This window comes from Vigna unguiculata, chromosome 7 (genome assembly GCF_004118075.2).
Source record: "Vigna unguiculata cultivar IT97K-499-35 chromosome 7, ASM411807v1, whole genome shotgun sequence".
NCBI classification, from domain to species: domain Eukaryota; kingdom Viridiplantae; phylum Streptophyta; class Magnoliopsida; order Fabales; family Fabaceae; genus Vigna; species Vigna unguiculata.
The window spans coordinates 32585090-32701928 of NC_040285.1; the positions used below are offsets into that span (position 1 = coordinate 32585090).

Here is a 116839-nt window from a genome sequence, read left to right on the forward strand (position 1 = left end):
AATTTAATTAATGAATTTTATCATTATATTTTAATATAAATATCAATACTTAATTTTGTAAGTTATTTAAGATATCAAAATGAAAGTAGGTTCCATCCTACTAATTAAATATTTAAATGAGTGATTTTTTTATATTAAGTGCTTAAAATATTTTATTCGTTAAAAAAAATAATTTTAATTTGCAAAAGAAGAAAAAAAATTAAAGAGTAAAATAATAAATGTAACCTATGTACAAAATTTTATTGTATGTCAAAATAATAATACCTATTTAAATATTAGTCCTACAATTATACTAATACCAAATAAACTCATTAGAATATTCAGATTAAATTCATGAGTTGTAAAACGAAAGGGACATGGAATGAGGGACTAAAACAAAAAATATAATTAATGATATAATTAACCCAAAAATATAATAATGTATATTTGGGGATGAAGAATGAAAAGTTATGAAGTTGGATATAATCATTTTGGGTCTTTAAATTGTTTTACATTTGAATCCAAATTTTTAATAGATTTGTATTTTATGTGTGAAAAACATTATTATAAAACAACGATGAATCGATATTCCAATTTGAATCACGATTTTGTATTTAACATGTGTTTGTACCAGTATTTTAGAATATTTTATCGATTTTTATCAACGAAATATATAATGTATAAAAGATGAGTATTTTTATTACAATAATTTATAATTATTTATATTGATAAATTTAATAAATATAATTTTAAATTGGGTTTACATAATAACAATCACATTTATTATATTTTTTAAATTTTTATACATTTTTTAATATATATATATATATATATATATATATTTATATATATATCACATCGTATTTTATTATTTTTGAAATAAAATCAAAATATTGAATATGTGTCATATTTAAAACAAATATAGTATATGTATAGTTGTGGAATAAGTTTTTGAATTTATATTCGATTTAAGATGTAGTATAAAAAATGATGAATTTAAACTTTCACAAGAGGAAACAGAATAAATCTTTCCAAAAATTCCTGTTGAAGACTACTATTTTTACAACAATCACGTATCTCTAGCTATATATACGTATCTATAACTATACATAAAGGGATTTATTTTTGTGTGTCCATATTTCATAATTCCAACTTTACCCTTTATAATTCAATTATTTATTAAATTTTTAAAAATTAGTGGTTATTTTTATAAGTTTTAATAAAATTATTTACTTATCTCCTTATTTTTTCTCCTACTATTCATTAACAGTTATTTTTCTCATATTTTCTTTATACATTTTATTTTATTTTTTATAAATATACTTTTATTTTGTTTATTAACTTAATAACATTACAATATCATCAATTATTAATACAATTCAAAAAATGTATACACACAGGCGCGCACAACAGCACCTTTGTTTACGCCAGTACATATTAAAAACAATGACTTAATAATTTAATATTATTCAACAAAATTAGGTAATATATTATGCTACATATAGTTTTCAATTTGTAACCTTTTTAGATTATTATGTTTAACTAAGATAAATATAATATAACTAATTAAGTTGTATAATAAACATAATATCTTAAATAACTAATATGACTTACTATGAATTCAAATCGGATAATGAGTTAAAAAAAATTACAAATTTTCATACCGACAAAAAATATATTAAACCTATTAAGAATCTGGCTCACCCGATTTCATTCACCAATAAAGTTAGAAATAATTTCATAGAATAATGTGGTTAAAAGAAGTTCACAACACTTTTATTACAAAACATACATATTTTGTTGCGAGTTACATAATTATCACGTAACAAAGTTTAGGTGGCTCAAATCAAAATCTAACAGTGAATTCATAGCAAAATAATTATTAAGGATGAAAAATTTATTAATATGACCTAAATTATGTTTGATGTTACACTTTTAGGTCAAAATAGTTGCGTACTCATCGATAACTAATAATTAAAAGTTTTGCCTAATAACATAGAATTTCATTTTACATCAAGTATGCTTTAATATTTATAAACTTGGTATTATATAACCAAAATTTATATTAACTTATGTCAATAATCGTAACTGAATAATTTAAAAAGAGTATTGAATTTTAAAATAATATTAGTCAACGATAAAGAAAGCGCCGTAAAAAAGAGAGTGCTAATTAACTTTATAATTTCGCATGGTTAAAGTAAATATCACAATTAAATATCCCAAAACTTTATCCGAAATCTTATTTGCTTATTCATAGCTTTTTTAATCCTTAAGCAAGCACGATGTTGCACTGCTCCGCCACCCTCCTTTCTTATTACTTTTGGAATTGTCGGTGCTACTTTACGACCTTATATTTATTTAACGGTAAGTTGAAAAATATGAAAAAGATAAATATTCTTATTGTTTTTATATACCCTACAAGAAAGAAAATAAAAGATTAACTTATTTTCTTTGTCGTTAAAAAACATGAAATTATTTGATTTTTACTTTTGAAACCGATAATTAAGCAACAACACAAAAAGCGAATCGAAAGCATTTTCTTTTCCCACCATAAATTTTTTCAAAATTATTCATACAACATTATCTATCTTTAAAAATTATATTATTGAATAGTATAATAAAAATTTGGACACGTTTCGTTAGTCATAGACGGAATGAAGTAGTGGGTTAGATAGGTCTAGTTCTCAAGTTCCACATAGATCGAGAAAATTTGTTATAATAAATGCCAAAATAAAGTCATTAGTTACAAATAATGTGATTAAACCAAAGGAAAATTATATTACCACTCTCGTCTTTTTAAATTTATATAATTTACTTTTTGACGTAATTTACTGTAATTCTTTTTTAAAACATAATAATACATTAATCAATCAATGATCGATACTAATTTAAATGAGAAAGTAAAAGATTTGAGTTAAAAAATAAGAATTGTCCTAAACGAAATTAATATGGTTTCATTCAAATAATAATAAAACATATACACTGAGATGTTGTAAAAGATATCAGTTGAGTTCCAAAATTCATTTTTGCTCACCACCAGAAAAACTCAACTTGGGTGGCATATTACTCCATACTCCACTTTTAAATTAAAATAGAATACTAGTAATTATTATCTCCTAATTATAATCTTGAAAAAAATGAGAAATACTTCATCAAACGAAGAGTATATATAAAAAGAGACAAAAAGGTTTGTATATCTTTTTAATGTTTTTAAAAAGATGAAAAAAATATTATACAATATATAATTTGAAGTTTTTAGAGATAAGTTAAAAATAGATAAAATGAAAATGATTATAAATATTAAATACACGTTCAATTTTTATTTTATTAAAATTATATTTCTCTAAAACTCCAAATTCTCTAAATTTTCTCTAAGAAGGTGATAGATATTCAAGACAAAGTGTTACTTTACTACTATGGATCTAACTCTTATTTCTTCATTTATTTGAATCTTTTGTAATTTGTTTTATCAGGCTAAGTGTTTTATGAAGTTTCTAAATAATACACCAAATACTCGTTAGTATTAATTTTACAAAATTTTAGTGGATATTTACTAATAATTAAACTGATCACAAAAATATTAGTATAATAAGTTTTAAGAGAATATTGTAAAAGACTGTTTATTTACTATACATGATTATTTATAATTGGACGAGAGTGTGAAATGTACATAGTTTTTTTTTTTTCCTTCCTAAACTCTATATTTTTCAAGAGGGAGATTTCCATTTGTGTTAAAGAGAATTAGTGTCTGCTATAGATACACGTACAAGGTGATTTATAGTATGAAGTTTCCTTTAATATTATTTAACTTAAATTTTCATGAAAAGTATAATTTCATCATGAAAAAAGGGTCAAAACTTAACTAACTTTTATATATTTAAAATTCACCACTGTTCAAACTCAACAGAGGACGAGTCATAACACACTATCCTTTACAAAAAAAATAAAAATCCATTCTATTCCTCTGACTTAGGAACGTTCTCATAAATTAATTGGACACGGTTTGAAAATAATTATAAAAAAATAAGTTCTAGAAGAATATATATATATTTTTTCCACAAAAATTTCATAGGATAAAGATTTTACCAATTTTAATTAATTTCTGAACCAAATTAAATCTTAACAAAATTCTCACACCAGAATTTTTTTATCAATAAAAATTAAATTAAATTAATAACAGAACACTTTAAGAATGTTCTAACCCGAATAAAATGAATGTTTCTCGTTTTTATTTGTTTCGAGATAATCCTTATTTAATTAATCCACTAAATTATCATAAGTAATTAACAATACACTAGATCTTTACCATGTTTCAGAAGCTCCAAACCAAAGTTATTAATTATTGCAAAGGAAAAACAAACAGCAGTCCCAATTCTCTGCCATGTTTTGCTTGAGTTTCAAACCCTAAATATTTAGGCCACATAGCAATGAGTCACAGATTAAATAAAAACAAGTGTTTGTCCCCAGAAAACAACAAAAAACAAGTCTATTTCAATGCACAACATTGAGTGTAAGCAAAAAAAGCAAAAAAAGACAGAAGAGTGTTTAAACTGCTTTAGCTGAACATGCCGGCTCCACAAACATGAACAGTAAATTAAGTGCAGCTTATGGGACCTTGGTATTGACTTCAACACACAAATATGGCCAAACACAAACTTAACTCAGACATGTGGACACATCCTAAAGCAGCCTCCATTAAACTAATAACAAAATTCTGGAATCAGAGAATTCTTATATCTCCATGCATATGCACAGTTTCATCTAGAAGCACTCTGAATAATAATAATTATAATAATAATAATCAATATTATAATACCTCCCTTTTTTCACTTTCAGCCTGCTCTTCTAGACGCTTAAATCAATGATCTCTAAAATTTATTCTTATTTTTTTATTTCTTTTTTCATCTAGATGATATCGACTTTATGTCTGTATCATTACCTTTAACTTCTCTCTCTCCTCTCTAAATCTATTCCGTATATATATACAGAACATTGAACAGATCAAGACACTCATAAGCAGCAAACAAAACCCTTAGAAAAAAGAAATATTATTCACTCTCTGTGTTCATATATTCCCTTTTGTTTCTTTCCTACACCGATGGCGGTTAAAGAGTTTCACTCAGATCAAGAAGCAGGAAATGAAGAAACCACCCTACTGCAGGTAGATCCATTCGAAGAGGAAGAAGAAACCCTCTCTCTCTGTGACCTTCCTATTTACAGTGCCTCCAGTTCAGATAAATGGCGTGGTGATTTCTCCAAAGAAGATGAAAAAAGCTTTGGTGATGACGGTGATGATGATGAGGATAATCTGTTTGAGTTCTTCAGTGAAGAATTCAACTCTTCGAGTAACATTGCAGCTGCAGAGAACATAATCTTCTGCGGAAAACTCATTCCCTTCAAGGATATTAATCCTCCGCAAGTTGATGAATGCAATAGCACTGCACGCAGCAGGAACGTGCAAAAGGGTATTCAAAAACGCGGTTCAAAGAGTTTTTCATGTGACTACACGTCGACGGGGAAGGTGTCTCTGGTGAGGTGCACCACCAAGTCTCGGTGGTTTTTGTTTATGTTCGGGATGTCCAAGTTGTCTGGTACTACTGAGATGGAGCTGAGAGACATCAGAAACAGACAGAGCCGGAGGGGACCGGCGACGATGTTTCCGGCGGCTGAAGACGGCGGAGAAGACGCCGTGAAGGGGAAGAAGAGAAGCTGCAAAGGGATGTGGAAGATTTTGAAGTCAATTACTATGGTCTTGGGCTGCCGCAGTAGCAAGCTTGCAAACGACGTCGTAAAGGCTGCTTTGGTGTGAATTTTCAACCTCACACACCTGTAACATGCACTTGTTTCTTGAGTTTAATTTATATACCATTATTATATATTTAATGAGATTTTATTTTCTTCTCATTATAGAAATAGAAATGTGTTGTAAAATGATAGAGTTTTATTAAAGTGCTATTTGTGTAAGAATAGTTGTGCATATGAATTAAACTCAAAGATGCAGTTAATTAAATACTCTATATGTAAGATTTTATTTTTTTTACATTCATAATTCCTTAAACAATGGTATGGTGAGTGATTTTTAGTAATATAAATATAATATATTTATATTTAATTGTGTTAATGGGTAACCGGTGAATGTAGCCATCATGGAAAGAAAAAAGAATAAACTTTCTTTTTCTCGTGCTCTCATGCAGTCACCGAAGACTTTTATTATTCTTCTTTTTGGTCTCACAACATTAACTACTCAAAAGTCAAAACATGCACAAAACAAGATTCATGGTTATCCTTTTAATTTTGTCGTGACACGTGAGATTTTTTAAAAATATATAAAAAAAATGTTTTGACATCATTTTGACGACCTGACAACCTGTATAAATTTAAAATAGTAACAAAAATTAACTTTTATATTTAAAAAAAATAAAAAATTATAAACGATAATGTCAAGGATAGTAAAAAGATAATAGTATCAAAATATCAGTATCTAAAATAAAAGCTTAAAAACGTAAATTATTGGATATTTTGTACGAATTTAATTCAAATTATAAACTTTCAGTCAGAATGAATGTCAATTTTTTTGGATGAAAAAAAAAAGTGAAGAGAGATTGGTAGATTATATGGAAAATATTTTTATATCAATTAATTTTATTTATTTATTATTTTTTACGTTATAACAAATTACTAGTTTGTTAAAGACAAAACTAAAACATTTATGGTAGAGTTTTTAAAGGATGCTTCATTTATAAAGAAAGGCAACCAACATTAACTTCAACATTGAATTTCATAGGTAGCTTGGATGGACTTTATTTTCATCTACGAATGACCAAAGTTTTTATTTGTTTTTTTCATTTGGTTCATTCCGATTTTTATTTAAACAAACAACGCCTGGGTTGTTAAGGAATTTTTAAATAAATTTATCTAGACAAATTTAAAATAAAATAGATTGATTCTTTTCTTAAAAAATAAATCATGTACTTAATTTTTTATATTGGAGTATTTATTTATTTTTTCTAAAAAATGACATCTACAATCTTTTAAACTTCTGTCAATTATTGAATTTAATTTTATAATTTTTTAATGAGAAATTTATCTAAAATAAATGAAAATTAAAGTAATCTTTTTAGTAATCGATGCAATTTCTTAATAAAATTATTCACACTTCCGCAATGTTAAATTGAAGAAAAGAACTTAGTAAGGTTAAATTCTAACTCTAATGATACGATATATATATATATATATATATATATATATATATATATATATATATATATATATATATATATATATATATATATATATATATATATATATATATATATATATATATAGGTATGTTAGGAATAGAAATGAGAGAAAACAAAGTACAATAACAAGCAAATATGCTAGCTAGGTATTATGTGGTATTGAGGAATTAGAAGAGAAATAAGTTTACTATTTTATAGTTTGTCCAAGCTTAATTAATCTGAAATATTAATTTAAAATTTAATAAAAGACTCCAATTAAGAATAATTCTTTATATTTAATCTTAAAGTAAATTATTCTCTCTTCTCTCTGTGCATATAAACTTATATAAAGGTCTATTATTTTATTTTTTTATTCTTCTTCATCATTTTCTCCCTTTTGTCATCGTCTATTATATATTTCGCAATTAGATATATGGTAGCAGAATACAAAACAATTAAAAAAAAATCCCGAGTGAGTAATTGGTTCTCAGCGGTAAAAGAGAAACTCAAAATAGTTCTATTTTGTCTAATTTTTTTATGACAAATTATCGTTCTTGTTAAAAATTGATATCAATAAACTTTATCGTGATTTTTCGATGAATTCTAAATTGCACGCATTTCTTAAACAGTGTCTTTTATGATAGTACTGGTTATCAACATCCACAAATAGTTATTTTTAAATGTCTTTTATAGTTCTCTGGGATACATTTTTTACGTAAAAGAAATCAATACATTTTATTTATAACAACAATAAATATTTGTTGAACTTTTAATTTCATTCCTTTAACTTCTATATCACAAGAAATACGTATATGAATTAATTAAATTTTGTTGGTAAAAAGAAATTAATATCATTTAAACTTTGAAAATAATTATTATATAAAAGTAAAAGTATTTGAAAACTTAGACATTGAAAAGGAAGAAGGAAGATACGTGATGGACATGGGGATTAATTTATTTTGAAAATATGACTCGAATTTGTTTTATAAAGGTAGACAGTTGAATACAAAATAAAAAGTATTGTTGAAAATATGGCTTAAAAAATTATTGTTGTTATAAAATAAAGCAAGAAAAATTGCATTTAGTATATATGATATATTAGTAGTAATATTTAACTCAGTCGAGGATATTTGGGAATATACTCTTTATAAAGGGTGGACCAAACCAAATGTAGAAAGAGACACTTATACTTAATCTAGAAATTTGGTCATTTTCATCAAATGGAAAAAATATTCAATCTTTTCTATTTATTTTAATATATGACTACAAGATTATTGATATTGGTTAATAGATCATAGAAGTAACTGTTTATTATTCAAGAAAATAGAAAGATATAAAATGAATACGAGTTGAATTTTCTAAATGTTTTTCTTTAGTAAATGCAACACAAAAAATCTAAGACCATGAAAAACTGAAAGAAAAAAGACAGCGAGAGTTTGTTATTTGTTGCATAGATTTTAGTCGTTGTTGTTTTTTTTGTTTGGGTACGCTGTTATTTATAATTACGAACGTTAAAATTAGGAATTTCACATTTCGTGTTAAGGCCCCACTTATCCTAACATTCAATCCTTGCTGTAATTGATTCCTTCATCGTTGAAGTTTTCTCCTTTTCCTCCTTTTTGTCCCTTCTTCCCCTTCACAGGGCACAGGGCATGTAAGTATCTTAATTTGCAGACACATTTGTGATTCTTACGCTAAGGTGTTTAGAATGTGAAGCTTTTCGGTTTTGTCCCCTTTTGTTCCTTCTGATCCTTGTTTTTGCACCTTTTGAATCATGTTGTGTTATGGCTTTGATGGTTTTTGATTTCTGCTATATGGGTTCTTCTCATTATCCATTTCGTATCTTCCATCCCAATGGAATCAGGTGTTCACGAATGGTGTTTTTTGACTTTGATTTGGAACTTCTGATGGCTTATTGAATGATGCTTTTGGCTTCATCCTTGTTTGATCATTCCATTGCGTTAATGAATCCAAAGAAACTCATTGCTTTATCTTTAGAAAGACAGTTTTTTTTTTTCTTTCTATTATGTCTGGTTTCTTGTCCTTTTCATCAATGGGGTTTGAAACACTTTTGTATAATACAGTAGTTAAAATTTGCTTTCAGCATGAAATTCTATCTTTTTCATCTATTTTCTTTTTGTTCTGAACGACGTTTGGTCATTTTATGTTATTAATTCAAAATCCATTTTGCTAGATAAAGGAATTGCACATGGGGAGGAAAGGGTGGTTTTATTCAGTGAAGAAAGTTTTCTTTTCTGATTCCAAAAAGGAACAGGTACGTGAATAACTCATGTTATTGCCTCTGACATGAATAGAAGAAAGAACATTACCTTGAAACAGGATAATATTCTGATGCAAAACAATTTTGTTTGGTCATAAAAAACAGAAACATTCTCCTCATCATCAACAACAACATCATCCCAAGCCACCAAAGTTAGGATGTTTTGGGGCTTATCACCCCGATGATCTAGAAGGAGCACCAGTTGCTGTTGTTCCCTCACTTCCACCAAGAAAAGAAGAGACCTCACCAAAAAGTGTGCCAGAGAATGAACAGAACAACCAAGCCTTTTCTTTGGTTTTGGCTACTGCTGTGGCTACAGGTGCTGCTGTTGCCGCTGCTGCAGAGGTTTCTCGTCTCTCAAACGCAAGTCGTAAAAGTGTAATATCGAATGAAGACATGGCTGCTACCAAAATTCAAACAGCATATCGTGGATATTTGGTACAGACTTTTATCAATCCTATTTATTATGAACAAACATTTGTATTTGTGTTGCAACAACGTTGAACTGTGAAAGACTTTTTGTGTAATAACCGTTCTATTCTATGTTATGTGTGTTTCAGGCAAGAAGATCCTTGCGAGGCTTGAGAGGTTTGGCGAGGTTGAGAACATTGGTGCAAGGGCAATCTGTTCAAAGACAAGCAGCTACTACCTTGCAATGCATGCAAACGCTTTCACGGTTGCAGTCTCAGATTCGTGCAAGGAAGGTCAGAATGTCCGAGGAGAATCAAACTCTTAACCGACAACTGATGCAGAAACGTGAAAGGGAATTTGACAAGTTGCAAGCTAACGTAAGTAATGTGTATGTTATGTTGAAATTCATGTTATAAGAAGGACATCATCAATGAGTTAAGCAGATACAATTGAGAATATAATTTTTGTTATGCTAATGTTGTAAAGTGGCAAATACTTTTTCAGCAAATTGGAGAAAAATGGGATGATAGCTCGAAATCAAAGGAGGAAGTTGAGGCAAAGTTGTTGCAAAGGCAAATAGCAGCTATGAGAAGAGAGAAGGCTATGGCATATGCATCAACACATCAGGTAAGAAAATGGAACAAGAGAAACAAGTTTTTGATGCAGTTACATATATTTTATGCACTACACTAATGAATCTCTTCAACAGCAAACATGGAGGAACTCTGCAAAATCTGCCACAAATGCTACATTTATGGATCCAAACAATCCTCACTGGGGTTGGAACTGGCTAGAGCGATGGATGGCTACTAGGCCATGGGAAGATCAAAACACAACCTACCACATTGGTCATGCATCTGCAAAAAGTGCTGCAAAAAACACCATGTCAGTGGGTGAAATCACAAAACTATACTCTCTCCGTGACCAGAACAATGATGTGAAATCACCATCAGCAACCAAAAAAGCAACTCGTACTGGCAGCATGGAATCCCCTCCAAAAAGAACCGGAAGAGCCTCACTGTCGAATGGAACAAGGCCAAAGGTATCAACTGGTTCATGGGGTGGTGATGCTGATTCAAAATCCATGTTCAACAAAGTCCACGAAAACAATCGCAGGCACAGCATTGGAGTGTCACCACTGAACGATGACGAGATCCATTCAAGCTCTTCACCATCCACCCAGGTTGCAAAGGCGAAGCCATCATCCAAAGGAAGAAGTGCATCACAAAGAAATACAACACCCGAAAATGCAGCAGCTTCTGCTCCTCTAAAGAAGAGACTCTCTTTCCCTGCTTCTCCAACTGGTGCAAGAAGGCATTCTGTTTCAACCAGACCGGGAAATGTGGTTTCTTCCAGCAACAGAAAATGAGAGCGAGAAGGTAGAGATGCATCATGCATGCCATTGGTGTACTTAGAATAGAAACATGAACGAAGATTAATCAAATTACAAAAGGTGGCACCAATATCTTTCATAGTAGTCTCTATCAGCTTTTTCTTCATACAAGCCATGTTGTTGGTGCGCAATGGGAGGAGATGCAATAAAATTTGACTGATCAAGTATTCATTTCATCCTCACAGTTATCTTCATAACCGATGCAGATAACTTTTTCTTTTACTTTAACTCACTGTAGTAGTTCCATGTTATATATATGTAACAAGATTATTGCTTTTGGGAGCGATATATAAATATATATTATGTAAACATGTACTGCACTATTTATCCCATTTGTAAAGTATTCATCAATTCATCAATTCAAGACCATGGTTCTAACTGTGATAGACCATGTTGTATCTATTCTCCATTCCGTGTTATATTTTTGAGAGCCATATTCAAAAATGTATTTTTTATTTTGAATGGATGAAACATAGAACTTGATTTTAATTTTAGATAAATTTTTATTAAACTGAAAAAGTAAAGAATGGATCAAATTTAAAAATTTGAATTGAAATTTATGGTGAAAAAATTGAGGTGATGTGAAGAGTGGACGTTGGCAATGATGTAGGTTGGAATGGTGGTCAAAGGATACCAATAACGACCCATTGGATTGGAGATGGTGGTTTTAGGAGTTCTAAAACCAACGGTGATCTTGATAAAGGGTTTTAGGTTAAAGGTTATATATTATTGTGACATGAACTTTGTAATAATGATTGTTGGTGAGTTCAAAGATAATGGTTTTCAGAATATTAATGACATTAATTCGCACAACAAAATTGCATTTTCATGTATTCTCCATCACCATGCCATCAATCGTTTTCACTACTTTGTTAAATTATAATTTAAGACCGAGTAAAGTAAAAGTGTTTCTTTTTGTGAGTTTCATTTTGCTGTTTATTTATCTGCACAATATTTTTTACAGTTAATAATAACTGTTAAGTAACACCAGAAATTATTAGCTTTTAAAGTGTAGGAAAACAGTTAAGTACAGTATTTTTTCCGAAAGTTTTACCGACAATTCCTGAAGTTTTGTATCGTTATACTGTTTTTTAATATTTACAATGATCTTAATATACATAATATATATTTTTAAATTTGATTCAGTTCCACCCATATTTTTTTACTCCAACAAAAGGTATGAAGGAAACCCACTTAAATTATTAGCTTGACAGGATTGGTGATGATTTGATTTTCTCAAAATGTTCAAGGTATTAGCAACAATTTATATTAAAAATGTTAGGCTAAATAAATACAATATTTCAATACATAAACCACGAAAAAAAAAATGATTGCTAAGAAACAATCTTCAGCCACAAAAGAATAATTTTTTAGGAAAAAGAGTTTTTTTCAACACAACTCAGTATCTCGTAGAAAAGAGTTATTTATTTATATTTTAAATTCCTCCAATTTGAAAATTTTGCGCCGTATATGCAAGCATCGATAGAAACTCTCTGGTGGGTTTTAATGTGTGGTTGACTGCAGAAGAGATAAAGACTCAAAAAATTTGCAATTGGCCAATCAAAACTTGAGTGTGTGATGACTATTGGCAAATACAAAACCACTTGGCATGAACTTGGCCATTAAAAAATTTCTCAACATAGTGTATAATTTATAATAACAATAATAAATAAATAAATAAATTTAATATATTTGAACAAGTCATTCATACAAGTTGTGCTTTCAAATAAGCATTTTGCTATACCTGTCCAAATGTATTTGAATCTATGACTCAATCCGACTTATCATGAGTTCGGGTCGGTTTTGGTTAAAATTTTTTTACAAATTTTAATATGAAGATTTTTGATCCGACTTATTTAGAATTCGGCTCACCCGGGTTGAACCTGTGGTGAGTTGGGTTGACTCACCAATCCGCAGATAAAAGGGTCACACTAATATTTTTTATGAAATTGGACTTTATATTTGAGTGATGTTAGGTTGTTTTTTTTAGTCAACACATAAATAATTTGGATTTTTTTGATTTTGGTTTGTATTTGGATTGTATTAAAGTTTATTTAGATTTTAATTAAAATTATAATTTAGTTTTAACTAAAAAAATTATATATTTTTTAATTAAGTGATTTCGTAAGCCAACCCGTTTAACCCGTCAACCTGTAATAAACTGAATCAAATTTAAATTTTTTAATTCATTAAAAAATAAATTAAATTAAATTAATTCACTAAATAATTAACCCGTAATAAATCAAGCTAAATTAGATCATATTATTGTCCATTTTGATAGTCTACGTTTTGTTAAAAATATATGTGTATGTGTCTTTTGCCTTGTTGTTTTGCACTTGTTCAAACCTGCAATTACTGTTCACTCTGCTATGAGAGTTGAACCATTTCACTTCAAATTTCATTTCATAAAACAAGTTTTATCTGATAATGCCATCGTGAATAACAAGAAGGGTCACAACCCTTCAGTGGTGTCCCCAATTCTCACTCCTACATGGCCTTGCGTCAGCCATTATCCATTCATCAGCATTCATTATTCTTTATCCAAAACACAATAAAAACCTTTTTAAATTTTCAGCCCAGGTGTTAGTACATTCTATATACAAATGTTTCCTTTTTATTTTCTTTTGGTAAGAAAGACATACATATTTATTTTGGTCATAATGGCCATATGAATATTCTTTTAATGTTTTAACTACAAAGCTTAGAGTAGAATAGAGTAGTGGTGATGTAGTGTTGTACACAAATAACAAAAGAAAAAAAATGTTGCTAACACATTTTTCATAACACCAAGGAATGTCATGTTAATGTTAGAAAACACAGTTTATTATATTTATTGAGGGAGTTATAAATAAGACTCCAAAGTTTTATAATTCTTAATGGATTTCTGATAATAATAATAATAATAATAGTAAAGAACTTGTTTATAAAAAAGAAGTGCGCCCAAATTATGCATTTGTTTATTTTTTTTTATATTTTGTTGCATTAAATGGTGTTAATTTTTTGTGAAAAAAGCAAATAAAAGGAAAATAAAACTTCGCAGTTTCTGTTCTTTGATTCTCATTGTGCTTCTTGCTTACTTAATGTGCTTCTTCCTCTGCCACCCATATCAGTTTTTTTCGCAAACTCTGTCGTAAACCAGGTCTTGATGCTCTTTGTCTCTTGTCTCAATCTTATCCAAATTCTTCCCTTCAATTTTTTCACTCTTAACTTTCTTCACCATACCATCTCTCTTTTCTGCACCAAAATGGGTCTAATCTTGAACCGAAATGTGCAATCCTTATTGGTCCCGTCTTAAGAGTGGATTATTTTCCATCTATATACTCGATTGGGTCATACCTTTTAATCCAGTTTTCGTAACAGCTTGATATTTCTCTGTTGATTTTAATTCCTTTTGTAAATTTTTTGCACTTTGAAGTTTTCTTTCTGATAAGGGGGTAGAAAAAGGCTGCGACTTTTTCAAAGGGTTGATTAGAAATGGTGTCAGGGAGCGACCCAGTTGAGTCTTTTTTCAATTCCGTTCAGGTTGTGAAGGAATCGCTGTCGCCACTGGAAGTGGGTTTTCGGAAGGCGGCGAAGGATCTTGAGCATTGTTTGGCAGGGCCAAAGAACAAGGTCAATGGTGTTTGTTTGATTGCCCCACTGAGGGAAGGTAGTGAATTTCAGATCTGTGATGTGAAGAAGAAGAAGGGGTTGTCAATGAAGGTTCCTTTGAAGGCTTTCTTGGGCATGTTTTCACAGAATTCAGGGAATGGTGGTGCTGGTAATAGAGCTCAAGTGGGTAAAGAAGACGGTCCTTCTTGCACCAATTGTTTGCAGTTTGCTGTGACTTGGTCTTTGTTGGTTAACGGGTTCCTTCAGTCTTTGCCACTTCCTTTCAAATCTGGAAAGAAGAAGTGTCATAAAGTGTGTGATGAAGATAAGCCGAGTTCTTGCATGAGGTCCACTGTTTCATCATGTGATTTGAAGCAGGATGAATCCAAGGGGGTTCAGTTTGGTAGAGCAGTTTGGGAGAACGGTGTGAATAGGAAGGATGGGAAACATGTTTCACTTGAGTGCGTTATAGGTTTTATTTTTGATCAGTTATCTCAGACTATTCAGAGTCTTGATCATGGGGTGCAAGAAAATCAGGATGACCTTGACAGTGGGAAAACTTGTCTGCCCCAACCTTCTTTTCCTCATTTTGGTAATGTGAATGCACTTACAGGTTTCTTGGAGGAGCAGAAAGTATATGTCAATGGTTTCTTGGGGAATTTGAGGTTTGCAAAGGTGGGTGGTGTACCATCAACCGTGCCTGGAGAAGAAAGCCCTTCCACAAACGGGGAGGGAGATAATAGCAATAGTAATAATAATAATGGAAATGGTAGCGGTAATAATGAAAACAAGGAGGAAAGCGGAGGAAATTCGCCGCAGAAGGTTGCCAGCAACATATTCAGTATTCCTCTCTCAAATGTGGAACGTCTTAAGTCTACACTTTCCACAGTTTCATTGACAGAATTGGTTGAACTGCTACCACAACTGGGAAAAACTTCTAAAGACCATCCTGATAAGAAGAAGCTAATCTCGGTGCAAGATTTTTTTAGATACACAGAGGCTGAAGGTGTGTCATATTACATGGAATAGGAGTCTTTTTATTTTCAAAATTTGCTTGCATAAGATACCAGCACACTCTTCTTAATAACTGCAGTTATCGATTGTTAAAACGTGGAGTTGATTGGAGTTAGGATTCTGGTGCAATTTAATTATTTAAAATTGTGAATTCATTTATTAGAATATACATGTACATAGTAATAGGATAGAAAATGCTGGTATGCATGGACAGGGGAGGGATATACGAGAAATCTGTTTCGGCAAATACGAGAGTATAGGTTAGGTATATTTTTAACTGTTACAGGAATTGACATGAATTCTCTGATTCATGTAAAGATATTGTCAATTAGCTTATACTTTCTGTTCCTAGGTATGGCAGGGATGTAATATTATTGAGGGGTATAATATAATTTGAGCAAACAGTAATGTAAGTTAGTTTAATAAATCTGCATATGGTTTTCAAATGCAGGGTTTTGATGATCTGAGATCAATTTGTTTTTTATAGATTTGATTTTTTGAAATGTGAAGGAGTGAAGATTAATTAGGCAGATTAGGAATGAAATATGGAATGGTAGGGTTGTGGCCTAGGGTAGACTTCAGATGAAGTGCTGGCTTAAAATTCATAGATGAGAAGCAATATTGGGAACGTCAATAGAGAAGATCTTGTGAACATTTTAAAAAATGTTTTCAAAATTTTATCATCATCATCATCATTTCATTTCTTTTTAACCCCCTTACGAGTTTTTAAACAATATATTACAAAATAACTTTATAAAACGAAAACCTAAAATCACAATCAAACAGGAACTTATTTTTTCTGGAGCAGTGTTTGAGCATTGCGGCAATAAATCTCTGTATGATTAATATTGCAATAAGAAATCATGTACGACTATACAATAAACGAATACATTTTAAGCAATAAACAACTTTACTACAAATGGGTACCCGGATCTGAATCCTATCAGTTGTAATCTTTTATCCTTTTTGTAAGATATGCTTAAGTTAGTCTGTTTCTGACATATTTTCTTGAAGTAGTTGGTTAAGATGTCCTGTTTAATTGTTGTGATTGTTAGAAAGGATCTTAGACATAGAAAAAGAGAACTTGAGATCTGTTTTGTTATTAATTTATTATTTATTATTCAGTTATTCTACTTTGTTACTAGTTCTTCCTCTCGAGGAAGTTAATGGTTCCAGTTAAAAACTGTTACATGTAGTACTAGGTGTTGACTCAGTACTACATATATGATTGCCAACTTTTGGCAGTTGGTCAGCATATAGAGAAGATAGGTAGCTACAACACCAGTTACTATACTATATAGAGACTTGGGCACTTTATTTGTTTGTATATGGTGATTTCTTTGTGGTACTTTTTGGAAATAAAGTTAACTGTTCACTTTCATTATCCTCGTACAGGGAGGAGGTTCTTTGAGGAGTTGGATAGAGATGGTGATGGCCAAGTAACTCTGGAAGATCTAGAAGTAGCAATTAGAAAACGAAAGCTGCCACGAAGATATGCTAAAGAATTTATGAGTCGTGCAAGAAGTCACTTGTTTTCTAGGTCTTTTGGTTTGAAGCAGTTCTTATCATTAATGGAACAGAAGGAGCCAACAATTCTTCGGGCATATACTTCGCTTTGTCTAAGCAAGTCAGGGACACTGAAGAAGAGTGAAATATTGGAATCACTAAAGAATGCAGGTCTCCCTGCAAATGAAGACAATGCTGTTGCTATGATGCGATTTCTGAATGCAGATACAGAAGAATCTATTTCGTATGGACATTTCCGCAATTTCATGCTTCTGCTTCCCTCTGATCGTCTTCAAGAGGATCCAAGGTGAGAGAAATATGATCAATTAATTGATTTATATATATATATATATATATATATATATATATATATATATATATATATATCCATGATAATAAAGTGCATCACTAATCCTTTATATATTTTTGGAGGTAGGAGAGGGGCGTAATCACTATACTGTTAAAAAGCCTTGCTTATGAGGATATTTACTAATGGTAGAAAAAAATAAATATTTGGAGAAAAATAGAAAATAAGATACCTTTCAAAACAGAATTTAAGAAAAAGGGGAACTATAAGCAACAAAGGTCAAAATAAACTATGGAGAATAACCTGGTCAAATATTTCTTAAACTTTAGCTTTTAACCTGGTTAAATAACATTGTTTATTCATATAGCTGTCCTCACCTAGTGGGATAAGGCTTCATTATTGATTGTCAGGCCTATGGTCTGATGCCCAGTTCCAAAACTTTGTAAAATAGGAGGGACTGTGTTACATCATCAGCAGCCAACATAAAACTTCTCAAAATCTGAAACATGGATCACTCACTGTAGATTATGGCCTTGTCTGAATTTTAATTTGTGAAAGAAGTTTTATTAAAATGTATTTTATTTTTTGTATAAATACTGACTGAGAACTTTTATCTAAATTGCCCATATGTGTGCTAATGGGTGGTTGTTAACCTGAAGTTACACACTCTAGCTCTTGAGTACAGTTTTAAATGAGTTAGCGTAGTTGCATCAGTGCTCAAATATCCTGTTAAATACAATTTTCTTGAAAGACACTGGTTCAAGCCTTTGGACTGGGTAGATGCTACCATTAGGAGAAGGATTAGTGTATATGTGTTTGTATATAAGTTTAAGTTTTTCTGCTTCCTGCTTCTGCTTGTAAGCAGCAGTGGGGCAAGGATTAACATAAATATTTGCTGGAGTTTACTTAAGGCTTTCCATGAGAAGAAAAGATTCTCTTTGGTGGGGATCTAAATGAACATTTAGTAGTGGGGCAAGGAAATTTATTCATGAGTTCATGGTGGTTTTGGAGTACTAAATGAGAAAGTACAGTTTATTATTGATTTCTCAATGGCATATGATTTCAAGTTTATAAAACACTTGTTTTAGGAAGTGGGGGGAGCAACTGATCACTTATAGGATTGGAAGCTCTTTGGTGTGAAACTTTGATAAAAGAACTTCAAATTATTGTAAGATGATTCTATTCTTACTAAAAAACTAAAGGGTCTTGATCTTTTATCTTTGTTTTAAGAGCTGTAATCAGAAAATCTAGCAAGCAGTAGGTGATTAAGATTCGGTTAGTAATTTAATTTCGTCAATGTTCAACTACTACCAGCAGTCAATGATTAAATTGATCCTCTATATTAATGACTATTTTTGGTTATACTTTCAGGAGTATTTGGTTTGAAGCTGCAACTGTTGTTGCTGTTCCACCACCTGTTGAAATTCCTGCCGGAAGTGTGCTAAGATCTGCACTGGCAGGTGGCCTTTCCTGTGCCCTGTCTTGTGCCTTACTGCATCCAGTTGATACAATTAAGGCATGTTCTTGAACTTTGATGAACAATTCCCTATTCCTCTCATAGCCATTTGATTGTTTTGGCTCCTTTTAGAGGCCTCATCGTTGTCTTATTTGGTATATTAGACTCGAGTACAAGCATCAACCATGTCCTTCCCTGAAATTATTTCTAAGCTGCCAGAGATTGGAAGGCGGGGTTTATACAGGGGGTCAATCCCTGCAATTCTTGGACAGTTTTCAAGGTTGTTTGTTCAATCTCTTTTCAATGCTTCCCTTTTACTTTCCTCTGTTTTGAAATTCGAGCTTATGCCATCTTTGATATTGCAGCCACGGCTTGCGAACTGGGATATTTGAAGCAAGCAAATTGGTGTTGATAAATGTTGCTCCAACACTGCCAGAACTCCAGGTAATTTGTAAATCTTATATGTAAAAGCATGAAAAATGTGTCACTCTGTAATAAGTGAATATTTTTTCACTTAACTCCTTGTCTCTATTAAAAGGGTCGTTAGTGGGGCAAATGCTTTAAACTGAGATGTTCACACTTAATAGATCAATGTACTCAAATTTTATTTAGTCGTTTTTAGTACTTCAAAAGATTAGGAGGTTGATAACAAGTTCATTATGTTGTTCAATAGAAGTTCTTTGTTGTCACTTAACTGAATCCAAAAGTTCCATGTACGAACCCTTTTGTAGGTACAATCAATAGCATCATTCTGTAGCACATTTTTAGGAACAGCTGTGCGGATCCCCTGTGAGGTGTTGAAGCAAAGGTTACAGGCCGGCCTTTTTGACAATGTTGGTCAGGCTTTTGTTGCAACTTGGGAGCAGGATGGTCTTAGGGGCTTCTTTCGTGGAACCGGAGCTACCCTGTGCCGTGAGGTTCCATTTTATGTCGCAGGCATGGGGCTTTATGCTGAATCTAAAAAGGTGTGTAACTTCCATGATTCAGCATGCTTGATCAATGTTCTCGTGTTTATCAATGGCATTTTCATTTTAACTTATGTTTTATATTCACCCAAAAAAAGATTAACTTTGAGTGTTGTGGTGTTGGTCTTTGATTTTAGGTTGTTGAACGTCTACTGGAGCGGGAACTGGGTCCCCTGGAAACAATTGCTGTTGGAGCTTTATCTGGCGGCTTGGCGGCTGTTGTGACGACACCGTTTGATGTGATGAAAACTAGAATGATGACGGCGCAAGGACGGTCTGTGTCAATGTCCTTGATAGCCTTCTCTATACTGAAACATGAGGGACCCCTTGGGTTGTTCAAAGGAGCAGTTCCAAGGTTCTTTTGGATTGCACCTCTTGGTGCTATGAACTTTGCAGGTTATGAGTTGGCAAAGAAGGCTATGAACAAAAATGAGGAGGGTAAGGCAGGGAGTTCAGATTAACATGGGATTTTGTGTTACAGCAGCCAAATGTCTGGTGGAATTTTTGAGTTTACTGCAGTCATCAATGGAGTAAGGTCATTGATGCTGCTCTCAGATACACATTTTGTTTCCTTTGTTCGTTTTCTTCTACTTTTATAAGATTGCCCTTTGTAGCAGCAGAATCAAAAAGTATATTTGCAAACTAAAGGTTCAATTTTATTTCTTCCTCTATTGTACAGATTTTGGTCCCTTGTAACTTTCTTCAGCTCTCATTTTTTTATTGTTTTGTTGGATCAGTTTGTCACCACAATTTTATATTTTGATTTGCTAGTCTTCCATTTATTTGGATACAATCTTGTATAATTGTTGCGGTTGAGAGTGGAGCTTAATTGGAGTATATCTCGGGTAACAAGTTTTTTATATAAATTTTTTAGACATGGTTGAGATTAGTTCGTCATGCAAATCGTTAAGCGAAGTCTAAAAAATTTCAAACTTTAGACATTACTCATGAAATTCGTATTAATTTGGTTTGGCTGATTCCATAGTGAGACATGCATCAAATTTATATTTAGCAAATGTCTTTTGAAAAAGAATATTTAACCTAATTTATATTTAGTCCTAAAATTGTGTACCCTCTCTAATAGAATATATGACTAAAATGAATGCATATTTTTTGGTGGCGTGTTATTCAACGTCGTTTTGGTACGAAATTTCTAATTTAATGTTGCAAATTAATTCCTGAAATTATTAATGACTCACCAGTTTTTTGTTTTCTTTATGCTTATTTGATAAAGGAGAAAAATGAGTGAAATGGAAATATGTTGAGGTGTTTCTGATTAGAAGTTTTTTTTTTTTTTTTTTCTTTTAAAAACAGATTACATTTACTATTTTTTTAGAGTTTTCAAAAGGCACTAACACTTCTTTTCTAAATTTTAAAGTATAATTAACCTACCTTGTATGTTTAATGAATTGATACAGCCCTTTGTTTTGTTTAATAAGTGACATACGTGCAAGATAAAAAATGTGCTGTTTTGATGAAAGACAACAGTACTGTTTACACTCCCCATCCCATGATTGTAAGAAAAAGCATCTAAACATAATAGAAAAAGAATTGCACAATTCGATTTTGTTTCTTCTATATGTATTATGTGTTTGTTCTTTATGCTTCTCTCGAGATTTATTTTGGAAAAGACATTGGAAATTACATTCTCTGATGTTCTGCCAAAAGAATGTAGAGTTTTTTTAATAAACCATAGAAAGTACAAGAATCATTTGAGAGCTGAAAAAATTTAGTACAATCAATTCTATAGAAAATAAACTTGATAAGAACTTTTCTATGAATATTTGGCCCTGCATTTGAAAAATAAGGAGAGAAAATTAAAATATAAACTAAGTTAAACACCACCTAATCTGTAATCATAAAGATGAATTACTTTTAATATTTAATGAGGCCAATGTTTTCTCTTCTGTTTCGGCAATCAATGGTCACCATCGTTTTAAATCAATGGAAAGATGGAGTAACAGCATTTTGCCATTACCAAACTATGCCTATTTATCTATCGAATCATTCTTATAAACAGTACAAATCCCATGTAACATTTTAAACCGAATATGTCTAGCTATGGAATATCGACTTGTAGTGTACTACTGCTTGACATAAATCAGAATCTCTTTACGGGCATAATTTATAACGACAATCGCAGAACAGCATTTTCTTATCATTGTCTCCGAATGGAAACCACAAGATATCAGTTTCTTTGGACAACCAAAGCTGCACTTTAAGGTGAAATCGTAAGTGATTAACTACAGTACCACAAAAAATTCGACACTGTATATCAAAAACCTTTTAACCGAAAAAGGTAACCAAGTTACAAAGAAATCAATGTAGTTGTTTTTATTGAACCAGCAAGAAAAACATCAACTTATGACATTTTGCTAATTGAAAATCAATAGCCCCAGTTATCATTCCTGATCTCATCATCGAACTTCTTTTTCAGCTCAGGGTGCTTTTCGAAGTACTCATCTGCCGTCATGGTACTAAGCTTTTTCTGTGAAAAAGAAGAAAAAAAAGAATGAGATTTTTAATAAAAATCCTATAAAGCTGTAAAATCTGAGGTTATATCTATTACCTTCAACTCTTGTACTTCAGCAATTTCCTTTTCCAAACGTTCAGATTCCTTCAGAGATTTCTCTTCTGCTTCTTTAAGCTCAATCAACTGCAGCCAAAAACGCAAGCATAATAAATCAGGAAATTATAATTGTAAAAGTAATGTATGAGTAAAAGAGCCTTTTTAGGACGTAAAAGATTTAAACAAAATAAAACTAACAATTTGACTAAAAAGTTCTTACCAGGGAGTCAAATTTAGCCTTATACTGAGGAGTTACTGTGTCAACAAACTTGGGGACCTCAATGCCTGCAAATAGGGCATCAAATCAAACATTAAAATTTGAATTAATTGTAGGTAAAAGAGTAAATTTATAAAATGACATATTGGTTGTGCACACGCACATATATGGGGCATAACAAATTAATTTAGCCCATCCAAAGCAAGGTAGAATAGTCATGATTAGATTATTATTAAGAAAATGAAATTTCAGTCTAATTTAACTTCACAATAACCAACTTATAAGATGAGGTTTAAATCTACATAATCCACACACACACACAAACACACACACACACACACACATATATATATATATATATAATGATTTTACCTTATCTCTAGCCTATGTAGGCTCTTCAACACACTCCCACATGCCAAGGGTTGGACATCTCAAACGTGGGACCGAGACGAACCCAATATGCCCAACAAACTTGACTAAGATCATTTGTCATTATTTTAGTCAATGTAGGCTCTTCAACAATTACATTAATCTCAAACTATCTCACCTAATAGACTCCTTATACAGAGACACACACACATACAGGAAACTACACCAAATGCATAATCCATTCCACATTAGCTAATAATATAAGGAAACTATAAGGCAAGGCTTATGTGTAGAGTTGTCAAAACGGGTAACCCAACCCGACTCGGTTCGACCCACCACGGGTTGATCACTAAGTGAGCCAACCCAACCCGGCTCACTTATTAGCAAGCCAAAAAAAAAATTGAACTCGACCCGGCCTACCACGGGTTGGCTCACGAGTTTACTTAATTAAAAAAAATACATCTTTTTTACTTTTTTTCAATCAAAACTAAATTATAATTCTAATTAAAATCTAAATAAATTTTAATACAATCCAAATACAAACTAAAATCACAAAAATACAAATTATCTATGTGTTGGCTAAAAAAAAACCTAACATGACCCAAATGCAAAATTCAACTTAATAAAAAACACCGTGTGACCATTTATTTGCGGGTTGGTGAGTCGGGACTCACCACGGGTTCAACCTGGGTGAGCCGGGTCAAAAATCAACCCGTATTGAAATTTGTAAAAAAATTTCAACCCAACCCGAGCCGAACCTGTGGTGAGCCTGGTTGACTCACGGGTTCCAACCCATTTTGACAACTCTACTAATGTGTCATTGATCTGAGATCTTATATCAAAATCAAACTACATCCATTTTCCAAATTCAAGTCCCTAGTACATAGGTATTATTTAAATGTGAAAGTAGAGGCAAAACATTGCCACAGCTGAGTAGCATATTGTTTCGTATGCTCTTCATTTTACAAATTGGGATTTAAACAGAAAAATAAACAGTCCCATAAACACTTTGAACACTAGATTCTATGTATCACTAGAATATAGGTTTTAACACGCATTGGAAAGTATATTATAACATGAGGAAATTGGTAAACAAAAAGAATGTCATGGATGTTTGGAGATGTCTAGTCAACTACCTATTTGAACTTTTCCTAATTTCTATCCAATATTATTTGCAAAATTTTGTCCATATAACGAGTTTCTACAATCATTCTTTTTACAACAAAGAAATAAATTGAAAAAGAGAGAGAAAGATGGAATAAGACGAGTAAGAAGAGAAGAAAAAAAATAGTTTTTTTACAATATATGTACTGACTTGCAAATCAAAATGTAAATCAGTGTAGAACAAGGAGCACTTTTGTAAACCCATGATGGAAACTGGTGTGCACATAACCCAAAGGAAGAAATGCAGAAGTAAAAAAATGTTTCATTGGGGTTGAGCAAGACTCTAGAGTCTTCGCTCATGGAGGAGAGTAAGTGCATGACAAAAAACTAAATTTACAAACCTTAAATTCAATGATGTCATCATCGCCACTAAGAATGAGTCAAGCACACTACCCAGTACTGGTATCGTTAAGAAATCTAAATATATACATATTAATAGCATTGGCCATGGAATTTATAAACATACTCTCGTAATGCTCCTTGTACATGTCCACCAAACGAGGGCCAATGCCTTTCCTGTAATAATCCCAGTCGATGGGCTCAGGTTCCTGCAGAATGAAATAAACAACTAAGCAATTCCTGAAAATGATAACTTAAAAAAACGAAAAAAATAATCAACTACAACAAGCATCTAACTAGTTTATCACACGATCAATTCGAATCGCAAAGCGCTCTAGTTCAAAACACAACGAAGAGGCGCTTGAACAAACATTCACATAACAGGGACCTTAATGTTTATAAAAATAATAAAAATAATCATTTCCTCAACTATTATTCGGGAGAAGAGACAGTGTATGTTTATTTGGATTAGCTTATTAGGTTAAAAAACGTGTATGTTTAAAACAGAAAGCGAAATGAAATATAATCGCAATAAATCAATTACTAGCCCTAATTATCCAATCGATCTAACATCTCAGAATTAACACAGAAATTCGCATCCCAAATCCAGTGCATAATGTAATGAGAGCGAGAGAGATCGGAGAGAGAGAGGCGACCTGACTGAACTTGGTTTGTAGTTGGGAGTTAACCTCATCGAATGCGCGACGGAGATTCGAGAACTCCCTGCGAGCCTCATCGGAGACGAGAAGCTTCCCCATTCCATCCCAATCAATGTTTTTTCCCACCTTGAACGCCACATCGGTAACTTTCTTCACCGTTCCGCTCATTTTTTTGCCTGCGATGTTCTCTTCTCCCCAAACGCGATTCCAATTCCCCTTCTCGCTGCTGTGCTCTCTGTGCTCCCTTTCACACCCTCCTCCTATCATTCATTACCTTGCCTCCTCGTATGGGCCGGGTTCTATAGGGCCGGCCCGTTATGTCATCGAAATACAGTAATGGGTCCTCTTATTCTCACCCACTTACTACTAAGTTCATCCCCTCCTTTTAAGCTTTTCAAATGACTAAACTAACCCCTACTCAACCTCGATTTCACTTTGTTGCATCAATCCGCGTTGCAGCTGAGCCTCTCATTTTGTTTTTCGTTTTTTCCTACTTTACTAAATTTAACGTTTTTATAATTAATTATTTGGATTAAATTATTATTAAACCTTATTTATTATTGAACTTTGAATCCTAATATGTCATGCAGTAAATAAAAGAGATGGAGACAAAGGATACGAAAAGAGAGGGTGCTTTTAGGCGTGCGAGAATGGTATCTAGGTTTAGATTTTCTTTCTAAAGCAACCCAAGGAAGCATGTGCATTTTGGGTGTCTTTTAGTTGTACATTCTTGTATGGCTGCATTGGGCCTCGATGTACCTCTGCTCCTTTTCCTCTTTATTGCTTTTGCAAGACCCTACTTGGGACCAACAACAAAATAAATACAACACCAAGCTTTAATTATTATCATTGTCTTCTCACACACACGTAGAAAGTGAATAACCACAGCCCTACATTGTTCGTTGAGAAGGTTATTTCTAGTTATGAGCTTTTGTCGGCTTATGAGACAGATACAAATCACTTTCCAACACTGCTTATACTACTATTCCTATGTATTCATTTCTTTCGGATTAGTCCATGATCATGTTACATTATTTCTTCTCAGGAACATGTTCTTGTTCTTGACTCCATGTGTAAGTTCCCAACTTGAACAAGTACCGTTACGGGTCATACTTTTTTTGACGGGGTAGACAATGACAAGTGTATATATATAAGAAAAAAACTATACATGGGCAATGAGAAGTAGTGGAGATATAACTAACACACAAATAATATCTCGGAAATCATCATGCCACCTTAGAGAAGTTAAGTTACTTGATTTCTACATATTGAATATTATTAATATACATAACCATGCACTAACCTCTTCTCGAAAATTCAAGGGTTTCACACATAAAAAAGTTGCATATAGATACTAATTAGAGATGAGGATGGAGAAAAGCATGATGATGAAGGCTGCTAATTAACGGCAATGTTGCAGGTCAAGTTTTGCTAACTTGAGTCAATTCTTGTTTTTTAGTTTCTATATTTCCATTTTGTAGCATTCATTGTTCATGCTACCGTGCTCAGAGGGAAGCACAGGACCAAGAAATACTCAAATTAGTATATATATGTATATGGACTTGGACAAGCAGACATGTGAAGTGATTCTAACAATACAACCGAGATTACGTATACGATTCATCGTACGACACTTAGAATGTAGGTTTAATTAACAATACTGGTGGCGTCTCACAAGGGTTCCATTCAGTTTGTTCAGGAGCCCATGATGATCATTAAACACATGTTAACATAAGATTAGTCAAGATATGGAAATGTTCGTAAAAAACATCATCTTGGTTCATTGATTTGGTTCTACTTAGGAAAACATATATACGCAACTCAAGAGTTGATTTTGGATGCAAGTCATTCGTAATGACAAAAATAGAAGAAAAACTGTTTTTTCTGGAAGATAAGATGAACCTTCCTTGTAAGTTTGTCTTGCCTTATTCGGGTAACACTATCATGAGCGTAGGAGGAAATAGAGAGACTAAGAACATATATAATAATATATTTGATTTTACATTTTAAAGCAAAAAACATATGGAATTCAAGATACGAATTGGTAATATTTCATAAATTTAATCCACTTTAAAATAGCACTATTTTTTTTTTTTTTTACTTTTGCGAAAGTAATGAATATTAAACCTAAAACAATTTTAAATAGAAAAACTTTTACTGTTTTTATATTATTGAGTGTTGGAAGTCCTAAGTCTACGTCCATTAGAGATAAGACCAATTAATACTACATAAGTGGAGTACAAACCTCACTTTACAAACTGGTTTTGTGAGGTTGAGTTAAACTTTAAACCCACTTCTAATATGGTATCAAAGTCAAGTTAGAATCTATGATAACAAACTTTTCTGGACATTTTGTTTCACTCGATATCGGACCACTAACGAACCACCCACTAATTTCTTGTCCATCCATTAATATGTATTGATAATCAATCTCAATATCTTAAGAATTATAAATTGATATGGAAAACCATAATTGCAAATTCCCATAGAAAAAAAAATTAGAAGTTATAAGAAAATGATTTTATTAGAGTCAATTTTATTAAAGAATGTGATCTAATTAGAGACTCACCGACAAAAATAAATTCTTTATTATAATTTTTTTTAATCTTTAAAATTATATAGCTATTTTTTATTTGTATTGGTGCATTTATCTTTTCAACTACTGAGATTATTGTCAAAACCTATCTTTGTTTCATTCTCTCTTTAGCCCATAAAGCATATTTCTCCTTTCATACACTATTTTTTAAGCATGATCCACTCTTCATGCTCATGCAATGCAACACGCTAACATAACTGCAAAACACTATAAGCTTTTATTACGCAATCTCATTGCTCTGCAAGTTCTACACATACACATTCATCATCCATAGGGACACATTCTTTATGCATAAAAATGGAATGATGCATGACTTTACATGAAAATAAAAAGAAAATGACAACATATCCTTCTTGTCAATAGATCATTATAAAAACAAGGCTTAAATACTTTTTTGTCCTCATTTTCGTAGTGTTTGTTGCGAATGGTCCTCATTTTGACAGAATGTTTTAAAATGGTCCTCATTTTTACCGAATATTTAAAATGGTCCTCATTTGTACCGAATGTTTAAAATGGTCATCAGTTTCGCATTTCGTGTTTTATTTGGTCATTTTCTGTAACGTCGTTTAAATCATTAACGGAGCATTGTACAGGTGGCACAATTTGTATTAAGATGTGTTACGTGTACTGTACAGGTGTTTCTGTAACGCCGTTTAAATCATTAACGGAGCATTGTACAGGTGGCACAATTTGTATTAGGATGTGTTACGTGTTACGTGTACTGTACAAGTGTGGTAATTAGATATTTGGGGATAAATAAGTGAGCTAGGATTTTGGTAAGGAATGTTTGGGCAGTTTGTGAGTTTTGGCAATCTTGTTCCTCCATTCTCAATTGGTGTTGCTGCAATCTTCTTCTTCCTGCAATCCTATTATATAGGTACGTTATGGTCCTAATCTTCTTCCTTTAGCTCTGGTTGTAATCGTTGGAGGCAATCGTGTTGTATCACTTCGTGCACTATTGGTGGTTCAACGAGAAGTGGATTAACCGCGATTTGTAGGTGCGGAGATGGCAGCTGTGAGGATGACAAGAACTCCAAAGAATATTGGTAGAAAATTTTGGGTACAATATGTTTTTATTTTTGTGTTAATAATAAATTGGTTTTAATTTTTGGTTTATTGATTTATAGAGTGGTGGTTCCAATAATGTGGGCTGCAACTTTTTCAAATGGTGGTGTTGATGAAAAGGATGTCATCATCATGACACAAATGAGGTAGATTAATGATTTGAAGAAGTCATTGAAGGTTGCTGAGAAGAGGTTGCAGTTAGTAATAGGGTTCACTTGTGTTGTTATTGTATTATTCGTACTGTTATTGTGTGTAAACTTTTAAAGTCCAATCTGTTTTGTACTATTGTTAAATGAAGAAATGAATTAGTTTGATTATGTTGATATTAGTCCCAACATGTTCAAAATGACATCTTAATCTGAGCATTGAAATAAGTGATATTGATCTAAGCTTGGGAAAAACTAAATTGATCTAAGTCTGGAAGAAGTTAAATTCATAACATTAATTCATCCTCATCAAAATGCACTGCATCAATGTTTGGCAAAAGTGAAATTGAACGAAGTTTATGGAAAGTCAAAATACACTACATCAATAATGAATTCGGAATTCTACATCAGAAATTCCAAAAAATAACTAAGACGTTTGTAGCTGCTATCATGGCCTCCTCCTAATATGTAATTTCATCATAAACTGTTGAGATGATTCTTCTGGTGTTGGTAATGGTGCTGCAAGGAAGAAGAAGATTAGAACCGTAACATACCTATATAATGGGATTGCAGGAAGAAGAAGATTGCAGCAACACCAATTGGGAATGGAGGAACAAGATTGCCAAAACTCGCCAACTGCCCAAACATTCCTTACCAAAACCCTAGCTCACTTATTTATCTCAAATATCTAATTACCACACCTGTACACTACACGTAACACACTCTAATACAAATCAAATCGTGCCACTTGTACAATGTTACATTCATGATTTAAACGACGTTACAGAAAATGACAAAATAAAATACGAATTGCGAAAATGAGGACCATTTTAAACATTCGGTAAAAATGATGACCATTTTAAATTTAAACATTATGTCAAAATGAGTACCATTCGTAACAAACACTACGAAAATGAGGACCAAAAATGTATTTAAGCCTAAAAAAAAAATCTATTTATGATGATAGTTTGTGGTTAAATAAAAGTATATTATTTTTAAACTTCTAAAACGACGAATCTCATTAAATAAAAAAGTGTCAAGTATAACTCGCCTTAAATGGTAATATATTATTCATTACACATATAATTATCTAGTAAAGTACGAGTTTTGAATTGTTTTTCTTATACTATTATAATTTTTAATTTATTAAAAAAATGAAATCTTCCGTAGGACCTGCTAATCTGAACAGTGGGTTTGAACTTTATTGCCTTTTTTTGAGTAATATGTTTTAAAACTATATCATTTCGATAATAGATTTTTAAAGCATCTTGATTTAATATTTAATGTATAAAGTATTCCAATTTAATCATTCAGTCCAATTTATTTTTCAAACTCTTTAAGTTGAAAGAGACCTATCACACACGGATATGAATTTTCCGTTGTTTAATATCTCTTTGTTTCTATTAAGACTTAAACTAAGTTAAGTGAAGTGAAGCTTATTCAACACAAACTAACAAAAATTAGCTCCAATTAAAACTCAAATTAAAATGGGTTGAATTTGAGTCAATTCAAATTTACAAATAATCCAAGTAAGCTCCTTAACTCAAGGTGTATTTAAAAATATAATAATTTTACATTATTTTATTTACTCATTTATTTTATGGAAAGAAAATTATTTCATTTGAATTTTTCGATGCCTACCTAACCGAAACATTTCAACATGAGTAATACAAATAAAACTTATGTTGTTACTATATAAGGTATAATATCATATAATATTATTTTAGTGATTCATTATAGTAATGAGTTAAGGTGTATAATATGATTTCTGCATAGGATATTTTATTATAATAAAAATTATGACAAATGTGATAAATGACTGCTAAATAATTTTAAGACTAACACCGAGTATAAATGAAAATTTTAAAAAGGTATATAAAGAAGAAAATTCACTGGCTTATTATAAGATTTTGAGTTGAAAACTGTGTCCATATTTATGAGTTTGATTTGTATTTTATTTATGTTGTGTTTTTATAATAAATTATTTCAAAAGACTTATAAGTAGTATAAAATAGTACGAGTGAAAATTTTTTTTAAGAGTTTTGAAGTGTCAACATTTGGATAAATTAAAGTAAGATAATATAAGTAAAAAAGTCCATAAAATATACCTAACAAATTTTAGATACAAAAATTTCTTATATCAAAAGTTCTTTTTAATAAAAGACGTCTCGTTACGAAGAAAACCATTCACCCTTAGAAGACATTGAAAGTGCAAGGGTGAAATTAAATACTCGTGTAATCTCTTTTAGTTCATATTTCTTTGTCGTTATGCTGATAATTTCTTCATAAACAAAAACTGTGAAAAAGAAAACAAATTTATTTGAAAAATGTTTTGTTTTTGAATGTGAGTGAGAAAATGCGATGACTTCGTATGTTTTTGAAAAATGCATAATTAGGGTAGAATACCAAAATGAATATTTGAACTAATTAATTAATTAATGTCTATATCTTGACTTTGAATTATGTCATCTAAATTTTGGAGTTTGCACTAAGTTCTGCAATAAAACAATTTTGCTAACTGTTTTTTCCAGAAGGAGTCACCAGAATCGAGCGATGGCGGTCACTCTGGTTTCTTAGCTCTTTCTCTCTCCTAGAATCATTTTTTTTTTCATTTTAATTTACTTCTTCTGTTTCATTCACATTTAATATTCCATTCACATTGTTAACATATTACAACTTACTTACCTAATAATTCTATGCCCACATAAAGAGTGTTTTGTTTCTATATATCGTTTAGAGAGTGTTCTGTTTCTATATATCGTTTAGAGAGAGAGTTCTATTAGAGAATAAGTACCAATAAAATTTGAGTTTAATCATATAAAATATTGATACTATTTTTGATCTAAAATCTTAAGATAATAAATTTATGAGTCTTTATTTTTATATAATACTTTACTTTTTATTTCTAACCAATGTGAGACTCTCACACTTGAATTCCTATCCTATATTTTATATCATATTCGATCTATAATAATTTATGTCAATAAATTTAATTTTTTTACGAAGAGAAATAAAGTTGATTATTAAATGATGTGACTTATAATGAATTCTATTAATTAATAAGATTATGGTAACATTTGACCTAATTTATTGTCTTTAAAGAGGTCGGATCAAAAGTAAGAAACTCATCTCATCCCATGGACACTCTTGACTCGTTCCTAGACAGCTAGATAAGGCAATTTTCAATGGAGAATTTGATAACATTTAGAAAAAATAATATTATATAATATTTATTTTATAAACTATAAATAAATAAATATATTTATATTCATTACCTATGCTTATGAGAAGCACCCAGTAAAAAGATGTTTTGGAGATTACCTTTAGATCACTATGTTCGTATATGACACGTTGATAATTTTCTAAACATATATACACTTTTTTTTTCTTATTTTCATTGAGAATTCATATAATCAATAATTGACTTTATATCTTTCATTTCATTATCCCTTCAATTATAACCTACTTTTCTTTATTCAACATACTTTTTCTCTTCTAACATTATTTTCCAATTTATTTTTTCATATATATATATATATATATATATATTATATTTTGGGTAATTATTTATTTTATTTACAATAGTGAGAATGATTATTGAGTTAAATAGATACAATGAATGTAGCAAGGTAAGTAAGTGATAGTGGTGAAATGTGCATGAATATTTTTAGGGTTTGACTAAGATCTTTCGATTTCAATATCACTTTGTTTGGTGGATATGTGATGAGATGGGAGTACCCTCAATCGGCACATGGGTGTCAAAACAACATATTCCTTTTTGGCGTAAAATGTAAACAATGAGATGATAATATACGCGATAAAGATATACTCAATTTCTTCATAAACTTTATACAAAAAAAAAATGTTATAAGTTAAAATTCATTTATTTATAAATTTTAAAAATTACGTGAACTTTTTCATACAATAATTGAATTACGAGTGTTATAAGTATAATTGTAAATCTCATCTTACAAGTCAATTTTATAGGATTGAGTTGAACTTAAAACCTATTTCTAACATGATATCAGAATCAAGTTAGAGACTATCCTAACGAGATTTTCGATTTTTTGGAATTGAGTTGGACTTAAAACCCATTTCTAACTATGAAAAAGTTAATTTTGATTTTTTTATTATTAAAAAACTTATAAAAATACACCTTAAAATGTTATTAGTTTGTATTTCTTTTTGAGAAGTCATGGGTGACTGAGTGTTGCACGTGAGATGACAGAAGGTGAGATACAACGACGCAATGAAGAGTTTTGCAAACGCGTTTTTTTGGGCAACGAGAAAAATCATGAAAAGGTTTAGGATGAAAATAAAAAGATTAAAGATAACGCGGTTTTAACTTAACCGAATGATTAAAATGTTCCATCTACCAAATCAATTTTAAGCTCTCCAGATAAACTTCTATACTATTAAATAGCCAATAAATTTTATCACAACCTGATTAACATTTGAATCTTGGAAAACTTTAGGATAATAATTATTTCACTCATAATATAAATTAACATCTATAACTCGTTTATTTAATTTCAAAAACATTTATTCAATATACGATTTACAGTTGACTTTATTAAATTGAGTTCAGACTTTTTATCCATGTGTGACCACACATGTCCAACACTTAAACCATACACAATTGCTTTTGGTAGAGAAGAAAAGTGGAAAAGAAAAAACAAAGAGGTAAATTGAAAAAAAATGTCGGGTTTAAAAAAATACAAAATATGTAAATACAGCAAAAAGCAAAATTCTGAATAAATAAATAACAGCATAATTAAATATGTTTTGTTTTGTAATATGAAAGTTTATGGTACACGTTACTCCTTAAATCAATTTTCATTCTATACTATTATTTTTTTCCTAAACCATTAGTTACTCAAGTTTTTGCGATAATAGTTTTTAAATAATTGAAACATGTTTATATCAAATCTGTTTAAATTAGAGTTTAACCCCTTCACCTCTTTTCTCATTTTTCTTTATGGTTGCCGGAAAACTTATAGGTGTTTTGAAGGCAGTTTTTATGGTTCAAATTGGTGGTTCACACTTTTTTCCCAATTATATTAAAGTTTATCTGGGTCTAATAGTATTTCACAGAGTTCAGTGTACCCCAATAGATTTGAAATAGTAGTAAACGCTCGATCTTGACAATTTGTATCAGAGTTAATGTCACGAGTTCGATTTCTAGTGGACAATTGTTAATGGAGAGATTGTTGCGGGTTGCACAATTGTCCTTCGGTTCCTAGTGGACAATTGTTAAGGGAGAGATTGTTGCAGATCAATTGTCCCGTGACGAAGACCAAGTGGCTATCCCGTGGTTGAGACCAAGTGGGTTAAGTCACAATCCAAGTGGGATTCCTAGTAAGTGACATCAATTGTCCTGTGGCAGAGTTCAAGTGGACGGATCACAATCGAATCGTGACACTTGGACTGTTACACTCTTAAGTAAAAAAAGTTGCACCCTAACTAATAACTATAGCTTTTGTTCTAGTGGTAAGCAATCAATCCTAATAATTTTGTGTGTTTTAATTTGTTGTTGTTTCGTTTACTGTTTACTGTTTTGTGTTCGATATTCACTTAACTTAATGTATCTTGAAATTGCTGAATCTATTTTGTTATATTTTTTGTAATTTTACTATCCATCAAATTTTGTAAAAATCATTAAAATTAGTTAGACATTGATTTTTGACCCAGATATTTATGTGGTAATTTCTTTTGGTATATATTTGATAATAGAGTCTTTACATATGATACAAAAATGTGCATAATTTGACGAAGAAAAATTTCAAAGACTTGTAACTTTTTTTGGATTAAGAGCTTAAATTGAAAAGTGATTCAAATGAAAGCTACTTGAAATGAGAATAGCATTTTGTTGACCAATACCCAAAGCATACTAGGGTCCAAAATCTCCAAAATTTCTCCACTTACTAATAGTTTTTTTTTTTTTGAGGTATTTTTCAATATTAATTAGTCATTTGGTTTACATATACATATACTATTAAGTAGAGATTTATCAAACCTTTACAATATAGATATTTCATGCTTTTATGTTCAAAATTTTCCAATTTGTGATCTTATCATTTTTCATAATGTTATCATTTGTGATTGATGTATACAAAACAAGGCGTATGCAATTAATATCTTTGAATGTTCTGATTTTTAACCAAAACCAATTACATTTATGAAAAGATAAAAAAAAATTACACAAGAATACATGTTCCACGGCAAATTAAAAGACCTCTTATTAATATATATGAGCCTTATAATAAAGTCATTATTGAGGTACTCGTGATTACTTGAAGAAGAGTGTACGAAGGAATTTCATCATCTTTGAAGGAGAGACCGTGAGAATTTAAATGAGTTTAAGTTTCATATTGAACAGACCAAAAAGTTAAACGCTATATAAAAATGAAAATATAAATTTATTGTCTTCAAGTTTTGTGTCGAAAGTAATATCATTATCTTATATGAATTTGATTTAGATTTCATTATGCAGTTGTTATCTTTTTGTTTAACCGAAAAAAATCAAATTAATAAAATACAAAAAAAAAAACAAACAAACAAACAAATAAACATGAAGTTTAAAGCCAAACTACATAAAACAGCTACATACTTAACATTAGCCAAGGACAGAAAATTGAACCAAAAGTGCAATTATTATCTTGATACGTTATTGAACATCTGATCTGGTTCATTAATTAATTGGATTGTTTAGACCAACGTGCTACTTCATATACATGAATATAAAATATTAACTTAAAACAAAATGCCTTGAAATGTAAAAAAGAAAATCTTTAATCACACAATAACTTTCGTATTACAGGTTAGTCCCATAAATATGGAAGATAGCATGAATATAACCACAGATAAACTCCCGGGAGAGCCGCAACAGTGGCAATGGAAGTTAGTTTTTAGTGAATGAAAATATGTGTTGTCGTGTAGAAGAGTGTTGAAATGATTTGGTGGAAATAGGTGAAGATGCTAAAGGTGCCATGGTACTACAAGCAGAAAGCAAAAATTGTAGATTGGATGTTATTAGATGGCTAGAAAAGGCACTTTCACATTGTCCACGGTTGGTGTGACACCAAAAGCTCAATTTTTTTCTTTTTATTTCAATAAAGAAAAACGAGAAGAAGGTCCAAAGAAACAGTCACAAAGATGTTTCAAGAGTATGCTGACTCAGACTAAAACAGCTATCCCTTGTACTAATTTTCTTCTTCTATTGCACTTTTCTTTCCCGAGTCATTATATTGGAGAGGACCGCCATCAATTATATTTTTCTTCTTCTTCTCCTCCTTCTTCTTCTTATTCTTATTTCCTTTTTGTGTTTGTTTTCTTTTATTTTTTCTGCATTGTCAAAGGTTTGGCTTGTGAAATGACTAATGAGGTAGCGAACACGATGACGCATATCTACCATATAACTAATTAATGACTTTATTGAAAATGGATTCCCCGAGTATAATTTTCATCATCTCTTGCTCCACTTGGGAGGTTGAAAACTTGAGCAGTTACTATAGAACAAATTAATCTCTCTCTCTAATGCAAATATCTAAGATACATATATAGCATTCATTAAGTTCATCATGTCCAAAGAGGCTCCCAAGCAGTTCCGAAACTGTTGTCCTCTATGAAGCAACTCATGTCAATGTGAGGTTGAGGCTGCACCATGTGCTGCTCCTGCGATTCACTCATTTCCATGCAAATTAGAGCCACCAAATTCGCTTGTTGGCACTGCATGTTCACTAGCTCAGCCTGTGCTTTCGCCAACTGTGCTTGAAGCTCGCTCACTTGCTTCTGAAGTTGGCATATTGCACCTGCACACCCATAAACAGGGTCTCTGATCCTAGCATTTGCCTCATAAACCATGCTGCTCACAGCATCTGCTCTCTGGGACTCTGGTAGCTCCTGAAAAATCAATCAATGCACGTTCCTTCAAAATTCGAGACAGTAAAAACAATTCACACACATATTCCAAATGTGGACACCAGAATTTTGACACCCAGATTCTAAATTTTAGTTTTGTTACAAACTGACATTGTGCATTATTACAAACAGATGGCAGGGGAAGATAGAAAAACGAAGTTAGAAAGTGTTGTTTGACTTGGGCATTCTTTTAACTAAAAGATGAAAAAGAAAGCAGTGGTTGCTAGAGTTGAAAGAAGAGGGAATTATGCACAGTTTTGATGTGTTAGGAAGTTAGAAAACAAAAACCCATCATGGCCATCAATTAGGTATGCCCCCTGCTAGCTTTTCCTCCCACTTTTGACCAAAACCCATGATTTTGTTTCTCTGAAATCATCAATTTTGCTAATTTTTTGTTGTCTTCCAAGAAAAATGGCGTGCCAAGAAGTGTGGACTTGTCAAACACAACGCAACAAAGAGGAAAAATATAAAAAACAAAAACCAGTAACAAAGGATTGGTGAATGCACGTTGTGTATGGTACCTGCAAGAACTTGATGATGTTGCTGGCTCCGAAGACTCTGTGAGCAATGGTGAATTTGAGGGGATCGGTGGGGGGGAAATAGGGAGCCAAGACACACTTCTCGACGCACCTGCGGCGGAGAATCTTGCAGGCGGCACAGGGGCTAACCACCACCGGCGGCGGCGGAGAAGGCGGAGCAGCGGGGGGAGAGCCCTGAGAGGGTGAAGGAAAGGGTGTGGGGGAGTGTGAGGGAGGTGAAGAAGATGAAGATGGAGGAGAGTTTGAGAGCATAGTGGGAACATGGATTGGGATTGGTGGAGAAGAAGAAGTTGTTGGTGTTGTTAAGGTTTTGAGTTTGTAATCCATGGTGGTGTTTTGAGACAGAGGAATGAAAACAGAGGAAAGAGGATTGTTAAGATTTTTTGGGTTTGTTGCATATGATAAAAACTAAGGGTGAGTATGGCTATATATATAGACCAAATGGGAAGGGGACAAAGAAGGTGACTTCATCTACGTATTCAAGAGGCAAACATGACGAAGTATATTTTTTCATAAAAGCCGTATAAAATTTCCTACTTCACAAAAGGGCTTTCATTATGAAAACATGTGTTAACTAAAGTGAGATAAGACGGTACATTTAATTAAATAATAATCTTCTTAATTTCATGTCATTTCTTAAACATGATTATTGTTTGGTGTGAAAGAATATATAACAGTATGTAAAAAGGGGTTTTTGCTGTTAATCATTGCACGGTCAAGCAGTGGTCAACGAATTTACCTCCTGTGTCAGTTTTTGGGTGCTCTAATTGGATCAAGCACAAAACATATTTTTTATATGATTTTTTAACAAAAAATGTTTTGCTAGCAAACACAAAGAAGAATACAGCATGCAATTAGAATGTATTGTAGTGTGTCTAATTATTCTAATTGTTCTATCCGTTGTTTTCTTTTGACGCGGAAATTCAGAATAACGGATTTTTTTTTTTTTTTTGGAGACCGAGAAAAATGTTTGTAACGTGAAATTAAGAATAGTTGGGAATAAATTGAAATAAATTGAGAATATGATTTCTTTTGCTTTGTATAAATAAATAAAAAAATGAGATAATGTTAGTGAGGAGATCAGATAATTCATAATAAGTAATTAATTAGTCGTCATCACCCTTATACTAATATTACAAGAAGAATATATATTCAACAAACTTATGATCTGTTCAAGAGCTGGTTTTTTTGTTTAGCTTTGAAGATGTGTCACTTTTGACCAATTCATCAAAAAGAAGTGATAACAACATATTTTTTTAACATGTTTTTTTTTTCTTTATTCACTAAAATTTAAAAGTCATCACAATATAAGAAACTTACAAATTTTTATAGTTTCAATAAATTTGACCTATTAAAAAACGTATTTCAAAAAGCGTGTTCTTGATATTGGTATCAACCATTACTTAAAAATTTGATAATATAAATGCAAAATCATATGTGTCGACTGAGTTGTGGAATGGTTAGAAAATTGGAATAGATTAGGAAAAAATATGTATATAAGTAATGATTTATAGTTAGATGTTATGATTATGTTTATTTGAAGAATATGTGAAAGAATGACGGTAATAATTATGAGATGGTGATAATAATTATAATAGCAAAGCAATAGTAAGTGTTATATATAGTGACAACTGAACTGACAAAGAAGGTGAAAATGAACACTTTTCCGATGTGATGACGATGACTTGCAAAGCATATTTAATAAATAACCATTCTAAAACATTGACATTCAATTTAACATTGTCCACACTCAAAAGGATTAATGAGGTGATCATTGGTATATGCAGGTTGTATATAAATAACCTAAGCTTTTGGTGCAAACTAATTAATAATCTTTTTTTCATGGAAAAAAAAAAAGCTTTTAGGTTACCCACAAATAACAAAATTCTTATTCTCGTTATGGAATGCGATTTTATGTATGCTCCTGGGTATCCATTGAATATCTATGAAAGACGTGTTAATATTCATGTTAACAAAGGTTTTACCAAAGAAATGATATATATTAAATATTTAATATTATAATAACACGTTTTGCAAATACTATTTAAGTATAAGGTGTACTAAATTGTTTAGTACAATGGAATAATATTTGTTTTGTTGTGAATTAAGGTACGTAATTGTAATATACTATTTACTAATTTATATTAAAATTATTGTACTAGATGGATTACTACACGAATTAAACTTCCGAAAAATAATGGTTTTATTACGTCTAAAACAATTTTTTAATAACTATATTATAATAATATAAATTAATGGTATACGAGTTAATGAAATTATTGGGTAGATTATCATTTAAATTTAATTACACTCAATGCATTATTTTATCAAAATCTCAAATGCCAAAAAATTATTCGTGTAAAGTAATTAAGCTGCATGAAGAGTTTTAGAAGACCTATTTTTCATTCTCACTTTCATCTTTCTAATACAATGATTGAGAAGTTAGTTTTGGACAATTCTTTTATAAACATTAAAAAAATGGAATAAATATTTTATAAACTAATATAATATCTTAAAATAAAGTAAGTTTTTTTATTGTTATTATTGCAATAATTTTTATCGCCCTCTTCCTTTCTCTCTTGGGAAGATATGTGGGTCCAAGAATCCATATCCTCTTTGACAAATCTTTCTTAAATTTTGATTTTTTTTTTCTTTTCCTAAAGAGATCCTATCGGCTATAGAAGACACTATTTCCATTCGAAAGTAAATTTATTTCTTTTATTGGTGACATAAATGGTCCATAACGAAGTTCAAATCATTAAATCACAATTGAATCATATAAAAGCTATTAAATATGTACATGGGAATCAATCATATTCCGCACAACCTGAAATTTAATGAAATGGTCCTGTGATGTACTTGTGGTTGGTTAATTTTGATGCATAATAATATTAGTGTTAGGAATTCAACTGTAAGTCTAAATTTTACATTGATTAGAAATAAAAAATTAGAGCATTATATAAAAATAAAAATCCATATATCCATTATTTTAAGGTTTTATATCGAACGTCATGTCAATATTTTATGTAGTTAGACTCAGATCTTATTAATGTTGTATCTCCTCGTAAAAACTTCTTCTGTGGACCTAACAGTCGAATTATAGAATTAGGGCACTTTGGCTTTATCTATATTTGGCATATTACGGCCAAAATCCTTCACTTTCCTTAAAAACAACAAATTACGATCCATTTGTCTGATAGGGAACTGCAGAAATATAACTGTTAGTTGTGTCGTCCAAGACCCAAAACTTTCTGCATAAACCTCTTCTAAGTATATTTAATTAGAAGAAAACACCAAAACAAAACAAGTTTCATTGTAACGAATCCTTGTACAGATTTTGTAACACAAAGTGTTTCAACCTGGTTTTGTTGGATAGGTTTGGAAGAGCCAATAGATTGAATTGAATTCAACCTTGCTAGCTCATAGATGGCATGCCATATTTTGCGGTGTCTTAATTCAAATGCACACCATGTGTCCACACGTGTACTATCTTCTGTGCCACCACCTCACACCAATCCAACACCACGTGCAGTTGCGTGATGAATATTCCTACACCTTCACATAAATCCAACAACACAAAATACCTCTTAACGCATGCAATGAATCACCCTCTTAACTATGTCTGTTTCAGACAACAAAAACATTACCATTTTTTCCTCAAATACGGATCACAGTTTCACGATTTTATCGATAAACACTTTCTTCCACTTAATCACATATTCCCTGTCTCATTAAAGTGCCCTACTTTTCATGTACTCGCGGTAACTCGGGAGACTGGTTTTCTAATTCCATCATGATATATCATTAGGTGTATATAATCATTCAATCTATTATAGTAAACCTCATAATTAATTCTCTAATTTTTAAGCATTTACTTAACTCGAGTATCGATATTTTTGCACCCCCAACACTAATAATGTAAGAGAGGTTTAAGTCAAGATGACAATAGGACCGCATCTTCGTTCACCACACGAGATGAAGAGAAAACTCTGCACTATTTCAGCATTTTAAAATGTGTGTAAAGGAATCGGTTTGGTCGAGAAAAGGCGCGTATTAGGTTCAAAATCCTTTATACATTTGAAAGTGAAGAAAACCTATGTAGATATCGAAGCGTTTATAATGTCACATATGACTCACACAAGGCATATATTTTCGTTCCAAAACTGTGGTCGCTGTCACAGCTAGAAAATATTGGTCACTGGTGATTTGGTTGAAAGTCAATAAAAAACGTGCATAAATATGATTCAAACGTTCATCTCCCCCAACCCTTAAACTAGTGTTAATGGATAATGAGAGAGTAGCTTTCAATTGTGGTTCACGTTGATAGTTCAAAATGTAGGGTTTGGTCCTCACTTACTGCAACAGTGTGGGACTTTGGCGGTTCAAAATGTTGATGGAATAACAGTTGTTTTTGTCGCCTTCATATATGGCTTCTAATTTCATGTGCTTAGAATCTGTTCTTGCATGGCACTGTTTGCATACAGATATAATAGCTGCACCCACTATTTTGGGCAAGATGCTTGCAAAATAAGGTACCCAATTGGGAGAGGGTAAACAAGTAGCTACTTCTCCTCTATTACACGTTTCAACATTTCATGCCTCCACAAATTATTTCTCACTACATCATCATTATATATATTTGTTAGGTATCCAGAGGAAGTTTCACTGAAGAAATACAACACTAATGAGACCTGAGCTACTCTCAACCTAAAATACTCAAAATATTAAGACAATGGATTTATGGCATTGATTCTTATACGATGTTTAACTTTCTCATTTTAACTCAATGAGTAACTTAGACTCTACTTAAATTCCCAACAATATTCCATTAAATTGCTATCAAATTATCATCGATATTTATATATACGTATATACGGTAAATCGACCTTATTTTCAGTTAATGTGAAACTTTTAATATACACTTTTTTGTACCAAGACATATATATTAAGATTAGACCTTAATAGATGACTTGATAGTAATTTGATAAGAGATAAAACAATAAATCCAATAAATAACAAATTTTGCTAAAATAAACTTTAATTCAATCATATTAAAAAATGAACTTTAAATCTATTTTGAATACGAAATTTCTTTAATTTCGTGTATCCGATTCACCAATTTTATTGAGACAGGGTCTCCTCTTCCGGCTATATTTTTATTTTATTATCCCCAACCAATTACGTACGTTTTACATGTGTTGCTTTTGATTAATAAAATAATGTACAGCTGAGTTAAATATTCAGAAAAAAAGGTTTTGTAGTATAAAAGTTATTCCGGGGGAAAGTTTTATCCTTTGGAATAGTATTATTGACTGGAGGAAAAGAAAAAATGGTTAAAATGATTAAAATGCATAAGATTGGAGCATGTAGAAATTTTGTTTGTGGTGTGTTAAATAATAATGTAGCAAGGAAGTGCAATGGTGGTGATAGATAGTGGTGGGGTGTCTTGAGACAATGTACATTGTCTTACAAGTCTTCATGTCATGTGATTAATGTACCTTTTTTCTTTACCTTTTTGCTGACCGAGTATAAGCTATATATTTTCCTCCAGAAATTACGAGGTCAACTCCATTTTAAGAATAAATAAAACTTTAAATTATAATTTTAAATAAGTTTAACTCTGAAACATTTGTGACTGTAACAAACAAACAAACACATTTTCTCTCATATGACATTCTTTGGATACATTCAATAACTAAAATATAATTTAAATACAGTTCTTTCTTTAAATCTTCCAAACATTTTTCAAAAAATAGAACTTCCAACTATCTACTAAAATATTGTCTCGTTTGAAATTTGAAACAAAACATACTTTTGGTTTTAAATTTTTTGAATATCTTATTTATAGTTTCTGTTATCTAGAATAAGGTACCCAATATTTTGTTAATTATAGGTTTTTCAATGTTTTTAAGTTATCTAAAATGGTTTGAAATCCACGTATATTTCACTGTTAAGTAAATTATTAGTACTTTTAAAATTAATTTGAATTTAAATTAGTATTTTTTATATTTAATAAATGTATAAACTTCATAATTGCTAATACTATATATTGTTTGTACTATAAGGTTAGAATGTGATACTATTAAGATGTCAATCTCAATAATTTAAAAGTACCGTATCGATTCAAGCAAAATCTACATATACATTAAATATTAAATATAAAAAAACATTGAAAAAATTGGAAATACATTATTAAAAAGTAATTTATTAACAATTAATTTCAGTAACAAAAAATTATTAATCATTATAATAATTGATTTAAATACTAATTTATAAAATAAAAAATTATTAATTATTAAAATAGTCATTTTTTCATTGTGAATAATTAATGACAAATCATTTTAAATATTTTCAATAATTCTCAGAAGTTTGATGCTTTTTTAAGCTGTGTAGATATTTTTGTATTTAGTCAACACGCATAATAACATTTTGATATTTACATTTAAGAAAATATTTTAGTTTATGGTCTTGTTCAATTGTTTTAGAAGAATATCGTTATGATTTTCATCAAAGAGATATATGTATATAATTAGCCATAATAATTTTCTTCCTTGATCCATGGAGCTTTACTCAAAATTCGACTTTCGTTTCTCAACTTGGAAGTATCTTTTAACCTTCAGCAGTATTAGATATTCAAATTCCAGAGATTGAACCTTTTGTATTTTTTCTTTATATTTTATGTTGTATTTTTTATCACCAAAAATAAATATATTAAATAAGGATAATTGAATTGTTCCAACTTATTCGTAAAGTAATATACACAAAATTATAGTTTGATTATTAATACATTGGGTTGTGTTGTTTCTAAACATTGAAAAATATGTGTAAAAAAGATTGAACCATTTCATGATATGATTATAGACATAACTTTACATGTTTCGATCATTCTAAACATTTATCTCTATGTAAATATTGCGTAAAAATAATTATTAATTAGTATTTTTGTATTAAGGTTCAAAAGTCGTCTCTAAAGAACCAGGAACAATGTCTGAATGTTGAAGCTATGTTAAATATAATTCATGAAATCTAACCTCACTCAATCTTTATCTTGATCAAATATTATAATTTTAAGTTTGATTGCTTTAAATATTTTGATTTAAACTTTTCGGCACTTTTTAAAATTGGAATGAATTTATACATTTTAAGTCCAAATTATTAAAATTTCACACTGACTAAATACGCTCAAATATCTTTAAAAACTTGAACTTCTGAAAAAACTACGTAATAAATTATCCAAAAAAAGGAAATGTAACAGGAATATAGTTAGTGGGTTCGATTTGTGTTATGAAAAGAAAAAAAAAGTAATAAGTTTTTACATTTATATATTGTTTCAGAAAAAAACTTGAGATAGAATTTCAGGTTGGAAATAATTTTAGTAGCCAAGTAATATTCTAATGTACATGTAAATAAAACAAAAAATATATAGAAAAAGAAAAAGGAAAATTTGTTAGAAAATATGTAGACTAAAAGTGATCATAATTTCATTTATTTATTTGATTTGGACCAATTTCTGGAATAAAGGGGAAGAAATTTTAAGTTTTCCATTTGACCATCTTCCTCTCACTGAGAAGCCATATAAATTCGATTTTGTGGATATTATTTGAACTCGTCTCCATTTTGATGATGAATTTTTGTATTGATTAAGCATAGATATGAAGATGAAGATGAAAATGAGGTGCGGATGTACCCCGTTCCTGTTTTCGTACTGTCCTATCTCGTCTATGTTTAAATTATTAAAATACTCATAGTATATTAAGTAATCTTATATATATACTGCACACTTTCTAATTTTATTTTTTTTAATTGTTTGACTTGTCATGGAATTCATTCGCATCTCCAATATATTTTTTGTCAATCTTATCATAACTTTTATGCAATTATATTCAGATAATGTATGTCAATTAAATATTTTTTATGTCTAACATTTGAATATTTTTACTACTTTTTATTATTTTTATTTAATGTATATTTTCTTTTCACATGGGAATGTTTAATATTCTCAATTTAACTATTCAATACCATAAACCTTTCATTTGCTAAGTTATATAAAAAATTACCGTTTTTTATTCTATGATTATTAATTTTTGTTTTATTTGAAAAAGTCTTTTGTTTTACTAAAATAATTGTTGTTATCTCTCAACCATCGATTATGTTGATATTTGAAAAGTTTGCTTAGAACTCTAAGATATTTTTCATCTTATCATACCTTTAATTATACATTTGTTTTCTTTTGTGAGATTTCATTCAATGGTCTCTCAAATTGTTTCTAAGATACATATTTGACCATTTTCTTAATATTTTATTTGTTGTTTATTTTTATCATGTACAATACTATTTTGATATTTTTTATAGAATTATTTTTATTTTAAAACTCAATATTATATGTGTGATTTTATCACTATAATTGTATAAATATATATTTTTTTGCTAAAATAGAATAATTTATGTAATTTCCATGAGTTTTTTTTATCACCATCTAACATATATTGAAGTTCAAAAAATGAAATATCTATTTTAAAATTATGTTATTATTAGTTTAATCTTTGTTTTTTTGTGTAATTTTGATTAAGTGATGTGTTATAACTTTTATTAGTGTATAAAATACGATATTTTATTAAAATTTAAAATATTAAAATAAACAGACATTTCAAATATTTTTTAATTTGAATTTGTTTTTTCTTTTAAATATTTAAAATTTTATCAAGTAGGTTTTATTATTGTTTTTAAATTTAATAAATATTTTTGTTCTCATGAAATTTTATTTGGTATTCTAATTTGAAATGTATACAATTGAAATTAAAATATATATAATTATAATTTCTTTTTAAATATTGGTATTGAAGAAGCAAACATATTTCAATATTGAATATGTGATAATATTATGTTTTCTTTACCATAATTTTGTATTATTTTACAAAATTTAATAATTAATATTGAAAGAGTAAGAAAACGGATAGAGATATAAGTATGAACTTGTTATCATGTAAGAATGGGATGAGACAAAAATTTGATAGAATTTGGATTTGAGTATAGGGATGATGATGAATTTTTTCTTTAAAATTAAATATAAGATAACGAAACTCGTCCCTGTCCCTTCCCATTGTCATCTCTTTGTCTTGTAAACAAAACTATAAAAGATGAAATAAACAAAAGAAATAAATCTTTCCCTTCTTTATTCTTTTTTCTAATTTTGTAAAGTTCTGATTGATATATATATATATATATATATATATATATATATATATATATATATATATATATATATATATATATATATATATAAATGACAAGCAACGTAATACTCAATATAGAATCTAATATTTGACCCCTTATTTCGAGTAACACAAATGGCCCGAAGAGAAAAACCACTATTCACGATAGGGAAAAAAAAAGTCAAAATAAAGCAAAAATTGAAATGAGCTTGGTAATTATATTTTATACAATGAATTTATTCGTAATATTTTTGAGCACAGCAATATTGGTCCAAACTTCTACTAGTGCTAGCTGCCTATTATTACTTTTATATATGAAAAAAAAAATTGATTACTCTTATTAGAGAGTGGCATGAGAAAAATACCTAACGCATAGGATGCCTATTTACCACGTAACATGTCTACAGTTACACATGCCACCACACAAGAGACATTAATATTCTTTAGCAACCACCACGCTTAACTACTACCCTACGTCCCAATGCAATCAAAATCACCTACCCCTATTTCCTTATATCTAAATATTATTATTATTATTATTATTATTATTATTACTAACAATAATAATAGACTACAAAAAAAGTAGGCCATTTATCACTCAATTTTTTGAGAATTGAACCTTAGCTCGTGGAAATAAAATGAAAAAAGAATTATTATATATTTTGCATTGAAAAGTTCAAACTAAAGATTGCGACCTCAGAAAAAAAGCAAATTATCCCTTTCTCTTGTTCCCACATTAATGTGTTACTTTTTTTCCCCGAGGTTGGAAAAATACATAGTTTGTAACATGGGTTTGTGGTGAGGTAGTTGGGATTAGTGGGTGTTTATCTTCTTCTTCCATTTTTTTTGTCTTTTAAGGTTTCATCATAAATCTTCCCATACTTTAAGGCTTTAATTTAGTCTATACTCAACGTAGTCACCACTCTTCACAGCCCTTCAACTGGGCCATTTGACCTTTTTTTTTTTTGTGTTCTTCATTTCTAGTTCATACACTTATTTGTTTACATGATGTGATGTGGATGTTTCATTTGATTCAGTGTTTACTTACGTAGTAACGGTCTTCAAAATGTGGTCGATTTGCCTTATAAAAACTGCTTCCTAGAATTAGAATGACTTGGTGCACAAAAATCCCAATGGCTGAAACTGTTGACATCGAATCCAACATGTTTTAATGCCAAATTAAGAAACCAGGTCCACTGATGTTGGAATGATTAGATTAATGTTGAAGAATGATGTTACTGCATGTGCCTGTTTCTTGTGTGATTATGAGAGTTTTGTGTATATTAATGTTGAAGGTGTTTGTTTGTTTTTTTGTTCTTGGTGGCATAGGGTCCCAAGTGAGTAACCATAGAAGAAGCAGGGCATTTTTTTAAGGATAAAAGAATGAACAAAATAAGAGGTCCTTCACATGTGGACCTTATAATAAAGTTCAAATTATTTGAAATCAAGAGGAATTGAAGATGAGATCAATTACCAATCTAACTAACTTCATTACTATATTCATTAATTATGGCTAATCAATTTCTAATTCTGGGACAACAAGCTGTCTCCTGTTACTCGGACACTGCTTAATTAAGTAGCTTCATAAAAAGATGAAATTAAAGAAAAAATAAAAGTGAAAGCTTTTTTAATGTTATAATTATTAATAAAACAAATTGTTTTGGTTGCATGAAAATAGAAGAGACACCAACATTATAAACAAGACGGGGAAGGGGGCATAAAGTCACCGACGCTGACTATTGTTACTAAGTGAATGTTTAAAAGGGTTATGGAAATATTGATAAAGAAAATGAAAATAAAAATAGTAATAATATTTAAAAAAAATTAAAAAAATAATATAATATTTTAAATTACTGGAAATATAAAATAAAATGCTTCCAGTACTCCTTATGTTGAGCCTTTATGACAATTATTAACAAAAACATATCGAGAAGTACTTCTATAATCACTTCTTGAAAAATAATAAATAAATAAATATATATATATATATTAAATTTTAAATAAAATACTTTAAAATATAAATTTAGATAAAAAGTTAATTTTGAAATACAATTCAAATTAAATTATTCACTAAAATATTAATATAAATAAATTTGGTCTTCTAAGATATTAATATAAATAAATTTGGTCTTCTAAGAAATTAATCTTTTAAAAATTAATTTTAATTTTATAAATCTAAATAAAAAATAAAAATATGTGAAGTTAACTTTTAAATAATTCTTCCATGATTAATATTTTTTTATTAATAATTTTATTTTAATTACTTAATTTTTTAAAAAAATAAATAAATTTATTGATAATTATTAAAAATAATATATATGAAATAGGTAATTAAATATATATATATATATATATATATATATATATATATATATATATATATATATCAATTATCCATTAAAATTATATATTTATTATATGTGCGGGGATTTTTTTTCCATCTCTAATAATACTATATTAGATGTCAATAGCATACTTTTGATATTTTATTATTAAAAGAAAAAAAAGGTGTATCTGAGACCAATTAAATAAATAAAGCCCATACTCTCTTATTTGAGCCCATGTGAGATTTTACTCAAATAAAAAATATATAAAAAAATTGAACTAAAGAGAGAGATACTTGTTATAATCTGCATTTTATTTTCAGTTAAAGTTACTTTAGTAAATTAATATTCACTTTTATTTTATTTTTTTTTAAAGAAAAGAAAGAAAGTTATAGAAGCTAGCTAGCACCTTTTACATTTTGGGATATTAGCACCTTTTACATTTTCGGGCAAGAAAATCTTTACAAAACAAAAAAGAAAATGACAACTTTAATTTCAATTAATTATAATAAAGTAAGAAAGTTTAACTTCATTCTTAATCATACTCATTAATTTTCAACAATAAATTATAAATTAACATATTTGATATGTAATTTTCTTAAAACTAAAAACACACACAAATAAAATAACATATAAAATCATAATAAACGAAACATGTAAATAATGTTTAAAAAAATATTATCTCTCATCTTTTGTCAAAATAGTAAGTTTTTTCTCCAAAAAATACTATAAAATATATTTTTTAATAATCAATAAATATAATAGAAGTTAGTCGTCCGTGATGTATTCAATTAGCTCCATACTATGATGTTTCAACACTTCAATTTATATATCGTATATTCGTGTCTACATATATTAGTATATGATACTTTATGATACTTTATTAATATTAATCAATGAAATATCTAATATGAAAACTAGTAATACTTTTATGATAATAATTTATAACTTTTTATGTTAAAAATGCTTAATATATTTGATTTTAATTTGGATTAACACAATAAAATATAAATATTTATCATGTTTTTAATGATTTTTATATATTTTTAATATGCATATATCACGTATTATGTATTATTGTTTTCAAAATAAATGTATCGATGTATCAAATACGTATCGTATCAGTATCATATTTATGCTTCATAGACTCCATCTTCTCATTCAATAAATAAATTTATTTATTATTTTGTATATTTTAGTGTACATGATTTTATAATTAAAATTTAATTGGATGAGAATGCATTCATTTAGAAGTAACTTTTTCTCTATTCAAAGAGTCTTCTTAAACTAATAATGAAATAAACTTAAGCTCAAGACTAATTTATTTGACAATTTAAAACTGTCATCTTCTTATGTAATAATGTTCTTAATGTCAAACAAACTTCATTATAAATAAGAATATTAAGTCAATTCAGTTCATAATTATTTTAAGCATTTTTTTTCTTCAAATTTTGGAAAATTCGCTCAATTACAACCGACATTCCATAAACTGAAACCGTAACTTCTGACCTATGGCAAAATGAGAAATTCAGAGCCCAAAAATCACCAATGTTCTCAAATTTACACTTCATTATGGCCAGTACTGTGTAAAAATATAACAGCTGTAGGATTTTATAGGTGGGAAAACCAATATTCTCAAACGAGTTATGATATGATAGGTTAACAAAATGTTTTTGACATTGACAAACTTTCTTATTCAGATAAAAAAGTATTATTTTATTATTTTATTTTAATTAAAAAATAAAAATTTAATCTACTTTAATTCTATTTTTAGAATCTTTATTAAGTTTGTCAAAATTTTGGTTGTCAAAAAGATAATTTTCCTCAAATTTATTAGGGCATGATAAATTTTGTCACTATTCAGAAAAAAACTCGATACAAATTAATTAGTCGGGCCACGTTAGAGAACTTGAGGCAACAACGTCAAAAACCGCATGCTATCTTCTACTTGAACACCTAAACATAGGATTAAGAAAATGGAAAACGAAACAGAAATATTCTAGAAGTGATTACTTTCGCTAAGAACAGTAAGATGAATAGATGAAAATCAAAGAACCTTAATCAGCATTTCAACATCATGTGTATCATGCATTGATGACTTGTGTAGCACTAAATAAGGTAGAGAAACCAACATTCCTCAATGTCAAGCTGGCCTTCATACAATTGAAAATATTGAAGCATAAGTTAAGATGAAACGCGTGATTAATTAGCAGGTGAAGACTTGTTCAGTGTTTTCCAACCATTGGTGGAACCGTAACTGAATTAGTCACCTTTAGAAGAAACAACGTTATCCCATAAGAAGAACCATGTTCCTTGGACTAAGATAACATAACATAACACAACACAACACAACACGCACCACTATAGCAGTATTGCAAGAAAACTGGATTCCAATATTTGTGGGTTTAGCATAAGAAAGGTCCACGCGTCGTTGCTTAGTTGGACTTATTTCTTGACTTCTTCACAATCACACACGCTTTCTGTCTTTATTTTTTACAGCTACTTTTACTTTTACTTATTCTTTCTTAGCTCTGTTTATAAATCTGAATGTGATCGAGGAATATATATATATAGTACAGAACCTTTAAGCAAGAAAAGCCAAAATTAAGTAGGAACAACAAATCAAAGATTTTCGAATTAAAGGATATGGTTGTAAAGCTTGGCGTAAAGTTGAATCAAATTAGTCCAGATACAGTGCCCGAATCAGAGGAAAAATCACTGATTGGAAACAGCTTTATATGCCATGAAAATAAACAATTAACTTGCTAAAAACACTGTGGAGTTTGTAGAGAACACCAACTTAATTTTATTGTAACTAATCATCAGATATGAGAAACAGAAAAGTTACACAAAAAAAATTCAGTGTGTAGCTGTAGGTTTCTGAAGCAAAGCAAAGCACACAAATTTCCACAAATAGAAGTGACATCTTTTCCATATCCTGCTCCCTCATGGTCATGGGATTCTCCTATAACGAATTATTTAATCTTTTCAGTTTCACATTTTTTGCTAGAAAAGTTACTATATAAACAAATTATGGTTGGATAGCACTTGTATGTATGCAGTGTCCTGCCCCCATTTCCCATGATGCCATTATCTCTATCTGGTTTCATACGAGAGGTTTGTGAGATTATGCGAAGGAAAAAATTGGATCTTTATCGTGTAGAAGTAAAAGGGTGTGAGCAGAATAAGATTGCAGGTTTGGATAAGAGTGATTGAGAATTGGGATGAATGATGGAAGGACTTTAATGCAGTAGTAGTACTGATAAAGATTGGGTTGGTTAAAGCAGAGGAATGATTGGGTTGTGATGCCTTGAGCACTAGGTCAAACAATAAGACAGTGTACCTTAAAATGGATATTAAAATTAAAAATGATGGTGAGAGAATATTAGTGCAGTTGGAAGCAAAGGAAGTAGGGCTTGATGTTAGGGCATATTGGAGACACTGATGCTCACTTTAAAATTATTTAGAAGCTTTCTGAGAAAGGGTTTTCCAAGTGGGAGAGTGTTGGTGTCCCCAGTTTGACAAACTCTAGATTCTCTTCTTTCTCATTCTGCATATTGTTCTCATTAACAATCTCTCCCTGTCCACATGAAATTAATTATAACATCTAAATATCTTTTTTGTGGGACACAAGGCAGAATCTAAAACATAATGTCATTCATTGTGTTGCTAATTAAACAATTCTAACATCTTAATCATTCATTTTACTGCATACTTACCTTCAAAAAACGTGCTGCAATGTTGGTGTTTGTGTTGTGGATATATGATATGTACGTAGAGATTGAGAAAGAAATAATGAAAGGGTTCATTCATCTGATGATAAACGGGAGAGAGAGAGAGAGAGAGAGAGAAATGAGTGATTCCAACCACAAGTTTATAAATGATTACCGACATTAAGTAGCTTTTTCCCTTTCTTACAAAGGAAGTGAACCTAAATCATTGAAGGTTATAAAAAGAGGTTAAAGTTTATAAATTTGCAAGCCAGAAAGCCCAATATTCTGGGTTTGTGATTGCTTGCAAATGCTAAATGATTCAAGATTTGTGTCTGATTACTGGGTCCAAAAATAATATTCCATCGGAATCTAATAACAGTGATTTGAGCCCCAAATAAAGCATCGTACATAAAATTTTGCCACTTTTTTCCTATTAAAGGTTGCCATACCTCATTAAAGGCCCAAACTAATCCAGCTTTTCTCTGTAATGAAAATCATTAACATAAACAATTAAATATGCAGAAGAAAGAGCAAAGTTTAGCTTTCGGATGGCAATGGACTATCATCAAAAGTATCTATCTCATGGATGATGATGGATGCTCTTATAACTAATTTTGTCACATCAAATCAAAACACTTGACTACTTAAAGGCCTAAAGGGAAAGCTAGGGAGTTAAGATTCCAAATGAAGTGTTCTTGGCATAAATGAGGGAAAACTTTATACATAAACAACAGAAAAAGAATAAAGATTCCTTTTTTCATCCATTCTTTCACCATCTGTTTTTTTTCTTTCCCTTGTTTATCATCATCCACTGTTCCATTATATCCTTCTCATTGATTTAATGTGTATTTTGGATATATCATATATCAGTTTTCAACTTGGTTTTCGCACATTTTTAATCAGAATTGATATGATCTCATGCTACACAGCCAGAAACAGATCATTGTGATTCTGTTTTAGAGAAGTAATAACTTTTGTGAGCTAGCTTCTAGAAAGGACTTAACAAAATTTTCAAAATTAATCCTAACCTAACGTGCTAGTTACCATTTTTACCTTCTGCAGTTGCATTTCACAATAACATGCAAGAAGAGAATAATGATTATCAATAATTAATCAACTTTTACCTCATCTCTTTGTACCTCAACAATTCCCAAGGAATCTAAATTTCTACCTGCCTCCCAAACGTTGTTTTAGGATGCAAACCCCACCAACAACTGAGTTCAACAGTTAAAAAGTAAAGTTGGATGAAAAATAATAACTTTATGTTCAATTTTAACCGAGTTTAAGATATTGGTTCGGTTAAATTTGTAACCTCTTCTCGGTTCTAGATATCCTAGTAAATTCACATTTTTGAGGTTTTACCAGTGAAATGATAATGTTTCTAAGGTAAGTTGGACCACCTTAATAAAGAGTGATTTCTAAAAGAGAACAATATATATAAAAACAATGAAGTTTACTATGTATTATGTGAGAGTTTATGCATATTATTAACTGATGTGTAGATTAATTTTAATTTATGAAAAAGTTTATTTAACTTTATTTTAGAAGTTCTCATGAAGAAAGTTGTCCAAATCTAATCTTAATATTTACCTGGCTGAAATTATTCAATTCGGACTAACCCAATTTCTTTATTAGTTTGGACTATACTCCATATGCACCGCGCCTACTATTAAGGAATTGAGACAAAAAATTAATTTTGAGAAAGTCACTTGCGTAGTTGCAAGACGGCCATTTCTCTCTACATTTCCATAATTTTATCCGGTGTTTCTATAATTTTTTTTATAATTTTTTTATAGGTTTAATTAGTAATTTAATTTTTATTTTTAAATCTTTGATTCATTATGGTTGCTATGTTTTTTTTTCTTAGTCAAATCTCTATTTTTTAAAAAAAAATACTTGATTGAATTTTTATTTTTGTAAAATAAACTTAATATAGTCTCTTAGATTAAATTGATATTAACGACATTTTAAAATGTCGTAGATCACATGTCAAAATCAGAATTTCAAAGCATAAAGTAATCCAGATATTTTTAAACAGAGCAGACAAAGATTTTGTATATGAACGTTAATTTTACATAAGAGATCACATTAAAATTCTTACTCAATTAAATAATATATATAAAACATGTTTTGTAGTAACCAAAACTGTTGCAATAATGGTATAATTACACTAATTCAGGGTCCCCCTTTCTAGCATACACTTATTATCCTGGTCATAGTAATATCTGATGCCTTGTAGTAACTTCTAACATCATCATCATCCCCTAGATTATTAAGATCATGCAAAACGTAGTCTTCAAGTGATTGGTTTGTTATGGGAATAAGGATATTACCCAAGCAAACTCAGTTAAGCCTCTTTTACTACATTTTGCAGGAAAAACTTGTGAAACCATGATATCAAAATGAGCATGCTAACTTGTATACATGATATATTTGAACATAAAAACATGTTTAAGCAAAATGTTCAAAACATCAACGACAGAATTTAAAATAAAGAATCCTCCAAGCCTTGTCTACAGTTGCTGAAAATATTTACCAACCACGTTTATAAATTTATTTAGACAGTTAGTGATTAACATAGCAATCAGGGTGAGAAATATAAAACGAAGCATCATATTAGTTAATCATAAGAATAAAACAGTCATCATTTAGTATGCATAATAAAATGCTTGAGCAGTGAATATCATAAGTACATAACGATGTGTACTTTCATAGCTAAACGACCACCAAAATGGTCGTTTACAATTATATTTTTACATCAGTAATATTGTGAAAAAGACATCAACAAGGCAGGCAAAACCATATATAGTTAAACAATAAAAAAAAAGCTTAAAATTTCTCTTAAATATTTCTTCCAAAACCCCATGTTAAATTCCTTTCCATTTAGGTATATGGGAATAGATGAAGACCCTGGTATAAGTTAACAATTCAACTAAACGCAAGGCTCAAAATACTGTAAAGCGAAAGAACAAATTGAGATAGACAGGCATGAAGTGAAGATAAAAATAAGATTCTGTACAAATTTAGAAAACCATAAATAATTATTTCAATTAAGTAAACAAAACAAATAATGATTAAACACTAATTTTTAACCTAATGACAGTAAGAGGTGGTGTTATAATTAAAGAGTGCATATATCAGTTCTTGTTTCAAAGAAACAAGTTTAGGCTACAAAAGAGTAAGCCGAAAGACAAGCCCAATATAGTCAAAGAGGAAATCAAATTTAGAAATATTGGTCCAACATGATCCAGCAGAGTGACATAAATCAGCAAGAAGACACGAGCAAGTGAATTTAATATGGTAAAATAATTGGCAATATACATTGATAAAAGTTATAACTTATAGGCCAACAAAATTGTCACTGATCAAAGAAGGAAAAAATTTAAAAAGTTGCTGGCAATACCAAGCAGCGGTTCAAAGAAAACCATGTTTTTGATCCATTCCAAATAATGCAATCAGACACACAAAAAGTGTTTCACATGCACCTTATGGTTAGAAATGAAGTATTAAAGCCAAAGCATATAAAATTGAGTGAGTCTTCAAAGAAATAATTTCAATTCAATTATTTACATAGATTGGATCCAGTTATGGGAGCGTTTGGAAGAACTCATGGAGTTTCTTCGGGTTTTTAAAAGTAGTCTATGACCATACAAACTCCAATTTAGCTTATGCAAATTCACAATTAAACTTAGGATACGAGCCTTCGAATTATATACCTATTGAATAAGTACTAATTAAGTTGTTTACCTAAACACACCCTATGACTTATTAACTTCTTGTCATGGAAGAAGGAAACAGTATGAGTAGTACAGTGAAACTGATAAAATTAAATTCCAAAATGCTGCACAAAATCAGATGCACAAACTACAACGGGAATGCCTGTCAGCATTTTACTCACATGTGAACATCAAAATTAGGGATCAGTTTTCAAACACATAGAAGTTCTCTCCTTTAACTTCTAAAAGAACTAAAGCGCAGAGATAGATTTCAGCTTACGGAAGAAAATTCAATTGTTTCCTTCCCTTATAAGTATATATGAAAAACTTTATCCAAACAGGGCCTATGGCCTTCTTATAAGTTCTTTTTAAGCTTATGTGAGTAACTCATGATACAGGCTCTTGTGATAAACTCATTAAAAAGTATTAATTAAATTGTTTACCTAAACACATCATATGTATTATCAACCTCTTCTTGTCACACATTTAACAGTAAATCAGGATACGTATATGGTAGTATAGGGAAACTGATAAACCCAATTCACATTCAATATATTGCACCAAAATCAGATGCAAAAACTACAACAGTAGTGCCCTTTTCGGCATTTTATCCACATATAAGCATAATTAGAACTAAGTTTCAACAAGTTTCACAGCAACAGCAACAGCAACTACATGACAGATTTGATGAAAACAGTGATATGTTAATGATTTGGGATGTTAGAAATTTTTTATTTTATTCTCATATGTGCTTCATCAATTTAGAGATATAATTCTTAAGAAAGTAGAATGTAAACCAAATTCAACATTGCAAACTTGCTTGGTAAGTTGAGGTTTAACCTACCTATACACTATAAGTTGGTCTTATCTCTAATTGTTGTAGGTTCTTCAACATACTTCATTACAATGAGGACTGAAAATTTCAGGCATAGGACTAAGCGGAACCCAATGATGGGTGACACAAAGTCTAACAAACTTGACCAGGATAGGTTCTAAATGACTCTCTAGTTGATATGGTCTCTTTGGCAATAATAAAAAATTTAACTTTATGCATCAATTCTGCACAAAGATCAAGAATGAAGAAGTTCACATCACTTAAGCGTAAAGAAAGAAATGCAAAGTCACCACTATAATCACTAGATTCACAAATAGAAGTGAAGGACATTTACACTGAAACTACATAACTTTTTTAGATTAGCAAATGTTAGCTTTTGTTAGCCTTTGTTAGCCGAGAGGGGTAGCTCAAACGAACCCAAGACTGTCCCTTTCTCTCTTCCACTTTTACTACCAAGTCAACCTTACATCTCTCCCTTCAGATAAGGAACAATATGTCTGAAACTGCATAATAACATAACAGAACAATATTTTATCAGCAAGCAATCAAACTCTCACAGGTACTAGTACAAATAAAACCAGGAACTAAATTAACATGAGAAGAACAAAGTTGAAGGGAGGGTCTTGATGTGAAATATGCTATGACAATTTGAATCTCCACTAATGTCATAGAGAATTCAACACTCTTAACATACTCAAAAAATCCTTTGTGCTGATTAACTAATTCTGGGAATTTACAGAATAAACAAACGCTATCTTTTGGCAGAACAAGTTAGAAGCCTTCTCTCACAACCTTTACTTACAAAATATATACCTCGCATATGACTCAACCCTGGGTGCCCCCTCATACTTACACCGTAGTCCACAATTTAACTCCCTGTACCTTCCACATACTTCCCCCTTACCACAAAAAATAAGATCCCACTACAGGTCTCGTTAAAAAATCAGACATAAATTAGAAGACTTACATGAAATTATTCAGTTTCATCATAACAGCACCTCTACAAGTGCTTCAGCATTATGGGCATTCCAAATCCAATGCCATCATAAATACATAGCCAATTTATTGTTTCAATTTGGTTGGGCAACCTTGGATACGCTTTTTCGCCTCTTCAAAAACCCATCCATTAACTTGATATACGTATATTTATTTAAACCAATTCCCTTCTCTTCTGACTCTTGAAATAGTTTCATTGCCTCCTTGTACTTTCCCTGGGTACACAAATCACTTATTTGCTCTGAGTACATAATATCACCTGAAGCATCAAGCTCTTGGGAAGTTTCATGAGGTTTCACATCTTGCCCTGCCTCTAAAAGTTTTGACATGAATTTCTCAGCTTCCTCAGTCCTACCGGCATGAGTAAGCGCATTAACAATGGCATTATATGTATACCGGTTAGGCTCCAATTTTTTCCCTTCCATTTCAGTTATAAGATCAAATGCTTCCTCCAGTCTCCCTTCTTTGCAAACTGCTGATATCAATGTGTTGTATGTAACTACATCAACGGAAGCCTCTTTGGAAACCAATGAGTTAAAGAGTTTAAAAGCTTTCTCCAGCATGCCCTCTCTGCAGAGTCCTCGAAGGAGAATATTACGTGTAAAGATATCTGGTTTGAAGGACTTCCCTATCATTTTGTTATGGAACTCAAACGCTTTCTCTACCATTCCCTCCCAGCAGTAACCATGAATAACGATGTTACATGTAGACTCGTCAGGGACCAAACCCTTCTCCAAAAGCTCATTCAATTTATCCACTGCTTGATCAGTTTTCCAAGACAGGCATAACCCTCTGATTAGAGTGTTGTAAGTGACAACACTAGGAAGAATCCCTCTTCCCTTCATCTCCTCCCAAAGCTTCAACGCTTTGTCTTCCTGCTCAGCCTTAAAGTACCCCATGATCAGAGTTCCATAGGTCACCTCATCAAGAATATAACCCCGCTTCCCAGCCTGCACAGTTAACTCATACGCCTCTTCAAGCTTCTTCTCCATACACAAAGTATGTAACACACTGTTAAGAGTAAAAACATCTGGCTTCAAACCCTTCCTTGCCATCTCATCCATCATCTTAAACGCCTCTCCCAACTTCCCTGCTTTACAATAACCATTAATCATAGTATTATAAGTAAAACGATCGGGATAAACCCCACTCTCCACCATCCGCACCACAGCATCACTCGCCTCATCAATCTTACCTTCCTTACATAACCACTTAACCACTATATTGTGAGTCACCACATTCATCTCAACCCCCCTCAACTTCATCTCCTCAATCAACCTAAACCCCTCAACGCTGCCACACCACTTAAAACACCCATCAATCAAAGTATTATAAGTAACAACATCCGGTATCAACTTCAAACTCACCATCTCATCTCTAACCCTAATAGCCTCATCAATCTTCCCCTCATCACACAACCCCCTAACCAAGGTATTATAAGTCCAAATGTCCGGCAAGACACCATCTTTAGTCATCAAGTCAATAACTTCAGCAGCCTCCTTCAACCACTTCAACCTGCAATACCCATGAACAAGGATATTATAAGTATTCCTATTGGGAACCAATCCGACATTCTTCATTTCCGTAAGCACATCCCTCACTTTACTCAACTGACCTTTCTTGCACAGGGCATCTAAAATGGTGTTGTAGGTGACGTTATCAGGGAAACACCCGAATTCGGGCATTTGCTGAACAAGCGCAAGGGCGTGATCAAACTTTTTATGGCGGCAGTAACCGTAGATGAGGATGTTGAAAGTGTTGGTGTTGGGCTTGACGCCGAGGGCGACGGCGTCGTGGAAGATGCCGGAGGCGAGAAGGGTGGAGTGGGAGGAAAGGGAGCGGACGAGGGAGTTGAGGAGGGTGTTGCAGGTGAGGAGGTTGGGAGTAAAACGCAATCGTTTCATTTTTTGGAAGAGGAGATAGGCGTGGTGGGTGTGGCCGGTGTGGACGTAGGCGCCGAGGGCGGTGTCAAGAAGGGGTTTGGAGAGGGAGCGGCGGGGGCGGAGGAGGAGCGCGTGGAGGGCGTGGGTGCGGTCGGATGAGATGAAGGAGATGAGGAGGGACTTGGCGTCGGAGAATTTGCGGCGGAGGAGGAGGGGAGGGAGAATGGAGAGAAGCGCGTGAGGGGAGGAGCGTAGCGGAGGTGGAGCGTGGGTTTGGAGGCAATTGAAGAAAGAGAGGAGCGTGGTGGGATTGGAGCAGAGAGTGTTGCATGAGAGAATGGAGTCGATGAGAGTGGGAGTGAGGTGAGGGATGAAACGTTGAAGTTTCTCTGATTCCAATTCTCCATTCTCCTTCTTCTGTTGCAGAATCCTCGTCACGCCTTCCACCACCTCTTCCTCCCTCATCTTCTCTTTCTCTCTGCCCGGGGTTTAGTTTAGGGTTTTTCCTCTGCATAACATCATAAACAACAACAAAGAGAAAACCTCATTTAATTTTACTAAATTTTACATCCACGGATTTTTTTGTTCTTTTTAATTTTTTGTAAGTGGAGATGTAGTTTATATTTTGTCTCGTCTATTATTATTGACGTACCTCTATATTATTAAAAATAAATATTTTTTTGTGATTTTATATTTAATTTAAATTATGATATTGAATTTAATATAAAATATTATTAGTTTTTATTGTTTTGATAACTATTTATTATTGATTTTTATTATTTTATTTTTTAAATAATAAAGCATTCTCGTGTAGTAAATGGTAATATGAAGAACAATTAAAGAATATAGCACTAATAGTAAAAAATTTAATAGAAAACACTTAAAATTTAATTATACTTTGTTTACTAACTGAGATTGTCTTTGATTAGGGAGATGTTGATAAAGAAAGACTCTAAACTAAACCATAAATTCATTATCTTGAAAAAATAATAATTGCATCACTTAATTAATAAAAAAAGTTAAATAATATTACAAAATGTTAAAATTTTAAATATTAATTTTTTTAAAAAAGAATACTTTAAAATATATAAGTTTATAATAAGTTTAGCAGTCAGCACAATTCATGGTATTTCTATTTAAACAAAGATCATTCCAAAAAAATTTGAACCGAACAAATAATACAAATTTTAAAATTCTGGCAAAAATAGAGAATAGAAAAGAGATAGCAGCGATTCTTACTCATCCCCAATTGTTGCGTGTGAGGCGGTGGTGAGTACGCAGACATAATCTGGAATGGAAGCGACGAAGGTAGTAACAGTGAAAGCAATGGAAGCAACTCCGTTAACTTTCAAAGACTACGGCCAGGTCGTCGAGGCTTCGCCGGACGGCGATGAATTTGGTCCACACGACGCTCAACTCGACCTTACCCATGGAACTCCCAGGTTTCATCTTTCATTCAACCTTCAATTTTTAGGGCTTTTCTCACCCTCCCTCTGTTTTTTGCCTCTTGTTAATTCCACTCGTATTATTATAGAATTGAATTTTAATGCCATCCAATAGGTGCAACTTACAGGTAAATTGAATGTCTTAAGTTGAAAAAAAAAAAAAAAAAACATACATGGACATTGAAATTTTTCTTACCAACTGTTATCAGTATCTGCGTAACTCCAAACAATCATGAAGTAGTTAGTAACTCGAATTCAGATGAGGTACTTTCCTTATAAACGGTAGAGTTGAACTAGTTATGCCACCGTTAAAATCAATGCTTCACATGTATAGAGTAATAAAAGCAACCTTGAATGCCAAAATAACCTTGGTTTCTCAATACTTTTTCCTCCAAACATGCAAAAGGGTTTGTTTCAGAGGAAAAAAAGTGAGAGTTACGTGCTCTCCCGGGTTATAATACTCAGTGCAATAGGGGTGAAAGCAAACCGTCTGGTAAATTCAGGGACCACTTTTCAAGTGCGGGATATTTTGGGGAGTAAATTGCTATTTTGGTCTTTTCTGAAGTGTAAAAGCCGCAGTCTGGTCATTAATGCCAGTATCACTAGGACTTATAATTGGTTTGTTGGGTTACATTTAATATTTTATTGATTAGTCTATGCTTTTGCCATATATAGTTTTGTAGAGATTAGTTGATTGTTTTATTTAGTGTTGCAGTATCATCTCTGCTGTTAGGATTATATTTCCTTTTTCTTCTTTCTTTTTGTATTCGTAGATAAATTTGAGGTATCTTGTGCTCTAACTAGCCAACATAATCTGGTTACCCCTGTAAACCTATAAATCAAAATTCATTGGCATAGAAACCATGGAATTCATTGTGGAATCTTTGCAAAAACAGCGTCAAATATGATTTTCTGTGCATATTTTGTCAGCTTTATTAAGCTTGTATAATTACTCAACTCTCTTATTTGGATTGGTATAAAGCTTATGTATTTGATAGGTTCTACATTATGCATCTTGAGAATCGCCCGCTCAAGTTTTCTAGTATTACACATCATGCAAGCGTGACTCAGTGCCTCGGATCTGTTGGTGGGCATGCCTGGTATCTTGGAGTGGCAAAGTCATCCATTGTTGATTCAAATGAAACAAAGGATGACACGGGCAAGAAGATTGTGCAGTCCCGTTGCGGTCATTCATACGTGCCTCCTGACATTGATGGTGTCCAAGTTTTCAAGGTTTCAGGTTCCAAATTTCTTAAGCTTAACCGAGGAACGTGGCATGCTGGCCCTCTATTTAAGGCAGATGCAATGGACTTCTACAATCTAGAGTTGAGCAATACAAACGTGAGTTCTTCTCCTATCTTTTTTCCAGGATAATTTGGCAGCTGTATGCATCCTAGTTCATTTGTAAGATTTTATGTTTTAGTGGATGTTGCTCTGGCTCACATGGCCTTTTATTCTACGAACAGGTGATTGATCATACCCAACACAACTTTAAGGACAATGGAGTGGTCTTTTTAGTTGAGGAGTAACTTCAGAATTTTATCTAGTTTCCAGCATTTCAACTATTTCTGTATATTGTTGGTCAATAAATGACAAATGTCATTTGTATATAATTTCTGGGAAGTTCAGCGTTCTGCATCATGTGTAAAAATTTCATGCAGTTTGAACAAAAAATACAACATTCATCTTCTGCATGTTTGAACAAAATATATCTAATGGCTTATTAGTAGAGTAAAAGGGGAACCACTAATTTCGGACCTAATGGTGGTGGGGTTTAGTTAGTTTACACAAAGTCCTAAACTGTAACTTTGGCAACTTCTTCTTGCACCTCCGTACATTTCTCCTTGCAACCCCATACATTTCTCCTTGCAACCCCATACATTTCTCCTTGCAACTCCACAGGTTAAGTGAAAAGACATTTTTGCCCTTATCTTCCTCCATCTTCATATATTCACTAGCATCCCTTCTTCTTCCTTCACCTCCACCTCCACCTCCACCGGCACCCATATCTTCTTCCTCCACCTTTACCAGCCGGCTCCACCCATCACCTTCCTCAGAAAGACATTTCAGATTGTGCAACATCAAATGCAAAATAAAAAATAATTGTGTTTTGAAATGTATAAGCTGAAATATATATTTAATTTTGTATTTCAGAATATGTAATTGGAATATAACATTTAAATTTCAGATTGTACATTTTAAAATATACTTAAAATATAGTTTTTATACATTTTAGATTATATTTAAAATGTATAAAATATAGATTTTTGTATTTTAAATTATACATTCCAAAATTAAAAATGAAAAGAAAGTAAAATTAAAATTTTTAAATGTATGAAGGTCTGGAAAGAAATTGTGGAGGTGCAGAATGGAAGTTGCCTGTAACTTTTAAGAGCTATATGATCTAAAAGTTAATTGAGAGTTATGTTTTAAATTAAGTAAATAAAATGAATTCAGTTTTTTTATTTATTTTATTTTAAACATTCATTTTATTCTATGTGAATGTTTAATAAACAAAATTATGATGAATGTATGGTGCTGATAAAAAAAAATGATGAATGTATGGCATGCAGTAATTTTGGAAGCTTAAAATACAAATGTGCTGAATAAATTTAAAAGATTTTATGACTTGAGGTTAGTTTCAATGAAAATTTTAATGTTTCAATTGATAGTTTCGAACAAATTTGGATAGCGTAATTGATTCAGTTCATAAAACTTTTGCGCAAAGGAAAATTTGACGGTTGGGTAGAATAAAAAGTCAAATGTGGAAGAGGACCTTAGTGGTTCCCCTTTTACTCTACTAATAAGCCATTAGATATATTTTGTTCAAACATACAGAAGATGAATAAATTCATTGATTTTATGGGTTTTAAAAAGAACTTCGGATGCGGCGTCCATTTATAGTATTGATCAAATGAAAAATTCAACAGGAAAAGTTTTGGTTCTCTGCAAGTCATTCCAACCTCGATTTTGCCAGAAAACGAAAAGCTAATAACAGTAATTTTACATAATTTTTTTCTTGAAAAGGGTACTACTTAACAAAATTTTGTTAAAAGCAATTTACAAATCATGAGATAACACAGACTTTGATCGATGAGGTGAAAAAATAAATTCAGAAGTATTTGACTGTTCTGTCGGAGTGGTTGATGTATCTCCGTATTGATTATCATTACTCAGCTCCCATCAACTGCATGAGGAATTAGCACAGAACTTAATTCATTGAGATTCTTATAAAACAGGTGGTTGGTTAATATTTGAACTGCAGAAAAGCATGAGTAGTCACCTTGAATATATCTCCAAACATCCCCATGGGGTTCTTTCGCTGTACTCCAAAGAACCTCTCCGCAGTATCATCTAGCATCTGAATCACAGTTTGTCACATCAAATGCAGCACATGGCTTGAAATTACAGTTTCGTGCAAAAACAAAAATAACCTCAATATAATCACAGAACAGTAGTTAGAATTTTCATTGGACAATACGGATACGCCCATATATTCATTTGCTACCAACAACAGAGAGGAAAACAGATCATGACTTGGTCTGGTAAGTTATCTGACCTCATTGAACGCAGGTTCCCTTTCAATGCTTGGCCTAAAATTTACTCTTAGCATATTAAAAAGTGGTAGAGCATCTCTCTCCAACCTGGCATAACAGAAAAAAAAGGCATTATTGGTTTGCAACAAAAATGGAGCTCTAGATATTTGAAACTACAATAATAGAATCCATTAAAAACATAATCAAGTAGTCTCCCTAAATATGATTCCTATTAAGTGGTAACCAATTAATTATGTCTCTGTTCCTGTCCTTACAGCACAATAAGGTAATTTTAGTTTGATTTCTTTTGTTCCTATCCATTGTCCATAACAAAGTGAAGTTTTCAAATCCTGTCATAGATGAAATTTAGAAACAAATAAAATACTAAATAATCTTGGAACTGAATCGCTTCCGGTCCCCTTAAAACCCTTAAAATTAAAGTAATGCAAAATGCCCCTTTTGTGTGTCAGCATTTAGAACAGAAATTGATCAATTTTTTTGTTTAAGTTGAACAACATAAAAAACTTACGTTCGCAGAAGATAATTAATGAATTGCATCAACTCTGACTTAGGAAACGTAGCCTCAGCTGATTCGACTTGCGTCTTTATCTCTTCCATTAGTATGCTCGCGTCTCTCAAATTGCCTACAGATAAATACCTATAGTGCAAGAAATGAGCAATTCATCAGTTTGAAACATTGTTTAAATAAGCAGGGAATTACAGCTGAAAGACACTAACCAAACAAAACATGGACTTTAAATTTAGGCTTAATTAGTCGGATGGTACCAACTTTTGTTCAGATATGTCAGTTTGGTACCTATTTTTAAAAAGATATCAATCGAGTCCCAACTTTTGAAAAAATGTCTCAAAATTAGGTCTCTTTCAGAAAAAAATTATTAATGCCGTTAATTTTATTCATGACTTTTACCACTAAATATTAATATAAATATCAATACTTAATTTTGTAAGTCATTTTAAATATCAATATCGTTAACAGTGGTAATATTTTTTTTTTTTCTGAGAGGGACCTAATTGAAACATCTTTTCAAAAGTTGGGACTCAATTGACACCTTTTTAAAAGCAGATACCAAACTGACACATCCGAAGAAGAGTGAGTACTATCCGACTAATTAAACCTTAAATTTAATAAGCATGTTAACATCATCGAAAACAGTGGATTCACGTCTTTACACTTCAATTGTCACATAGGATGCCCACCGAAAGGGCATTGGTAGAGAGGTCATGGGGTTAAGTAACTATGCATACATCAATGATGATTAGTAAAACTGAAGTGAAAATTTGCTTCATTATCGCTTAAACTAGAGATACCAAAACATGGAGTGGAGGATAGCTTTAAACTGATTCTATTATCGGTTTCTTTTAAGTTTGTTTTTATTAGCAAGAAACAATATCCTAATCTTACATTCTGTGATCTGAATAGGAAGTGGTTTTTTTGACAATAAAGTAGATGAAAACTTAGCGATAATACATACTGCCAGATACAAGAGAAATATCTATGCACTACAGTTGTAATGAAATAAGAAAAACATAAATTTCATCATGGTATAAATGCATGTATTCAGTAGTCAGAAACATAACTAGAGAGAATTACATACTAAAATGCTTTTACCTTAAAACTGCCCGAGCAATGGCCAAATCGTCTTCACCAGGGTAACACTACAACATTTGAAAAAACAATCAGTTTATCCTTCCCAAAACTATACCATAAGAAAAAAGTAAATTCATCAGCTATCTCCTCCATTTAAGTTTGAGAATAAAAATAATATAACAGTCATAAGCATAAATAAACATCAGAAAAGTCGATCAAAGCTTTAGCAGAAAAGTAGATCAAAATCGTCGGTATGCCTCCCACACAATATTGGAAAGCTGAGCCAAATAACAAGGAATAAAAACCTTAGGAGGCTGACCTTGCCCAAAAAACTGACGAGAGTAGTAGCAAACTTCTTTGGATTATTTCCTTTCACGTAATGATATGTAACTTTAGCCATATCCTGCATGTAAAATGCAAATGGAATTCACTCGCTACATAAAAATCATAAAATTTAAATCTTTTAAAGTCAAGCAAAGCTTCAAAGCATAAAGCTATTTCCATAGCAGCCCCAAAATTCAGATATATCACTTGATCCAAACAATCTATGCAACAATGTACTCTAACTTAAGTTTTTTTTCTTTTTTTTATCAAAAGTTCATGTTAGGCATCACTATATTCTTTGACATCTCAGTTATATTGACATCCCAAACACATCTATGATGGTCATCATCACATGAAAAATATTATTAAAAAATAAACAATCATGGGGCCAAACCAAACCCATGATCAAAGAATACATGGCACACTTTAAACCAAAACTAAGCTCCCCTATACATTGGAAGTTTATATCTGTTATGAAAAAATTCAAACTAATACTAGAATGTAAAACAGAATACCATTTAAATTTCTCTATTTACCAAATCCATATTAGCCAACTTATTAATATAATGATCTTTTTCCCTAAAAATACGTAAAACTTTAAACTATGTATCTCTACAAAGAGTTAGACATTTCCTCCATCTTCCTCTAAGAATCCAAGGAACTATATTTTAATTATCAAAAGTTTTACACACCAAACTGAGTCACGTTCCAACCAAAGATGTGGGAACTTCTCCTTCTGAGCACACTCTATAGCATAGATAACTCCCATAAGTTCCGCATGAAGACAATTTTGCAGGCCCAAAAAATCAGAAAAACTACTAACATATTCCCCTTTACTACCTCTAAAAATACCACCACAAGCAGCCATCAATATTTACTTTGATCAAATGTACTTTTGGGAATTCCCAAATCACTGAGATTAAAGGAGAAGGGGTATAAAGACCAAGTCGGAATATCAAAAAATTTTAACACCTTAAAATCAGATATATTATAAATAGATTTAAACAAAGAAGAACCAAATTTTATATCAGCATTGCCTAGTCTCATGTAAACTGAGATAAATTCAAGGAAATTAAGGGTACATATAAGATTAAAAAAGGAGGTCCCTTTACCCAGCCCTTAAAAGTATCAGCTTAAAACAGCTACCACTAGAGCAAACAAGAGAAATAAGGAGTCTCCAAGCCTGACCTCCAGCATATCTTTAAAACAAACATTTGCGACTAAAATCACTGAAAAAGTAGTAGCTGAGAGACATCCGATAATTTCATCATCTCTATCTAGTGCCTAACCCTTTCTAACAATAACACTGGTCTAGAAGCCATAGCTAACTCAAGCTTTTTCAAAACCAATTTGAAAATAAATCAAACGTTTTCAGAGAAATGAGAGGACCTGCTACAATTTGCAATTTATCCAATTCTAAACCCAGAGAACGTTGGCAATTTCTTCTCATCTCAGCCAATTTTCTATAATTTTAACAGCTACCTAATTTATATTCCACCTCAATAACTAACAATTTAATTTTCCAAACATTCATGACATGGCTTCCGAATTCTCTGTATCCTAATAGACACAATGCACCCAAAAATACCTAAATTTAGCCAACTAATCAATGTTTATGTTAATTTGTTAAACGTTGATCCAGAAAAGCTTTTACATATCTACACTCGTGTTTTTCTTCCACATAAAAATCAAAGATAAGATTCAAGAAAAAAGAGTGTGAAACTTACCACCTCCGGACTTTCAGAAAATATGTATTCAGCTAGCATGATGTGCAGCTCTGGAGATCCATTAATACCTGCTCCATTTTCGGCAGACCACCTGAGTAGAATAGCAGCAAAGAGAGAAGATATCAAACAAACAAATTATCATAATCTAGAATTTTTCCCAACAAGTAATTTAAATTTCTGCACACTCATTATAATTATGAGCACAAAAGTCTTATTAACAATAGATTTGGGAAATACGAATGCTTTTTCTTCTGTAATATTTCCATTTCAGAAATAATACACACTTCGTTTCCATTACTGAGATATGTTTTCCCTTTTAATCACAACTGATATTTCTGCTAAAATATTGGGAACTAAATCAACAAGCTAAATAATTTTGAAGTCAGCACCTGGATTTGAGATATGATGAGGATCAATCAAGTCAGAAACATAGATGAGAGGATCAATCATAAATCCTTTCACATCTTACGCCCTCAATTAACATTAGAAATTCTTAGTACTGATCAGTTAATTCAACAAACAAACAAAAAAAAAAACATAAATGCATGTGCAGGCAGAACAAGTCAAAACACTTTCCTCATATAGGATATTGCAAACTTTTCTCTAATATAGCTTGTAAATTGAAACAGATAAAAGTCACCTCGACTTATGATAAAATAGATTCTCAGTTAAAAATATTAATAAGATATCTAAATGCATTAATATCTTTCTGTAAACTGAACAATGAATTAAACTACATCTTTTAAGATAAACACAACAGTATTTGACCTTAATTCGCAAAGAAAAGAGACAGGAGAGTGTTAAATGTTAAATATAATCTAGAGAATTTTAATGTGTTGAGTCTCACCTGATAGCAGCTTTTAAGAATGAGGAACAGCCCTCAACACGTGTCTTTGCACTTCCAATGCTTTCAGAAAGCTGCTGCATGTCATCAACATCCCACAGGTGTTGTGGCAATGGAACCCGTGGAAATGACTTATAGATTTTCTTGAGACGTTCTACCATTAACATTTAAAAATAGTTAGTAATAAGAACCACTGTTTCATGGTTAAATAATATATGAATAGAATGAATGCTTATATGCAAGTCCATGATTAAGTAATAATTAAGAACAATTTACATCGCATCACAAATAAACCCACAAAAGAAATAATGACCCAAAAATAAAACTACATAAGAAAGGATAAAGAACGAACCAAGAATCTCCTCATCATATGGAACTTTCCCTTTTCCTAATATCTCCACAAACGATAAAGCTAATTCTGCTCCACAGGTTACCTTCGATGAATAGGAAATAACTGTTAAACTTTTCTGTTTGACAGGTCTACTGAATGTTTTAAATATAATGGAAAGGATCCTCTCTTTTTTTTCTGTTAGATATTCACTACTAACACTCTAAATGAATTTTTTAATCTTTTTAAATGCATGTGAAGAGAGAAATGGTATACATTTATGAGATGCAATCCTCTCATATCAATTAATACAGATACGAACATATATACATACAAACATAGGGATGGGCCTAAGCCCATATACAAAAAAGTATCTAACAGCATTTCAGATGTCTCAGATAGGCAAAAATACATGATCTAGATAGGAAAAGTAGCCAATCATGTTATATAATTCAAAGCCCAGCTCACATAACAGCAGACAAAGGAAAAATGAGGCAGAGACATGGTCTTTGAAGCCATCACAGCTCCTCCAGCCCCCCACCCACCCACAGAAAAAAGGCTGATAGTAGAACAGTAGAAATGAACAATATAAATTACAATAATATAACACTATAAAAATTATAAAACTGATAAATGCGTATCTTTAAAGACATTGAAATAGAAAATGTAGAACCTGCCCATTTGACAATTGAATGCACGTTCCTGAATGTAGGATATCTAATGCTTCGGAGTACCTCTGAGCAGATACATATCTGCAGCAAAGCATGTATGCTACATTAATGACTACACCTTATCTGATTAGTATGGATTAGCAAATGGAGTTGTAGACCAAAATAGTAAAGCTTGAACAAAAGAAAACCAAGGTTCATAACAAGATTGACCAAAAAAAGGGAAAGCATATTTACAGATAAATTAATTTGAATAGAGAACCAAAAAAGATGTTCCAATTTCAAGAGCAGAGGGTAAGATGCACCATAAAAGAAACCAGAAAATACAAACTAAAATGAAATAGCATTTAAAAAAGAATCCCATATGTTCTACACTAGAAAATATAACCTTGCCTTCTTTGCTCATAAAACTCAAGGGTGTGTTAGATAGAACAGCAAGAACAACTCAGGACAACCAATTAATTCAGAGCACAACTTTCTATCCTGTACGTTGTTTGATGAACAATGAATAAAACAAATTTAATAACACAGAGGACTTAGTCCTTCCAATGTGATTTTGGTTTGGGTTTTCATCTTCCGGTGAAATCTCATTGACCATGACAACTATGCCCTCCCAAGAACTCCTTTAGCAACCTCACACAATGTTCTCTTTTGAATATCCTTAACCACCTCTTTTTCTTCAATCTGTTACATTTCCTTTATATTTCTTTTTGTTTTTAATTGAATTATGCTCAACAACTAAGTTTTTCTAATTGGTATTTTAGTAGAATATTCACTACTCCCCTTTCTTAGTTTCTTATGTTGAAGATTGTGCCTCTTGACAACTTCATCTTGGCACTCTAACCCTTGAATTCAACTTTGTTAAAAAGGTGAGTAGGAGTGAACAGATGGGATAAGGATATGCGGGGAGAGACAGTGAGAAAGTTACATGCCAAAGGGAGTGGATTCCTTTTTGTTAAACTATATTTAAGACACACATTAAACTAAAACCATGTGTTTCTATGGCAGCATGAATGTTTCATTACATTGAGAAAACAAAATCAATATAATAAATTGAGGAATTTGATATCCTCTAAGAATAAAGATATGATACGAAAATAAATAAAAATATTCCTAATAATACGTGTATAATCTAGATATTCTTCAATATATAGGATTTCTATAATTATAATACTCCCCCCTCAAACTGGAGCATAAAAGTCTTATGTGCCTAGTTTGCTTCAAAATATGGTCGATCTTTAGTCAGCTTAGAGACTTATTGAATATGTCAGTCAACTCTTCACTAGCGGTGGTTTCTCCAAACTCCATTTTTTTCTCATATGAAACAACAATCTATCTCAATATGTTTGATCCTACCGTCTAAGACAACATTAGAGACATAGCACTTTTGAATAAAATATTTATTTTTGCGGGATAATACCGTCCTTACCATACATATGATAACAATGTCATCCACGTATGTAATGTGATAGATAAATATTTGGAGAGAATGATACTACGACAAACAATAAGTAACATAATTTGTATCATTCTAAATTGATAGATGACCATTCGAAAACATCCAAACCATGCATGGAGTGATTGCTTGAGACCATATGGAAACCTATGTAGATGACATATCATATCAAAATGACTCTCCCTATGAAACAAATTCAAGAGGATGCTCCATTTAAACTTCCTCATCTAGATCATCATGTAGAAATGCATTTTTTATGTCAAGCTGAAATAGAGTCAAATGATGAATGGCTACAATGGAAAAGAGAAGTCAAATAGACGTAATTTTGGCAACAGGAGATACAGTGCCATTAACCTTGGCCATAGATTTGTGTATCCTTAGGCAACCAAGCTAGCTTTATAGTGCTCACATTTTATCATTAGGTATCGTTTTAAGAGTATACAACCACCGATACCCAACAATTGATTGGCCAACTAGAAGAGGAACCAAGTCCCAGTACCACTACTTTGAAAGACACATCTCATTGACCATTGTTTGTCGCCACTCTGGGTGAGTTAAAGCTTCACCTGGAGACTTAGGATTAGTATGTATGTTGTATTATCCCTTACATTTTAGCAAATTAAACAGACCTTAAATCTATACAAACTTGGAATTCACCAAAACAAAACATTGCTTTAGATTACACTATCCAGCAACCCCAAAAAATAAGTATGTTATGAAAATTTATGGTATTGCTATCCTCTTCATCAATGATAAAAATTCCTTTTCAACAGCCCCAAATGATGAATGATGCCTCGCTATTTTAGTACTCTGTTATCCCTAGCTTGTAACTTCTACTACATAAACTAGTTTCGTAAAAAATGCACTAGTAGACGAAAGAAATAGCTATGCAAAAATTAATTACTTGCGCTTTAAAGTAGCAGTTCACGTTGAAGATCGCATAAAGAATATAAGGTAGACGGTGTACATTTCTCTTGAAGAATAAGTAACAAGAAGACACTGTACGAACCTGGCACTAATGGATTTGTACATTTGCTGAGCACCATAATAATTTCCCTCGTTCACAACCTTCTCCAATTTTTCAATATTCTGCACGTTGCAAACGCAAGAAACTTGATATGATACAAAAAAAAATGTAATGAAGCATAGAAAGAAAAAATTTCAGAAAGAAACCTCAAAAATAAAAAACAAATCAAAAGGAATAGAGAGTATAACCGTTAATTTTCAGACAATGCAACCGTTCATCGTCCAGGAAAAAAAAACATACAGTTTATTTATTATGAAAAATGAAAAATAAAAAAGATTTCGTTAAGAGGAATCTTGAAAAGGCAGAAGCAAAAAATCGAAGAATCGCAGATTTTGCTTACCTCTTGAGCGGGAGGTAGTTCGACTCTTCTGGATCTCTGTCGCGACATGACGACGACGCACTCTTCGTGCTTTTGCCAATGAAAAACTAAAATTGGGAAAAAGGAAAAAAAAAATGAGTATTTATAAAAGGACTATTAGGAGAATTTTGAGTTTCTCTAGGGACTAAAGTGAAAATAGAAAGTTTTGTTAAACAACCTTGGTGGTTAAGGGATAAGGAATAATAGGAAAATTGCGGTGTGAGGAAGATGAGTTGCAGAGGGTTTGTGAGAGGAGCTTCGTTAACTGCAAATGCAGTGTGGCATCGAAGAAGTTTCTTCCCAACGGTAACGGTTAGCGTCCACCACCGGAAGTTGTTAAAGTTTCAGAGCTTCTCTTCAACCACCACTTGTTCCTCTCTTCCGCCTCCGGATTTGCCTCGTTTGGCAAAAACTGCTCAAATTTCACTTACCCCAAACGAGGTTTTGCTTTGTTTTCTGTTATTTCATTTCCTTTCTAACTGTAAATATACTTTTCATCTGAATTTCAAACGTTAAAAAAATATGTTATTGCAGGTTGAAGAAATTGCCCCCAAAATTCAACAAGTTGTAGACTGGTAAGTCGAAACCCTCTATTTTGTAACAATATTTAATTGTATATTTCACTTCATATTAAGGAGATTCATTAGTAATTTTATGGCATTTAGTAAATTTTGATTGATAATATAGAATAACACTGATAGTTAAAAAGAATGTGATAGAGAGTGTGTTGCGAACCGGAAATTTGGATTCTGGAGGCTTTTTAGTTGGTTTTTGAGGACTAGCTGTTTGTTTCTAACTGCATATTTTGTTGTATTTGTGGAGATTATGCTTGCAGTGAACAAAACTTTTGAATTTGGATTGACTTGTATTGTGTGGCAGGTTTGGACAACTACAGGGTGTTGATCTTGAAAACGTTGAACCCTCCATCAGAGCAGGTTCTTTGTGAATACTTATCATTGCTTTCATCATCTATCCATGATTTCATATCCTTACATTGGATTTTCGGTACTGTTTGATTGCACCATATCTGGATGCCAAAAAAATGTTTCGAAATGCATAAGGCAAGTTCTTTCATCTTCCTTTTTTGTTGTGGATTTGGGAGGGTTGTTAATTGTGATTGCATTACATTCTTTCAGTAGAAAATGCATTGCATTGTTAGAGTGTTTTAGTTTGATAAAGTATGAGACCAGAATGAATGTGACAATGATATTGCTACCTTGTACTAAAGCTAATCAATACCTTGGCAAATGAACGGTATTATCCACTTTCTAGTCATTGATGTCTTATACTTCAACTTGGTCATGCTAGTCTCTTCAAATAATTGTGCTAATTGCCTGGGGTGGTTGTCTTTTGTCTATAACTTTTCATGAACAACCAGGAGGAAAACGCTATATCAATTGACATGTTAAAGTGATTTTCAGTTAATGTGTTTTCTACAACTTGTTATGTTCATTGGTTCTTTTACATGACTCGCAGAAAGCATCGTTTGCTCATTGGTTTGACTTCGCATTTTTTATTTGCTAATTATTTTTGTGTTATCTGTGTAGAAACTGAAAACAATTTGCGTGATAATGCTCCTGAAACATTTGACCATAGGTGAGTGGGTTGTTGTTCTTGTTCAGTATATGCCAATTGGACATAACTGGAAAACTAACGGTTCTAGCATGGTGTGTGCTTGACAGGGACGCCATGATCGCTTCTGTCCCGAGCTATGAAGAGCCTTATATCAAAGTTCCGAGGGTCTTAAGCATGGACTAAAGTTAAAATTGCTTACTTGAGTTATTTGGTATAAGGAAAAACACATTAAAATTGCTTTTTCTGTACTTTGAATCTCTTGGTTTCTTATTTGACCCAACTTTTCTTTTGGATTTTTCGAGAGAATTTAGTTCGGCCTGTGAACTCTGCACCTGCACTGAGTTAAAGTTATAGTCATGTGACTAGAATAAATATACTTATCCCATACCTACATGTATACTAATATACATTTACATTCATGTACAAATATAATTCCTTATACATGTAGGTTTTCAAAACAAAACAATGTATAACATGTTTATACCAGTAAATAGCTGGAGATACAGCATTTGATAAACATCTCCAAGAAAATACATCTCTAAGTCTAGCACTCTGTCTATCCAACATATGTATTATCATTGCTTGTTGTGTCAAAAATATTATCATTATTATAATTCAAACAATGACTCAAACATAACTAATCACTTTTAATTTTTCTTTCGAATTAGGTTTTTTTGTTTACAAAACTCAAACATAATACTTTAGTTAAAGAAATCAAAACCACTATCATCGAACTAAAGACTTGTTTATTTAATTATTACTTAATGTATTGACTAAATTTAGCCTCTAGAGTAAGATTTTTGAATACATTTAGGATCAAGAAAATGTAAAACACAAATGATGGTTTTTAATGAATTTCAATGATAAATACAAAATAAAGTAGTATATCAAATGAAAAGTGTTTGGGACGAAAAGATATGTTATTCATATATAGGATGTTTATGAAACATTTGAAAGAAAGAAAGAAATAATTAATTTGAATATGTTTGAAAGAAAAAAAGTTGTCCCTAAAGCATATTCTTTACTGATCTTCATTGGCTCTGTAAGTTTGAAAATATAAATTTTTCTTTCTTTTTTTCCCATACAATATTTTGTGATAATCTCTTTGGAAGAGAAAGTACCTTTCGTACTGCTATTTGCAAGCATTAGCTTCAAAGAAACATAAATGGCTGCTCCAATATAATCTTCATGCTTGAGAAGGACTCTAGTGATTGCAGATATTTGTAGTGCATTTCTGTGTGACAAAGTTTTCGATCATCACTTACTATAGTGCTATTGAACCGTCTTCTTCAATCACAATGATGCCTTTCACTCAACCAGAGTTAATATTCCATTAAAGTTTATTTCATAATTCTTTTTTAATTTTACTTACTGCATTTTTTTTTAGCAATTTTTACTTATTAGTGACATGATGGCTCAAGCTTTGTTTATGACCTATTGAACTCTTATTCTGTGATTATCAATGAAACTAAAATTGTGTCTTCAACTTAATAACAACTAAATCAACAGTATTTGTATTTATCTGTCTATAAAATGTTTTTTCGAGTAAGAAATGATGTTAATGTCAGCGCCAATTGATGATAGTGTCAATTTCTATTAGAGACTTATCTGCAACTGTAATGATGAAAAAAGGTGTAAGTATAATTTTAAAAAAATCCAAGAAATCTCATTCTATCTTAATCTTATCTTTTAATGGATGCTGATAAGAAGACTTTTGCATCTATTAGCTAAAGTTTTGTTTTTTATACAAAAAAAAAAAGTATTTTTAATAAAATAAGTATTTATTATCACTTAAACTTATTAAAAAAAACAGAGTTTTGTGTTTTCTTTAGAAACAACTTAAAGTTGCTTCTCATAAAAGATCACATGAGTGAGAGATAAAATTTTAATCTAAAAAAAAAAAAACTTTTTTCACGATCACAAATATCATTTGTTGCCCAAATAAAATGATGTAGAAATAAACAATTTTTAACCATCATTTATACTTTTAACATCAACAAGGAGACTCATTTTTCTGACTAAGACACAATCATCCATAATGCATCATCTTTCAAACAAAGATATCTTAATGAACATTTACATCTCTAAAGTTTTTTTTTTTTTATCTTTAGAATATTTTGAAACAAATAGATTATGTGTATTATTATATTAATGGCTTTAACGGAAAATTAGGTGTATGTTGGTAATGATAAAATGGAGGTGAGAACATAGATTTGTTTGGCAATAAGTTAGTGGGGAGTTAGTGGAAAGATATATGGCTAAAAATGATTCATGGCATGGCCATTTAAGATTTAAAAGTTGGAGTTCCTTGACTTAGTTATATATGCTGAAAGTGATTGCCATGATCGCTAAGATGAAGGAGAAACAATGATGCTTCTGTCTTTTTATGTTACAGAAAAAACGCCAAACCTAAACCTATGACATCGTGTGCTTTCTATAAAGCACTATACCATGAACGAAAGGGACAACATGTGAACATAATTTTTTCTTTCAGAAATTTAGTAAAGCCTATAACTGGATTTATCTTAATGTAGGATATTTTAATCAAATTGCAATAAAACTATGTGTATGGTGGTATTAATAATATATAGTACAAAAAATAAATCATTGAATGGCACGAGTTTATAAACTAAAAGTTATAGATATCTAAAATATCTTTATTATTAATAAAAAATTGTAAATCAAAATTTAAATTATTTTCTAACATTAAATAATAAGATTTTAGTTGCTTACTATTATTATAGTATAAATTAGCCTCTAAATTAGAAATGAACTAAGACTCTAATAATAATAAATATCTAATACATCAGTAACTACTATGTTAGAGACCTATTAATAATTTTGTTTAAAAATAATATTTAACTCAGTTAATATAGTATCTAATTATCTTTTATTTCAAAATTAGTTTCTGTTTAATGATTTTCTTGTAATAATGTATAAAAATATTAGTAAGAAAAAATTTATAATTGTAACATCTAATATAACACTAATTAATCTCTCATATATTGAACAAAATATTAAATAATTATTCTAAATGGAATATATGATATAATTTTAACTTGTGTTATTTCAAAAGTGTTATTAGACCTCTAAAAGAAATATTTTTTGTTTTCTTTAACGAACACTAAAGACAAAATATAATTATTTAAAATTTTGAGATAAAAAAAAAAGATTTCACATTTTATAAGAGTAAATGGAAGGATTTTTTAAGGATAAAGAATAAATAATTTTTTTAATGGGAACCAAAAATCAAAATCTCCTAATCTTGCTCATTAAGTTCGGTCTATTTTTACATTTTGTAAGAAATAATTTTGTTTGGAGAACTATAATCACACAACACAGATCTTATTTGAACATTTTTTTTTCCAACAAAAGATCAAATGTTTGATTTATCATTTGGTGATTCGTTAGATCCAATTTCCTTCGTCATCTATTTAATCTGTTTATTCATTTCTATTTTCTGACTTTTTTATGAAACATATGCTTATTGACATCGCTAAAGCATGTAGATAAATTTATCACTAATGAATAAATTTTAAAAAATCAGGAAAAAATTGATGGCCGTGATATATACAGATGAAATTATACGTCTAAGAAATAAAGATCATCGTTAGAATAAACTTTTTAAATATTATTTTAATATTATATTAAGGAGTGAACTTTAAATTTAATTTAACTCTCATAAAATTGTGAAGTTTGCATCTTTATTTATATATTTTAAAATTATTTTTTAATTTTTAATCAATATAAGACTTCCAAAATTAAAAGAGTGACGTAAAAGATTATAACAAATTTAGAAAGTAAAAACATAAAGAAAATTAATTGGTGTTGTGGAATTGAATTGAAGTAAGTTCCAATAAAGTTATTCTCTGTAGCATGCATCATGATCAGTTAGTTCCATGCAGTTTAATTTCTTATATTTACTAACAACAAAACACAGACAACACATCAAATTCATAAGCAAACCATGTCTAAAGAAAATAAACCATTTTATTTAACAAAAAGTTTTGCATCTTAAACTTCTACACTCACAACCTCTTAACCTCACACCATTAATTTTTTTTTTTCATATACCATAGTAACTATAGATATAGTAATGTTATAATATCACACTATGATGAGAAGACACACATAGCTAGCTATATATTTCTTTATATATATAGCTCCATGTTACAATAATTTACCCATGGCTGTTTTTGCTCTTAGATGCTGATGGCATCCGATTATTATCACCGCCACCATTTCCTCCACCGTAGCCACCACCACCAGAGTTCCCAGCGCCACTTCCCGACCCATAACCACCGCCACGAGCACCACCACTACCCCATCCATATCCATACCCGGTACCAGACCCAGAACCGGATCCATATCCATATCCATATCCTCTGCCAAAACCAGTTGGAGAACGACCCGAGCCTGATCCAAACCCATAGCCGGTGCCGGGTCCGGAGCCCCACCCCCAGCTGTATTCCCAATTTGCACCACGGCCAGAACCACTTCCCCCTGTTGGGTTTCCGGAGGACGGTGCACCGCCGGTTGACATGTCGAAAAGGAGCTTCCTTCCGCCGGTTGCCGCTGTGGTGGAAGTGACGAAGAAGAAAAGAAAGAGAAGAAAGTGCTTCAGACTGTGATTGTGTGTTAACATTTTTGGGGTGGTGTTGTGTTATATGGTGTGATTAGGAGAAGTTTTTTTTTTTTTTTTGTGGAGAAGTCTCTTGTTCTCTCACATCTACCTTAGAACTGTTTTTTATCAAGAAAGTGAGGTTAGGGTAGAGAAAGAGTGAGGGAATGTGATTCTTGTGAGGTTTGACGCGGGAATGCATTGTGCATGAAAGTGCTTATATAATGGGTTTCAAGAAGATGATGATGATGATGATGTTCTTAAATGAGATATGAGTCACAAGACTCACAACCCGTGATCTTCACTTAGTGCATTCTTTCACTTTTTCTTTTTATTTGCTTTTCGTTTTTTATTCAAGAGACAACAACTTTTTTCTTCGTTTATCTGAATATTGCAGTAACAATAATACACAGTGTGAGGAAAAAAACTGAGTGGTTGAAAAGGAGAAACATGAGGAGATTTCCACCACCGACTTTCGGGTAATTGATGATTCTAAATACAAGTTGTGGACGCTACCATTAGTGTTATATATATCGGAAAACCTGCATCATCTTTTTCAACCTTTTTCCCTTTCTATTCTGCTTCTGGTATATGGTATTTAGATGGCTACCAAAATCATCTTTTTTCATCTGTTTCAAATGTTAATCGTTGAATTTGACCTAATCAAGTGAAGATTGTCATTCCAATTACTTATGTTTGGCCACTTGCGCAAACTTCTTTTTATAGGCTAAGTGATGACATTGTGAAGCAGGTTTTGGTGGATGGGATCATTGCCAAATCTCAATCACTTTCAACTTTATTCTAACCAGTCATGCCATTTCAAACACAATCATGCTGTCAATTAAATTTTTTAAATCACTTTGTTAAGTTATTTTCTCTGTTCAAAGGATCATTTCTTTATTCCTGTTTTATAAATTAAGCAAAGATGTTGGTGGGACACTATTTATAAGATTTTCTTCAATCACAAAAATTACATAGAACTATATCACGTGTGTCAATTGTCTAAATAACAAATTGTTAATTTTGTTATACATACATATAATACTTTTTATTTATATTTTTCAACATATTTATTAATAAACCAAATATATGCTTTGCACAAGCCACCAATTGCATGGATTAGTTTTTATATAATGTGAAATTTTAAGTATTTGATCTGCTTTAAGAATTAAGTTTAATATATATAAGGGTATTTAATATGTTAGATTACTCTATGATTCAACCCAATTATATTTTGAGATTTATTTATAATTCAGACAAATTTTTGAACTAATCAAATCTAAATTAACTCAAATTTACGGGAGTTGATTGATAGATTTAGTATGGATGGTCTAATACTAATTACATATTCACTTTTATGATTTTATACTATGTACAAATTAAATCATTTTGTTTTATTATTTTTCTTTTATATCTTGGATTATTTTAAACAAATATGACTTATTAAATTACCTAAAAATTTTGAAAACATTGAATATTTTGATATAAAAAAAATGATATTATGACTTTCATTTTTTTTACTCTCACAAAAAAATGTACATAGGAAATGATTTTAGATAGAAAAGAGTGTGGTTAAGAAGTATTTTGATCCAAAAACAAAGACATCCTTGTCTTAAAAAGATAAAAGGTGATTTGAAAATCCTCTGACCCCTCAAACTTTATTATACCTTAAAATGAGAGTGTTGCTTTCTTCCTTTAATTGTTTTGTGAATTGTTGTGATCTTCTCAGGTTGGGTTGGAGGGATGTTATCCTTTGCATATAGGGCATGATGGCTACATGTAAATATGTTTGGACCCTCTCATATTATTCACACACTGCAAGTGCTAAATATCTGGTTAGAGACAGTTTAGATTTGTTTCTGGGTGGAGTTGTGGGGATACCCTTTATAGACGTGTTCCACCCACCACTACTGTCTCATAAATATCTGCTTCTGCTTACGCAACCATGTCCCAGTTTATTAGGCTAACTCACTATTTTCCAACATCTATGTTACATTTCGAATAAATAATGTTTTAGAGGATATAAGTGACTTCAAAATTAATCAACTCCAAATCCTCAGGTGCACTAATGTAACTTTAATGATCTTACCTTCTTCGAACTAGGTTAAATATATAACGAGGTTAAATAAGAGATTATGTAAGTAGAGACGAGAATGTGGAAAAGTCGGGCAGCCTCCTAAGAAAAAGTGCGGGTGAACTGAATTTTTAAATTTATTAGTTGTTTGTTATGGTCTGTCTCGCATAATTTGCAATTTACAAGAATCTAACTATAACGTAGGCGGGTTGGGTCGGGCAGACCAACCAATATAAATTTAAATTATAAAGAAAAGTTATATATATTTAATACTAAATGGAACGACAAATATTTTATTATGTAATTATTTATAATCATTAAGTGTGTGTATAAATATAAGGATTATTAATTAAATATTCAGATTGATCTCTAACTATTAATAAATAAATTAATTAGAGATAACACTTCCCTACTAGATGATTTTAATTAGGAATGACAATGTGGAACAAGTCTTGTATACTCCTAAAAAAAAGTATGAGTGGACTGAAATTTTAAATTTGCTAGTTTGTTTTGACCTATCTCGCATAATCGGCAGGAGTCAATTATAGCACAGGACGGGTCAGCCAACATAAATTTAAATTACAAAAAGAATTATGTATGTTTAATATTAAATGAAAAAGTAAATAATTCATTATACAATAAGAATGACTTGTAATCATTAAATGTGTGTATAAATATAAGGGTTATTAATCAAGTATTCAGATTAATCTCTAATTATTATGGTTAATAATGCTTACAAATGAAAAAATGTATAATTATTATTTTGTTTTTAACAAATATTTCATTTGTTACATTTAAACTACTTTTTGTTTTATTCCTTTGAACGAATGTATTATGCTTCTTAATTTAAAATTAAAAAATTAAAAAATAAACAATCTTTATCCAAATTAGCTTGTATTTATTATGTGGAGTGACCTGCTTTAATCCACTTTGATGTTAGCTAAAATAAGACGGATCGACTTACATTTACATTGTCATTAATATATTTATAAAAGCATGATGTATAAATATAAGATTAATTTTTTAAAACTTTAATATCTAAAAAATATACTTGTCAAATAGATGAAAATGAAAACTTTTATGAGTTTTTTATAAGACGTTACTCAAGACTAGATCCAATTATCGTTGGTGTATGTTCTGTATACACATTGTAGTGTTTATTTTTTAATATATATTTTTTTATTTAGTGAGTGAGTGCCTATTGGTCACATGGAAGCATGTGAGCGACAAAGTTGGGCTACTTTTTTGAGACAGGCCCACTTTAACAAGTTGATCCATGTTTTGACTTTTAGGTGTCCTTGGGCCCATTTCCACTGCCAAGTGCAACAACTTACTTATGCCAGTTGCAAGATTCTTCAATCCACTCCCCAAGTGGACCCAGATGGAGAACATGGCCCAAACCACGTGCACCAGTTCAAGATATTTTCTAAGGGAACGTTACTTCAGAAGATGTCTTAAATTTTTTTTTTCACTACTTCCTGCTTTTGACGAAATAATTCACATTTACTATATTGAAAATAATTAATATCTATTATTAACATAAAATTGTCAGAATTCATAACTACTACTTTTAGAAATTTGGAAAAGACTATTCACAATTAAGAAATAAAAAAAATTATTATTACTTATATTTTTTCTAATTTTCTATGAAAATGAATGTTTCTAAAAGTATTTATTTTCTATTGTTTTACGTGATTTCACTCTATCAAATAAATAAGTATTCTTTTTTTAAACTACTTTTTATTTATTTATTGGAAATTAAACATACTATAGTTTTGGATAGGATACATAAGAGTCATGTCGGTGATGATTGGCACATTTGTGGCACTTGCCCATGATTCACAACATGTGTGCATTGTGGTGTATGGGAATGTATTGGTTTGATTCGTGAAATGGTTAAAGGTGGAAATAAAAGATAAATTAATGATACTAAAATATCTTTAAAGATTTAGATTCATGATAAAATAATATTTAATTAAAAATACAATTCATGTGTAATTTTCCAATGTGAAAAGGGAAAAGTAAAAAGTAATTCATAGACCCGTATTAAGTTTGTTCTTGAACCCTAGAATAATGGAGCACTAAACTATTTGTATAATATTCCTAAATGTATTTGGATGATTATCATCATCTTATAATTGAAGTAACCAACATGTGTTAGTCCCTTTTATGGTTTGAAACTCGAGATTCATGAAATTAAAATTAAAAGATTCAATAGAATTATAAGGCAGTTGCTAAAAGTTGGAGATTTTAATTAGCTTTTTCTTTAATCAATCTTTGTCGGTGGTCGAATCTTAATTCTTTAAAGCTCAAAATATCAAATCCATGTTTAGTTTCGGAACCTGAAAAAAAAATTAAGGAATCAAATTATTTGTTCAAATTCATTATATGTAATTCTGAAAATTTTATATAATTGTTTTTTGTAGTTTTTAATTTTTTTATTTTCATAAAACTTTTCAAGTTTAATTGATGTACATGCATCACAGGTCTCTTCTTAAAAAAAATTAATTATTGTATTATTTATCATAATTTTTTTAATATAAATTTATTTAGAGAAATATGAATTTGTCACCACCTAACGGTACATTTTTATTCTTTGTCATAATTTTTCTAATATAAATTTATCACATTTCATCTATTTAAAAAAAATATGAATTTGTCACCACCTAACGATATTCAATAAATAAGTTTATCACATGTAAGAGAAAAATAAATATTTAAAAAATTCAAAAGAATAAATTAATTGATTTAAAATATTTTTTAACTCATCAATTTTATGGTGGTGCAATTTTACTTAGAAAAAAAAGTGATATTGAAGATAAAAATTAAAATAAAAAAGAAGAGATGAAAAAACAAAAAAAAAGAGAAAATATGTATGAGATTTAAAAAAAAAACTGAAAAAGATTAATATAATAATATATAAATAATTTAAATATATAAAAAATTAAATGAAAAAAAAGGAGTGTGGTGACTCCCATGTGTCATTGAAAAGATCTGCCACTATCCTATTAGATGGAAATTTTACATCCACAAAATTATGTTTAGATAAAAAATTTCAAGTAAATTTTGTAAATGTTAAATAAATTTAAATGAGTTTATTGATAAATTATTTTATAAAGGAATTATATAGTTTTTTTAACATGTGTATAAACTTAATCTAGCTTATGAAAAAATATGCCTTTTTTTACTAAAAGTTCGTGTTAACGAACTTTAAAGCTTTAATATTAGAAAATCAAATCGAAGGAGATTAGTTAAGATATTCATTATAAAGATAAAATTAAAATTCAAAATGGGATAATAACGCTTACGAACATTATTTATGTGAAATTAATAGTTTTTAAAATGATGGTTTAGTAAATAACGTTAACATTTCTGGTATCTATTTAAAAAGAAAATTAAAAATTAATTACGTTTAAGAATTAAACTTGAAAGTTGCATATTTATAAATGAAATAGAATTTGAAGATCAGTTCAAATTTCTTAAAAAAAAAGTGAAATTAAATACTTCCCTTTTCAAAGTAATTTTTCATTCATTTTTATTCTTTTTCATATTTTGATGTTATTTAATAATTTAAAAAGTTTCATTTAAAAATATATATAATTTATTATTGAAAAAACTAAGTTCATTTATCCAGTAATTTTTTTTTAAATATCATTATAATTGAAAAGAATTTTAGGAAAATAAAGCAAAGCTGTGTTAGGTTTGTGTATCTCCATAACTTTCTACCTTCACTCCCATGAAGGTTGCTTCTTCCTGCACTTCCATAATTTATTCCTGCACCTGTATACATTTTAAAATTTTAACTTTACTCTTTGAAATCCAGGTAAATATTTATACCATACGAAGAGTATTTAGATTATAGATTTTAAAATATAAATTTGATTTAATTATGTTTCAGATATATGATAAATTTAGAAGCTTTTTTCATAAATTTTGTAGTGTATATTGAGTATTTAATAAATTTTAATATTTCAATTAAATCAGTATTATGTTAATTTAACATATGAATGTTATGATGAGATAAGTTGTCGCCACATAATTTTATTATTTTAAAATTTTATAAATTAAAATTTTATAACTTTATAATTTTATAAATTTATAATTTTAAACTTTTACAGTTTAATAATTTTAAGATTTTAAAATTTCATAGTTTTTTATTATTCTACCTGACATTAATAATAAGTATCGTCTATATTTGTTACCATTCACGATACATATATTTGTATAAATTAAATTTGAGATACTTAAGTAAGTTTTATGTTAAATTTTATTCGATTCAGTATTGTACGCTCAAATTTTACTAAAGTCTAATTGCACACTGAAATTGAAAAATTTAAATTTTTTGAAAAATTTAACTTTTATTAATACCAATAAACTATAAAAATTTATTATATCCAAAATAAAAATTACATTTTAAATACAAAATTTATATTCTTAATTATATATCCTAAGTATAAAATTTGTATTTTGAATTATTTGATTTAAAATATATTTTTATTTTATATTTCAAATTACATAATTTAGAATTCAAAATTTATATTTCAAATTACATAATTCATGATACAAATTTTATATTTCAAAATATATAATCTAAAGAAACACATTCAAAAATTGTATAATACAAAATGCTTATTCATGAAGAAAATAATATTTCAGTGAAAGAAAAGAGGTAGGGTAAACATTGTTTGCGGAAACAATCTAAAGTTTTTAGATTATATAACTTGGAAATCAAAATGATTTCTAAATTGTTAACAAGATGTGAAGGAAAAAAAAAATGCAATACCACTTCTTTGTCCACACCTTCATTTCGGCACCTCCCAAAAAAAAGCTTAAAACACTTCTTAGATGAGGGAGGTATGAATTCTACATTAAATCGCATGTAAAGAAAGAGAAAATTAGAACTACATTAAATCTCAAATCTCTCTGAACTACATTAAATCTCTGAACGGTTCAAACAGAAAAATTACATCGCAATTATTAAGATCTCACTCTACCACTGAACTAATAGCCGTGCAGACCTCTGTCAGGCTCGTTATGTCAAAAGCAAGAAATTAAAGAAAAAATATACAATTAAAAAGAAACACAAATATTAATACGAAATTATACCAGTTTCTAAAACCATATGTGGACTGAGGTTATAACATTAGATCCAAAAACATAATTATACCAGTTTCTAAAATTTTCAGTTTAAATTTTCATGTTTTTTAATTAGCTAAATTGATTGACACTTCAATAAACTACAAATTTATTTGCCTAACAATAAACCTACTTCCTTAAAAAATACATTAAAATTGCTTCATGTTAAATGTTACAAAGCAAAATTTGTTTGGCCCCATAAATGGCAAAACAATAATAAATGAAAAAAGCTCCTAAACAAAATGAAAACAAAAAAAATATATAATTGAAAGTGCATCGTCTACACGAAAAATTGGTAAAAACAATCACAATTTACCATATTTCTTAGCAATGAGAAGGTAGACCTAAAGTTCCATAAAGAAAAACTAATACTTAGTGTTCTAGGCTCTTTTTGATGAAAGGAGCATTATTGACAACTACGAGGGAAAGACATTAATATAATGAAGAATGTTTGATACTCTTTCTTATCTTACTAATAAAATCCCAGGCAACATGTGGGACGGTAGCATTGAACTTAGCAAACATGAATTGAAGGGTCTTTTTACTTATTTGGGAAGAGCATGATGCCAGTCTCAGCAACAGCCATTTTACACAAGCCAAACTTTTAATCAAGCCTACGAGGAAGGGAATCACCAAGAATAGTGCCGTGAATTGAAACAACAATCTCATCTTCTAAGCTTTTTTCTATTCGTTTTTTATACTATTTATCTATCACCTGAAGTGTTTTAGCAAGTCCAAGAAGACGATCTTTTAATAACTGGTTTCATTTGTTTGTCTTCTTCAAGAGAAATCATCCCCAAGTGAGACGGGTCCTCCAGCATCATCTTTGCCACCAGATAACCTGCGATAGACCATGTTTGGTATTTTCTTGCCTGTTTCCCAATATATCTTCCAAGTTTACCGTCGTAATATTCAGGCCACCCATCCTTCAGTAAACGATTCTCTGCAAGCTCAATTGCACGTCTTGCTATCTGCGGTCTCCCCGTTTTGATGCAAGCAGCTGTTACTAGCCAAAGGAGCACTGCATTCCAGCCCCAAACATACCAAAGTGAATAGTTAAAAAAGAAAAAAGAACACCAAATTAAGTTTATAACTTACTTCTTAAAAGTCATTTCTTTTTAAATATGATCAATCTTTAGAAAAAACATATTTCAGAAGCTATTTTGAATGCTTTCTTTGGAAGAAAAATGGTGTAGTTACACTACTTGTCTTTTTTTTTTCTTTTAACTAAAACTAAAAAAATTGCTTTTAATGAAATCCCTACAAAAATAAATCAACTACTATGCATCATTAAATCTCTCTTTTTCAAAATCTCAAATAAACGAGCACCAACACATTTGTAAAGTTACCAACATTCAAACAAAAGAGTGTTCCACACATCCTGCCTTTCTGTTGTTGATGACAGACATATTATCATCGTAAATATGGCGACACAAAAGGTGTATATCCGTTTGAAAATTGAGCTACTAAGCTCTATGAGGGTATATATTTTTGAAACCTGTGGTATTTGTGGCAAAATCTTAGTCGATGCCTAAAGCACACCTAGTGAGGTTACCCAATTAACTGGCATGTATATCAGAAGTATAACCACTACCAAACCCCATTATAAATGCATTATGAAGTTTGAATAAATAAGCAGAAAGGAAGAACCTGGCCAAGATCCTCCGTTATGGTAACTCCATCTGGTATTTTTGGGATCACAGCCAGTAACTATTCGCCATTCGTGGCTCTCTATTGCTGGATAAGATATTTTTAAGGGCATTTCTCCAACTAACTCATCCCAACGAGCTTCAATAAGATCCATGATAGCCATCGATTGCTCTGGAGTTGCCAAAGAAGATAAAATTGCAACACAATTGCCTAAAGCAAACCATCGAAAATCCATCCTAGCTGGACTGACATTTCCAATAAAGTAGCCCCCACGATTTGGCATAAACTCAAATACCCAATCTGGGATAGAATCAGGAATAACATTAAACTTATTTACTGCAGTATGTGAGTACTCTTCAGTCTTATACCGATAAATGTCATTTAGTTGTTGGAAGTCAAGCCAAAAGTAACTTCTCATGTGATAACTTAGTGCGTGCAATCGTTTCACAATGCGCTCTACACATTCTTTCCCTTCGGCATCATCCTGTTTCAGCATTGACAAAGCAGACCTCAATGCCATAAAGAAAAGTGCTTGTATCTCTATAGGATAACCATAAATACCCTGCAAGAAAAAAGAAAGGAAGAAGAAACAATTAATACAGTATTACAGTTCTTCAAAATCAACTAAATACGAATGAATCTTAACTAAATGGACTTGAGAGTAAACTTCAGAAAATTTTTTAAATGTGATAACTGATCAGTGTAAAAACATACTTGTCCGTGTAAGAAAAAAATTCAACACTACCCATCAATACCATTCTTATACAAGCTGGATAACAGAAGCAACATTAATTATCTTAACATAATGAGAAACAACCACAAATATGTCTTACCATTCTTCGGTCAACCATGCAGCATCCATCAGCACAAAGCAGAGTTGGAAATGTATCAAACCCCTCTGACAAGCATAGAGTCAATATAAGTTTCATTCCCTTTTGACAAGATGCTGATTCAGCCAGAGATAAATCTCCTGTAGACTTTGTGTAAGCACGAAGCAAAATGATCCACCAGAATCCAGAGTCAACTGGAGCAACTCTTCCAATAGCACTCTCACCAAAATCTGCAATAAGCGTATCTGTTTTCCTAATGGGATCATGGAGGACTTTGAAACTAGCTGGCATCACACCTTCCCCAAGCTTAAATCGATCTACCCTTTTTTCCCACCCCTGAAGATGAAGTGTCTTCAACAAGAAGTTCTTAACTATATCTGGTTCACCGTTCATCAAAAAGGCTAGAGCACTGGGCACAAAATCTCGAACAAAAACCTGTAAAAAGAATATTTAATTATATCCATTCGTAGATGATTACCATCAGTGTGACGATAAAAATAGCTTTCAGGATTATGGGGAGAGGGGAACTATTAACACAAAACCTCAGATTCTTCTCTTAATCAATAACCTTTCAAAGGAAAAGAATAGATTTGCATGTTTAGACTAATAAGGCCTAAAAAAGTAACTATAAGTCTAATTGCTAAAAATAAATGACACCTATAGGAACATGAAATTAAGGTCGTTGAGAACTAATGTCTTAAGGTGCCCAAACTGTATGCAACTACATTTATCAAGCCAGTTTGGTTCTTTGCATAGCAAGATTTTTCATTAATATTCATCCAAGCATTGTCATTACCAAACTGTATGTAAAACAAATGAATTGTCCGGCACAATCAAACATTCAACATCAACAACATTCATTTCTGTAAATTTTAAGGAATGACGGGACTTCCAAAATATTGTCAACTCAAGAGTTCAGTGGAAATACAATAGAGAATCTGTTTTATATGTCGCAGTACTATTAAATTCATTCCGTTCAAGCTCTTTAATAAATATAGTCCAAACAAATGGTATCATGTTTCGTTATCATAGACCAGATGTCTCATAAATTTTGCGGTAACCACAAAATTGTTTGATGTTTCAAGTTCAAATTGCCTCAGAAAACTAGTAAATAATAAAAGGGTTTTCGGTAGTTTGAAATTAAATGTACGTTGCACGCAAATGTGCTGGAGTATTTCTATTTTCAAATCAAAGTAATAAAGAAGTATGTTAATGACAACTTAATTCATAACAGTTCTATAGCACACAATAAGTTTCCATAGCTTGCGCATTTAAAAAAGATCTGTACACACCCCAAGAACGGAATGACATTTCCGTATTGTTTGAGGAGTTCACCTGGTCATAGTTTAGAACTTCCTCTGATTGATGATCAACAGCTGCAATTGTGCCAACCGGTTGACCTCTGAAGTGGACAAGAGATTTTCTGAGGGATTCCCAGGCATCAGCAACCATGGGATGGGGCTCAAATGAATTCCGCGTAGATGAAGCAGGTGTGTTAAAGCCAGATCTTCCACCAGGCGAATAAGTGTCATAGTTTTCCAAGCCAGCTCTCCCAAGACCAATGGACAGTTCACTGAGTGACCTCTCGTCAAATGATCTCTGTCTCTCAATATTCAATCTTGGTTTGTCAAGCAGACGTGAGAGATCAAAGTCATCCATCTCGGATATGGAGCAGTGAGAGCTGATTTTCCTCATTCCCAAATGGCCGTCCATTTTCTCAACTTCTCTAATAACCCAACGAATGTATCAGAAACGGATACCACTACACAACCAGAAAAACAACATGTTCTAAGGTAAAAAAACCGAAACAAGCATATTCCTACAACCAAATCGGAAAAAAACCAAGTGTATATATAAAAAACACATGGCGAATGACGGAATCAGAACCACAGAGCACAATCACAAGTCACAATCAAAACAATCAAATTGATTAAAACTATAATATAATCAACCCTCCGTAAAGATTAAAATCCAGAAATAGGAAGAGAACCAGAATATAAATTTTAAAAAATATCTCAGTACAAATTCAGCAACACGAAAAATCACCTTCACCTCCACCAATTGCATCATCAATTTCGAAAAGCCGGACACAATTTCGAAAAGACAAGTGGCGCATTAAAGAAATATAAGTAACAGATCAAGATCCTGGGAATAAAAAACGGAGGAATCACCATTATTAAACGATTTAAACAAGACACTAAACCCAAAAAATAAATCAGGCACGCGAGGTAAATTCAGAAGGTGTGAGTTGGAAATGAGGAGAATTCATGGTTGCACAGAAAAAGAGACAGATCTGAGAGGAAGAAAGGGAAATAAACGACGTCGAGATGTGAAGCAAGGAGAAAACCTGAGGGAGAGAGAACGGCGCCGCGAAGAGATATTGCCCGGCAGAAACGACGGTTACTAGCCGGCGACTTCGCCGGAAAACAGTGATAAAAGAGAATGGCGAAGAAGAGAGAAAGAGAAAAGAAAAAATGAGGCGGAGGTGGATAGGCGATATTTATAGAGGGGGACGAACGGTATAAAGCGAGTCCCGGAGTAAGTGGAAACAACGGACCGTACCGTCCTACCCCGTTTTTCTTTTTCCTTTTTTATTATTTTTTATTCCTAACAATTTGATTCCGTGATAGAGCGTTACCGGAAGCAGCCGGTGGTAGGGCGAGGGGTTTAGGAGGAGTGTCCACGTGGCCGAAACGTTGCCGTTTGTGGCGTTGAGATCTCTCCCACACCTTCTCTTCCTCTTTCCTCTGTTCCCGTGAATTCAAAATTGGAAATGGGAAGATTGAGTTGTATCTTATCGTAGCATGTGTATTTATATTTTCTCACGAGATATTATTTTATTATTTTATAATTTATTAATTGGGTAGGTGGGTTGATTTGGGGATTTTCTTTTCTCTCTTCCGAGATAGCTACATTTCAACTTCAATTTCACTTTTCCTTCTTCTAAAATAAATAAATGCGAAAACAAATTGACTTTTGATATAGGAATTCGGATGTTAAGGTGTGATGCTGTGCATCATGCTGTAACAATATTCAAAACAAGTTTATACCATCTTATATCATACTAATTACAATTAAATATATTAATAATTGTGGCTCATTATTAAATTAATATTTTTTTTAATCCTCCCTCTCGTCATAATAGGTTGTTTCACGTACATGAAAAAAACTAATATTTTAACATATGCATATTTTTTTAAAATATTTAAGTTAATTTATACAACTTGAAATATATAAACATATTTAATACATTTGTATTTCAAATTTATGTTTAAAAAATTATATTGTGATGTGTTGTTACTTTTAATAATTACCCATTTCTTATAAATATGAATAATTAAAATTGATAAAGAGATAAGAACATTTAAGAATTTTTATTAAGAAAACTTTTAAAAGCCCCCATCGAAAATTAATTCGAAAAATTCAAAGATCGAGAAACTTTTTACCATATGTAATGAATGCTAAAGTTAATGTTAAATAGTACTCCCTCTAATCACCATTATATACGATATTTTACAGTTTTAATGAGCTTGAGTATTTTTCATAATATGTCTATTAAATATATGACTATTTCTGTTGCTGATGATAAATAATGAAAAAAAAATAATTTAAAAATCAGTATGAAAGTCAAAATTTTGGAAAATATCAAATGAATTAATTATTTTTCTTAATCCGTGTCATTTTTTTCCAAGCGTGTTACAATAATGACCGTATTTTTCAACCTATGTCGATATACACAAATGTATACCTGGAATTTTTTTCAAAACATAAACTATTTAATTTTTATAGATACATATATTTTGCTTCATGCAAATGCTAGGTGGCAACATCTCATCTACTTTTTCTATTACGATCTAAATTACGAGTTGGGTTGAAATAATGCAAAATTCATTGAAATATATTTGGAAATAATTAAATTAAGATTATTCTTTTTCTTTCTTTTTTTCTCTAGATAACCAAGTTTAATATTGTTTTTTTCAACAAGATCGAACCATTAAAAATTATAGTAAATAATAATGTCTCTTCCGTCACTCATCTCGGCGAATTACCTCTTTTCATTTAATAAATGAAATATTAGAATGATGATAGCCATGCTAGGTGCACTATTCATTTTTTAATATAATATATAACAAGTTTTAATGTCTGCTTCTTAAAACCTTCACTGTATAAATACTTCACTTCACACCATTTGCAATGTTCTATTTTATTCTTAGTTTTAAATGTGTAGTGATTTTTTTTTTCATTTTCATTGAAAACGAGAAAAAAAAACAAAGCCGTTCAAATTTAACATTTTTAAATTTCATTGAAGCTATAAAATGATCTATCAAACACAAAATGAAGATAAATGTGGGGACAAATACTTTATAAATATGTATATAGAGGCATGAAAATATTATTATTGATGAAATTTTGAACCATTCATTTCGCAATTTGTCCATAAAGATATTGTAAGTCAAGAATGAAAATCATAACCCATAAGTTATTTCAATTTAAATCATGTAAATAAGTCATAAAATAAAATGATGAAGTTTTGTAGTTTTTTTACTATGATTGAAAAGGACAATTAGATTGATAGAGGAAGTTGATAAGATGTGTTTCGTATATCTTGAAGGGTTCTTAATTATCTAAATAACTCGCGTGATTGTCTTACGCATACGCATTGTCTCTGAGTGACACAAATATTGTTTTATTCTTCCAGGCACATTATTATAAATATAAAAATGTGACTCAAATAACTCTTTTTATATTATTATTATTAATTATTATTCACTTTTACCACGTTTTCCATCTGCTGCTAATCTCTGGTTTCATGAAAGACCATTTTGCAAACAGTAAAAATCGTTGAATAAAATTTTGGAGTTTATGTTAAATCTAACATATATTGATCCTTGTTTCAACGTTCCGTGTCATTGAGAGATCAATTTGGTGTATCATAATATTAAATCAATGTATTTATTTGAAAAAACTCTTTAATTAATTAACATGCATAACACGAGAATGAAACTTGAAGAAGTAGATAATTCCAAAGGTTTTAAAGTAGCACGAGATTCTTGATACAGTGTGTTAATATTACATTGCCAGAGAATCATTTAATACTTGTAGATTTTCTGGTTGACAATTTTTGGTTAAAAATATGTGCATGTAAAATATTTTTTCAAAAATAACGTCTAGATCTTTCTTAAATTTCCGCTGTAAATACATGTGAATTTTCCCCTATAAAATTATCAATAAAAAAAAATTAAATAGTTTTAAAATTACCTATGTATATATCAGATTTATAATTATATAATTCATTTTAAACATACAATAAAAAACATTAAAAATTACAAATATTTTTAGCAAATTTTCTTTGTAAATATGAATCTGCAGATAAAAATGCAGTTTTTTTTTTTAAATATTCTCCACATATATAAAATTTGTGTGAAATATTTTATTAATAAATATACAAAATTGAAATAAATTAAATAATATAATTTTTCTCTCAATTGAATTTTAAGAGTTTATAAAATGTTTTGTTCTAGTAATGTGTTTCACTCTTACTCTTAGTTTCTTTCTTTTTCTCGTTTGATTGAATTCTAATTTTCCTCATACTTTTTCTTGCTCTCTCGTACACAATATCTTTTGTAGTTATTGTGTTTGTAAATAGGAATGTCAATGGGCGGATAAGGTACGGGTAGTAACACTCCGTACCCTACCCGTTAGATAAATATTTATCTCGTACATGTATTCGTATCTGTACGGATATACATTATGTGGGTACACGCATATTTTTTTAATATTCATGGATACTCGTAGGTATTTACAAAAGCAAATTTTAATATTTAACAACATATTTCAACCATAAATTCAAATAAAAATACAATGCAAAAATTTATAAATTTCAAACAAAGCGCAAATAACCTATTTGAATAGTGTTGAATGACAGTTAATCAAGAAATGAAAATTTTTTAAAATCAATGGATAAAAAATAACTCATTCAAAATCAATGGGTTAATATTTTAATCATTTTTTTTAATTTAAATTAGAGTATAGCATATACGAGTATCCATGGGTACGAATACTATGATACCCGTACTCGTCCCGTTAACATACAGATATAAAAAATACCCGTACCCGTTATCCGTGGATAACCATTTACAATATTTATTTCCTAACTGTTACAGATTTTATCTGCAGATACCCGCGAATATGGATTTTTTTCACATCCTTACTTGTAAATCACATTAGTATTGGTTGCGATTTTCATAGACTTGGTATGAGTTTTTATTTGTTTTTTGTTTTCAATTTTACTTTTTATTTTATTTTTTATTTTGTGTGTATATTTAGTCTTTGGGGGACACAAGTTCTAAGGTTACTCTATTAATTAAACACTGTTACTTTTCTCAGGTGCATTTGTAATTTTGTATATATGAAGAACATCGTGTATTGAGTTAATTAATATTTTATGCGTAAGATGGACTTGAGTTGTGTGATGTTTACTACTTTGGTCATGTCTAATTCAATAGAGTAGAGAGTCTTTAATATTAAACTTAAAACTTTGGCGTGATTCAACTGCAAATTTAGTTACGTGAATATGACCATATAGAATAAAAGGATAAATTGAATTTCAGGTTCTACATTATTGAAGTATAAGAAATTTGCAATTGTGATTCAATATGCATCTAATTAAGTCTATAAGCAATTGAAGGCATAAGTTGTGTTTGCGATGAACTGAAGTTGCTTCATATGTTTTTATCCTTTTGTAAATGTATACATCAAATTATTTTTGTTACATAATTATTGTTTTGAGGAAAATAAATTACCTTTAATCACTATCTATTTATTTGTTTACATGTATGTGACTATTATTGTTGTAGAAGATGTAATAAGTGAACTCACCTAAATTTATTTTTGTTTACATATCTTATTGTTTGTACTTTTTTAGGGTGAATTTAGATTGGGGAGAGGATTTGAGAAAGAGTGAGTAGATGAATTTGAAGAAATAGTGTGATTTGTTTGGATTAAGAGAAAGATTGTGTGATTTGAGTGGATTTAAGATGAAAGTTTGTGTAAGATGTAATGAGTATGATAAATTAAAAAAATATTTTAATAGATAAAATTAGATAAATACCATTTTATCCTTGAAGATAAATGTAATATAAATTTAAATGTAAGTAGTAAAAATGATATTAAAAATTGAAATTACTATTTAAAATTACAAAAATATAATTTTTTATTATTATTATAATAATAACAATAATTATTATAATAATAATAATTAATGCAATTAATATAATAATAATAATTATTATTATTATACATTATATATTATATTAAATATTATATTAAGCAGCTTTTTCCACTCACGTGTTCTTGTTCATCCTTCGATTTACAAATCAGGATTCCACTAGGACACCTCCACCACGAAGCATCATCAAGGCGCCTCCCTCACCAATGTCCACGCACCACACTCACCTAGCAGGAGTGACCAAACCAAAGCAAAGGGCATTTTGTAATTTACATCTTCATCCTCTCAAATCTTCTCAATTTTGAGAGGATGTTTCTTACCCTCCCTCCCGCAAATCAGCACCCACAATCTCTTACAAACCAATTGAAACAAATAGGAGTCATCCACTCTTCTACTTTCTTGCCAACCGTACTTATCCGGATATATATATATATATATATATATATATATATATATATATATTTGTAAACCCAAAATATGAAACTAAAAAACTTTAATTCATTACTTAATAATAATATTAATATTCTAAGTCTCATACATGTCCGTGTAGAATAAGTTTAAAGGTTATTAGAATCCTTTAACAATATATTTCAAAATAACATTTTTTAAACATCTCAAAATTTTAGAGTATGATATATAAATTCGATACAATTTTTTAAAAGAAAGATAAAAATTTTATTTTCTAAACTATCATTATCTCAAACTATCATGACTGGTTCAAATTCCCGAACTACTAGTTCTACTCACATATTAATATATAATCATTGCATACAAAAATAACAAACAACACAAGACATCACATAGAACACAAGAGTAAGCTAATGCATTTAAAATAAGTGTAGAAAAAAGTAAATCATATTATAAAAGGTATGAGAATAATTTTAAAAGTCAAACATGTAATAAAGTTTAAACAAAAAATAACTTTCATATGCTTATATGAAGACCAAAAATTTTGTGTACAATTGAATTTTGTACAACTTGAAAATTATACACTATTAATTTTGTTAGATGCTTACACAGTTTTTTTAAAAAAAAACAAGTGTATTATTGAATGGACTCGTAAAAGTCTATATTTGTCATGCTTACTCCCAAGTCCTCAAATAATTTTCTAACTTTTAAGACCAAATGACTTAAACCAAACCATGACAGGATTAATTCCACTAGCTCCATAAATATGATCATCTTTCATGTCATGGCATTTGTCTTGTGGAGCCTACTTCGACTCACACTACCTAGATATCACACTCTATGATGTGAGTGAGATACTAGTTGAGTCAGGATACTCTCATCCCCGAAATCCCCTTTCAATACATTTTGACATCTTAAACAATATTATTTTCCCTTAAAAATAGCTACCGAGAACCAAACTTATTATTTCAAAGCTAAACTAAACATAAACAATTTAAACATAATATCATATTCAACTTATCAACTCTATTATTTACAAGAATATCAACCTCTTAAAGTTTTCACTTTTCAACAATTTCAACATCACATCTAAATATCACAATTGGTTGTAATCAACACAAAAACCCAGAAAAGCTTAACATAGAGTTTTTTTTTATCAATTCAATGTTTCTCATTCTACGGCAAGGAATTCATACAACTATCCTTTCACCAAGAGTCATTTTCTTTAAGATATGTTTGCCCCATATTTTTTTATTTATTTTTAAAAATTACCATCTCACCAACATCATTACTACAACACATAGCACCAAAACTCTCACAATTTCACTAAATCAACTTTCACCAAATCATTTACATGTTCTCCAATTATCAATTCTCATTTTAAAGGAATTTTAAATTATCAGTTTCCTTACTATAAGGATTCTTATCACAACACTTATCTTCTCACAACTTCACCACTTATCATCCTATTTTCAAAGATCAAACATAGTTTAAGGAAATGACTATATGAAAATGTCTCTATATAACAAAAAAGCTACATGTAGCTAAGGACAATTGCATGCACCGAAACAAAATCACATTTACTCTCTAAAAAGAGTATATTTGAAGCTACCAAAATAATTAAATTTATCTAAATGTATAGTAAGATTCTTCGCACTAATTGTTTTTATGATTTTGGATCTTCAAAAATTAAAGAAGGAGATCAAACCTACTTAAAGAAGTTGTGTAAATAACATCTGATTTTGTAAAAAAAAAAAAAACCTCTTTTAAAACCTTTGACTTTTAGAATACATTCATAATAAAAAAACATTTTTTTATAATATATATATATATATATATATATATATATATAATTTTCTTACTCAAGAAAAATCCGTAAGATCTTTTAGGGAATAAAATATTTTACAAAACAATTTTAACTTAGGCATCGGTTAAACATTGGTTAAAGTAGAATAATTATATGAATATTCTAATTTTAAGTTATAAACGAACATTTTTTTTTTGTCTGAATGTATGTATAAAAAAACGTGTTTAAACCTACTTCTAAAATAAGCATGACTATTTCTTTTGTTTTTTTTTCTTTGTATTTTTGTTTATCTTTAAGTTACCTCTTATGGGTTAATTGACGTATGATGTCTTCTTAATCTATTTAATCGTTAAAAAAGACTTGAATTACAATAACTTGATTCACTTGAATTTCTTTTTATTTTAATATTAATATCATTATCACCAGAATTATTATTTATCACTACTGTTCTTTCCATATATATGTATGATGCGTTAATTGAAGTGAGACACCTAATTAACTTAATATATCAAATTGAGACATTTAAGTAATGACAAGTTGTGGTTCTTAATTTCTTTTCTTGACGACAATACTATTTATTATCAAAACTAATAATAATTATTTTATTAAAATTATTCATAGAGACAAGATTAACCGAAATACCATGACTTATTAATAAATAAATTAATTAGAGACAACACTTCCCTACTAGATGATCTTAATTTCTTTTTTAAATCAAATTAGTATTGTTTTTCAAAATAAAACAAAATTAATTTAGGTATTATACTTCATCAATGCAACATTTTAATGAGTCAAGCCCAAGTCATAAAAATTGACATCATTATAGTATTTCTGAATTTGAGTTCTTATGCTTTAGCATAAACAATAATAATAAAAATTAAATAAATTAATCTACCACGCAAACAACAGGCTACAAGCTATGTTTCTTAGTGATTGTTTTTAGCACTTTCCGAATAATGAATCTATAATGCACTGTTAGTTACTTAATATATCAATATTTTAACACTAAATGGTTTGAATGGTCTTCGTTTCATCACCAACTTTTTTTTTCTATGATTATTTATGCGGTAATTATTATTTGAAGCCGCTCCATAATCAATTTTCGGTAGCAAATTATAAATGCTACAACATTATTGACTTGAAAATGAAGCAGCCACATGTGTGTTAACTTTGACTAATTAAAAAGATTGCAAGAGATTCTTCGACCACTGTGCCTCAAACTTTTACATTTATCTATTGCTGCCGATCAATCAATGGAATAGCGTCGCAGAAGATGTCTCTGAAATCTGATATATAAAACTTTTGTTCTTAAAAAAACTAAAAATTTATCCTTCCAAAACACTAAATAGAAAACAGCTAAAAAACATTTGGTGGCTTCTGGTTAAGCTATGGTGTCACCAACTTTTATATTACAAATTGCTACCAATAAATTAATTACTGAAAAAAGTGATGCAGAAATTGTCTCCGAAACATTACATATAAGTTTAGTGCCATGAAACACTCAAAAGGTATCATCCCCGAGAAAAAAAAAATAGAAAACATTTGTGGCTTTACAATAAGTTAAGGGTGTCACCTAATGTGATCTATATTCACATCAATCAAGCAATATGTCGACAAATGTGTTTAATCCAAGTACATGAATGTATTGAACATCAATGAATAGAATTATTTCAGATTTTTTTATCTTATCTTTAGCTTCTTTGTTAACATCAATGAAATCGATTGGAATAAAAAAAATAGGAAAGAAAATACAAAGGAGTGTTTAAGTTTACTTGAATTAAATCCAAAAGATAATATAAAAAAAACATAAATACTAAACTTTAATGTTTTAGATTGAGTATAGGGTTATAATATTTTATATGGACAATTTATATACAACAATCATGAGACATGAGTCTAACCCACACATAAGGGATTGACACCACAATTTTATTGGTTCTTCTCAATGTGAAACTTAGACTCACACTTGGACTCATAACTCACTATCAGAAAAACTTTCAATACAGGATCTCGTCTAAGTCGGCCACCACATGAACCAGGCTCTAATACTACTGTTGGGTCTTGATCTTTATATGATGCTCAACTTTCTCAGTTTTACTCAATGTGAGACTTAGACTCACACTTAGATTCCAAACATAACTCAACCTCACAAAATCGTCTTGTAAAGTGAGATTTGTCTTAATTTATATACTATGAAATCACCTTATCATTAGTCAATGTGAGACTTCCAACAAATATAAAAATTCAATGTAATGATTATATTATTTAGTTATAATTAGTGATTTAGTCTTCTAATTTGTTGGTTTAGTTCATTTAGGTTCCTTATTATTTTTAGGTTCAATTTAGTCCTCAAACCTTTTTGAAATGTTCAATTTGGTCCTCTAATTTAAAAAGGTTAAAATATTTAAAATTTTTTGATTTAGTCTCTCTATTTAAAATTTTGATTCAATTTAGTTCTTTTATTTTTTAAGATGTTGATTCAATATTAAAAAAACAAAATTATTCAATATTAAAAAAAATCAATTTATTCTCTTTATTTAAGATGTTGATTCAATTTAGTATTCTTATTTTCTAAAACAATTTAATTTTGCTCTTCCTAATTTGAGAACAAATTAGTAATTAAACTTTATTACTGTTTATATATATATGTTACTTTTTTTTTTATAATTCATACATCAAATCATTCTTCCTAACTACTAAAATTATTTAATTTTTTACCCTCGGTTTAAATATTCAATTTTTTTTCATTTAGGTGGAGTGATTTAATATATAAATTCTAAAAAAATGTATATATAAGTTGTAATTAAGTTTAATTACTAATTTGATCTCAAATTAGGAAGAGCAAAATTAAATTGTTTTAGAAGATAAGAATACTAAATTGAATCAACATCTTAAATAAAGAGAATAAATTGATTTTTTTTTAAATTGAACCTTTTTAAAAATTTGATCATCAAATTTAATTTTTTTTAAAAATTGAAGGACTAAATTAAATCGAAATATAATAGGGAGACCAAAATTAACCAAACCAATAAATTAAATGACTAAATACTTGATTATACCTATTATTTAATTCCTCTTAGTATTGCACTCGTAATTCATATCTCCTTTTTCACATTAATCTTCTCAATATATTGCAAATTATTCTTTCTCATGAGTTTTGTGCACATACAACACTTTTCACGGGATTTTTTTTATCAGCAATAAAGAATATGAATTGAAAAAGGGGATAATAGAGTCCCCAACCTTTATAAAAAAAAAAAAATACTTTCTTCCACTTTCAAAACGAACTTGCAATAACAAGCTTGAAAATACTAGAAAAAGGTGTTATTTTGTATCAACCCTTATCCGTTAAACAAACGACGAAACTCAGAGCATCATTCACCATTTTATTGTTCTGCTTATTTAAAGGATGAGTAGATATTTAAAGAATGAGTAGACATTTAAAAAATGAGTAGGCATATGATTATTGGATCACAATGGATATCAATTATTGGATCAATCAATCGAATATATATCTTTATAAGAATCAGTAAGTAACTCGAAAAATTTAGATATTGACGAGTCTTACTAAATAAATACTTTCAAAAGACAGTTTCAAAATAATATTTTTCTTAGTATTTTTTTAATTTCATTTTAATCAAACTATTTATTGCTTTTATTTCTTAATCAATTTGTTCTACTTTCCACTCTCTATATATTTCCTCTTTTATTTATTTTTTTCGTTACAGAGTTAGTTTTACAATACACGGTTTTAGTTTTATAATAATTATTAGATTTGAATAATCTTTTTATTTCTTAACTATGAAAATATTTTAATTTTATTTTTTATTTTGAACGATATCAATTGAATTATATTAAAAATATAAAATATAATCATTTACATCAAATTTGTATTAATATGATTGCAAATATCATATATTTATTTACATTATGAATTATATTTATTAACAAATAAATTTTGAACGATAAAATGTCATTTGAATAATATTGTTAATATTATATCTAATAAAAATACTATATTATTTTATTTTAAAGTAAAGTGCATCAAGTTAGCAGCATTCAAACACAACATTTAAAAGAAAACCCATCATGACAGTGAAAAAAAAAACATAACCCATAATTATAAAAATAAAAAAAAATTCAACTCTTTTTTCTAATAATATGATATTGTTATTTAATTTTTATATTTATATATAGAGATGGTATTTTTGTTGGTTTTATAAGGAGGAAACAAAAAGGGGTTGTGAGTGATCCAATCCAAGGTTGTTGGAGTAGCACAGTTTGTACATGTTGGCAAAGCACAGCAGTAGTAGCTGTAAGGAAAACGTGTCCTTTTCAATCACACACTGCAATTAATATGCCAACTTGGCAACAGTACAATTACCGGTTGCATTCTGTACTAACCGGTAACCTAACTTAAAAATCTTTTTTTTAATATTTTTTAATTCACCAACTTGCAATAAACTTTACTTCACTGTCATTTTTGGACTGGACTTAAAATAGGTTTTTAATAGGAAACATTTTTAAGCTGTTATTTTAGAGTTTGTTTTCATGAATTACAATAATTTTATATTTAATAGAAAGAGTTTGATGTGAATCAAGTAATTGACTCATTAAGCTAAAATTAAAATTTTAACAAATTTATTATTTACAGAGAAGATATGAACTTGTGTTCATGGTGTGGATTTAGAATTGGTGATTTTTCGTAGTTTGGTAAAAAAGTTTAGTGGACTTCATACTGTAAGTCGTTATCCTTAAATTGTGGAGATATGTGAAGAAAATCAAATATAACGTTCTGATTGTTGCTCGACACACACCGGATGGGTCACTAAAGTTGAAGCTCGATGCACCACGAATTTGTAGTGGATTCATATGCCTATGAATGTTTTGCTTTATTAGATTATTTTATATATTTATTATAGTATAATTAAAATAAATTGACTTAACTTTATTTTAAAACAGTATAATTAAAACGTTTATATATTTTATCCAATATTATTGTAAAGATATGTATAATTATTGATTTGATTTCTAAATTTGTTGAGTATGATCAATTTGGTCTCTGAGATTTTGAAAGTTTTAATTTGGTATCCATATTTTTTAAAGTCGATCATTTTAGTACCTCCCGTTATATCCTAGTTAATGCCGTTTGTATAATGGTGAACTGTCATTGTGCAACAAATTAAACAACTCATCTTAATACCATATTGAATACACTTGATTAAGGAAACATTAAAAGAGATACTAGAAAGATGTTAACTACATCCAACAAACAAACTAACACAATCAACAACTCCACCCACGTTTCTATTGCATAGTGACAACTCACCGGTACACAAACAATATTAACTGTAATATAACGGGAGATATTAAACTGAACCACTTTAAAAAATAAGGGTACCAAATTGAACCTTCAAAAAACTCAGGGACCAAATTAAACCTTGTAAAAACTTGGGGACCAAATTGAACCAACTCAAAAAATTGGGAGACCAAATCAATAATTATACCTATAAAGATATTAGTTGAAAATTAAAGTATGGTTTAACATAATTAGACAAATGTGGTGGTAGGTCCAAAACCGATTGAGTTATTGGACCAAAAGATGTTCAAGTTTTAGGTTTTAATCTGATTGGATCATTGGACTTATGATGTGTTTGGATCTGCATGAATACTTTTCATGCAGATGGAAAGTGAGTTGCAGACATGTTTGGTTCTACTGATTTGCACTGATTTGAGAGCGCAAATTTGCACGAGCTGCAGATTTTAACACTCTCTAAAATGAAAAAAAATGTAGAAAAAGATAACTCATCGTGTTAAAATGACTTCATTGTCCATGTGTTTAACAATTTAATTTAATTTACTTATATTTACTACTATCTTATATATATATATATATATATATATATATATATATATATATATATATATATATATATATATATATATATATATATATATATATATATATATATATATATATTGACAAGACTTTTTCAATGACATAGGACAGCCATGACTCCCCCTTTTCTTCATTTAAATTTTCACACACACACACACACGCACACGCACACACACACGCACGCACACACACACACGCACACACACACGCACGCACGCCCGCGCACACACACACACACGCACACACGCGCGCACGCACACACATATATATAAATTTAAATTATTTATTTATATATTATTATATTATTTATATTAACTTTTTAAGATTTTTTTTTTAAATCTCATATATACTTTCTCCTCTTTTTCTCCTTTTTTTTTTTCATTTCTCTATTTTGTATTTCCATCTCTTTTTAACTCTTCCTTTTTATCTCAATTTTTACCTTCAAAATCACTTTTTTTTCAAAATAAAATTGCACCATGGTAAAATTGATGAGTTAAAGAACATTTTAGATTAATTAATTTTTTCTTCTGAATTGGTTTATTTTGTACCTTTTTTTAAAACATATGTTTTCCTCTTACATGTAGTAACTTTTACTGTGTACCGCTAGGCGATGAGAAGTTCATATTTTTCTTAATAGGTGAGAGGTGATAAATTTATATTAGAAAAAAATATGATAAGAGTAAATGTGTTCTACTAGATGGTGACAAATTCATATTTTTTTTCTAAATAAGTGAGATGTGAAATTTATATTAAAAAAATTATGATAAAGAGTAAAATATTTTTTTTTTCAAGAAGAAAACTTGTGCTGCAAGTACATCAATTAAACTTGAAAAATTTCATGAGAATCCAAAAATTAAAGACTACGAAAAACAACTATCTAAAGTTAGAATTATATATAATGAATTTGAAAAATATAATTTGACATCTCTAAATTTTTTTCCAATTCTGTCAATATATATATATATATATAATAATCATATATTAATTATATATAATAATAATAATTATACGTATATATAAATAATAACTATAATAATTATTATTATTATATAATAGAATATATATAATAATAATATATTAATTATACGTATATTATGATAAACCGTATATTATAATATAATTATATATATATATATATATATATATATATATGTATATTTTTATATATATATATATTATAATAATTATACATATATATTTAATTACTATTTTTTAAATATTAATAATAATAATTATAATTATTATAATAATTAGTATTTTATAATAATAATAATAATATTATTATTATTTAAATAAATATCTTTTGTAAATGAATTAATTATATAAAATAAAAAAATTTAAATAAATGTGAAGATATCAATTAAATTGTCTATATTATAAATTATTTTAAGTTATCATTGAGAATAATAATAATTTATTTAAGTTATTAATGATAATATTAATAAATTATATTTTCTAATTTTAAATAACATTTTTAATTTTATTTTAATACTATTTTTTTATTTAGGGTAAAGTGGTAATCATACAATTTATTTTATTAAAAATTATAATTTATTAAATTTTATGAATTATATCATACACAAACTTTTATGAATTTTTACACATATTCATCCAAATCATACCATCTTTTCCTTAATCCAAACAATCTCATTTTTACCTACAAATCAACTAAAATCAATCCAAATTCACTCTACTAAATTCACACATCACTCCAAACACAAAATTAAAGACCTTAGAGAGCATAAAGATTACATATAAATACACATTTAAAGTGAGACATTGGATTTAATAAAAACATTAAAAGAGGGAAAAGAGCTTTAAAGAAACTTAAAAGTTGACAGGTTGGAAACTAGAGAAGGGACCAACCTACATAAAGAAATAAAAACTGATGATACTCAATCCAAACACAACATTAAAGATTTTAGAGAGCATAAAGATCGCAGATGAATATGCATTTAAAGTAAGACATTGGATTTAATGAAAACATTAAAAGAGGGAAGAGATCTTTAAAGAAACTTAAAAGTTGGCAGGTTGGAAACTACAGAAGGGAGCCAACCTACATAAAGAAATAAGAACTGATGATAAAGAGAGATCACATTGAATACTCGTTGAGAGGTCTCCTACCTCCTAGCTAAAATAATAAACAAATAAATTAAACATTAAAACTATTCAAACATCATTATAATATTTAAAAAGATTAAATTGTCCACTAATACAAATTTTTTTTTGGAATAACAATAACAAATAAAATTTAAGGGAGACAATAGCAACTAACAAATGGTTGTTGTTGGTGGATTGTGAGTTAACTACCTAAAACCCAACTCGAATTAATTTAACTTGATTAAGTAGATTAAATTTGACTCAAATTTAAAAAAAGGGTTTAATTACTCTTTTGGTTTATAATTTTTTTTAAAAATATTACGTTGATGCTCTAGTTTTTTTTCTGTCTCGATTCAGTCTTAATTTTTGAAAAATCGATGCAATTTAATCATTTTTGTTAAATTTTTTGAAACGATTTAAGGATTTTTCATCAAAATTGACACTAGGATTATATTAATTATACCAATAAAATAAATAATATTTATTAACAACTTTAATTTTGATAAAAAAAATTCATGATTCGATTTAAGAAATTTAACAAAAATAATTAAATTGCATCAATTTTTCATAAATAAAAAACTAATTAAAACTAAAAAAAGTTAAAAACCAACTCCAATATAATATAAAAATAAGACTCTTAAACCTATTAGGACTATCACGATTAATGTTTTTATTTTAAATTTGAATGTATTAATCATAATTATATGTTTTCTTGAAACATACTTATCTGGATGGACCAAATGGTGTCTCCTTTTGATTTTAAAAAAACTATGAACATAAATTGTACACAGAGACCAAACCAACTAAGAGTATATTCCGTATCCCCAAAAACACGCGTAAGCAAGCTTCATTTTCCAACGTAAGGATGATGCTTTGATTTTGTTGAAAAAGGGGGAGTTGGAGTTCTTATCCATTGATGATTCATTAGTGCGTGGCAAATAGGTATTATGATATGAGCATGTCTCTCAATTCTTCAACACCCAAAATGAAGCGTTTAAGAAAGGGCAAAAGTTAGGGAAAAATAAGCTTTGAGTATACGAAAGTGTTGACTTTTGCTTTGATCGGAAAAGAAAAGGAAGGAACGTGGGTATGTATTTCTGGGTACCCCACTTGGTGTACCATCCTTGAATGGAATGGTTCAACAAAGGTGACCCACTGTTGAATAATTTGTGTGTGTGTTTGTGTTTGAGTAAGTCTCACATCATTGCACGTTTTATGAAGTATGTTTATATAATGTCTTGTGACTTGTGAGCAACTACTGCTCATTTTGCAACTTTGCATGTGTGCCCCATCATCAGGTACCCTCCCACCACACAAAACAAGTCATAGATTAATCTTTATGTTGCTGGGGTACACGGAGTTTTCATTTGTATATAAATAGAATTACACATTAATGCTTTGTTTTGGATTCTGATTAGAGTCCAACAAAGAAGGGGAAAATAGTGAAAAGTAGACTTTTTAGATGAGAGAGAAGAAAGTAAGAAAGAAAGGAGAGTAAGTAAAATGTTTGTAATTGATTTTGTTGATGTAGTAAAATAAATTGTTTTATTTATTTATTATAATATTTTATAGTAATTATTTATTATATTATAATGGAAAAACGTAAACATTTTATTATATTTACTATATATATTGTTAATTTTATCTTATACATAAATATATTTTTTTAAAATCTTTTCAAAAAAATAGTGTCAAATGTTTTTTTATTTTAAAGTTGTTTTCTGGAATTTTTTTCTTCATTTTTGGCTTATCATGTCCTAATTCCTCATTTGGAAAGAAATAACATAAATGTATTGATGTGGTAGATTGCCGATGTTAGTGGATCCTTAATGGACTGAATGGTGTGTCTTAAGTCAGGGGGCTTTCTTCATGCATTTTCAAAACTTTTCTGTTTCTCCAAAAAAATTTTCAAATTCCAAAAATATACTTTTTGATCAATGCTAACAAAATCACACAAATAACGTTCCAAAAATTACTTTATATATATATATTCCGGTCCGGTTATATAATTTTTTTAATTGGATTTGATATCCAGTACTATCACTTTTAAGAGTGCAGACCCTAAACTTTTATACAGGTCAAAGTTAAAAGGGTATTTTAGATAATTTTTAAAATTTGAGGGTCTAAAGAAATTGTTGGCGGTGCAGGAAAAAACAGCCGAAGTTAATTATTTACTTCGGGTAAGATCTTTCGCATTCAATTGGTTTTTGTGAATATAAAGTAAAAATAAAATTATGACAAATAAGTTAGGTGGATCTTCACTAGAGAAATTATATATGTTAAATTTTACATGTTAATTAGAAATTATGATCAGTAATAAGATATGTAACAAACTTTATACACTGATGAGGGAAATATATATTGTGCAGAGATTGAGTTAATCCAATATCAGGGTTATGAATCTTGCTTAAGTCCAATTTATAACAATCAGTGAATGATTTTTGGAAGGTTAGACAAAATACATAATATTTGAATCAATATTTAAATATACAATACTAGTTATGATTTTTTTAAGTTCATGAAATCCTTTAATTAATTGTAAATCTATACAAATCCTTTTAAAAATTAAAATTTCATATATAATAAAAAAATTTAACATTTAAATAACAAAAATATTAATTATAAAAGACTTCTTTAAAAGGGATGTTATATATATATATATATATTTTACAAAAATTTTCAAAATTTATCTTTTTTTCATGTAAGTTTCTAAAATAGTCCCACTTAAATACATAATATTTGAAATGGGATATTTTTATATTATAAATTTTTTAGGAAATAATTATTAAATATTCTTTTGAAACATAACCGACATTGAAAAATGAACAAACGAAAATACAGAAGTTGAAAACAGTGAAAGAGCAGCACGACAATGGTAACAGATTTGTATTAGTGGCAACATTTAAAACTAATTTAGAAAATGTTTTCAGCGAGCAATTTGAAAAAAGACCAGATCAACAACACAACAAAATCGAAGGAAATATATATATATATATATATATATATATATATATATATATATATATATATATATATATATATATATATATATATATATATATTTCCAACTTCTGTTATTGTATTAAAACAATTATAATAGGATATACTCATAAGCATAAAATAAAATAAAAATGAAAAAATTATGATTATATATTTAATGACAAATTTATATAGAAATAATTCTACTGCTATAGAAAACGTCATGACATTCACATGACAAATATAAGAAATGCTATTTATTTAATTAATTTATTAATAATTATAAAAACTCAAATTTTACTTTATTATCCTTTTCAATTATTTATGCAAAAAAAAAACAGCAAAATTATTTGCAACACTTACACAGTGTTAAAAATTAAAAAATTAAAGCAATAAAACAACATTTTAACAAATATTAACAAAAGGATAAAAGAATATTTTCTCAAGCTAAACATATCTTTCCGCGCTTTCTTTGGGGTAAAATTCTGAAGCTAAATTGTTTCTTCTGCCATTCATATTTACTCTGCAAAAGAAACAAATCAGATAATGCATAATTTTGTAATCAAACTGCAAATGAGATGTGCACCATAGGAATGTGGGAGTTCAAATAAAACTCACTCATGGGACAGAAATACACAACGACCCTTTCCTTCTTTTAGCATAAATCAGGTAAGAGAACAAAGGCACCTTGCAACTTTTTTGGGTTGAAATCCTCATTTCTAATGCAATGAAGAAAGTAAAATAAAGTTACTGGCACTAATGAGCCAATAGTCGTGGTGCAGTGGACCTTCTCAGCATGGCAAAACAATGTGAGCACCCAAGAACATACAAATCAAAATTGATTCCCTTCAAGAATCCCACAATTTAAAAGAGTAAAAACGTAACAAACCATAATACTAGATCCCAAGTGAGTAAAAACATTCCAAAATGAAAATAGTGTTCCATCACGGAAAGTTTTTTAGTTTCCGTGTTGTGTCAATCTGCGTAGCTTACATACGAACAAAATTACAAATTTCATTGGCATAAAGGAAAACCAAGTAACAGTTTGCTTCTATTCGTAAGGAAACAATCAATACAGAAATTTAGATGATGAAATGTTACAAACCACATCACACTACAACCAAAGCTGAAAGAAATGCAAGCGAAAAGATAGCACTAGTTGATTTGAGTTCAACCTACAGAACTAAATATTTCCTCACTACTGAGAAAACTACAAACATTAAGTTCACAAGCACCAACCCACCTTGAGAGTGAAATAAATAGGTATACGTACAACAATGGCATTTTTTGAAGCATATCTATTCTACTAAATATTGAATATTTCCCATTTACATTCTATTATCGCTTATGACTAATATTTAATCAAAGATTAGTCTGTCACTTCACTGATCTTCGGAAATATTTAGTAATATGGGTAAGAGATTGGGCTACTTCTATCAAAGCGGCGTGACCTATTACGGCTAATGCTATCCAATGTTGCCCCAAAAGCTCTCCTGCTGTATTCATAATTGTTGCCACTATAGTGAGATCCATTCCCACTAGTTACACGAATAGGAGGAACTGGCATTGGAATTAAAACAAAAAACAAAATTGCTCAGCAAAAGTTATGTTTTAGTAACATTCTTCTACTGTCAGTAAAATATCAATCTAGGCGTGAAATTTTTTTAGCAGGTTAGTAAGACTACAATACACTACCTTGGGAATAATTTACTGCATAATCTGAATATCGGTCAGAAGTTGATAGCCTGGCAGGGTGCTGAAAATTTTCTGAATTATTTATTGGGGCTGCATGTGGCCTTGGTCTTTGAGAAGAATTTGATGTGGGGGTAGTTGCTGTAGAGCCATTAAGGGTAGTTTTGTCTCTACCAGATATCTGTTTATAGGCGGACAGTGCATGTCATAAACAAAGCTAAATACCAGGACAAAATTTACGGGTAAAAGAAAACAAAAACATGAAATGTGCAAGGAAAACATCCAAACTCTGAAAAAATTGGAATATTTCATTAATCAGTAAAAAGAGCCATGGAAGCTTGTGCGAAGAAATGTTTGAAAATAAAAAAGAACCAGGAAAAAAATGCACGCGAACAAAAAATAAGATATGGTAGAGATTTAATGGTTAGAGCATCCATTTAACCTAAAGAGGGCATCCATTTAACCAAAAGACCTACTGTAACAAAATGTAGAAATAAGGGACCAACGGAAAGGAAATTAAGTTGATGGCGTCTATTGCCCATAAAGCTTAGAATGAATGTACACACAATTTCCTATGTTATTTTGAAAGAACAAAACACAGAATAAATCCATGTTTCCATACCATTCAAACACATCTACCAAATACACCCAAAAAGTTAAAAGAGGTGCATCCATGATCCTATAAACCCAGTTACAGCCAAATACTACAAGGCTGCATATTTTGCAAACTTCCACTCAATGCTAAATTTTCAATTAACAATTTAAAATTAAGACTAAAACATAAATAGTTCTTAACAGGCTGAAAGCAAAGATGTTGAGAACATACTGCAAACTTGAGTGTTCTGTTATAGAGAGTCACAAGGCCCGAGAAAAGTCGGACAGCATAGTCTGCACTCTCCTCAGTTTCATATTCTGCAAAGGCATAGCCTTTCGGTTTCTCAGTTTCCTTATCTTTAGGAATGTGCAAATCTACCACTCGTCCTGCTTGGATTAATATATCATACAAGACCCTCTCTGTCACCCTCTCATCTAGATTGCCTGAGTCAAATAGAAGTAACCAAATCAGCACCCTGCTATTATCTATATACTTGTGCATAAATCCAGTTATCCAGAAGCAATTAAAAACTTATATTTACAAAAATAATAAACATCTAAATCAACCGAATTGAAATCCAGTTAAAGAATCCCCTGATAATAATAACATAAATGCCAGTTTGGATAGACAAGTAAAAGTACAACTTTAGGCTGTAAAGACAACTGAGAGTAAAATGAAATACAATCTACCATGGTAGTAGTGAAACATCAGATCATGTTAATATTACTACGCACATTTATCAAAGAATAACTTCTATCAATTAAACCTTCCACAAAAAAGAGATTATCATGTAGTACTTTCCTTCTTTCCTCTTCAATTTAAGTTTTATATTCAATTAGAATAAAAGCTATTGGTAGAATGCTTTATTTGTTGGTGTATGATGTCCCCAGTAGCTAGAAAGAAATGTTCAAGCTTTCAAGGGAGTACCTGAACTCGCAGGTATGCTTTGGGCCATATCATTAGTTAATTTCTACATTCTACAGTGTAGTCACATCGGTAGATTTAGAATAAGTATAGTAATATTTTTAACTGATGATATTGTTCGATTCCCTTTATTTCCTTAGTTAATTATCCCTATAAATTAGTCTAAGGTCTTTCTTTTCCTTCCTATGTACACTCCTTGACTTTCCTTCCAACAAAATCTTCTACCACAACAAAAAATCCTATCAGTACATGTTCTCTAAAATAATATAGCATACAGAAAATGTGATGAATCAACTTAATCTTCAACTTCTCCCCCTTCAAAAACATATCACCATACAAAGTATCACAATTCACTCTATTTCTCACAAAATTTAAACATAACCTTTGTTTCAAACAAGTTAAGAACACATCATACGTATCAACCACTTTGTTTCAAACACATGTGAAAGATATTGAAAACGGCAAATATGTTCTGCAATGCTCCTAATACATTCAATACTCTTCCCAAACTACAAACGAAGAAAATTGCTTTACTCCAGTTAAGGTAACAGAAAATCTTCAATGGTGACTACAATCAGCAGTACAAGTTGTAACATGCTACCCAAAAACACAGACCGAGGAAAGCAGGAGAAAGCAAAACAAAAGATTTTGAAAAAATAAAAAATTAAAGATACCCTAAACGAAATTCTAAACCACTCACAATTCCACTAAAGTTGACATTTGACATGTTAATTCGCGACAAACTGAAGTAGACCTTTCTATGACATGCATAAGCTATAAACATCACACACAAAATACAGACACTGAGAATCACATGCTAAAACCCTAATTTATCTCTCTTAGTTGGCGAATGCCTCCTTAAAATGTTTAAATTCAGGTCATCTAATTGAATATTTCAGAGAAAACACATAACTATGTAACAATATTGAATAGACAAAAAAACTGTACAAAACTCTAAAGAGACTGAAAGTAAAAAAAAGTGAGTTTACCTATGTAAACACTGCAATTGGAGTTGCCAGACATAGTCGTATCTGGATCTGACGAAGTTCAATCCCCAGAGGACGGTGCAGAAAGTCTTCTTCAACTTCCGGGGAGGAAGATCAAGTTAACGAGAAAGAGAGAAAGGTTTGTGCTCTGACTACAGCAAGCACGGGTAGTTGAAGAGAGAAGGGATTAGAGCAAATAAAAACACTTATCTCAAAATTGGTGGTGAATTGGTGAAGCCCATGCCAGAAATTATTCAATAATCTAAGATAATAATTTCAGATTTATTAAAATGGTAAATTGGGTGATATGCACAATTATCTAAAATATATTATTCAATCACTAATTATTTTCAAACCATGTGTGATTGATGAGAAACACTGGGGAGAATAAATTCTTAAATATCTCTTACTAATTTATCTAAATTTCAGTAGATGTTTTTTTATCTATATTTATTATAAAGATTAGGACTAATGAAAATAATACATGTCATTCAGTCAAATATGATAAAAAGATTGAATGATACTTTATGATTTCTTTTTATATTTTATATTTATTTTATAATTTATAACATATTCATTTATATATATATATATATATATATATATATATATATATATATATAAACACAAGTACTGTATACGTGTGTTATATTTGTTAATTGTAAATAAATAATTAATTTAATTTTTAAAAATAACTAAATTAAAATAATTAATGATTTAAAATAGTAATTGTCTGTTCTTTTGTGCAGATAAATTTACATGAAGAGATTTGTGATATTTTAATTGTTCTTTTCTAACAATTTGTGAATGAGTGAGCAAGAAAATTTACGGATAAACTTTTTATCAAATGAAAAGATTTATGGGACTAAACAGAATTTTTATCATAATATCTCTAATTTCAAATTCACGTGCTACATTCTAACAAATTCATGTATCATATATTTGTTTCTAAATAATAATTAAGCAAAGGATAGTAAAACTTTGACATTGCCAATTTTTTTTTAATTCCATTTAACACTTAAAAAACTATTATTTTATTATAAAAGTCAAAATTAAAAAGGTGTCAAAATAACTTTTTTTTCTTAAGTAAATCAGTGTATATATATATATATATATATATATATATATATATATATTAATAATAATAATAATGTAATGATTGTATTAAATAATAATAATAATATAATAAATATAATATATAATAGTAATAATAATATGATTAAATATAATAATAAATAATAAAATCATATATAGTAAATAATAATATTTTTAAATAATAGAAATTATTATAAAAATAATAAAATTTAATAAAATTTATTTATTTTATTAAAATTTATTAAATAATATTTTTAAAATTTGATATTTTTAACAAATCCAAAAATCATTTAATATATTTTTATCATCAAGAGTTTTAGTAACTTTCAAATTTTATTTATCACAAATTTTTATAAATTAGCAAGACAAGTTATTTCGATATAATTTATTGTTATTTACCGATGATCAGCGGCAAAAAATTATGTAGCTAATTTGCAAGTAAAATTAGCGAGAGAAATTATTTTTCACTAATTTGTCACAATTTAATGAGAGATCAACAACAAAAATAATCTATAACAAATTTATGAAGGTAATTAATGAGACAAACTATTTCTTACTAATTTCTCCCTATTTAGTGAGGTATCAATAACAAAAAAAATTCGTAGTTAATTAGTGAGAAAATAAGCAAGGAAAATTATTTTCATTAATTTCTTGCTATTTAGTGACGGATTGATGACAAAACTTTTTTAAAATATTCTTAATCTTAAAAGTTTATTTAATAAAAATTATATAACCTTGCATTATATTTTAAATATTTCTACTAAAAATGATCATAAACTATAAAATTTGTTATGACTCAATTAGAGATTAGTTAGAGATAAAATTTGTTAAGGATCAATTAAGTATTAGTTAGGGATAAAATTAATTGTAAATTAACTAGGGATCACCAAGGAAACAAGTTTGATAGGAATCAACAAAGAATAAAATTTGCTATGGATCAGTTAAGGATTAACTATGGATAAAATTTGTTATGAATAACCCAAAAATTAACTAGGAATATCAACGAGGGAATTTCTCTCACAATTTAACTACCTATAATATAACTATGTAAAACTACTTAACTAATTCATTGAATTAGTGAGGGTAACTAGAAAACGTAAAACTACTTAACTAATCCATTGAATCAGTAAGGGTAACTAGAAATTTTTTCGTCACAAATACATTATTTATACATTATTTTCTTGTAATGTGTGTTTTTTTCTTAACGTTAAAGTCAAAACATTAATGGAATGTTTAGAAAAAGAAACTAATTAAGTCTTACAAATCATTATAATAAATACATAATTATGATCAACATTAAACGAAAAAAAAATCTTTAATAACATGAAAAGAAGTTATGATAAAAAAATACTGCCACTATTAATTAAAAAAGTTATCAATATTTCTATTTCTAAGTCATTATCAATTTTTTCCCATTTGGCATTAATTAAAATATTTGCATCTTTTATTGATTAAAAGTGACTACTACTATTGATTAAAACAGTTTTTATTCTAAAATTAGGATAAAATAAGCTAACTCTTTAATTTCCAATT

At 30.0% G+C, this 116839-nt stretch overlaps 12 protein-coding genes across 20 annotated transcripts; 5 read left to right on the forward strand and 7 right to left on the reverse strand.

The window, feature by feature from the left end:
• Positions 1 to 4976: 4976 nt before the first annotated feature.
• LOC114192313 lies at positions 4977 to 5943 on the forward strand. The gene has a single exon (XM_028082002.1). The coding sequence runs from the start codon at positions 5078 to 5080 to the stop codon at positions 5786 to 5788; it is 711 nt and encodes a 236-aa protein (XP_027937803.1). The 5' UTR covers positions 4977 to 5077; the 3' UTR covers positions 5789 to 5943.
• A 2784-nt stretch (positions 5944 to 8727) lies between these two features.
• On the forward strand, positions 8728 to 11686 carry LOC114190307 (protein IQ-DOMAIN 1). Of its 3 annotated transcripts, none has more exons than XM_028079139.1 (6): positions 8728 to 8853; positions 9394 to 9474; positions 9586 to 9918; positions 10041 to 10268; positions 10396 to 10518; positions 10601 to 11686. In XM_028079139.1, the coding sequence occupies exons 2-6, from the start codon at positions 9409 to 9411 to the stop codon at positions 11258 to 11260; spliced, it is 1410 nt and encodes a 469-aa protein (XP_027934940.1). In that variant the 5' UTR covers positions 8728 to 8853; positions 9394 to 9408; the 3' UTR covers positions 11261 to 11686. The 3 variants fall into 3 exon arrangements, with proteins under 3 accessions (XP_027934940.1, XP_027934942.1, XP_027934941.1); XM_028079141.1 differs by lacking the exon at positions 8728 to 8853 and adding an exon at positions 8861 to 8898; XM_028079140.1 differs by lacking the exon at positions 8728 to 8853 and adding an exon at positions 8882 to 9063.
• A 2647-nt stretch (positions 11687 to 14333) lies between these two features.
• LOC114191512 (mitochondrial substrate carrier family protein C) lies at positions 14334 to 20896 on the forward strand. The gene is made up of 7 exons (XM_028080719.1): positions 14334 to 15881; positions 17285 to 17702; positions 19074 to 19218; positions 19323 to 19438; positions 19524 to 19602; positions 19890 to 20123; positions 20261 to 20896. The coding sequence occupies exons 1-7, from the start codon at positions 14759 to 14761 to the stop codon at positions 20582 to 20584; spliced, it is 2439 nt and encodes an 812-aa protein (XP_027936520.1). The 5' UTR covers positions 14334 to 14758; the 3' UTR covers positions 20585 to 20896.
• Positions 20897 to 22220: 1324 nt separating this feature from the next.
• LOC114192369 (ATP synthase subunit d, mitochondrial) lies at positions 22221 to 25697 on the reverse strand. Its single transcript, XM_028082072.1, has 5 exons — positions 25438 to 25697; positions 24909 to 24990; positions 22913 to 22977; positions 22693 to 22779; positions 22221 to 22611 (listed from the first exon to the last, which is right to left on the reverse strand). The coding sequence occupies exons 1-5, from the start codon at positions 25606 to 25608 to the stop codon at positions 22510 to 22512; spliced, it is 507 nt and encodes a 168-aa protein (XP_027937873.1). The 5' UTR covers positions 25609 to 25697; the 3' UTR covers positions 22221 to 22509.
• A 10958-nt stretch (positions 25698 to 36655) lies between these two features.
• On the reverse strand, positions 36656 to 38095 carry LOC114190662 (LOB domain-containing protein 1-like). Its single transcript, XM_028079635.1, has 2 exons — positions 37689 to 38095; positions 36656 to 37149 (listed from the first exon to the last, which is right to left on the reverse strand). The coding sequence occupies exons 1-2, from the start codon at positions 38031 to 38033 to the stop codon at positions 36826 to 36828; spliced, it is 669 nt and encodes a 222-aa protein (XP_027935436.1). The 5' UTR covers positions 38034 to 38095; the 3' UTR covers positions 36656 to 36825.
• Positions 38096 to 57447: 19352 nt separating this feature from the next.
• LOC114191977 (pentatricopeptide repeat-containing protein At2g16880) lies at positions 57448 to 60940 on the reverse strand. Its single transcript, XM_028081460.1, has 2 exons — positions 58474 to 60940; positions 57448 to 58009 (listed from the first exon to the last, which is right to left on the reverse strand). The coding sequence occupies exon 1, from the start codon at positions 60848 to 60850 to the stop codon at positions 58577 to 58579; it is 2274 nt and encodes a 757-aa protein (XP_027937261.1). The 5' UTR covers positions 60851 to 60940; the 3' UTR covers positions 57448 to 58009; positions 58474 to 58576.
• Positions 60941 to 61535: 595 nt separating this feature from the next.
• On the forward strand, positions 61536 to 63466 carry LOC114190294. 2 transcript variants are annotated; one of them, XM_028079124.1, is made up of 3 exons: positions 61536 to 61827; positions 62813 to 63171; positions 63297 to 63466. In XM_028079124.1, the coding sequence occupies exons 1-3, from the start codon at positions 61776 to 61778 to the stop codon at positions 63357 to 63359; spliced, it is 474 nt and encodes a 157-aa protein (XP_027934925.1). In that variant the 5' UTR covers positions 61536 to 61775; the 3' UTR covers positions 63360 to 63466. The 2 variants fall into 2 exon arrangements, with proteins under 2 accessions (XP_027934925.1, XP_027934924.1); XM_028079123.1 differs by having other exon boundaries at positions 61540 to 61827; positions 62829 to 63171.
• A 1239-nt stretch (positions 63467 to 64705) lies between these two features.
• Positions 64706 to 73904, reverse strand: LOC114192160 (Golgi to ER traffic protein 4 homolog). Its single transcript, XM_028081784.1, has 13 exons — positions 73886 to 73904; positions 73690 to 73775; positions 73332 to 73411; positions 70872 to 70950; positions 70223 to 70304; positions 69874 to 70024; positions 69027 to 69117; positions 67295 to 67378; positions 66997 to 67043; positions 65896 to 66024; positions 65390 to 65474; positions 65114 to 65191; positions 64706 to 65017 (listed from the first exon to the last, which is right to left on the reverse strand). Exons 2-13 carry the CDS (start codon positions 73735 to 73737, stop codon positions 65000 to 65002), a joined length of 972 nt encoding a protein of 323 aa, XP_027937585.1. The 5' UTR covers positions 73738 to 73775; positions 73886 to 73904; the 3' UTR covers positions 64706 to 64999.
• On the forward strand, positions 73873 to 75745 carry LOC114192161 (glutamyl-tRNA(Gln) amidotransferase subunit C, chloroplastic/mitochondrial). Its single transcript, XM_028081785.1, has 5 exons — positions 73873 to 74148; positions 74242 to 74282; positions 74587 to 74642; positions 75255 to 75303; positions 75390 to 75745. The coding sequence occupies exons 1-5, from the start codon at positions 73936 to 73938 to the stop codon at positions 75463 to 75465; spliced, it is 435 nt and encodes a 144-aa protein (XP_027937586.1). The 5' UTR covers positions 73873 to 73935; the 3' UTR covers positions 75466 to 75745.
• Positions 75746 to 79252: 3507 nt separating this feature from the next.
• LOC114189893 (putative glycine-rich cell wall structural protein 1) lies at positions 79253 to 80184 on the reverse strand. The gene has a single exon (XM_028078617.1). The coding sequence runs from the start codon at positions 79925 to 79927 to the stop codon at positions 79463 to 79465; it is 465 nt and encodes a 154-aa protein (XP_027934418.1). The 5' UTR covers positions 79928 to 80184; the 3' UTR covers positions 79253 to 79462.
• Positions 80185 to 87358: 7174 nt separating this feature from the next.
• Positions 87359 to 92369, reverse strand: LOC114190660 (probable alkaline/neutral invertase D). Of its 6 annotated transcripts, none has more exons than XM_028079634.1 (6): positions 91941 to 92148; positions 91640 to 91738; positions 90929 to 91319; positions 89597 to 90028; positions 88764 to 89325; positions 87359 to 88134 (listed from the first exon to the last, which is right to left on the reverse strand). In XM_028079634.1, the coding sequence occupies exons 3-6, from the start codon at positions 91304 to 91306 to the stop codon at positions 87839 to 87841; spliced, it is 1668 nt and encodes a 555-aa protein (XP_027935435.1). In that variant the 5' UTR covers positions 91307 to 91319; positions 91640 to 91738; positions 91941 to 92148; the 3' UTR covers positions 87359 to 87838. The 6 variants fall into 6 exon arrangements, with proteins under 6 accessions (XP_027935435.1, XP_027935433.1, XP_027935434.1 ...); XM_028079632.1 differs by having other exon boundaries at positions 90929 to 91355; XM_028079633.1 differs by lacking the exons at positions 91640 to 91738; positions 91941 to 92148 and adding an exon at positions 92232 to 92369.
• Positions 92370 to 110934: 18565 nt separating this feature from the next.
• On the reverse strand, positions 110935 to 114550 carry LOC114189922 (splicing factor 3B subunit 4). The gene is made up of 4 exons (XM_028078649.1): positions 114215 to 114550; positions 112533 to 112744; positions 111710 to 111887; positions 110935 to 111574 (listed from the first exon to the last, which is right to left on the reverse strand). The coding sequence occupies exons 1-4, from the start codon at positions 114246 to 114248 to the stop codon at positions 111417 to 111419; spliced, it is 582 nt and encodes a 193-aa protein (XP_027934450.1). The 5' UTR covers positions 114249 to 114550; the 3' UTR covers positions 110935 to 111416.
• Positions 114551 to 116839: the final 2289 nt, after the last annotated feature.

Bases quoted from the DNA above. Each gene is read 5' to 3' on its own strand.
- LOC114190660 (XM_028079633.1), bottom strand. From the start codon at position 91,306: ATGGACGGCCATTTGGGAATGAGGAAAATCAGCTCTCACTGCTCCATA. The intron at 90,029-90,928 runs GTGAACTCCTCA...TTCTTTTTACAG, and splicing joins AAGTTCTAAACTATGACCAG to GTTTTTGTTCGAGATTTTGT. The intron at 89,326-89,596 runs GTAAGACATATT...TTTTTCTTGCAG, and splicing joins GCATGGTTGACCGAAGAATG to GGTATTTATGGTTATCCTAT.
- LOC114192313 (XM_028082002.1), top strand. From the start codon at position 5,078: ATGGCGGTTAAAGAGTTTCACTCAGATCAAGAAGCAGGAAATGAAGAA.
- LOC114189922 (XM_028078649.1), bottom strand. From the start codon at position 114,248: ATGTCTGGCAACTCCAATTGCAGTGTTTACATAG. The intron at 111,888-112,532 runs GTATGTTCTCAA...GCCTATAAACAG, and splicing joins ACAGAACACTCAAGTTTGCA to ATATCTGGTAGAGACAAAAC. The intron at 111,575-111,709 runs GTAGTGTATTGT...TTCCAATGCCAG, and splicing joins TGCAGTAAATTATTCCCAAG to TTCCTCCTATTCGTGTAACT.
- LOC114191512 (XM_028080719.1), top strand. From the start codon at position 14,759: ATGGTGTCAGGGAGCGACCCAGTTGAGTCTTTTTTCAATTCCGTTCAG. The intron at 19,439-19,523 runs GTTGTTTGTTCA...TTGATATTGCAG, and splicing joins ATTCTTGGACAGTTTTCAAG to CCACGGCTTGCGAACTGGGA. The intron at 19,603-19,889 runs GTAATTTGTAAA...ACCCTTTTGTAG, and splicing joins CAACACTGCCAGAACTCCAG to GTACAATCAATAGCATCATT.
- LOC114192160 (XM_028081784.1), bottom strand. From the start codon at position 73,737: ATGTCGCGACAGAGATCCAGAAGAGTCGAACTACCTCCCGCTCAAGAG. The intron at 73,412-73,689 runs GTAAGCAAAATC...TGCAACGTGCAG, and splicing joins AACTACCTCCCGCTCAAGAG to AATATTGAAAAATTGGAGAA. The intron at 70,025-70,222 runs GTTCGTTCTTTA...TGTTAATGGTAG, and splicing joins ATATGATGAGGAGATTCTTG to AACGTCTCAAGAAAATCTAT.
- LOC114192369 (XM_028082072.1), bottom strand. From the start codon at position 25,608: ATGAGCGGAACGGTGAAGAAAGTTACCGATGTGGCGTTCAAGGTGGGA. The intron at 22,780-22,912 runs GTAAGAACTTTT...TTTTGGCTGCAG, and splicing joins AGGCTAAATTTGACTCCCTG to TTGATTGAGCTTAAAGAAGC. The intron at 22,612-22,692 runs GTAATAGATATA...TCTTTTTCACAG, and splicing joins CTGAAGTACAAGAGTTGAAG to AAAAAGCTTAGTACCATGAC.
- LOC114190294 (XM_028079123.1), top strand. From the start codon at position 61,679: ATGGAAGCGACGAAGGTAGTAACAGTGAAAGCAATGGAAGCAACTCCG. The intron at 61,828-62,828 runs GTTTCATCTTTC...TGTATTTGATAG, and splicing joins CTTACCCATGGAACTCCCAG to GTTCTACATTATGCATCTTG. The intron at 63,172-63,296 runs GTGAGTTCTTCT...TTCTACGAACAG, and splicing joins TAGAGTTGAGCAATACAAAC to GTGATTGATCATACCCAACA.
- LOC114190662 (XM_028079635.1), bottom strand. From the start codon at position 38,033: ATGGATTACAAACTCAAAACCTTAACAACACCAACAACTTCTTCTTCT. The intron at 37,150-37,688 runs GTACCATACACA...TTGATTTTTCAG, and splicing joins ACATCATCAAGTTCTTGCAG to GAGCTACCAGAGTCCCAGAG.
- LOC114192161 (XM_028081785.1), top strand. From the start codon at position 73,936: ATGAGTTGCAGAGGGTTTGTGAGAGGAGCTTCGTTAACTGCAAATGCA. The intron at 74,149-74,241 runs GTTTTGCTTTGT...ATGTTATTGCAG, and splicing joins TTTCACTTACCCCAAACGAG to GTTGAAGAAATTGCCCCCAA. The intron at 75,304-75,389 runs GTGAGTGGGTTG...TGTGCTTGACAG, and splicing joins CCTGAAACATTTGACCATAG to GGACGCCATGATCGCTTCTG.
- LOC114191977 (XM_028081460.1), bottom strand. From the start codon at position 60,850: ATGAGGGAGGAAGAGGTGGTGGAAGGCGTGACGAGGATTCTGCAACAG.
- LOC114190307 (XM_028079139.1), top strand. From the start codon at position 9,409: ATGGGGAGGAAAGGGTGGTTTTATTCAGTGAAGAAAGTTTTCTTTTCT. The intron at 9,475-9,585 runs GTACGTGAATAA...CATAAAAAACAG, and splicing joins CTGATTCCAAAAAGGAACAG to AAACATTCTCCTCATCATCA. The intron at 9,919-10,040 runs GTACAGACTTTT...TGTGTGTTTCAG, and splicing joins CAGCATATCGTGGATATTTG to GCAAGAAGATCCTTGCGAGG.
- LOC114189893 (XM_028078617.1), bottom strand. From the start codon at position 79,927: ATGTTAACACACAATCACAGTCTGAAGCACTTTCTTCTCTTTCTTTTC.